Source organism: Telmatherina bonti (genome assembly GCF_933228915.1).
Source record: "Telmatherina bonti genome assembly, chromosome: 1".
Taxonomy (NCBI): domain Eukaryota; kingdom Metazoa; phylum Chordata; class Actinopteri; order Atheriniformes; family Telmatherinidae; genus Telmatherina; species Telmatherina bonti.
The window spans coordinates 17409289-17553467 of record NC_136619.1 but is presented as its reverse complement, the minus strand read 5'-3'; the positions used below and the strand labels follow the sequence as shown (position 1 = coordinate 17553467).

Genomic DNA, 144179 nt, shown 5'->3' with positions numbered 1-144179 from the left:
CATGATCAACATAAATATTGTTTTATAAACAGCCCACAAGAAGAGAGAAAAAGAGGTATGTATATGTATTAGGTATTTTAAGGAACTCGATTTATCCAGTAGTCTCAAACTCTCACCCAAAAGACTTTTCAGTAACTATCCTATCACGTCAAAGTCCCAAGATTTCCTTGTGATTAAATTCTCCATGCACAGTGTCTCAACTCCATTTCATCCTTTTCAATCGTTTTAAAAGCAAAAGCTTTTCGGTATAAGGAAAGACTCAAAGCAAGATGGGTCTGTAGCACTATTCAGAATATACTGAGAGGAACAGATGAAATGAAAAGCTACCAAATCCACTCCCCGTTGCCAAATGAGCAAGCAGTAGCAGTTATCCAAGGCTGGCTGTTGCTAAAGAAGATTGCAAAGTCAAAATCCACCTGGACTGAGTGAGCAAGCAGGCAGCAGCAGTCAGTGGCATTCAAACCAATTACCAGTCCGCATCCTTCGCCCACTCGACCTTGTCCAGGTGGATTAAGGGTAGTACCTGCTCAGTCAACAGGAACGAGTCCTGACTTCCTGCTAGAACATCTGCTCATTCAGCCTCGGAAGTGCCAAAATGAGCAGATTCTCTTCAAGCTTAACCTAAAAACTGGCGGAAACCTATGAAGACTAAAAAAAAATAAAATTAAAAAAAAAAAATCGTAGAAAATTGCCTGCAACTTGTACATCATGTTCAGGCTTTGACAGCTATGAAGTACAAAACATACTGTAGTTAACTATACTTGACAACATTGTATAACTGTACAGTCAGTATTATCTTGTTTTCTATGAGACTAGGTGGCTTAGCGTTATGCATTACTGGCTAACAAATAACCTGCAACCCCCCCCCCCCAACACACCATTTGTTGATGGGCACATCAACAAATCCATCATATTTACATTCTATTAACAAGTATTTTATTAGATAGTTGATTTATACAAAACAGTAAATAGTCTTGAAAACCTACATTTTAAAATTTGTTCCAAAAACTGGAAAAACTACAGTTTTGGCGCTGATTTGTTTTTAGCTGCATGGTGTTGCTATAAGGATTAGTGGTTTTGTGTTATTAAGCATTTTTGCATCAACTTTGAAGTTGCAGATATTGAACTAATGACACACCTCATGACTGGAACATGCCATGCACCTCGCAGCGTTCATGTTTGCAACACATTGTGTGAGAAATTAACTGCTTCCCTGACTAGAAAGTTTTTAAAAAAAGAGATGAGTTTTTCTGTTAATTAATGACATTTTTTAAGGTTCATTTGGTAATGAGAAGCAGCCTTTTCATTGTTGTTCTGTTCACAGTTTAAAATTCTTACTTTATGTATTTTTTTTTCTCAAAATGCGATGTAATGCTGAGGATGTCGGGTCTGTCTGATTCCCATCAGACAGGGTCGGGAGTCTTTCTTGTGTCAGTTCTGCAGATTGGCGATATAGATGAATTGTAAGGGCCTTCTGACCCGTGCCACTGATAATGTCAATTCAATGGAGTTTAAAGGGTCTAAATTGGGAGCCTGTTCCTTCTTAGTTGCTGAGTATCCTACTACACTTCTTGTTATTACCAATATTAGCTGTGAATTATACGAGCTGTGGTTATACGAGAATAAAATAATCTTTTCAATCACATAAATTAAACTACCCCAGAGTCAGTAGTCAGGTTTGTTACAAAAACATCTGATCATGTCAAAAAACAAAATAAACGTACATATATAAAATAATATTATTAAAAAGCAAGACTGTCATAGCACCATATTTAAATCAGTAAAGTTATGATAAAGATATAAAAATATTTTCTTGTGCATTGTCTGGTTTTTTTTTTGTTGTCCTTCTGGAACCAGAAAAGCCCGCCTCCAGTGACATGGACACTGGTTGGCTCAGAATTTTGTTGAAATATAAAGGAATATCTGTGCATTATTTTTCTTCCCAGGGGCAGAATTTTTACAACACTGTATTAAAAGAACTGTGTGGCACCTTTTAAAGTGTGAGCTGAAGAGACAACACACTGAACTGATAGTAAAGCTGATTATTTTTACTCAGCTGAGTTGAAATGAGTCACTCATCAAAGACACCCGGTTTCTAGATTATTTTAGGTCTTGAGTCAACTGTAAGCAGAAATCCATACATCTGCGCACTTGCTCACAGTTCATACTGATCCATAAAATAACTGATGTGAAACAGGAAAAATCATTTTACAGTGAGAAGAGAGTAAAAGATCCACAATTCTTTTACAACAGTAAACCAGAACAGCAACAACCAACAAAAAGTCAAACGAAAACCCACTGATCATGAATGGCTAAAAATGTCCCTTTTAGTTATTAACTAATATGTATATATATATATATATATATATATATATATAAAAACGTGCTCACTGTAAGCAAACAACACTATAAGAATGGGAAGGATACAAAGAATGAAGTGTTTGCATCTTGTTTTTAGCGAAGGTGCGGTTTCAGAGCTAGAAATCCATGTTTCACCCTGCTGAGTTTATACCGAGTTCTTTAGCTCAATCCTTAGAAATTCCCCTTCATCTCTCTTGGAATTTGTGCTTTCCATTGCTGTTAAGGGAAAAGATATAGTTTTTTATTTTTTTGATGAAATGAGAAAAGAGAAAAATTAAAACTGACAGGAAAAACTTAAATTGCATTAAAAACATCTTCAGAATGAACAGATTAATATTTAATGGGAAATAGTTTAGAATAATATTGCATGCCTGAAAAAGATTAAATTTTATTTGAATGCAAAGAAAAACCTTTTTATTTAAAAACAAAAAAAAAACAAAAAAAAAAATACAACCTACAGTGGTATTTATTAAATATCAATGAAGAGTGTCATTTTCTTTTTTATTCCATCTACACTGAAAAGCAAGAATGTTGCCGTAGCAGCACATCTCCCAGTGGTCGTAAATTAATAAACCACAGTTAAAATTAAATATGTCGGCTTTTGTTAACTGTGGTTATAAATTCATAAATGCAGACTGCTTTAGACGTGTGCTTTTGGTGGATTATATAAAGAATTGCTTCAAGTTTAGGCATTATGCGAATGTTAGCTCTAACTGGGATAGTATAACATTTTTAAAACTGCAAAATTTACCAGTGTTGCAAAAAGTTTTCTCATTATAGACATGTACAGTATATAAAGAGAAAGTGTATATCTCTGTGTATGTCTAAGAATACTATAGGAGATGTGTTTTTTCATCTGCCTCTCATCTTCCTGGATGCTTCAGCTTTAACTCGCTGTGGGGAGTCTCACTTATTTAAGGCAACACTCGTGAAGTGTGTGAACCTTGAAAGTATGTGTCTCTGATTTGTTTTGAAGTACACTGACATTTATTATGCACATCCCCAGGCCTGAAAAAACCCTGGAGCATCTGGGGGCTGAGATACCATACTTCTACACCCACATGATGGTGTTTTGCTTTACAGTCCCACATCACACACACCATGACTACAGAACAACATGCTTTGGCTATAATGATAAAGTTTATTTGTTTTTTTTAAAATAATTTTTTCCATAATAAACAAGGTTATAGAAAAACAAGTAAATCAGCACCATGGCATATTAAGTAGAAATACCCAAGACAGTGCTGTTAGAAGCAGGAAGAAAAGTAATAAAGTGTACGATCAAATCAAGGAGCAAAAATAAATCAAACTGGCTTTGACTGGAGAGTGTGTAGAGGAAAGCCAGGATGTAAGACAGATGGAGAGTCATCTTCCTGGTTGTTACTGAACAAAGAAGTGATTAGCTCTGTTGTTCTATGTCGTACTTTGTTTGGCTTGGCGCTAAATGTAAAGTTGCTGGCACATGGGTTTATAATCAATAAAAATATATAATCATGATCATATATCTCCTGCTGCAGTGCATAAGTTGTAAATCACAGGATTAAAGCTGTGGCTTATACTTATAATACAACTACTGTATTTTAATTAAATTCACTTTTGTGCCATGTAACTAGGAAGCTATGCAGTTTTAGTCATTTTATATTTCCGAAATTGTAATGTGAAATATTGTCTTATTGTCGTATGTTTTTAATACTTGCTGAGAAATGTTTGAGAAATGTCACATCCACCTCTTCAGAGATTTTAATAGATACATATAATTCATATCACATAGTACATGTGTCTCACATATGCCATGTTCAAACCCTTCAAAAATGTAAATTAAACAAAAGAATTTATTTTGCAAACAAGCACCCTTTTGTTTTGTTTTTGTTTTTTGTTTTTTTACCCTTTTTATACCCTTTTATTTCAAACAGTGATCGCATGTTGCTTTTTCTCTTGCAGCTTATATGCAACAATGTGAATTTAAGAAAAAAATATTTACTGAATATTTACACAAGTGTGAGTGAATTATTTTCAGTTTTTGCTTGAAACATTCCTTCATTACATTATACAGTAAAAAGACTATAATCTTGCTTCTAGTCTGTTACCAAGGAAAACACACATCATGGTTGGATATTCACAAATTTAAAATGAAGGCACGTTCATACAGCTTTAAGATTCATACTGTTGCAAATACATCCCACCATGTTAAAAAAAAATGATTAAAAAAGAAATTTAATAATCAATTACCTAGAAATTGTTACAAAAGGAGTAGTAGATATTACAGTCATGTTTTGGCTGAATTTAAGTAATGTCTGTGTCTTCTGGGTCATCCACTCCTCCCTTTATTTAACACTGCAGGAATTCCTTGTTCCGTGCACCCTAAAGTGACTAAATCAAAATAAAAAATTTTAATTATTGCCTAGCACTTCCTTTAATTTTTTCCATGAGATATTTTCTCTGTTACATAAAACCCACCCAGTATGTTAATAAGGCACACATTATGCATCACTTTGTTAAAATTCATCATAAGGGATTACATTATTATTCTGATACTGTTACTTGCATGCACACTTTTATGCTTATCACTTCTTCTTCATCTTGAAAATTACAGTCTGGTTTGATAATATACAGCTAAATTACCTCATTAGAAGAATTAGCCTTGCATGATGGCAGGGTGGGAGGAGACAGGGCAGTCAGTGTCATCTGCAGGTGGGCAGAGATGTGGGTGGTGTAACGTGTTCCATCGCTCAGGAAAGGAGCAGATGGGACACATGAAGAACTTTTCTTTCATTTTCTATGAACTTGCATCTCTGATTAATTTCAACCTGCTTTAATATCCACAGGTCACAAAGGTCAACTTTTGCTCAGAAAGAAGCAGGAGTTTAACATTCCTTAAGCTAAGGACAAACCTCCTGCAATTCCACAAACCTTTCATTGGAATAATTAATGATGTGAAACTTCAAACTAACAAATATATTCTTCAAGGTAGCTGCAACATCCAGGACTGGACCTGATCCCAGATTCAAAACATGTCTATCTTTAATTCAAACATCCTTTAAAAAAATTGTTTCATTGCTTTGTTTTTATAACTACTCAAAATTTTAATTATTAATCCAGTCTGAGTGATAAATCCATGTTTTATATATGCATCACTTTTAATGGTTTAACAATGTAAAACTTACAAAGTAAGATCTGAAACTGATTGATTAAAGTAATAAATCATTTATTTATTAACAGATTTTTCCATAAAATGTGAACATAAAATCCATATAAGATCACAATTGTCTCTTTTTTTTTTTTTTTTTTTTTTTTTATAATTTTAGAAGAAAAAAGGCAACAAATGCACCCTCCATCTGAAAGTGTGTGCCGCCCTGTAAGAAAGGTTCCCTGTTTCTGTTGTGTGTTAAAGGCGTCTAGTGGGAGGATTTTTATCTGCAATGCAGCAGTTTGGCAAACTGAAGACAGGACTCTGACTCTGCCAGAAACTTAAACACCTTTGATTGATCCGCAGCAGTCCTCAGTGTGTAAAAACCCGAAGAACACTATCCTGCTACAACCATAGACTAAATTCAAAATAAATGGATGTTTGTGAGCCTCCCATACAAAAAAAAGAGGTGAATCAGAGAACTGTAAGAAAACTAAATTGGTTTTACAAAATAAAATTGATTTAATTTTGATCCGTTTGTATGAAAGGCCCTGAATGATTTTATTGCAGTCGTAACATAGTTTTTCACTCTCTTTTTGAAGTGCTCAGCTTTTAGCCTTTCAGTGAGCTTTGAATACTTTGCAAGAGTTTTTTTTAATATATCATTATACATATTTTCCAGTAAAAAAGCATTCTTTCTTGCAGTATTCTTTTGTCTATTCGAAAATATAAATTATTTGATTAATATGTGCTTTAAATCTCATTACACAATAATCCACTAATTATTACAGACAAAATTAAAGAAATACTATAAAAACAAAGTTTGTTCTAAAGAGATAAAGACAAACTACGTCTCAAGTTAAACCATTTACATGAAGATTAAAAATCAAGCTTGCGCAAGAACCATTTTGTGTTCAGCTAATTGTTTCCTAGGAAATGGATGCTTGTTCAGACACTGAATACAAATTTTATAATAAAGACATTTGATGCTGAGTTCAGCAGATTTGTTAAAATGTTTAGACTTGGTCACTCCTTTGCTTGGGGACTGAACTTGTCGAAGTTCTGTTGGCTCTTTGAGTCATCGGACTTCCTCCATTTATATAAGGCTGCATCCCAAAAGGAAACAACTTACTGTCCCTCCCGATGTCCTGAACTGACGACTTTTTCTCTTTTCCTTCATATGATCTAAACTTTTATACAAAGACAAACCAAAACTGATAATGTTATATGTCAAGCACCACTTATTCATTTCTACAGTTCTTCCCAACACAAACAAAATATCTGGGCTGTTGTCACACAAACTGCCATGTTGCATTAAAGGCTCCCTTATATATTCCCACATTAGCCAGGAGTTAGCTCGATTAGCAATCAGGTGAGAAATCACATAGAAAAAAGATATTCAACAAGTACAGATATTTTTAAATGAAATGGTTTTGATTTGGGTGATACTTCAATGTACATATGATAACATAACTTTCTTTGACAAGACTGACCATTTGTTGGACTGTGGGTGACACTGTGCTTTCCATCAGATATTCAGTCAAACTATTAAGGTGCGTTTTACTGTTTTAGAGGTTTGAAACGGAAACTGCCATCAAATTCTGTATTTTTTAAAGGTATATTTTATCGTTCATGTCATAAATAAATGTATATCTGCATATTTTTGCTTGCAGTCATGTGTTGATTTTATTCATTTATCAATGTGATTGGCTATTTTAGTATATTTCTGTCTTTTGCTTTTGTGACACTAACAATATATTCATTCATTAGAAACAGAAGAACAGGTACTTTTTATTTTATTTTAGGATAATATCAGAACAACACATATTTCACTAACCTCAGTATGATGCTAGATATAAGGTTTAGTCTTTCTTCATCAGGCAATGAGTTTCTTTTAGAAAGTAGCTCCACTTTTATCCATAACATGTTTCGACCGTCATGTCAGTCATCTTCAGAAACGATTCCTGGAGGCATGACCTGTTTGGCAATCTGAGTGATGACCAGTTTGCCTGACTAGCTTCTCCTTCTGCTGCTCTGTGGTCTCGTACAGATTCTTTCTAAAAAACTAATTTACTGATAAAATTAAAAAAAAAAAAAAAAAAAAAAAGAGAAAAAGACATCTTTTATCTAAAGTTTGAGCAGACATAATGGACTTTTCACACTATTCATTAAGATGTAGTGTAGATTAAATTTCTTTATGTAAATACTGTTTTTATTTTTTTAATATACCATAAATCTTTTCATGCTTGTGTGTCTTTGGAATTGTTTGTGCGAATGAAGTGATGCGCACAAAAAAAAAAAAAAAAAAAAAAAAGGTTTTGTCTGGAACTCACTGAGACTTTGCACCTGCAAGATAAGACTGTGTGTGTGAGAGAGAGGACTGTGTTAGAAGGCTCTGTGTGAAAGTGGATGGCTTATCTGTCTGGGTACATTTCCATTCCAGGCTTCAGGTCTTTGGTCATAACAGATTGTTCAAACACTTTCCCTCCCATCAGCTCACCTGACCTCGTCAGAATCTGGTCAATGTAAAAGTTTCATATCGTGTTCAATAAAGCTTTACCAGATTTTCACTCATCTAGACTTTTAACACTTTATCATGCAAGCGACTATTTTTTGATAGCTTTGTTTTCTTTCATTTTCAGCATAAAACAATTTTCTTTTAAAAATTGTAACAACAGAATGGAGGTCTTGGTACATAGATTAAAATAGATTTAGATTAAAATGTCTAATTTCAAGGTATTTCATTGAGTGCCTTTTACAGGGTTAATAATAGTTTTTTTTTTTTTTTTAAAAACATGTGGTTACAGCTGACGGTTTGTAGACCAACATTTTGTAAAATGGCTGCATAAGCATTTAATCATTCAACCAGATCTCACAGAAATTGTCAGGGTTTGGACTCTTTGTGTGCTTTAGTTTCAGGTATCCTGTTTTATTTTGTAGTTTTTCCTGTCTAGTTCTCTTGGTTCTTGTTTAGTTTTATTGTCTTCATGTTTATTTAGTTCACCTGGGTTCATTTAGTAGATTTGTGTCACCTGTGTCTTGTGTTCAGTGTGTTTATGCCCTCTGTTTTTGTTTGGTTTTTGCTGGATCATTTCGTCGTGTTAGTTCCTTGAGTTTGCCTTCCGAGTTCCTGGGTTAAAATAAATTGTCTTGAACCTGCATCCCTGTTCCCTCGTCTCTGCGTTTGGGTCCACTCCTTCACCGCCGTCCTGACAGAAATATGTGAAAAATCCACAAGGTCTCGACACTTATGTTTGTGCAACATGTAATTGTTCAGAATAATTTGGCAAATAAGGCAACGGTACTCTAGTGGTGCAGTTTTGTTGTGATGCCTGCACAACTTCTCTGGTTTCAGAACAAGATAAACGCAGAGCCCAGTCAGCATGTCCATGTGGTGCCTACAAGCGTTAAAGATGGGCTGCATATCAGGGTCTCACATGAATTTGCTTGCAGTTTCCATGGTGGCTTTACCTTGGTTTGTTCACATGAGTTTTGAGTTGGTTCTGACTGGGTTTTAGCAGTGGTGCAACTTGAAGCCCATTTAGCCATCTTACATATCTGGTTTAAATTATCCCTGTTTATACCTATGTCCACCTACATTATTGAGCTCATACAGCCAGACCGCATAAGCTTCGCATATGGGGTCGATGTAATCAAAACCAGCTAAATTTGTCCAGTTCAAGCTCATGCCTATACCACATTGCCCACATTTAACCCTTATAGGCCTCGCATGGACGTTGTGTCTGGGAAGTTACAATCTGCTTATGCAAAAAAACACAAATATAAATATTTAATCTTTTAATTATCTTAAATCTATCTGCTCTCACAAATAGTTTGTACAATTTGTTATGACAAATAATTCACAGATATTGATACATATCCTATGAAAATGTGAATCCATGATGGCAATGACGGATAAATGGAGATGTGGATCACCGTTTGGATCCAGGGATTTTTTAAAGGCTTTGATGGAGGTTTGCGCTCTCCGAGTGCTCTTCTAGTTAATCATTGTGCACTATGGAAATTTTGCTTTCTAATATATTTTTTTTTTGTGTGTGTGTGTTGTTGTTGTTTTTTTTTCTGTCAAGGTGAAGCTCCTGTATTTGACAACATCGGCTTGTTTGTCTGTCAGCAACATAACTCTGATACATTAAACTCAAAAGGGGCTAAAGACATGGGACCAAATACAGAGCTCTTAACACAAGGGGTCATAACTGGTGCTATAACCTTCACCTGGAGGAATAAATAATATTTTCACCCTTTCAACAAGTAGGTTATTAAGATCTGAATCCACATTTATGCTCACCATCCCTTTAACAGGTTTAAGGGATGAGTGGATGAAACAGAAATGTGGTTGGACATTGACAGCGAATTCACACACAGACACTGACATTATTAGAGACCAAAACTTTCATATTTTGCCAAGAATTGTAACTTTTTTCTCATATCCTTGGTCAATGTGAATGCATGCTACCCATACGCACTTTATCACATGTACACAGAGTGAAAGAAGAGTATAATGGAGAGTAGGAGTGTTTCTTACTTGGAAAACAGTCACCGTTCTCCTCGCTCATGATTCAAAACTGTGCAGAATCAGGTAATGCTCCTTTAATAAAGAACTGAACTGAAACACAACCTCCATGTGCTCTTTGTATGGTGCTTTTTTTTTTTTTTTTTAATTTCCTTCTGCTGTTCACTTTTTAGAACAAATTCGCAACAAAGATGGTGAGTGTCAATAGATCATTTTTCATACAACTATTTAATGGAATTATGTTCTTTGAGTTGTTTTTAGATTTGTCAAATATAAAGATCAGTGGAAGGAATTTGGATGTGCAAAATATTCCAGTGTCAATAACCCTTTGAAACTTTGTGTGTGTGTGCATCTGTTTGTTCTTTTAGTCAGTGGACCCCAAACAACAATATTCATGTCTCTCTGGTTCACTAATTGCAAATATGATGACATTGTTAATCCAGTTCTATAGAGCTAAAGGCAGTATGAATTAATGCCAGCTGTGTGTAGACAGCTGTGTCATCTAAATATACAACTTTAATGTGCTTTCCCTCTTCTCAACATAAATGAAAAGATATTTTCCTCCAAGCTGATGGTCATGTGCTAGATTTAATGCTACATCAGCCTATGGCTATCTCTTTATGCTTCAATAGAAGGATTTTAACCACTAACGGGCTACATAAAGGCCATCTGCTTTTCTCATTAGTTTTGACTTTCATGTGATTCTCTCCCTTATGATGAGTCTTACAGAGAACATAGATTATACTTTGGATTTTGTTGGGTAAAAACAAAAGTTTTAACTCTTTTACTATGACTTTTCTGTGGGTATAACCACATTCATATATTTTCTAATTTACAGATAAATAATAAATGATTAAAAATATGATCATTTTGAAATAAGTTTAAAATCTGAATGAACAATACCATTAATGTGGCAAATTATGCCATTTCATATCCAGCGATCATGGACCTGAAGGTGTAAACATAATGTATAGTGAGGGTTTTAGGCGAGAAGAAAGAAGCTTTTTTTTTTTTTACCAGCTTGCTTTTGAAAGAAACAATAAGACATTGAGTCTCAAACAGGCGCAGTGTCAGACAGGATCCAGTCGGAAGGAAAATGCAGGTAAGTGTAGTTTTGTTTCAAAACTGATATCCTCAATGAGGCTTCAAAAAGTCTATCGGTAGCAAAAAAGCGCCGTTAGTGTTACTATGCCCTGCAATCATATGTAAACAAATAAAAAATAGGTAAAAATCATCAGCACAAACTGTATCAAACAGCATTAGAAATGCAGGTCAGTGGAGCTGAAGCGGGCTACCTGTGGGGTTATGCAAACGTTGTCATCAATGTGTTGTTGTGGAAATTCCTCATAAAACCTTCAGTGAGAGAGTGATCCATAAAGCTCCAGTTCTCTTTTATGTCATTTATTATTCTGCAGGCAGGAAAACAGCCAGTAGCAGAGTACTGCAGAGTCTGCAGGTGTTGTTTACAATTCATTCTTCAACCAGGAGTGTTTTTCACTCAACCCAAAGTCTCAATACACACACCTCTCAGTTAAGCCCTGCTAGTGCTGAGCACATGGACAGTGTGTGCATGATAACAGGAGTCAAAACTAACTCCTACCTGAATCTGACTGCAGCCTAAACGAACCTTTATCTGTAGTCAGGCTGCAAAGTCTTAACAAAGCATGTGATGAACTACTGTCTTTCTGTTTGGAACAAAAGTATATCATGCTGCTCACAGATAAACTTTAACCGTTGTGTTAATAAATCATTGTATGAATATAGATGTATATGAAAATGATCAGAATATAGATTTCCTTAAAGTGGAACTATTATGTGCATTTCATGCTAATTTATTTTTATTTCTGAGACCAGAAGGGCTGGGATTGATCTAGTTATTGTCACAAATCGCTTTATTTACTTCAGTCCGACCCTCTCCGTAGGCTGTCAGATCAGCCTGTGGGCAAAACGAGTGGATTGAGACTCTTCCGCATTAAGCCCCGCCTCCCACCACTGCACTACATCAGGAGCGCACCGCAACTGCTTTCGCCGTCATTGTAACATCTCATAAACAGAAGGATTAGGCTCATATAAACACAATAAAAAAAACAAAATACAATGTCAACACATAGCATACAGCCCTACATGTTGGAACCTGAATCAGACCCTGAAAACGAAGTGGAAAACAGCAACCCACAGCAACGAATGCAGCAGGATGTCTCTCTTTGGTAAACTCACCAGCCATCGTTGGAAATAACTTTATCCCACGTTTTCCACCCGCCTGATGTATTTGTACATGCCCTTGTTAACCAGTAGAAGGTAACCAATCACCGAACCTTATCCCTCGAGACGTCACAAGGATTTCCAAGTAGAAAAAACTCTCTAAAACGACGCGTTATTTGTCGCCATGGAAACCGAACGGAGAGAGTGCTGGAACTCAAACTCAAACTCAAACATGCGTTTAGGTGATAAAAAACAGTGTCATTCACATGTCTGATGAGGATTCAACACTGTAACACTGTAGAAAGCTCAGAAAACTCAAAATACCATAATAGCACCCCTTTAAGAGTGTCTATGGTTCCCTGCAGAGAACCATGGACCTTGCACTTTGTTGCCACAGTGCAATCTCATCTCCTTGACCAACAAATCAGTTTAGCGAAATAATCTTTACAGAAATTGCTAATACTGTAAGTAAATCCCAATTGCAGCAACAGAACACAACTAGGTGTGTGTTGGTGACTTTAAATGTTCCTGAGAAATGGAAGCTATAATGGAAAACATACACTCTTTATTTTCAGCCTGAGCCTTAGAGCAGACATTCCCCACCGTGACGATCCCTCTCACCTCCAAACGTGGAGAGGGAACAACAGCTATCTGACCTGGATGGTGTTGTGCATGAATACATAATACAAAATTGACAGAATACTTGCCGAGTGAACAACAAAAACCTGAGAAATACCACAAGTTCAAATTCTTTTCAAGGTTTTCAGTTTAGCAGATCTCCTGTACTTCACGTGGCGATACATGTTATCTAAATAATTTAGCTCTGATGGACTAATTTTTAAGGTCAGAGAAAGCAGAAACAAGTAATTTGAATGAATTATAGTACCTATTTGCAAGAACATTCTCAAGTGTTTTTAAGAAGTGTTACAAGATTAACCATGAGAAAAATCTGCATATTGCCTGCTTTGAGTCTGCCAAAGACCAACCCTAGTAGAAGAATGGAGATGTCAAACAGCCTGTCTGTTCCAGACAGAACACTGAAGGAACAAACCCTGACTGCTCAGAGGTGAGAGCTTCACAGCTGTTTTGCATGTGCTGTGAAGAAGCAATGATGCGAGAAGGTAACACAAGCTGCAAGGAAAAGGCTCTTAGCTTGTGTGATTGCGAGCTCTCGCGAGGAAGCAGTCAGTTGGCAAAGCAAGGAAACGCTAGCAGTTGGCCAAGGCCAGCCATGTGTGCACTAGCAGCTAGTTTCTACCTGCTGGCATTTGGAGATATGGATGTGGGCAGATTAGCATATTTAGTAGCTCCCCATTCACCCCGAAAACAACAAAGTATTTACATGAATGGATATAAATGAAAATGTCTAAATAAAAGCTGAAGGGCCATGTGGCATAAATGAGAATAAATTAAAAGAGCTAAAGTACAAATAGGCCAACTTTACTTACTCAAACATTCAGCCTTTCAGAGGAAGATGTTTTAAACTTGGGCTAAATTCAAAGTGCACATTTAAAGGTTTTATTCTGATTTTGCTGAGATTTTTGTGTGTTGTTAAATGATATGATTTAAATGTGAATGTTGTCAGACTACAGAATGAACCGTCTATGGGGGGTGGGGGTGTGGAGACGAAGAGCCCCTCGAGAGATTTGGCTAGCTTTCACTTGACCGCTGGAGGCGTAAACAGAGGTCTCAGGGAGTGTAAGCCTGAAACGCAAGAGACATAAAGGGAAAGAAAAATATTCAAGAATATGTGTTTATCAACATTTTTTTTTTAAAAACAAAAAACAGCTGTGTGGTAAATGCGACCAGACACAACTAATTTGCTGATTCACTCTGCCTTAGATCGCATAAGATTTGAAGTGAACCATGTCAAACGCTAAAATAAATCAGCATTTGCTCTGCTATCTTTGTCTCAACACAAGTGTGCTGCAGTGATTGGTGGGCATCATTTGGGTCAGATTGGCTCAGACAGCTGAGGCTCTGAGTTGCAGTTGCTGACATCACCAGCAGGAGGCGAAGAGGACCCACGCGCATGCTTTAGGGGAGTCTGCACCCCTCTCCTCCGCACACGCTTGCGCACAGAACCACTCACATCTCCATACAGCCTTCCTCTCTCCCATGTGACGAGAGGAGGCAGGGAGGGAGAGGAATATGATTTCGCTTGAAGGCCAGACAATTAGTGACTGTTGGAGGAAGGCATGACACACATAACAGCTGAGAGGAGAGGAAGACTGACAGACGGAAGGCACGCGCACAGAGGCCAGCAGAGACATGGCTTTTATCTGAATGCTTAATCACAACCAAGACAGTTGTAGCTGGTGAAATGATGAGGTCTATCACGTGACACACTACCTGCTATGTTTTTATTTCACTGTGTCCCTCTGCATCTGGCCAAACCAACAGAAAGCCACAAATAGCAACATGCCATACAAAGACAAATGAAAGCAATTAGATATGTTTGCGTCTTTTCTCTGGCACGAGCTTCATGTGTGCAGCAGTAAAATTCAACCACGTGAATTTCACCGCACTGATCGTGTTTTATTGTAAAATAAATATTCAGTAAGGACTGGCTTGACTCAGATCATGAACGCACGTGACATAAGTGCGCTCTGAGCTGCACTAAATGTCCCTAAACTCGTGCGTCTGCGCACCAAGGCAGGAGCGCGACACAGTTGCGTAGCTTTTGCCAAAAAAACACAAAAAAAACAAAAACAAAACAACAACAAACACAACAAAAACAACTATTGCTCTGTGCTGCTTAGCATCAATACTTTCCGCTTTTTATTAACCCTGTTAATAACCCAGTCTGATGCGTTCTGACTAAGTCGCGCGCGCTTTTTTATTTAAATTCCTTTCCACACCCAAAGGATATCTGCATGTGTCTAAGTGTAGGCTATGTTGTTATTTTGTGCGTTTGTGTTTATTTGTGTTCAATTTGTTCATCTAGGCTCCGTGAGCGCGCGCACACACACGAGAGAGAGAGAGAGAGAGAGAGAGAGAGAGAGAGAGAGAGCTGAGTACATGGGAGGGACGAACGCTCTCCAGCCGCGGAGCAGAGCCTCAGTCTGGGCATCCAGGAGGTGCAGCGGCGCTGTCTCCTTCCACCACCCTCCTGTATCCCTTTTAAGACAAGACACCCCTTGCTGTGACACTGTCTACGAGAGGGCGCGTGTGTGTGTGTGTGTGTGCGTGTGTATGTGTGTGAGAACGAAAAAGAGAGTAAGAGAGACAATCGTAAGGCCAATAAAAACCAAACAGTTTTTGGCATTTAAAAGCAGCATCTGCCCCCCCTCCACCTTTCTGACGCCAAACAGGGACGCACAGCAGAAGACCGAGGGAAGGGGCTTTACTATCGGTGGCATGGAGGAGAGGTGTGCGCGCTTTTGCTCTCGGAGGCAGGGCTTTGGGATGTGATGTCTGACGGACACGGAGGGATGCTGTGAGCTCTGGTATTAGCAGCCAGCTGCGCACCAAGCCGCTCTCTCCCCTCCCTCCCCTCCCCAGAATCGCTACTCTCCGCGTACCGACCAGTCGCTGAAAGCGGGGAATCGGCTCCACACGGCTGGCTTCGCACTCCACTGCTGACATCCTGCACGGGGATTTGACACGACCAGGTATGTGCAGCGGCGCAGCGTTTTTTTTTTTTTTTTTTTTTTTTTTTTTTTTTTTTTTGGGTGGGGGGGCTGCATGCGTGTTTGCACGGTGTGGGGGTCTTGACTGTTCCGACTTCATTCTATCTCTTCTTGTTGCTTCCCTCCCCTCCCCCTGTGGCCCTGTCACTGGATTAATGAAACATTATTTGAAAATTATGCAGATAGATAGCATCAACTGTCGATATAGCTAGATGACGTGAGAAATACAACCATTCAAGGTGTTAATCATATGTAGAGTAATTGATGCCGTATTCTTATTTCCAATTTCATTAAAAACAAACCTGTCAGTTCTACAAATATCCCTTTGCTCTTATTCTTACCTTTCCCCTTTCTTGCTCTGCATAACGCACACCAGAAACGCATGCTGTTATTTCACAAAGCAAATGCGTTTTAACCAGACCTCGACATGACGGCCAAAGAAATGGTAACACATTTTGGTTTATCCAGGGAGACAATCTGTTCTGATGTTGGCTGGTTTCCTACGACTGCAGGAAAATATCTCTCTGTTGGGAAACAGACCACTTAGGCTTCGAAAAAGCAGAATGTAGCTGATGATGGGTGTGAGGGCAATATGATCTGAGGATGCACACACCCTCTCATGCTCTGCTCCCATTGATGTAGGCTACTTCGCTGCAAATGCATGCTTAAAAGCCATCATGCACAGAGACATGATTACACATGTGTGTTCATGCAGGGTTGTGCACATAGAAACGCATGCATGCATGCATACTCCCTCATGTGCACTAATCCACACTGTTATAATCCATAATCATGTGCTCTGGAAACATGACGTAACACATGATCATGCCTCATCTATATGCATCCATTTCTGAGGGTTTGCACAACATATCTTCCAGTCTCACCCAGAGATAAGGGAATAAACAGCAGTCACAGCTTGTAGTAAAACCACTGCCAGCCCGATCATCTTAAATTGGCTTATAGTTGTTTTATTTTTATTTTTATTTTTTTTTACCACTGGCATTGACCATCAGGTGTACTTTAGTGACAGATAGGTCAGCATGCCTCCAACTAGCAGTCATTTTCAATAAAAGAGTCACAGAGATTTTTCCAGGCTGTGAGACATGGATTATGTTACTGTAGATTACTTTGCTAATCAGATGCATTAGAAGTAATGAGGGAAATAGGTCTCTATAATGCAGGGCCTGAGGAAGCTCTGCTTCAGAGCATCAGGAGTGGGTGTGGTGGGGTAGTTCCCCTTTCTCTGTAGGTTTCTCCAGTCTGACTCACAGATGGGAGGGGCTGTATCGGAGGACCAAAGGAATTCCCAGATTTTGTTCTGACATAGTAGCTACTCATATTTGACCTAGCAGTGTGATTAAGGAGAATCACGAGTTGTTTTGCAACGAGGAAGATGCATACTATGCCAGAGCTTGAAAGCTGACACAAGAAGCGGATAGCAGAAAAAAAAAAAAATGGCACAAATATGTTTTCCACACCACTATTCACTCCAACATGTTTTATTCTCGGTCCTGTTTTCATAAAAATAAATTAAATCTAAGCGACATGGAGATTGCAAGAACAGCCATGTAATGTATATTCGAGAGTAGGCATCATTTTAGATGTGTGTGTATATGCAACACCACTGCAACTTGAGTAAAAACCCATTTTCATTGTCCACATTTCTGTACAGAGATGCTTTAAAGCAAGCTCTGTTTTAATGAATCAGTGTATACTAAACAGTGAGGTTGAACAATAGCATAAATGCTAACTGATCTGATGGACATTTATTTCACTTGTGGCCAGTTAAGTGCAGTTTTCTAACAGAAGCAGATCTGCAGATTCTGTGGTCATGCCTGTAAAACACACATATAGAAATGGAGTAATATAGTGATTTGTCATCCTTTTCTTCTAATTCTTGCATCATTAGACTCTAATGGGATGATACAGGCAATACCCTATGGGCATTAGCAAGTCATTTGTGCATCAACTCTAACTGTAGAAGAGGGTGAATGCTTCATTTGTCAAACCTTAACATGCAGATGTCAAGATGTTGGCTGTGCAAAGAGAAAGGCAGCTCCCTAATCTGTGATCAACACTCATTAAAGACTAGTGAGTGTGATTTGTACACAGTGTAGCCAGAGAAAAACAGAGCTTTATGTAAGGGTTGTCCCAGTGTCTGCTACTGTAAATAGCATCAAATTCCAGATACAATGACTGTCCATCATTGTGGATGGTTCAGTTTCAGACATTAAACAGAAATACATGACATGTTTTATTTATTTCTTCTTTTTTCACTCTTTTTTTGGACTCTGTTGTGACATAGCATTTATTTTGTAATTAAAAATATTTATTGTTTAAAAAAGTAAATATTTATTGTTGACCGTCATTCTAATAAATTGTAGTGAAGTTACTGAAAGGGTAGTAAGATAAATGTTTGGAAAAGTTACTTCATTGAGACTAAATGTGTTTATTGGTAACAAAACTGAAACTTCATCAGCCAATCACTTTATCTAACTTTTAGTCTTAACTTTTCCAGTCTGTTGTCTGTTTAAAAAAATGTAGATATAATAAACTATTTTACTTAAAAAAGAACTATTTGAAAACTTTGGATTCACTACTTGCACCACTTGCATGATTACTTCTGCTACTACCACTATGATTACTACTATAACTACTACTACCAATAATAAATATGATGATGATGAAAAGTTAACAGCATGATTCAAAGACTTTAAAGGTTTTCCAAATAATTTATTTACAATGACATTAAAAGTTAATCACGTCTAAGTCAGGACAGGGTCTTTACAAATCTGCCTTCACTTTTAAACGATCCTGGTGTGTCGATTTGTGTATGTAAAGTGCCCTGTGACAACATTGTTGTGATTTGGCGCGATACAAACAAAGCTGAATTGAATTTAATTGAATCCTGTTATTAACCAGAAAAACAAAAGAAACAAATCATATCGCCTCCTGGTGAAAAAAACCTAGAGTCTTCAAATCATTCACTAATTATGTAAAAAGAAAGAATAGATAAAAAGAAACAAAATCTAAACATAAAAACATGTTTGAAATTCTCAGTGTTGTTGGTTGGTGGAAGGTTTGAACTGTAGGCAGATTAGTTCTGTTTCTCTTCATAAATTCACAAGGTGTTGTTTATTAAATTTGATTAATTTCATTTCCAGCACTGGGACTCTTCTGAGCCTGTAGTCTTGTAAAAGATGGAGTTTTAAGTTCAGCATAGTCTCGGTGAAATATGCAAGGCCTACCCTAAAAAAAGAAGTTGCCTGGAAGGGAACATATGTCACTCTAAAATCTGTATCAGAAGTAATGGCACCTACTCAGATGTGCAAGTTGACAGTTTCATAGGAACTTTTGCACCCTCCATTCTATCAGAAATACAGGTTTTTGATCTGAGAGCTGATAACTAGCTGAATGGTTCCTCTCATCGAAAATTAAGTGTCCCTGATTTCCAAAATGAATTTCAAATTTTGATTTATCTGACCACAGATCATCTTTCCACTCTGCCCAAGTTCATTCTAAATGAGATTTGATCCAGGCAAGATTGTGGCATCTCTGGATCAGTTTCAAACATGGTTTCCTCTTTGCCTGATAAAGCTTCACCCTGTGATGGCATGGCGAGGTGTGTTTCCCGAAGTAATCCTTAGTTAAATGTCATCACATTCTGATGATCTTTAGATGGTATAAATACTTTAGATTGAAGGATATCCAATCCTTATATTTCTTTCATATTTCTTCACAGTGGAAGATTATTTGGAAAAATGTTTTATAGTTGTAGATACAGTTTTTTTGCAGACTCCTAAACCGCTTCCCGTTTTTATTTGAGAGAATCTGAATCTTTATGGTCTTCTTTTATACCCAGTCATGCTACAGATTTGTTGCCACGCAAAGAGTTGCACAACATTATTCCAGCTGTTATAACACCCCTTCTTGGTCTGTGTCTGTATATCTATCTATACATGTATAACAATCAATCACATCATTTTGCTAAATGGTTGTAGCCCAGTCAAATATGAAGTACTGTGGCAATACAGTTGTATTCATCATGTTTTTCAAGGAGGGGCTCAAGCTGTCAAAAATTCAAACGATCAAAAACTATTTTATTAATCTAAATGAAGGAATCAGGAACAGGAGCTCGGAGTTTGATGACAGACTGGTAACTGCTTTGGTAGTGTAACCTGGCTTTATCATACAGTGATAAGGGGCAATTGTGCTTATCCTGTCATACGCAGCTGCAGGCGGAGAGGGAGGAGAGGCTGAGCGAGACCAGAAAGTGCAGGAATGCCAGAGAGAAAGGGGAGAACTGTCACATGACAGTAATGGCATCAGAAAAGGAATAGATGCATAGATTTGAAAATGAAAGTCATAACTTCTTATTGGTACTTAAAGTTAAGAAAGCACAACATTTCTGAATTTATTATTTAGAAAATAGAAAAAGTCCTATAAAGAACTCATAGTTTATTAACACAGTGTCAGCATCCAGTTCAACCCACAGTCAACATAACTGACTGAGGCAGTCTAATAAATACATGTGTTTCCACTGAATGTGCTACTTTTCAGATGCATTGCAGAAATAACTCAGCTCAGTGCTTAACTGAAAATACACAACTGGTCTAAGTTTGACACAAGCCACGCTAACTAGTACAGAAGTTCCCCTGTTTGACTGGAAGTCAAACATTGGAACACCATATAGAAGTAGCTTGTGTACAATCTTAATTGTGTGACACATCACTGCACTGATATAAGCAGTGGCATACAGCCAGAAATCAACTAGTTAGTGTGATTGCTTTGAGAAAAGAATTGTATTTAAAAAAGATGGGGAGTTTGGGGGAAAAGTTGAGTGATTAGACACCAGTAAAGGAGATTTGCTGAACCTAATTGACATGTACAGCCAGACAGATGTGGCAGCAAACTTCTTACTAACCCCTGATGCATAGGATGGAATTCATTGCAGCAACATCTGTTGGAAACAAGAGTTCAGTCTTCTGGATGAAAGTCCGGCAACTGACTTATGCAACTACCAGTCGGCCTCAATATGGACTCACTGTATCGTTGTTATAATAACACCCTAATATTGAACCCACTGTGCTCAAATGTGGAAAAAAGGCAGCCTATTAGCCATGTGGGGATAATAAATGATAATAAAAAGGGTTTAATTCATTTGAAGGAAGTAGCTTGCAAACAGAGTAATTCCGAACACTGCACAAGTAGTGTGTTTTTGTTGCTCTGCCTGTGGTCAGTATCCCCTGCAAGGCATGCAGCAGCTGCATATCTGTAGCATCCATGCCTGCTTGCCTCTGGTATCAGTGAAAGAATATTTGGTGGCGGTCAGAGAAGCTTTTTCCGCAAACTGGCAACCACACTTTCACCCTTCTGCCCGGGGCAGCTGTGACAACACAAGTAGTTTATTCATTATTTGTATCTAGTAAAATGAAGAAATAAATAGAAGTGATTCCATGTCTTCATTCTGCTGATGGCTGCTTCATTGCTGATGACTAAGATTTTTGTTACATTTCTATTTTTTTTAAGTTTGCTTTCAGTTCTAATTAATGCTTGTCTACACCTATAATTTCCAGCCTTTCAAGGCAATTTTCATGTTTACATTTATGTGAGCCAATGTGGGGTTTTTAATTGTGTTAATGAAACAAATAAAACATTCTTTATTGCATTTTAGCATGTCTTTGAGCAAGCTGCAAGGACAACATTCACTCTATAAGATAAAATCTCACAAATTTCACATTTAAAGTGGAACTTGGTCATAGCTTGGACAGTTACAGTTGGAGACCCATGATGCAAACTTTAGCTTCAAGGCATTTAATACTCACTTTTAATCAGAACCACTGCAGCTGTAATTTAACAGCAGATAAAATGCTATTACTGTTTATTCACACTGAAAAATCCAGTCTTTAATCTTCACTGTAGTAAACTCATTTGTGGAGAAGGCATGATAGATTTCAGATACTTCTTGAATGCAGCTATACTTCAGAATTGTACAACAGTTACCGACTGCACAAACATGCCTGCAGGGATGGATACATTCACTCCACAATGCGAAGTAATGGACAGAATAACGTATTTAACTGACTTCTCTCCGTATAACACTAACAAAAAACTCTACGACCCCAATCAATTGTTAAGATGTAATATATTATTTGCATACTAACATACTAAAATACTGATCGCGTTATTATTATTATGATGATGATGATGATGATGATGATTACTATTATTATAATGATGATTTTTATTATTATTTTTGTTATTATTATCATTAATAATATTATTGTATTTGTTTGTTTTTTTTTTATCAGTAATAGTAGTAGTGGCGGGAGTGGTCTTAGTGGTAATCCTGGTATAACCTTCATTTAACCATTAATTCTTTTTCAAATCAAAGATATCTTTTGCAAGTGGATGCAGTTCAACACACCAGTTAATAGTTCATCAGCAGTTACATATTCCACATACTGAGATTTGACAAAAGTGTTGGAATTATAAAAACAATTTAGACAAATTACAAGTGAAATGATCACCCTAATAAAGTATTAACATTTTAAAATAAACAAGTGGTGAATTCAGACATAACCATTATACTGCTGTGGTTACTTTTTTTTAATAAACCAGTTTAATGGCATCCAAGTGGAAAATTAGCACCACCAACCCCCAATATACACATAAAAGTAACACATTGTGTGCTTTGTTAATTTGTCTTTCAAGAATTTTTAACATGTTGTTACAGGACAATCAGTATTATTGTTACACACCAGGATTTGCAAACAAATATGCAGTAAGCTTGATATACAGATGGACACTGACAAACAAAGCAGTTATGGCAATCTCAAAACATTTATAAATAATATATACTGTGACTTATTTAAGGGGGCAGTTTTGGGTCATGACCCATCAGATGCATATGTCTCTCTCTTTGCTTAAGCTGGTTTGTGCCATATCTGAATCATGAACATCATCATACTATAATTGATATGATCCATCTTTTAAATCATGTTATTCCATCTCATATAATGACAGATTTAAAAAAAAAGTTTGAATTTGATATTCTCTTTTTTTGTGTGACTATCTATTGCTATGAACTGAATCGGTAGGTTTCTGCTTACTATTTGACATGGTGACAACGAAGTGAAAGTGTTTTAAACTCCTGTTAGTAAATTGTAGCTCAGGGTCTGACTGGTATTATTGCACGAGATAATTCAGTAAATCTCATCAAGCTGCTGGGTTAATTCCACAGTAGTAGCAGAAGCATGCCCTGGCATCCAAAACTATTTGCCAAAGCTTGGTCCTTCTGCTGAGGTCAACAATAAAAGCTAACTGTGGTACTGTGTTTCATAGCTTGTTTACAGTGAGCATGCCTCTGTGTTCATGAGACTGTAGATCCATCAAGCTTTAAATCCCAGAACTAATGTGGAGCAGCTGTCAGATCCTCTGCACAAAATTACTCAGTTGACCAAATTCTCTTTGAAGAACACATACACCTTTCTGAGCCACTACATGCAATTGGAAATTAAAGAAAGCATGCATCATGCAAATTTCTTTTTTTTCCAGTAGTGTAAGGATGTCATTTTGTCTTTTTTCCAACTACATGTTAACCATACTACTTAAACAAACTGGGGGATTAAGTGTTCAACAATATGATTGATTTGCTTGATCATTTTATTTAGTGGAGAAAACCACACAATTTAACCCAAATTTGGTATATTGAAAATCAAAATTCACATTTTTGAATTAAGTTTCACTATTTACAAAAATGGTATGCTGAAAAAGAAAAAGGTTGTAAAATTCTGTCTATTGAGATGAAATATTACCTTTAACATTTTCAGACAAACCAGATATTTCTATAACATTAGTAGTTTTAAATTATGAACTGAGTTTAGTTCAAAACTTCCTTTGTTCCTCACACACTCCGACAAGAATATTGTAGCTCTGAAGCAATTAAAATAATTGGCTTGCTTCAACTGTAGAAGCTGGATACATCAGTGTCTCTACTAGTTCAACTGACCCTGAATAAGACATGGACATATACTTGGCTTTGTACACACTGATGTCTGTCTTGTCCTCTTTCATCCTTGAAAAACCAACATGCAACTAACATGTTGTTTGGGATATCTTTCCTATTTTTTATGTCAAATGTTAGACTGTAAACCAAACACTGAAAATACAAAAAATAAAGAAAAAAAAAAGATAATATTGCATAAAGATAAAAAAAAATTAAATAATACTGCATAAAAACTGCATTTGTTTTAATTTAAACAAAATGTTCTGTGTGAATCTTGGAGACAGCTTAACTGAAGACATTATGACAATATGCCCATTTAGGATTTTACAAATTGGCTCCTTAATTGACGAAAGTAGAATAATAATTTGGAATTTGTTTTGATTGCATGCGAGAACCTTCAGTCATACTACAAAACAAATGTACTTTTCTTTTTGTTTTACAGAGAGATGTTCCTGTTCGGGAAGAAGGCCACTGGATTTAAAAGTTTCTGCAAGTCACTGCATGGACTTTGCTTTTAGCGATTGCAAGCTGGGCTCCTACTTTCAACCACAGGCTGATTGTGCTTGACTAGCCATCACCGCATTCCACGCCAACTTCTTCTTTCACTGGATGATATAAAAAGTCCACCGGATTGCCATCCATGGTTTCTGCCCTAATCCAGACTGTATCATCCTATATTGAAAAGATTTGCAAAGGAATGTTTACAAAGAAATTGGCAAACCCAATAAAGAAGAAAGAAAGAAGTGAAAATAAAGAGCCCAAATTGACCTCTGATTTGCAAGCACACAATCTAACTCTCTCTACCACTCTGAAGACTACAGTAAAAAAGATTTCCAAATGCTCTTCGGCACGTAACATATCGCTTGAAGAAGACGACGGAAAGAACGACTGCTCATCTTTGTCACCCACTTTTAGTTATCGTGTAGCTATAGCAAATGGACTCCCAAAAAACTCTCTGTTTTTGAATAATAATGAAAGTATCTTCCCTGAGGTTCTTTCAATTGATAGCAGCTACTCTGACTCCTTGAGTGAGACAAAACCTGTCCGGAGACTGGATGAGCATAAATCACACACTATGCCAGTAAGACGGAACAGGAAGAGCCTTATCAGTTTGGCTCCCTCTGATGGCAGTTCTGAAGGTGAACGAGTGGAACGATCCAGTTTACATACACTTAGACTGGGTGCTCTACGTAAGTTAAGAAAATGGAAAAAGAGCCAGGAATGTGTTTCCTCAGACTCTGAGGTGAGCAACTGGAGGAAAACCTTGGGTATCCGCAGCAAATCCTTAGATCGTGCTGGACGGCAGCAAAAAAGCTCAGCTCTGGAGCCTGGTTCATCATCAACAGGCTGCATCAGTCAGACCCAGGATGTTATGGAAATGATCTTTAAGGAGCTTCAGGGGATCAGCCAGATAGAGACTGAACTATCTGAGCTTCGTGGCCACGTCAACGCACTAAAGAGCTCCATTGATGAGATCTCCAGTAGTGTGGAAGTAGTTCAGAGTGAGATTGAACAGCTTCGCTCAGGATTCGTCCAGTCTAGAAGGGAAACGCGTGATATTCATGACTACATAAAACAGATTAGCCACCAGGCCAATAATTCAACCTTGCGATTTCTCAATGTTCCTGAAGAAAGGTCAGAGAAAACAGAAAATCTAATATATAAAATACTAAAAGACAAAATGGGTTTCATTGATGCCCATAAAACAATTAAAATTGAGTTAGCTCATAGGTTAGGGCAGCAAAGGGAATGTTCTAATGCAAAACCCCGTCCTATTATTGTCATTTTTGCAACACCCCAAGATAGGGATATAGTCTTGAAAAAGTGCTACAAACTAAAAGGAACAGGTATTACAGTTTCTACTGATAGCTTAACTCATGATGGAAAAGAGAGAAAGGACAAAACAATGTCATCCTCACAAACCTATGAAAGCATGGATATAAAGGTTTCAGGAAAGGATAAAGTGGTGGAAAGTGATGACTGGGACTCAATGGATAGTGATAAAGAACTGGATGAATTGAGCAGAAATAAATATGCAATGGTCATTTCAAAGCCTGTTCACAAGGCCAAATCAGACAAGAGGAGGTCCCATGACCATAGCCGGCCAGGAGATGAAGCAGGCTACTCAGGCACAGTTCACTATGCTGATGACTCTCACTATGACCCAGATAAGCATGCCAAGGCCTACTATTCTGATTTGACTCCTGGCTGGCTTTCCCAAAGTGACTACTCGACCCCAAAACTTAGCCGTTCTGAGTCTGACTGTTCAAAACTCTGTCAGTCATACTCAGAAGACTTCTCTGAGAGTCAGTACTTCACGAGAGCAAATGGCTGCTCCCTGCTGTCCTCCTCTGATCAGGAATTGTGGCAGCGAAAACAAGAGGATATGGCATCATCTTGGTATGCTAGCCCTAGCCATCCTCTCAGTCATGATAATCAAACTTATGAACATAATGAGGTTGAGACAACAGAAACTATTGATAGTGGGGTTAGCAATGGACTTGTCTGTGTGTCTGGGGACAGAAGCCATTATAGCGGCTCCCAACTGTCTTTACAAGGTGATCTATCACCATGGAAAGACTGGCATCATCTAGAGCAGGGTGCAGACTCTGGTTTGGAGGCCTCCATTGAGGTTAGCAGCCCCTTTGACCCATCAACCATCCCTGGTTTTCCAGAGAACATCACTAAATGTCAGGAAGTTGATTTGCAGTTTGAGGGAGATGAGGAATTCATGATGCTAGACAGAGAATCTTCTTTACCACCTATAACCACCCACATTATCCCTCCTATAACAGAACGGGAATCTGTTAAAACCTCTGGCCGACAGTCCAAAGAGAGATGTAAGGTAATCGCAAAAGAAAGCACGAAGGTGTCATCAAGAGATGCACCTAAAGCTGCTGCTAAAGTGACACACAAGCAAAGTAAATTGACTCCTAAAGAAGAAACCACCAAAACAATACCAAAGGACAGTCCCAAGGTATCTGCTAAGGTTTCATCAAAGGTATCCTCTAAAGCAGTCCCTAAAGAATCAGCTAAAGAGTTATCACAGTCAGCCACTAAAGACAGCTCTCTGTCTATCCCCAAAGATAGTCCAAAAATCACACCTAAAGAGACCATAAAGCCAGTGGTTAAGGAAGTCTCCAAAGTAATATCAAAGGTAAGTTCTGCTGAGGCTGTCAAGGTAACTTCTAAACCAACACCAAAAGATAGTCCTATAATGACACCTAGAGAAAGTCCTAAAGACTCACCTAAAGAGAGCCCTAAATTAACACCAATTGACACTCCCGTTTTGACACCTGACTCAACTCCTAAAGAGTCCCCTAAAGAGTCTCCTAAAGTCATTGCTAAGGACCCCCCTCAAGCAGCATCAAAAGAACCCTCACAAGTTGCTTCAAAAGAAAGTGTAAACGTTCCTGCTAAAGAAATTACCAAAGAAGCTTCAAAAATACCCCCAAAAGAGACCCAAAAAGAGATACCTAAGGTAGCTTCTAATGAGACAGGAAAAGTGCACAATAAAGAAATTTCTAAGATTTCACCTAAAGAACCTCCAAAAGTTGCAGCTAAGGAGAGTCCAAAGGTGATGCCCAAAGAGAGTCCTAAAATAACTCCAGCAGAGGCACCTACAGTAGCACCCAAAATGGCCTCAAAAGATGCTGCAAAAGAAACCCCTAAACCTGCAAAAGAAACCCCCAAAACAGGTCCCAAAGAAAAATTCCCTGAAATTGATGTTAATCATAGTTTTCATCAGACCCAAACCAAGTCTTCAAGTATGTATCGCAGCCAGAGTGAGATACGGACAGAGAAAGTTGAGGAAGTTCCTAAGTCTTGGAGCAGCAGACTTAGCATTGATCTTAGTGAAAAGTCGTTCGGCTTTGGCTTCGGATCCACACTTCAAAGAGCTAAATCAGCTCTGGAAGTTGTCTGGAAATCTGGCTCACAGGGTTCTCCTGCTCCTCCAGAGGAAACAACCAACTCCTCTTCCACATTTATGGGGCGTTTCCGCACCCTGTCCACTTCTACTGCAAATAATTCGAATACTACAGTAGACTCAGATCTTCACACAGAACCTGTCAGCTATAAAGCAACAGAAGAGAAAACAGATCCAGAAGTTGTAGAACAACCAGTGGACAGTGAGACACATTATGTTGAAGTGATGGAGCAAGTGCTAGCCAACCTGGAAAACAGGACTAACTCGAATGAGCCTGAGGAGAAAGCTGAAATTGTACAAGAGTTTGAGACTTCTCAGGACTATGATGTGACTGATGATGTCGAGACTTCTCAAGACAATGATGCCTCTCAAAATATTGAGTCTTCTCAAGACTTTGAAGCCCCAGATGATTCTGAGGCGACTAAAGAGGCTTGTGTTCTGGAGTATGACTGCAGCTTGGATGAGCAGTATGATGAAGAGTACGGTGAGGATTATGAAACCCAACTCACTGAGGACACTGCTGAATATGATGCAATGGTAGAGTATGTTGATGTCGAAGAACCGGAGACGGAAGACAATGATGTCACAGAGGAGATGGAAGAGGGTGATGAAGAGTTAGAAGAGGTAGAGGAGATAGCGGAAGAGGCTGCTGAGGTGTCTGAAAAAATGGAAGAACAGCAGGAGGATGAAAACTATAATGTTCCAGAGGAGAAGCCTGTGGAAGCACCACCTAAGAAACGTGTTCGACCCACATTCAAGGAGGCAGCACTGAGGGCCTACAGGAAACAGATGGCTGAATTGGAACAGCAGATCCTTGCAGGGGGTATGGATTTTCCGTTTTTATTGTATCACACAATCCCATTTTAATTTCCTATAGTGCTACAAGGGTCTTTATTGAGAATGAAATGTTATGAAATGATGATATTAGAAAAACAACTACTGGCATAAACAAAACATCTGGAACTTTATTAATAATGTAGCCAATTTTGGCAGATCATTGGCTTTAATTACGAATGCCTAACATGACTTCACTAAAAATTTTTAAGCTTTGCTAGAACAAAAACAGACAAAATGCAAACACTGATGTCAGGGAAAGAGCATCATATATTTACAGTGTCATAAATTGCATTTGATGGTCAACAGTCAAGTATTCAGTGTCAGATAATGGCACGTTCTTAAATAAAGTAGCAATGTTGAGTGTGACCAATGTTTTTCTGACATCGTCATTGCTTAGTGGGGTTCTCTATAGGTGTATTGGACCTGTTGGCAATAAGAATGTTGTGGATTATTTAGCAGTAGATAGTGTTTCTAGGGATAGGACTATCAAAAATGCTTTACTAGTCTTCATCAGCAAATTGCAATGACTAGAAATAAATAATCTCAGATTGTTGTGGTACACTTGAAGTAAAAGTTTAAGTTAAATCCGCATATATTGGTTTAATTACTAACTATTGAGAATACATGTTTGTACTGAAGTCCAAGAAATTTATAGAAATGTGTAGAGCTAGTTCTGCTCTTTGTCCTTTGTCCTATCATTCTTTTGTTTCACTAAAGCAGCTAGTTTAAAGCAAAGTACTGCATCGCTGATTGGTCAGAGCTTGCTAACAAAAGAAAAAAAAAGAAAAGAAAAGAAATTGCTGGGAAAAGTCTTCCACCTGGTATAAAAAAAAAACAAAACAAAAAAACAGGAGGGAATTTCCACTCCTACTTAAACCCAAAAGCTCTTGACCTACATATTTTGCTGCAACTGTGGTACTTACAGTAAGGTTGTCTAGTTCAAGAAATGCAGGCTGTGAATCAACACTGGCTGTGTGTGAAATGTTTTTTCTGTTGAAATTATACGAATATATTTTATTTGAGATATAGTATTGCACAATGTGGTTTGTCTAAATATAGAGCTTGTTTGTTAGAGTTATACTAAGAGGGCATTAAGTTGTCCTTTTATTGTGACATATGTTGACTGTCACACAACTTTCATTCTTTCTTCCTGAGTCGGTATCAACCAATCCCACAACATTGCAAAAGATCCAAGAATGTGGTAATGATGAAATTGGGGATAGAATATTTCAATTTTACTATAGAAATGTAATCATTTGTGAAGCATGGAATATCAAAGAATTTACCATGAAAGCTGCCTACAGTTTCTGTGAAGCTTTTGGTAAGGTTTTAGTGTTGCGTTGTTAAAAACATAAGAGCACCTTCTATTGAACTAATTTTCTCTGAATGTTTGAGCAGCAGCTGCAGGCAGTTCCAAAGTAGACCTGTGCAAAAATATTGGTTGTTGTTTACAAAACTATTTATAGAAAAGATTGGTGCACATTGAAAATACAAATAACAGGAGAGATGAAAAGTAGGTTGAACACATGTCTATGACGCTAATCTCAGCTGTTTTAGCTGAAGGCCAATATAGAGAAAGTACGGCTCCTTGATGCAGCTGTTGCAGGTTCGAATACCAGTTTTTAGTTTTCTTACATCTTGCCCCTCTGTCTGTACATTTACCATTTTTGTATCATATATTTTCATTAAGCCAAAGTTATTGAGATTTGTGATCAGTATCACCTAGTCCATAACCTATTGTCCTCCATTACTGCTTGATAGTGACCATTGTTAGATAGTAGTGATATAGTTGTGTTGGCAAAAAACTTTTTCTCTCCCAAGGCATAGAAGACCAGTCTATGTTGTCTTCATCATAAAAATTGTTGGAGCATCCCGATGAATGAAGCAAACAACCTTAGCTTAAGTTAAAATAAGCTTAAAATAAGCTTCTCAAGTGTTATTGATGGCTTCTTGCTTAGCAGCCACAATCTTGACAGGAGAAAGTACAGCTACAGCTCTTATCATATCATGAAATTTAATAAACCATTGAGATGGCAGATGCTTACAGAGAACGACCCTAACTAACAGAAACAAAGTGATTTACTAACCTTTAATGAAGCAATCATTACAATCTTTGGCATGCTTATCTCCTTTTGATTCCTGCAAAAGGTTTACAAGCAGCTTCATCTTTTAGTAAATCCCTTGGCTTGATCTCCCTTTTCTGTGGTCTGACAAAAAATATAGTTGCAGTTTATCAATTTGACTGAAACAGCCTGTCCAACTGGACTTTTGGGCTTTTTTTTGTCCTTTGTTAATTTTGTCATCTGCATTCCACTAAATATCCATATTTGCCAGAAAATTTTAGATCAGTGCTATTCTCGCAATGGCTACAGTAAATATCATTGCTCCTCAGGAGTCCCATAAACGTATTTGAATATAAATGCTTGCTTTTTGTGTCATTATGATTAGATGTAAATTAATTATCATGTTATGATTATACATATTAAATCTGGCTATTACATGTAATTTTTTTGCAGTAAAAAAGGTTTTAAATGATTTTAGGTCAACCTTTTAATGTTGTACATACAACTTTACACTTTCTTTTCTACTTCCACATAACTTTATACATGCACAACCAGCATAATTTTTATCCTGAAAGTTCATATCCAGCATAAAAATATAAGTATATTAAGTAATATACTTAATTAGTTTAATGTTAATTTTGTGTCGATTAAAAAGGCATTTGCTACAAATTCCTCATTAAATCCATTCCTTGATCTCTCGTAGCTGATGTTTGCTTCTCATACTTGAAGTCTGAAGTGTGCTGGTTGAGTCATGTGGGAGCTGTGAAGGGAGTTTTAGCAATGCTGCTACTTCTGCTAGGCCTGTCTTCAACTGGCTACAGCAGTGTCTGTATTCAGATGCTAATTCACACTCCCAAGGGCATTCTGTAACCAGGTCAGCCTTGCTTGGAATATTTATAGAGGTCTGCTGCTAGTGAAGTTTGCTGTTTCCTCCTGGGGGAGCAGAAGAGGTAGACCCTCTTTATGCTTAGTGCATCAATTCTCAAAAAAATGTTGATATGAAGAATGCAGAAATGGAAAAAAAAAGGAGTATCTGTTATTTTCATAGGTGAATCCATCCAATTCAAAGCAGTGGCTGATTCAGTATGAGGGGGAACACCGGTAGGAATTCTCTGCCAAAGTTTATGATAGCTCTATAACTTTGTAGAGCTTTAATATTCATATTAAACACTTAAAAAGTTATAATATTTTAGTGATCTGCTGAGTCATGGCCAGTACCATCATGTTGGGACTTTTCATCCTGTTTTGCATCAGTATAACTCAACCAACTTTGGTTCTTTATCTAAATATACAATTAAAACCTGAAAGTAAACATTAAAACAAATTTGATGAACAACAATAAACCCTCTGACATTATATAGCCATTACTGTAGTTGTGTAATCTTCGGGAGAGGGAAATAATGTTGTCATGTGTCATAGTTTGAGTAATCAGAGGGACAAGCAGTGATCAAATTGGTTACACGGGCCTCCAGGAGAATTAGCTCTCATGTCTCACTCTGAATTCTAATATTTCACCAAATCCTGGAGGCTACAACCTGCACTAAAAACATTTCTTGTTTCTCTCATGTTTAAGCACAGATATGTCTTCTCTTAAACAGCTTATATTTATTAAAGTTTCAGCTTTATTAGGGTGTTGATTACATGAGATGTGTTCGTGTTACTGCCATCTGTTTTCTACACGCCAACTTGGGTGTGTTTTTAAAACTGAAATAACAAGATTCATCAGCCACGGCACAAGTTGTGTCAAGTTACATAATCACTAAAAACAGTTTATTTGAAGATTTTAGTTTAGAATATTCTTCATTACATTAATACACATTTACATAATACACAAATATAAATATTAGATGACATTAGAGTAGGCAGGAATTTTGTAAGAACTAAAAAAAATCTGATAAATAAATATATTAAATATATGTTAAATAAAAAAAAATCAGCTTTATGATCAATCCTACTGACATAGTTGAATGGTTAAGGCTGGTACCTATCAGCACTTTGGATGATTTATATGATCAAGATACTTGGTTTATTTTCAATGCACAATATTAGTTATGAATTCAGAAGTCTAAATATGCTGCTTTATCTTTTTTTTTTTTTCTTTTTATTGCTTTTTGGTTAAAATCACATTTTAGAACTTTGTCATGATTTTAGAATATTTAAGTTAATGCATTTTTATTTTTAAAAAGAATATTGGATGTTGTCAATTCATATCTTTAATACAGCCATGCCAGTAATGCACAGCTGTATGTAATTATATTAATGATGCTCAGTTCAGCTGTGTTACTGAAGCCAGAGGTGTCCATCCCCGGACGTTGAGGGCCACTATCCTGCAGGTTTTCGATGTATCCCTGCTTCAACACACCTGACTCAAAAAATGAGTCATTGTGCAGGACTTCATAAGGTGTTAAAGCTGGGAAAACATGCAGGGCAGATGCCTCAGAGGAACAGCGTTGGACACCCCTGACTTAAACTATGGCAGTGAGCCAGTGGAAACAATACCTGTACCTGATGAAACATCTAAATTAACTTCAGAAATTAAAAATGCAATTAGTAACACCTGTAGTTTTTGCAAGCACCACTGCGAAATTGAAACAATAGTGGTTATAAGCAGTATCCAGAAACAAGGCAAGGCTGGTTCCCTGCTGTGAATTTTGTAAAACCATTGTCACCGTACTGCAAGTAGGACAATGCTAAGTAGATTTGGAGCTACATTATAAAAGTTGACTTTAACGAATATTCACTGAAATTGTTTTCCTCTGTTGTTTCTTTTTCATGTAGAAATTTAAGCTAGTTCATAGTAGGAGTATATTAGAACTATTACTAGCATGACTAATATGTCAAAACAATATATCAATATGTTAAAAAACTAATTCACTGTAGTTTTATTAACATGTAATCTTAATGCATAGTATTAATTTCCTCTGGTCCTAACCATTTGAGACAGACACTAAAGCATAACGGTGAACATTTGTTGGAAAATACTAGACTTGCTTGACATTTTGTGGTCAGCCTTGTCATTGCTGCTTTTGAACGTGTAATAATCGTGCATTACAGTTTTAATGACAGAGGAAACACAAGCATATCTTATTTATCAAAGGAAAGGATAATTGATAATACAGTGATTTTACAGTTTTTAGCACAAATGAGAATTTAAAACAAAACACAATATTTACTAGAAATGACTTTGATAGACTCTGATTTTGTGAAACTGATAAGTTTTGAACTGTCGACAGTATTTAATTACCAATGAAAGTACTTCTTCATCTTCAGTTTTGACACTTAGTCTAACAGTTTTTTTAAAGCCTCGACCCCCATCTCTTTGGCTAGTTCAAGGCAGTGATCCTACTTCTCTGCAGTCTTTGACCCTCTCCTGCACTGCAATCTTTGTGCAAGGTGTGTAAAATCTTTTTGTGCACTGGTGCAGATAAAAAACAAAACAAAGAAAAATAACCTTGAAAATGTTATCACAATCGCCCTGTACCCTGGGCTTTAGATACTATTACTATAGCAGTAGAAAATCCTTCCAGTATGAGTGTGATAAAATATTGAAAAGGATATTACCGTGTAAGAGGTATGCATATATATTATTTTACTACTATTTTTATTGTGTCAAATTTATATAGCTGCTACTGCCACAAAACTGCTCCCAGTTTTTAGGCTTTGCCTTTTTGCAACACATAAAACATTTAGGATTTGTTCGTTCACATTTGTCGTCAATCTAACCTTTGTTCAGGTACCTTGAGCTTCAAAGTAAGAAAAGAGCTTTTCAGAGATTGTCACAGTCCTTTTGTCAGGATATCCTGTGTTTTATAGGAGCTGCATGGAAATACCCTCATGCCCTGGAGTACTGACTGACTTGGCCTGTGATCGTGACACACTGTGTCACAGTGCTCAAAGCTAAAAGAATTTGTAAAAACATGAGCTTTTGGGAGTCATTTATATTTTATTTATTTATTATTTTTTTCTGCTGGTATAGAGGATTTCTTCTCTCATTGCATGTGTTTAAGTGGAGACGCTGTAGTGCCTCTGTGCAAACTTGTGCTTGAAGCGCTCTTCCAGAGAACACACTTTTCTTTCCCCCCTGGATGTGTTGGGGCATTTGTCAGTCTTGGGAGCATTATCAACCAGGTGCAAGCTCTTTCTGCTCTGGAGTGCCTTGATCTATGTTCTGTGTGTTTGCGTGTGTCGACACGAAAACTGAAAGGATTTACAGCTACTGTTGCCGCCTCAGCAGTGCTTTGCTTCACACACACACACACACATATAGAGCTTTTCTACCAATCAATTACATTTTTGTTCCACAGATTTAAGGCACCTGTGAAATGAGGTTTATATCAGCAGCCTGTGGCCTATCTTTGTGGTCTGGCTTTATCTGGTGCTGCTGCAGACCTGCTGGTAGAGTAGATGACTCTGTCTTGTATAGCTGTGCTGAAAGTAGCTTCGCTGATTGCTGTCCAAGGTACCACAGTTTGACTCTCTTTCAGTGCAGTTTTGAAGCTTGAGTTCAGCTTTTGGTTTAAATAATGATTCACTGACATATCTTTGCACAGTATATAAAAACATCTAATTTATATGAGCAATGTAATTTATGCAATAAAAATGGCACTATTGTCTTGGTATCAATGCTTCTAGTAATTATTAAGCACACTTGTGGGGAACACTAATAGTACTTAGAAAAAACAACTTCTGGATAAAGCCATACATCCAGAAACACACCCACATATTGTGCTATCCATCTTTGTTCAGGTTCAATTTTTTTTTTTTTTTTTTTTTTCAAATAGTTGTTCATTGATAGTGTTTCAAATAAACAGATAAAAACAAGACAAATCACAGTAAGACTGCAAGTATAAAGTTGTTTTCCTCTAATAGATGCTGTTATATACACAGCTGCTTGTCAACAAAAACCAGTTTGGTGTGTCCTTTTAATCGGAGTAGCAATTTGATCTTTCTCTTGTAGACAGCTGCCTTCTGAATGTAACACATTATATTGTGATTATGGTGCCATATATCACCCATGGATCAATAGCACAGTAATTACACTTCTGCAGTCTTGGCCTCATGTTGTTGTCCTGAAAATGGCAACATGATACCATGTGCATATGCTTGCTTAATGTTCCATGTCTCCACAGTTGTGTCTTAGTGCCAGTAATGGTATCAGTCAAAGGCAGACAGTATGCTTTTTAAAATATGTGCATTTTTTTCCCAAATGAAACACGTGTGGAAGGAATAATCTCCATTTTTTGAACATTTATCCATTTTTCCTTTGTTCAAAGCCATTCTCCCTGAAGTGCATGTTAACACTGTGGCTCCAATTCTGCATAACTCCTTTTGGCAAAACAGATGTGTGTCATCAGGCGGTAAACGTAGATCAGTGTGTTATAAGCCTCTGTATTGTCTAATGAACTAATCTCTCACTCTTCACCCTTTTCTCATTTTCTCCTTTCAGACATCAGTGCTTTGGATACTCAGGTTTAAAGTCACTGTTCATATTTAGTTGGACACTTGTGATTTTCTTGCATGTGCATGAGTGGTTTTTGTGGTTTGTAGGGTGACAACATTTGTGTCCTATCAAATTGTAGGTGCCTTTATCTGTAAGTGTGCTTGTGTTTTTGGTGTTTGTGGATGAGTAAAATTGAGAAGGCAGCATGTGCCTTTAAATCATTTTACTGTCACTCAGTGCTGGTAATCCCTTCCTTTGTTTTACTTTCATGAAATGATGTGTTTCAAAATGGGCTTTTGGTCAGTAAGAAGGTAGTGTTACACAACAGGCAGATCTGGCCTGAAGCACCAAAAGCGGCAAAACTCTCAGTCTTGAGCCCAGAAATTACACTGCTGTAGAATAATTTGGTCTTTTGCCTGTCTTTCTCTCCCTCCTTCCTGTCCTCCTTCTCCTCAGCCACTTATCTCATCCTGAACTGACCTGTATTTTCTCCAGTACATTTTCATACTGTCGACTTTTTAAAAAAGTTTCATTTAGCTGCTAGTTGTTTTACGTTTTGTTTAATGCTCTGTATTGTTATTGTTATTCTTATTTTTAGACAATGGTTTGTTTTTTTTTTGCTTTTTATTCGCAGCCTCGCAGTATTTTGGATCCCAAATTGCTCGGCCTGCAGTCTGGAGGGTGAGTGACTGACCAATTTCTAACCTTATTGCATCACAGTTATCAAAATCAGAGTTCTGTCCTGTTTGTTTTAACCCTTATTCTGTGTCACAAGTTGCGGAAATGTCAAAGGTATGCTGTTTCCCCTGAAGGGAGCCCTATAATGCTCACTATTTTGACATACAACAGAGAGAAGATTTACATTGTGTCTTCACAATATTTTAAGATCTTTAACTTTTGTCTTTGGGCTTTAAACATGTGCCAGACTTTTTAAATGATTATTTATTGCAGCTTATTAGCGAAGTCATAATGGAAGATACATGCAATCAGCTGTTTGTTGATGTGGTATATAGCAGCTAACAATCATACTAAGTGACCATTACCTCACTCCATGTTATGACTATCCACTCATTTGCAACAGTGTGTAAGGGCTGCTCGAGCCAGGGTCTTAGGAAAAAAACAGTGGACAGTTCAGCTTGTCACATTATGTATCTGTAGGGTCAGAGCACTGATGTTGGTGAGAGGGCTGACAGAAAAGCTTGGGGAGCTTTATCTGTGTGGAGGCATTGGGGGCTTGGCATCTTGTTGAGGTCATTAAAGAGGCTTTGAGTGACAGCTGAGGTGATGCCAGGGAAAGGAAAGTAGTATTCAGAGTGGAACCTGCACATGGGGATTAGAAAATGGATATGAAGATGGTAAAAAAATTACCTTGGACTGTTCATTTTGGAGGCTACAGTGGGCCCTCACCATTCACGTTGATTGTAGTGTACTGTAGGTGGTCCGCGCCATGTGAAGGGAAGAGGAAGGGGGTAAGACAGCTTCAGAAAGAGGCATGATCCATGGTGTCTGCCAGCTGTGTAAATCAAAGCCCCCTTTCAACGTAGTAATGTCTCCCCCAGCATGGCATTATTATGATATTAATACACCTTAAATCTGTCTGCCTCTCCAGGGCTGGCAGCATACTTTATGGTATTGACAGCATGCCAGATTTACGCCGCAAGAGGACAGTGCCTCTTGTCCGAGACCTGGTGAGTCATCTGCCTCAACAAGGTTATGTGTGATTTATGTTGAATCTATCTAAGTGACCCCATGTTTTACCATAGTAGTGGAATCCTGCACTGTGTAAGTATGGACCCCCACTGAGCACAATATTATCCTTACTGGCAGCTTGATAGGATGTTGTGTATTTTTGTTTAGCGATGGAGTAAGTTTATTATCATGATATATGCCCAATGCTGCAGTAATAACCTGCATCAAAATGATTATTAAATGGTAATTAAAAGAGTTGTGAGGATTCTAAATATGTCCACATTTAGACATGACATGCAAATTAAAGCCATTAAATGATAAAATTAAGTTTGTATAAAGTCAATTGGTGATAAAAGCCGCCACTTAAAATTTGGGCTATTCTCTTTAATGCTAGGAGTGTTAAATGTAAGCATGGCCATATAACTCCGCTGCTTGATTAATTGGTCCAGGAAGTGTATTTAAGACATTACATTACAGCAATTTGTTTTTATTGCAACAAAATGTGTTATGAAATATCCTGCAGAGAAGTCTGTTGAGGCGAGCTCCACTTTTAGCACTGGGCCACATGGTTAGTCCTTCTGACAGACAACAGACTGTCCTGATGCCAGTAACATCCATATGTGTGCATACTCTAACTGTTTGTCTGTTATGTCCTATACAGTACATCTGTCTTGTGTATTGTTTGTTTTTCATCTTCATGTCTTTAAACCGAAACAGTAAGGACAGTTTTTAGTCTATTTTAAAACTGATGATAATGCAGTTTGATGTCATAGACGAGGATGCTGATGAATGTTTATATCACGGTGAACAACATGAGTTGATGCTGTATTTGTCCATATCTCCCATTAAATTAATAACCAACAATGTTTTGGTAAGTATGGGTTGTCGTTTTTTAATTTTTATTTTTAATTTTAATTTTTTTTTTCTTTTTTAATTCTGCGTGTATATTTGCCATTCCTACATGGACCCATAAAAGCTATGGGTAATATTTTTCAGTGAGTTGTCAGATTTCAGCCTCGCCGATGCTTGCCGTTGTTCTCCTTTTTTCTGTTGCTCGGCAGGTGTTGAAAACAAATGTATCTACCTTGAAATGTTGACAACTCAACCCAAAAATATATCTGAGAAGACTTCATTGACTTCTGATTTAACTGTGTGAGGCTTTTAAATCATGTAAAAGTGACACTGAGCAAGCCTTTTACACGTGGGATGAAGTCAGTAGTCAGCAAACAAATTGGTCCCCCTTTCATGCCTCTCCTTTGTCAATGTCCCCCATTTGCTGTGTGATTGCTTCAGGGCAGCAACAGCGTTTGATTGGATAGGACAGCAGGGTTCCCCCAACTTTACAGAGGGGTGCAAAACTAAAAACAACAACAACAAAAAAAAAAAGAAGTTGATCTATTCACAAAGCACTGATAGATAACCTCCAGATGCAGGGTCTCACTCCATTGCCCGCAGCAACCTCAGCAGTGCTGGTGCATGTTGATAAACTTACATCAACACTCACAGTTCATGTAGAGGTCACGTTTTCTCCTACATTCTCCATGGCTTCCATGGATCTTTACCATAGCTGGGCTGTGTAGACAAGAGGGTCGTGGTAAAGACTGATCCAATATTGTCAGCTGTCCGTGTCTGCATTCCTCTGTTACGTAACTTCCCTCAGTATGGGATATATCAATCTGCTCACCCAAACTCAGTGAATATCAGTATAAAACTAATTTACATATACGTGTGTTTCAGTGTGTGTCTGTTTCACATTGATGTTTGTGAGAGTGCCTTGGCTGGGTGTGTACAGGTCTATGTTTGAGTAAGTTGTTGATCGTCGGATATGTATGTGTGTGTGTTCCAAGTGGGCTAGTGTGCGAGTCGGTGTTGTGCAGTTCAGCTGGCTTCACTCATACATGAATGTGTGCGTCTTGTGTTTCTCTGCTTGTGTCAAACTATGTGCAGAGCAGACAGCAGAAAATATGATCAAAGCTTCACCCAACAGATAAATGAATATAAATGCCAAGCATGACTGCAGTTCACTAGCTGCCAGTGCATGAGTTGATAAAGAATCATGCAACAGCTGTATAATCTCTCTTGATGCATAAATGAATCTTTCTCAAGCTCTATGCCCCAAACCAGCAGTCCTGCATGGCAGCTGAGACACCTTTTCGCTCAGTGTGGACAATAAATTCATTTCCTCTGCTGTTTGTACTTTCAGACTTTGCACTTCCTTGTCTGATTCATTTTCTCTTTGTGTTATAATCTCTCTTCATGAATACTTGGAAATTGCAGGCTTTGGTAAGCTAACTTTTTGTTATTTGTCATATTTTATGTGTCTGAATACTATGCCTTCGCCCATAGACAGTTGGGATAGGCTCCAGCTTCCCCGCGACCCTGAATGGATTAAGCGGTTTAGAAAATGAATGAATGAATGAATGAATACTATGTGTATGTTGTTTAATTTTAAGTATATACTTGCATGTAAATGCTTGTTTACATTTAACCAGATATTAATAACCATTTATAAGCTGTTTAACTTTTTGTGTGTTCTCTGTGACACTGTGCATCAGTCCATTTAGAGTCTAAATAATGATGCTGGTTGGTAATTAATTGTTGGTTTTTTTGACATTGCAACTTCTCATCTTCTTGACTCAGACCCTCACTGCTCGAAAGGCAGGCATCTCATTTGCTCTGGTGAACCGTTCCACGCTGAATAACGAGGAACTGGTAAGTACATCAAAATTATTTCTATTATCTGTGATGGGAGTCGAATAAATTACTTGATCTGAGAACTTTGCTTTCCTTCATTTGGATAATTATACATGTTCCCTTTTTTCTCATCTTTCCAATGGAAACTATTGGTGTGGTTTCATCTTTCTTGCTGACAGTGGAATGAAATTGAAGTGCACCCGCACAGGTCATCAGTCCATCACAGGGCTTATCCAAAGCTAATTAACTTCAGCATTGAGCAAACATTATCATTTATTTGGTTTAAGGGAGGAAGTCAAAGCGCCCGCAGGCACACCAACACGCCAGAGTATACCTGAAACAGTTTGTTACTATATGACCTGCTGTTACTGTTTTCCAGAGGTGGTTTTGAAAAGCCAGTTTGTTGTCAAACCTTTACTGCTGTGCTGGCATCTGAAATTGCTATTCCTCAGGATTTGGGATCATGTTGCCAGGAATGCAGACTTCCAAAATGAAAATTAGAGATATTACATTAGTTGTCTGTAGTAGCAGTTTGTCTTTAAATGTACATATGTCCTACCATTATCTGTCTGTCTTTCTTCTCACCATATTTGATTCTGCAGTTTATTACGATCATCTTCATGGACCACGACCGATTCAGCAGCTTTTTGTGCTCATTCTGTTTTAATACTGGGGTTTGATGCATAAATTAATTGGTGGCCTGTTTGTTTTATTTAGACAGTGCTCTGATTAGTCACAGTAACTGTACATTTAGGGTGACTGAGCTATGGAAAAAGTACAGAATGTCTCAATTGATGATGTGAGACACTTTTGTGTTGACCTCCAAAGCTCTCTTTGCATTAATTGATTGCAATTCTTGCCTCCCTGAGGGAAGATGACATAACAGGAGGCTAACAGCAGGAGAGAGAGCAGTTCTCAGCATAAAGAAGAAAGAAGCATACAATTTCATATCCGCTGATGTGCAACAAGCATCTGCCTAAGCCTAAGAGATTACTGGATTTAAACGTGTTCTTTCTGTACTGCACGCACATTTCATTTTTCCAAGAGACCATGAATATGGCCTTGATTTTTTTGTGCTGTGACTTGTGTACATGTTCAAGTCACACACTTGACTTGTTTCTCATGGTCCACGTAGATGGTTACATTTTAACACAGGTAAATGTGTGTGTGGTCTTGATTGCTTTGCAATAGGAATGTTTGTGATTAAAAGTGCTTTAGGATTGAACTATAATGTTGAAGATTAGGGGGGGAATTTTGTGAATGATACAGCATGCTATCTGGTGTTAAAAGGAAGCAGATTTTTTGGCATCTTTATTGATTGTACCTTAGTGGTGAGAACTTGATCTGTGGGGAATACTGTCAAATATTCTGACACAGCGTAAATATGGAAGAGTTTAAATTTTGTTAGGTAGGAACTGATCTGAAAAAAAAAGCTGTATATTGTGTGCTCTTAGAAAGTAGGACAAGCAGATGTCAGAGTTTTATCTGCTGCATTAAGTCCAGCAGAGTGTTTCCTGCGAGAGCTGTGAGAACACTCCGTAAACAACCATATGCTGTGTAATTGTAGAGAAGCTAGAGAAAGACGGGTGAAGGGACGGATGGAAATTAGGCGAGAATGGGGGAAGATCAGAGTAGAAAACCATTTGTCATCAGGACCCCCCCCCCCCCCTGGCCCTGGAGCCACTGCTCAGACAGCCATATTGAACAATATACAATCCCTAGAGAAATAGTTTGAATCTATTTAGAGCGATTTCTTCTTTTAATCTTTTTGTTTTTGTTGTTGCATCGATGATCTCTTCCCTTTTTTTTTTTTCACTTTGCTTTTTACATGCGTCTTTTAGTGGTTTCCAATTTGAAAGTAAATTCACATGTTTGTCATCACGGATGTGTAGGCCACTCTCTCAATGCTATTCTTCTTCTGTGTCATGTTTCCCCTGTATCAGCTTTTTAGAGCAGAAAGGAACATTATGTGTGGGCTGGATAACTGCCTGTGTGTCCACTCAATGTTCTGAGCTCCACGTGATGTGAGCACCACTGCCTTTTTTAACACTGACTGGTCAATGTAAAGAGAGGCCATGTTTACCTGCAGAGACAAGGCATTGACTTTTCCAAAGAATGAAGAATGTTTCGATCTGACAGGAGTCTACAAGTATCTGGAAATAAGATGTGATGTGCCGCTTTAAGTCTCTTCAGATATCATCAGGCGTCGCGTTAGCAGCAAAGTCTACTGTTGATTCTAAAATGCCTACATGAGATATCCCCTAAAGTAGTCTTGGATGGTTTTGGGAATTATTTTCAACAGACACAAATATTAGATTGAGAGTATGCAACTTCAAGATGTCTAAACTGTGTGCATTTTGGCTCTAAATAAAAACACACGTACTCCTAGCTCAGGCTGAAACTGTAAAATTCTTCATGCCAGAGACTGAAGGCTGGAACTGGATGAGGAGGACAGTGCTGTCAATGAAGTGGTTGACAAGGACAATAGGTGGTGAAATTGGAATGGAGGAGTGATAGGAGGAGGAGGAGAGATTAGATTCTTCTCTGTCATGTTGCTCTCAGGCACAGGCTGCAGCTGTCAGTCAGTCCTAGCAGTGTCTTGCACAAAATCACCAGGGTTACCTCACAGTGTTACACATGAGGCTGACACATGCAGCACTCTTCTCACAGCTGCTGCAAAGTGAGGAGACGGAAAGGCAGTGAAAAAAAAAACAGTCCAGAACAGATTGTGGTGTTGAAAGTAATTGTAAAATACCACTCATGCAAAGATGAAAATTCATTATTGCTTCAAAAATGTGGTTTTCCAGATGCACAATGAAACTCTTAACGGGCGATTTGTTGGTAAAATAGAGGCTATGAAAACAGATATTCACCATCTCAGTCAACTCACCGAGGCAAGCTGAGAGTGAGATGGCTCTGGGATTTCCAAAGCTCATAGAAAATTTGATTCATTTACCTCCTACAGGCTGTGTGAGTATTACAGTGGTCAGTATTAAATTGGCGAGTATCTGACTTGTGGGTGCGGCCCATTCTAGTTTGTGTAGATTTCGGATAAGTCTCTGACATTTGCTTCATCTCATCACCCTCAGATTAAAGGGAGATTCCCTCCATCATCCTCTGTGTTTCGTTGGAGTTTCTATATTGTTCAGTAGTCTGTTTGTTGTATCAGCAGCATTACACCTTGTTGTCCTGTCATCTCTGTAAATGTGCATATTTTCAAGTGCGTGTGTTGTACTCGCTAGTGTAATAGTTTTGCTACAGTGCAGAGTTACCATTCTGGTGTTAAAGCATGAAGTCAACACACAGGGGGCCAACAAAGGGGAGGGTCAAGGTGCTCAGAAGTAGAGAAAAGTACTTATTAAAGATTTATTTAACTGCCATAGATCTCCCTGTCTTTCTGTGTCATTCTTGCTCTTTCTAAATCTGGATAAAGCCCACTTTTAAAAACCTTATTTACAACATCCATTGATTCTGCTTTCAAGAATTGGCTAGTCTTTGCCTGTTTGTAAGCCCTGCGAGACGGCAGGACTGCTGCAGTGAAGGGCTCAATTTGAAGAGGCTTCTTTTACACAGCGATCAGTATAGACAGGCCTACTGTAGACTTTATTATTTGGTTTAAGGAGCTTTAGTCTATAAAACACTCAATGTAGACAAAACCTGTGGACATAAGAGGTGCTAAATCCAAGGCTGACTTCTCTAGTAATGATAATGAAACGAGAAAGTTATTTTTTGGAAAATGTAAACTCTTAGATCTCTTGCTCGAAAATAAAAAGAAATTTAAAAACACTGCAGACATAATTAGCAGATTTGTTTTGATCAGTTTGCAATTAGTTAGTACATAAGTGTGCTGACAGTGTCATTTTATTTGGAATGCACCTTTTATAATATTTCAGATTTTTTTGATAAAATCTTACTTAAACAGAGTTAAACAAGTTTCGTATCTTTTCACATATTTTCATATAATTTTTTTCCCGTCTTTCTTTTAGAAACTGCATGTCTTCAAGAAGACTCTCCAGGCTCTGATCTACCCAATCTCATCCACAACACCTCATAATTTTGAGGTGTGGACAGCAACCGCTCCCACCTACTGCCATGAGTGCGAGGGTCTCCTGTGGGGTATTGCCCGTCAGGGGATGCGGTGCTCTGAGTGTGGCGTGAAATGCCATGAGAAGTGCCAGGACCTGCTCAATGCAGATTGTTTACAAAGTAAGAAAGCAAATTAATTTCTGTCTCAACACACTGACAGCCTCAGGCAAAGCATCATTTTCTCACATCTAGTTACACTTTGATGTTAAGATTAACTCATCGGCACTCTCACAAACATGCGACTTAGAGTAAACTTAAAGCAGTTTCATGCATATATGTATGCATCTGTGAGTGAGCTTTTAAACTCGATGAATTTTGCGTAATTAAACAACTTACATACACTCACACACACACACATATATATATATATATATATATATATATATATATATATGTGTGTGTGTGTGTGTGTGTGTATATATATATATATATATACAGTGTGTAAAAATGATGTTAATACTTTTAATGTTACTTTGGCGGCCGTGTTGTACATTTAATTTATGCTCAATCTCTCTTTGCTTAGGGGGGATTTTATGCTGCATTACGAGTCACTCACATTTATTACAATTTCCAATCGTTCGATCAGGCCCTCTCATTGTTACAGGACAGTAGAGGGAAAACAATGTGATGTTTTAATATCATCGTCCTGGCAATGCTCTGATATTGTTAAGGTGATTAACCAAAGTCTGAAGTTGTAAAATTCTGTTTTATAATATTCATAGTATCATAACAATGTGCTGTAACTCAAAATGCGATGCACCCTTTTCACATGTCAATCTTTACTCATTAACACATTGCAGATACATGATGTATTGATCAGATACTGATGGGTAACCAACTCATCTGTGTCTTTTGCTGTATAGACTCACATTTATACAAAATATTATAATCCTATTAGCAGACATTGGATTTAATGAGTTGGTGGGTGATGAAACACGTTTTGTGTTCATCAGACACAATTTAAACATATTTGTTTCAGGAGACAATTGTAGCAACGTGACACAGTGAAGACTTGATCAGTGGACACTGGATTTGAAGTTTGCTAAACTCCTGGTCCTTTTCAGGGGCTGTGGAAAAAAGCTCTAAGCATGGAGCAGAAGATAAGACCCAAACTATCATCATGGCGATGAAAGAACGCATGAAGATAAGGGAGAAGAACCGCCCTGAAGTGTTTGAGGTGATCCAAGAGATGTTTCACATTTCCAAAGAAGACTTTGCCACCCACCTGAAGACAGCTAAGCAGGCTGTGCTGGATGGGACCTCCAAGTGGTCTGCCAAAATCAGCATCACAGGTTATCCTGCTTTCTGATGATATCTGAAAATGCATTATTCATACCGCCCCTCAAACTTAAATTATAAATCAAATCATAATAGGAGATAGATTATAGTTGACAGATTCTATCTGACATTAATAATCAGTTAACACGTAAGTCATGCTCTGATTTTACTGCATGTGGATGTTGACCTGTGAAACACAAGCTTTAACCCTTTACTCCCAATATAAGAAAACTGCAAGCGGTGATGGCAGATCACAAATACTGTTATTCTAATTAGTTTTTACTTGTAATTAATCTGAGTCATCCTGGTCATTGACCTCCTAACACTAAACCACCCGCTGCAATGCATATTTAATCAGGGACAGGCACTGAAATTGATTCTTTGGATCATAACTAAAAACTTTACATTATCTACCTGATCTATTTACTTAGACTTTTGCGTATTTTAGATAACACTTTTAATTTTTACAAGTAGCTGTGGGTTTGGTTGCATATGCAACTCAAGAGCATCTGAGCTGCAAAAGAAAGGTTACGATTCCTTACACCTCATCATGAACAGTTCCTCCTGTTACTGACAGAGATCTTTATGTATTTAGTTTTCTAGCTCACTGGCAGACTAACTGCTTATATAACGAGAACCAGACAAGTTTGTGAAATTTCCTTTCATGTATTTCTTTACTTTTTATGCAGCACGGTAAGTTCCTTGAGTTTGATAATTACTCTTGGTTCATTTCTACATTATTTTCATGTCCAGCATTGCCTCCTTTGTCTTCTTTTCATCAGCCTTCCTAATGAGAGGGAAGCAGACAAAAACTTAATTTGCACAAATTTGGTGTGGTTTTTTTTCATTTCTGCTTACATAACAGAAGAAATGTAGCCTGGTTACTGGTTTAGTTTTCTTTGCTGCAACACAACCTTTTTTCCCCCAGTGTTCATATGCTCTTAATGAAGACATTTTAGAAACGGCCAACATGAAAATCATTATCGAGTAATATAAAAGTATTAATTTGAAATATACAGAATTGCACAATTCTGTATACTTATTTATATGTGGAAATAAAGGAATGGCAGAGATGGGAAAGCAAACAGTAGAACAGTGTGTGAATTGATGAAAAGAAGTAAAATCCATGTGGAAAAAGATAAGGACAAATAAAATCATACAGTATAAAAAGATCCCGTAATTGGATTACTGTCATAAACTTTTGTATTTGCTACTTAAAATATTACTATTATATAAGTTTAGCATTTATTCTTCTTTAATTTCTTCTTTTCTTTTCATAATGTTTTATAAATGTGTCTCTTTCTTTGGCAGTAGTCACCTTATACTCATCTGCTGAAGGATCGTCTCCTCTGTCAGACACAGCTCTCCATGACTTGTGCTGTATGACATGGGGCACAATAAATAGGGAATAGATGCTATCACAGAATTAATGATCTTATAGATCAGTCCCCTGGTATTACTGCTAAACACGACTCAGAAAGAAGCTGAAGAACTTAGAACTGTAACTTTACGCAGGACTCCAGTCCTTTTTTTTCGCAGCAGCTGTGGCCAGCTTGTTTACTGCCCAACTTGCACGTCTTCCAATGTCAATACAAAAGAGAGAAAAAGCAGTGGTAAGTGACGGAGAAGACAGACAGAGAAAGTGGGAAAATGATGGGAAGGAGAGGAAAAAAGGTGGGAAGTGCAGGTGAAGAAAATAAAACAATAAAATAGAGGAAGTTTGACCCTGTGCTCACTCTGCCAATTCCCCAGAGGCTTATTGACTGCCCTATTTTGGAAGGTGACTATTGACATGTTATTTCTTTACTTTATTATTTATTGTGTAAGAAAAGACTGGTGTTGGCACAACAGCACTCCTAGACTAAGAATATGCTTGCTTTTTAGTCTTGCTTTCAGGACAGGCCTCCCACTTCTTCAGCATGCTGTAAACAATCAAAGGGATTTTGCTTGTGTGTTGTGACTGTTACCAGTTGATTTTACCATAGGGCTACACCAGTGAACCATAAACAACGATTTGGAGTGTGCAAACAATGAGTTGAGAATAAAAAGTGAGTGAGGTTGGCATTTAGTTGAAGTTGAAATTACAGCAGAAAAAGCAAAACAAACAAAAGCAATAATTTTTTGAATGGTATTTTGACCTGACAGCCTCTACTAGTCACTCTGATATTCTTTTCTTGATTATTTGGAGCCACAGACGTCCTATGCCCAGACAAATACAGAACTTTATTGAAATGGGAAGTTTAATTTTCTCTCCTTAAATTATCCTTTCCATTTTAACACTATTTAAAACGGATAGATCAGTGGTGTTCTCACTAAAGGATTAAGTGTGGTTTGAGTTTTATAAACAATGAAAAAGAAAAGATTTCAGTTTACTTAATATAACACAGTAAAACCCATAATTTTGAAACCACACTTAAACCTGCGATCGAAAATAGACCATAATGCACAAAGATAAAGTGTGATCATTGTTACATAATTGCCTATTTGTTGTGACGGAATGAATTACCACATAAAATTATGTGATGGAGGGATTTTAAATGTCATTTTAGTATTCCAATAAGCATTTTGTCGGAACCATAACACCGGTGTCTTGGACTCCCCCACACACGTGGCATTTAGTTTTGAATACTTTTGGATCATGCAAGTCATAGACCCCAAAACCTCTATAGCCTGCCCACTAACTTGTCAGCATTGAGCTGAAAGATATATATGTACTCTGAATTATTTAGACTGCCACTTATGCATATTTAATGCTGCAGTGTCCTTTTTCCCTTTTATGGTGCTGTGAAATACTACTGTGTCTCCGCCCTGTACCTACCATCCTGAATCTCTGCTTTCTGTTTGGAGCCAACTACCAGCTCAGCATGAACACACTGTTATAGTGGGCATGCACACAGGGATGGAATCTACCTATAGCCAGGATTTAGGAGATAAATAATGAATACACTGCACATATACAATAAAAAAGTGATTTATTGGCTGCATTGCTCTCAGTTTCTGCAAGCCAAGTGGACTCGGCCAGTACTTTCTGAAGACTCTTTTTCTTTAAGATTCATCACAATCCATTGAAAGCTTCCCTTCAAAGAGACAAGAGGCTGTTTTTTCTTCCTTCAGTTCTTTCTTTAAAATAGCTTTTGATTTAATTTTTTTTTTATTTTGCACCATTGCCATGTAAAAAAAAAAAAAAAAAAATCTGTTTTTTTAAAAATACTTTCATGATTTAAAAGTCTGAGAGTCTCACCAACTCTAACACCAACTTATCATTTCTAAGTTCTGTAGGTGATCTTAACGGTGTGTTCAGACCAATAGCATTTTGAGCATCAAGTCGTGTTTGGGGCGTTGGCGTTTCGCGCGGAATGTGCCAAAGATCTAAGAAATTTTTTTATGCCAGAGATGGGCAAAGTTGAACTTTGGCCGCTCGACGCGGGGCGTCAACCAATCAGAGCGATCAGCTCGCAGCTCCTGGAGGATTTCTGTGGTGAACCCAGACACGGGGCTGAGATGCGATTACACCGTGCAATATTTAGGATAACCATTCCTTGCTAAAAAGCTAAATGTTACTTATTTGGCAACGTAGCAGGATACGTTGCCTAGCAATGCTTTGTTTGGGAGGGGTGGCGGCTCTCTGCTGAGTGCGGCTCTTGTTGCATTAACAGTGACTATCACTGCCCTACGACAACGTTCTCTAGCTTTATTTATTAAATAAAACCATGCCATCGCTCTACTGAATCCACCATCATTCAAACTGACCAGAAGAAAAGCTCCGCCTTTCCCCCTCTCTATTCCGCCACGTTTGCTGCTCGCTCCAGACAAGCGGCAGACGCGTCAGGAACGTTGGGAGCGTTTTGGGCGTCTGACACAAAAGTGGCAGTTTAGTGACCAGCGTCGAAAACGCTCAAAACGTGTTTGGTCTGAACAACCGTAAGAATTATATGCATACGTGACAACATGTCACTCTGTGGTTTTTGTCATGATCTGGGGGTTTTATGTTCTGTTATAGTCTCGTGTTATTGTCTTTTGAAATTTATTCGAGTGTTCTCTATTTAATTAAATGATTTTAAATCATTCCTTTATCTGTTTCTCAGTGAGTCTGTTTGAGTCTATCCACCCTTTCCTGCTTCTACGTTCTTTGCATGCACCGGATGTTCATTTTACTACTTATTTTTACATAGCAACAACTATTCAGGTCATTATATATAAGGACCAAAGTGTACTTTATTGAAGGGGTGAATGAGAATTTTCTGTTAGCATTCCAAATATTATATTTCCCCTTTTCCATCAAGACTGGAATCATTGCTTATAAGTTATAAAGGCAAGACTAATAGATCAGTAAACCTTGCTCTGCTTTGTGTGTTCATTTTCAATCCATTATGCATCCTTTGTCTGGCAATATTTTATAAGTGAATTTCACTCAAAGCCTGAGTTGCACAGAAATATCTACAGGCCTCTGAAATTGTGATGAAACTTTACATCTGGTAACTAAGTCTAAAAATAAAGCATGAACAAGAGTAAACCATGTCGACATGGTTACAAAACACTGGCTCTGTCATACAGCTTTGATTTGCATAGTTGCCTATATCAACGACAGCAAAAATAGCTCACTTGAGCCTGTGTAGGTTGCTGTAAAGTTTATGTGTTTTAAAAAGAGCAGAAAAATCTATGTCCAGGAGGAAAAAATATGCCCAAAATACAAAAAAAAAAAAAAAATATGCACAGGAAAAAAATCATCTAAGCAGCTTATTTGTGTAGGTTAGAAATCTGAACATGAGGCGCACAATCTATTCAATCTTCACTGGAATCTTTTTATGAAACTGAAATCCCCAGTAACATGGTGGGCAGTGTTACTTTCCTTGATAAGAATTCCCATAATAAAGTAAATCAGTAAATTTGATCTTTAACAAACCATATTTTAATTTTTCCTGTTTTGTTTTAATTAAACAGTGTCAAAATATTGACTGCTTCATGACTTTTAAAATGATCAGCTCATAAAAATATTAATATCTACATCTGCAATGGTATTTTCTGCATAAGTCTGATTTTATGGTTAAAAACAGAACCTAAAATCTTTAACATTTTCAGATATGCATTGCTTACATGACTTATCCTGTTCTCCAACTCTGTCCTGTGTTCAGTCATGAGTGCACAGGGTTTGCAGGCGAAGGATAAAACCGGCTCCAGCGACCCTTACGTCACAGTGCAGGTTGGCAAGACCAAGCGTAGGACAAAGACCATCTTTGGCAACCTTAATCCAGTTTGGGATGAGAAGTTCTACTTGTAAGTTCTTTGTAATTATTTGACCTCATAATCTGCGGTGAGATTAAAAATGATGTGTTTCAGAGAAACAGGAGTCCTCAGTAAACTGGCAAACAGGCAAACTACACTGTAAACATTTTGGGAATGGAAGCTTTGCACCACCATTATGATGCTTTGCTTTTATAATAGTTTATTTTTCTGTGCTCCACTAAACAGTGTAGTTTTTAATGCAGGTTACTGTCTTTGGTCAGTAAGCAGCATTAACTTTCATGGTCACCTCTCCGCCTCTGTATATCTTTTGTTTAGATTCCAGTTTTTTTATTATGCAGCTGCAATTGAAACAATGCAGCCATTTGAATGGGTTGCTAGGTTATCCTGCTAATGTAAGATTGTAAGCAAGTTTCCAGGAGACTGCTTTGAGCATTTGATTCACTTTTAAATGTGTGTCTCTTTGAATCTCCTGGGAGCTTTGCTATGTTTACCCTAATAGATGATGTTGTTGAGTGGAAAGTGTGAGCTGAAACCGGAACCAGACAGAAAAGAAAGTGCAGCACAGCGCTGTCCAGACCTGGATATAAAATGTGTTTACACACAGTGGTAACCAGTTATTCATCTCAAGCACAACATAGATCATTTCTTACTCTCAGGCCAGTCCCACGTGGTAAAATCAAAGGTATATTAAACTGTCTTCTTTGCTTATACTGTTCACATGTTAGAATCAAAGAAAATGATGTAAAAATATAATTTGCCTCAAGTCTGGCTTTAACTCACAGGGCATCAGCAAATCTTTTCCATCCAATGTCTTTTTTTTCTGTTTAACTGTAATCCTTCATTCTTTTTATGCACTGGAGAGAAACTGTAAAGGATCAGGGAGGTTTTATCATTTTGAGCTAAATCATAGTCAGAGCAGTTAATATCATTTTTCTTCTTTTCTGTATTTAATTTAGGTTAGTGGGGAGTTTCTTGCCATCTATCCTTTTTTGGCACTTGTCTTTTTGGTCAGTCATCTCAAGCAAAAGTCAAAGTATTTTCCTAATTGTCATTATAGTATGATTTAATGTACACATGTTGTTCTGTCCCTTCCCAAAGAGCAGGTCAGTTATCAGTAATATCTTATGCTACTGAGATTTTCTGCATGTTTCTATGTGCAGACCACAGCTCCACACCTGCAAAGAGACTCCTGTGGTGGCTATGATAAAACTCTTTCCCATTACTACAGGGATGTAGATTAATAGAGCGATACATTACTGTGTGCTTGGCAAAGAGTCCCGGGCTAGTGCAGCAGCAGTTAGCGCCTTCCCCTGAAAGGGATTAGTTAAAATAAATACAGCAGATACTGTTTCACTGGTTGTCACACTCCAAGATGTCATTCGAACTAAATGTAATCTGTCGGCTTTAATTCTAGAGCCGAACAGTCCGACCCCATCAGAAGTGCTTAGGCCACCTTTGCTCTGCTTAGCAGTGTCATTACTGTGGAACATTGCTCTGCTGCATGTAAGCAACAGCGATGGACATTTTGAAGTAGATGTTACTGATAAATGCTTGATGTGAATGCTGCATAGTTATTGTTGTGAATCATTCATCTCCTCATAGAAATACTGAGACTGTGAATGAAGACCAGCTGTTCTTCTGAGGCTCTTTCATATTAATGCAAGACACTCACAACTCATACACAATCATCTGGATCTTGACAAGAATTATTTTACATATGTTACCAGGAGAAAGGTCAGACTGTACATGAGTCTGATTTTGGTTGGAAATCTGACTGCCTTTCTGCTCTGCTGAGTATCCCAACCTGACGGGCTTTCCCTGAAAATGCGGCTGCATCTGTAAGTGTTGATGTTGTTGTGACCATTTTTGAACAAGCGCAATCATCTTCTATCTCCCAGCGAATGTCACAATGCTACTGACCGCATAAAGGTGCGTGTGTGGGATGAAGACGATGACATCAAGTCTCGGGTGAAGCAACATTTCAAGCGGGAGTCAGATGATTTCCTGGGCCAGACCATCATCGAGGTTCGCACACTCAGCGGAGAGATGGATGTTTGGTACAATCTGGGTATGTTTCCTTTTAATGTCAGACTATACCAGGATGTATATTGTCAGGATGATACATACGTCTTCCTGCGTCCCAGTGTGGCAGCCATCTTACAAAGACTAAGCAGCCATGTAGCAACGGTCCTAAGAATTGTAACAGTGGTTCTGTAAACAGACTATCTGACATGTGACACCTACAGTGTGATGTATGGTATGTGCATGCGTGTAAGGGCACATTCACATCAGTCTTTTTGCTTTAAATCTGAGTCTGTTTACTCAGAAAGTCTGCTTTGTTTGGGGAGTTGTGAATGCGTCAAATCTGATTCGGACCAAAGAAGCGAACTCAGTCTGCCTACAAACGCAGGTCTCGGCAGATTAAATACAGGAAGCAAACTACAAAAAAAGTCACTTCCTGCATTTAGCGTAGCTTTGCATTGTGGGTAAAAACATAGTGCTTGCGATAAGAATCCTCTGCATGTTTATTGTTCATACTGCGCTCATTGTTGCCGTGTAGTTCTGCAGTATACTTGCATGAGAAAAAATTTTAAAAAACAACACAGCTATTGTTTCCTGCTCCAAGTTTAGATTGCAAAAGAAGGAAATGGGGTTTTCTTCTTAATGCAGGTTTTGTCCTCTCTTTTGTTAGATATTAGTACAGCACCACCTTTGTTGGGAATAGGGATGCATTATTGAAAAGATTTGACTCGTTTGACCAGAGTGCAACGTGAACACGATCTCAGTCCGCATGGATACACCCCTCTACAACTGAGCCAAGTCCCCAATCATTCCAAGTCTGGTGGACTATCCTGACGTGTAAGAATGAGAGAAAAGGCGTTGTGACGCACATATTTGGACAAAAACATTGCAAAAACTGCTGACTTCAATTATAAACCAATTACAAATGTGGATTGTTCATCCGGCTCCCATGAATCAGTATATAACTGTATCAGAGAAAGTATGTCCATGATTCCAATCTTATAAACACAACTGCTCTGGTTTGTTCGTTGGTATTGCTACAACGACAGAGACATTCTGTATCTGCTGAATATCAGCAGAGTACCACTCATAAACAAGCACAAATCACATTTCCATTGCTGTGTTTTGCAAAATAAAAGTGATGTTTAAAAAAAAATTAACAAACTAAATCTGCAATTTGCAGGTGTTTCCAGTGAATGGTTGTAGTGAATAAGCTGAGGTTAGCCATGTAGCCATGTAGGATTTGCCATGCCTTATCGAAGCTCTTTTCTATTGTGTAACTTTCTAGCTCACTGCAAAACTCTGAATTTTGCTGTTGTTTGCAATCAAGGACAGGGATTATGTTTTTCTCTTCAATCACTTGTAAAAAATGTTCCATCACTTCCTTTGGTCATCCATACTGCACCATCTTTATCTGAAATGAACTGGTCACATGACCACACTGTGTCATGTCGGGGACTTGTAAATGCAGTCCAGCATTTCCGCTACACTTTGGTGACACATCAAAACATCTAAAAAACCACCTAATGAGAGCGTAAAACTTTAGCAACATTTGAGCGGCCTTTTCTAAATGTAGGCATTTTCCATTACCAGTTTCTTACTGTGCTATTTAGGTTTTCTGCAATTCTAGGGATAATGAAAATGCAGCAACTGAGTCAGAGCTCACAGCTGGGTTAGGACTCAAAAAAAAAAAATCCCATAAACAACTAGCTGCTGTTCGCAAGCAAAAAGTCCTATCAAAAAAGATTCTGACTGCCAGGGTGGTTGGAAAAAGACATGGACATGATTTATTTTAGCTTAATGTGAACAAAATATAAATGGTGGTAAGTTAAACAACACAAGATAATTGTATTTAATTCTGAGAATCCAAGTTTCTGTTGAATAGGAGGAATAAGTAAACTTTCTGACACTACACCGTAACTCAAACTCTATAAGTCCCATCTGTTTCTAACTGAGGTTTATTCAAAGCCAAGTTAAAATCCTCCATTTTGATATATAATTTGTGTATGTACAAGGAAAACTCTTGTTTGAAAAGCATTTTAGGGCCAGACTTTTAACAAATGCTAGAGTGGAGATGTTTTCAATGGAGATGATCTTAAAACATAACCAATGACTAAAATCAATATCAAAATCTCTTTTTTGACAATTTTTAAAAATTTGAATGATATTTCTTGGGGAAAGTGGGAGCGATTGATAATTTTTCAAGGTAGGCGTGGTTTTTGTCTCATGTGCTCCCATTCCCATAGCAAAAAACTTTAGCATTTTGTGAAATATTTAAACACCAAAACTCTTTTGTACAGAAAAAAGCCATAATCAGTGTTTAGGCATCAATAAAAAATCATCACATTATTAGTGTGTGCATTTATGTTATTTTTTTTTTTTGATTATTAAAATCTGTTAAAAAAATTAATTTGCTATATGATGAAAAAGTCAGGGGAAAAAATGACCAAATATGAGGGACTAAAGCAGCAGAACACTGAGATGTAAAACTGCAGAAACATTAAGTTTTTATCTATTTTTCCCCAACATAAATATCTTCCCTTCTAACAATTATCTCAGTAATTTCATGTTTGACGATGTTTACATATGAATAAGCTCATTATATAGGCCCATTTCTCTATCCTTACATACACTTTCTTGATTCATTTTACAGCTTTAAGAGTGCCGCTATGGTCATTGTTATCATCCCATCCATGTACAGAGTGTCTTCTGCTGTTTCTGTTCTAATGGATGACTGACTTCACCATGAGATGAAGTCACAATGCGGCCTGAGGCTGAAAGGCATCATAATGAGAGCTCCCACTTCTGTTCAGCTATTATGACTGGCGGGTGTTGCCTTTGTTTGCCTCTTTAGCTAAAAGGAAGCAATCTGTGGTAATAGTAACCCCTGCCCACTGTTGCTGTTCTGTGCCTTTTTGAATTTCCACAATGAATGTTTAAACAGGCCTTTGCTTGTGGGTGTCCACCCCTCCAGCTGCTCTCCTCTCCAAGCCTCTTCAGATACTCTTCAGATGGGGCTTTTGCATGTGTAGTCCTACGGTCTATTGCTTTGTTATGTTATTATTATTTCACTTTCCTGTCACTTGACCAATTGACTGTTCAGTAATATTTCATTCATTTGACAGAGAAGAGAGGAACTGAATAAGAGTGCATAGAGATGGTTCATTTCAAATCTCCACGGTTTGGCTGTAATTTTAGCGGCTCTCAAAGGTGTTTGTGTGAAAATCTTCATTTGAATATGCATAGCTGTAAGCTATGCACTTTTAATTTCTTAGTGCTGCATATGTCTTATTTTTATGAAGATTTCAAGGACAGATTTCTACGAACCGAACATTACTGAATATTATAAAACTCACAGACTCTCATCTTTATTCCAGACTTTTACTAATTTAATCATCCCCTGTCCACTACATCTTAAAACGCAGAGGAAGACGAGCAAATCTATGGTCCATCTCAGGACCCAGCATCTGCAGCAACATCAAATACAGAGAAAACAGTCATTTCACTGGTGGCATGGGAATAAAAATTGTAATTTGTAGATGTTGCTTGTAAGTTGACATTTATTTTCATATAACCTCATTTTATCCCAAGTGACTTTTTCATCTTGGATGTGTGTTACAGATAAAAGAACGGATAAGTCTGCAGTATCTGGTGCCATCAGATTGAAGATCAGCGTTGAGATGAAAGGGGAGGAAAACGTGGCTCCTCCTCATGGCCAGTACACCTGTTTACATGAGGTAAGGAACAATGTGATTCAGCATTGAGCACATTTTTTTCCTCACTTCAGTTCAGTCTTTACCTTTGAATAGCTAAGCATTATCTTTGTAGACAGCTACAGCTGCGATAAGGGTCATCTTCAGCGAACGTACACCATCTCATAAAATTACCATCTTATCTGATGTACTACTCAACAGAACCTGTTCCACTACCTGACCGAGGTGAAGAGCAGCGGAGTAGTGAAGATCCCTCAGGTGAAAGGGGACGATGCATGGAAGGTCTACTTTGACGACGTGTCTCAGGAGATAGTGGATGAATTTGCCATGAGATACGGAGTGGAGTCCATCTATCAGGCTATGACGTTAGTACCACCCTGATCTATGGCCTTTTACCTCACCAATCTGTCATTGTCTCATTGGGCAGAGTGGAGGAGAGAAGGAAATCAGAGAAGGAGAGTAGAAGGAGAAAAGGAGTTGTAAAGATGTCTCCTCAGCAGAATCAGAGCTTGGAAGACGATTGAGTTCCTCCGTCTGATTGATTAGTTGTTGGTCTGCTGGAGAAAACTCTTTACCAGCCTTGGTCACATTGATCATGGACACACATAAACAGGCACTTGTTTTCTTCTTTGGCTGTCTCTCTGATCCACTGTGACCCTTTCCATCTGTAAATGTCTATTTCTTTGTTCCCCTCCACATGCGCACACCGAGTCATACACATCCATGCACACACTCAATTACATACAAAAACCCTACTTGAAAAGTTTGAATCAAAGTTTGAATTAAATATTGATCATAGGCATGCAATGCTAGTAAGCATTACAGTGTATAAAAATGGTTAACACTGCAGGAGTTGGGATCATGTATGCATTTATTTGTCTTATAGTTCACCAGTAACTGCTGCAGTTTCAGGTTTAGGACTTGAATCATCCTGCAGATGCAGTCAAAAGACACATCTGTCATATCTTATGTTTGATGCTGAATAAACTGTGTTACATTTACAAAATATGACCCATCTTTTATAAGCCATTTTGTCTGTTGTCATTGTTACATCACTGATGTTTAACCACAAGTCAGAAGGGACAATCCAACAAAATGTGAAGAATATAAACGAGAAACACTGAAACAAAAAAGGAGGCTAGTACTTGAATCATTACAGAACAAGTGAGACTGACAGCACTATAGATAGGGTTTAAGGCCGCTAAATCAAGTATGCAATGTTATTTTCTGAGGGCAAACATAACCAACAATCCAATAAACCTAGGATAGGCAAGGTGGTCACAACAATCTTGCACAGGCATAACTCATATTATTGGTTCTAGCATGGTTTTATGTTGGCACTTGTAGAGAGTTTTAACTGTAAAGGCAGTTTTTCTTTAACTTTTTTTTTATTTTTTATTTTATCATACTTAAAAACAAGGGGTCATTTGTGTTCACTGCCCTCCTTTGTAATTTCCCACCAATAATTTCTTACAATCACAATACAATTTGGCAACTTATCTGAAAGAATTCAAATATAGATGTCTCCGTAAAATATGAAACAAACAGGAACTTTTCTTTGCACCTATTAACTCTTGTTGCTCATTTATTGGCTTTTGTTGAATTTTATGATCTATGATAATGTACTGAAGATCTTTGCATTGTCATTTTGAGCTCAGGTTGAGCTGTTGTTTAAAAACCTCATCACCAAAATGCACCTTTTGAGTTCTCTACCACCTGAGAATGTTGTACTTGTTTGGCTGTCCCAGAAGCAGGCTAAGACTATAATCACACACAGATTGTGTTGGCAAGTTGAATGGAGGGCTCAACTCAAAATTGAAAATCACACTTTCATTAAATCTGCTTATTATATGAATTGAAAACTTGTGAATTTGCATGGTAAGATTAAGCAAAACTTTAAAAAAAAGTTGAACATTTATTTGCCTTTAAACCATAAATTTGAGACAAAAGAAATAATCATTTTGCAACAAAAAGAGATTAAAGATGTTGTTTTTTCTTTACTACTTTTGCTTGTTTCTGCTTTTTAGATGAATCTGTTTTCCATTAGAGTCCAAGCTATTTGATTTTCCCCACAGCAGCTCATCTATCAATTCCTGTTTTCCCTGTAGTGCCATCATGTCATTGGCTTTCCAGTTAGCCCCACAAAGTTGCATTTAACAGTTTCTAATTCATCAACATCCCAGACATGTTGCATCAACGACCATTTAACATGGTCCACACAAGAAATAAGTGCAATCATTGAAACAATAACTTGACTATATCATGATTATTATTGACACATTTGAGGGTTTCAGTTCTGCAAATTGTTTCGAGTTGCTGGATGTTGGTTTGTTGTTTTAGTATGCCAGTGCAGTGCATATGAGAGATTCGGGGGGTGGATATTGGAGTGCAGACAAGCGAAGCAGTAAGTGGCCTTATTACCAGCTTTATCAGCTGGAGTTAATGCTTTAGGCTTGGACCTTGTTTGAGCTTGGCATTTCTCATATCAGCGCTTATTATGCTTCATCAGGAATTTATGAAAGGCCTTACCTTTCCACATTTTTTTCATCATAGAGCCTTGACTCCCAGTCACTCCTGACATGATGGCTGCATAAATCAAAGCAGTTGTGAGGACACACTTTCCCTCCTGTACCTTCCCAAACAATAGCCAACATACACTCCCTCTTGCTGTGTCCATCTAAGTCCATCATACCATACACCTCCTACCCCTGACTCTCTGGCCTCGTTTCTCATCCTTCTTTTCTCATTTCTCCCAGCTGTCTGAGGCTGTAATATGATATGTGAATACATGCGTAGTACATCTCACCTGCTGGTAAAAACCAGAGCAGGGCATCATTAGGTTACACAATTCCTTCCCTCTTGAAAATTGGCACAAGAGATCCAGCTCTAAAATCACCATGGGAATTCAACGGATGCCGTCATCCCTTTCTTTGCTCGCCCAACCCCAAGTGCTCCTGGGTAATTTAGAGGCTGAAAGCAGAGTAATTAAATAGGCCTCCCAATGAGAACATATTTGTGTTTGTGTGAGTGTGGTTGTGTGTCTGTTTATGTGTGTCTACATAGGCTCCATTTAGGAGGGGGAGTAAATCTGAAATCATTATTCCACATAACTCTGTGGCTTTATGAAGCAATGACTCACTGAGCAAGATGTTCATTTCCAAATGGCTGTTTCCAAGCGCAGTACCCACATTTTCAGGACCAATGGTCAATGCAGCTCATCAAATATTTAAGAATATTTATGGAGTTACTCAGATTACATATTGTTCAAATATGAAGGATTGTATGGAAATAAAATGTGTGCAAATTTATGTTGCCCACGCATTCATTTTTATGTATACAAAGAGAAATGGGCGAATATTTTATTTTATTTTATTCTATTCTACAGTCAATTAGCAGACTCTTACATCCAAAGGAAATTTCATATGACAGTGAGAACAACACAAGCATGAAATCAAACAGTAGAGGACATCATAGGAAGGTACTAGTGGACTGCTGCATGTCCAGTGGGACGCAGGTGGTGATGTGGTGCTACGGGATGTTTTTTTTTTTTCTTTCTTTTTATTCCCCACCACACAATATTCCCTATGTTGAATGTAAAGAATACATACCACAATATTTGTTGCAAAGAACTGGGCTTAGTTCTCCAACTCCTCTGACAAATGTATTTAAACTAAGTGTAGAAGTGCTCTTTGGAAAGCTGCGTCTACAGCTTGCTCCTAAAAGCAGATAAGGACTTTAATTCCTTTTTGTTTTTTGATGGTGTCTCTGCTTAGAATTTGAGGTGTGATCAGACCGTTAGGAAAACCTTGTAGCAGCTCTTGTATTCTGTGGTTCATGCAACTGCAGAGTGCAGAGAACTCTGTTTTTCCTCAGATAAGAGGAATGAGCAAAAGGCAATTGTTATATGTATAGAGCTCAGGTTACTTTTGCTGCCTTTGAGGTCTTCGGTATTTTTTTATTTACGCTTTCAATATGTCCAGATGTTTGTTTTCTGTCGCTTACTCCAGCGGCTGATAAGAAACTCCAGGTGGATGCTGTTTTCTCAATGAATAAAGTAAACACAGAATAGCTTACCTATTAATTTTCCATGTCGCACAGTTTGGAATAATGCAGTCATTTTTGTGTTGTATGAATGACAAGGCAGAGACTTTATGTTGACCTGAAGTAATGCTGAGTTATTAGGTTGGAGGTAGTCCACATAACTTGCGAACCGGCCAGATCAAGTGTTTAAAAAGCATCCGCTCTTCACTCATGCTGGGATTCCTGCTCAAACCAAGCTGTTTCGTCTTCAGGGCTTAATTATTTCTGAACAGCACTGTTGCCAATGCATGTTGAAAGTAGGAAAGCTCATAATAAAACCAGCGCAGGTAACACACATGGCAATAAGACAGTCTGTTTTCTTTGGGCACATTCACATCGGTCTTTTTGATTTGAATTCTAGTCTGTTTGCTAGGAAAATCTTCGTTTCGGGAAATGTGAATGCACCAAACGAATTCTGATTCAGATCAAAGAAGTCGATTCGGTCCGCCTACAAACACAGGTCTTGGTCCATTTCAAGCAGTCCAAATACAAAAAGCAGGCTACAAAGAAAAAAAAAAAAATTACTTCCTGCATTTGACATAGTATTGCATTGTGGGTAGCATTTTTGTCAATGGTCCTCTGCCTCGTCTGTTGTTCATACTGCGCCCATTGTTGCAGTGTATTTCTGCGATATACTTTTTTTTTTATTCTGCAGTATACTTGCATTAGACAAAGCTATAAAAAAAAAAAAAACAGTGATAGTTTTGTGCTCCATATTTAGCTCACAAGTGGAGAAACAGAGTTCTCTTCTATATGCGGGTCTTGTATTCTTTTTTGTTAAATACTTGTGCAGTGCCCCCTTTGGTGAGAATGGGGATATAATATTCTAATGGTTTGGCTTATTTTTACTAAAGTGCAGCGAGAACGCGATCTCAGTCTGCATGAATACCCAACTGCATGAAACCCCACTACAACTGAGCTGAGTCCCCAATTGGTCCGAGTCTAGCAGATGTGAATTTTCATCTTAAGTTCTAACTGGTCAACAGCAAATGGAAAAGGAAGGTGTGATACTGAGATCTCTTCCCAAGCAGCCAAACTCCCTTTACACCTTGACATGCCTCCTAACAAGTCACACGTGACCTTAAGGTGCTAATGAGCCAACAAGAAGTTTAAATGCTTGGGACTCCCCAAGCCATCAGTCAGAACTGAATGAGCCTGTCGCCAGGGAAAATCTAGTCCAGCTGTGTTTGTTAAGTGCTTCAGACCCAGCATGTCCTGGTTGACTGACATCCTTCACAGATACGGTGTGAGGTCTAAAGTCACAGTGAAAAGGCAGCGGAGATAAAAAAAAAAAACAACAAAAGAAAGCAAATGAAAGGAAACTAGATTAATTTAAACAGAATACATCACGTTAGTTGTGCCTGTCTCCTGTTGAAATCCTTCCCCTGCATTAATAACGAGTGCGGTCATTTTTGGGCATCATGTAAAGCTGAGATTTAGTGTTTGCAGAGCAAATATATTTTAAATGCACGTCACAGAAAAACATTTGAAATTGCACTTAAAAATGCTGTGTTGGGTTTTGTATTCCAAAAATGTTTTAACGGTATTCTTTGAAATTTGTCTTTCTTAGCTAACAAAGGATTCTTCTTTCCTGCTTTGTACTCCTTCAATTACACTGGAGCTTCATAAAATTGTAGTTCTGGTTATACAACTTTGATTTATAACATAATTTGTTATGGTCATCGAATGCACCCCTCCCCCCTCACCCACCCACCCACCCACACACACACGCGCACACACACAGACACACGTTTCTTATTTCTTGAATGAGGCTGTGGGACTGCTTATGTTCTTACCCTTGTAAGAGAGGTAATTGTCTGGAACAGTCATGTAAGTCTTTTCACAAGGACCAGTCTAAAGGTGAGAAAAAATAAAGAAATACACAAATGATGTAATAAAAACAAGTGAACACATTTGTTCAAAGAAAGATGGGGGATATTTCTGAGAAGATGTTAAAATATTACTAAGTTTTATGTCTATGTATTCGAGACTTGAATTATTCATTTATTTTTTTCTAATCAAGTTGTCTTCAGTTCTCTTGCCTTCTCTCCTCTGCTGCAGTAGTAACACTCTTCTGTGTGTTTTTCTTCAGAAAGACATAATGTGTTACTGTCTTGCTCGGTGAGCAGCCTTCTGTAGAGTGATTACTATTTATTCTCCTCTGCAGGCATTTCTCTTGTCTGTCTGCCAAATACATGTGTCCTGGTGTGCCAGCGGTGATGAGCAACCTGCTTGCTAATATAAATGCCTACTTTGCCCACACGACTACCACCACCACAACCACTGCCTCTGCTTCTGACCGCTTTGCTGCCTCTAACTTTGGAGTAAGTGCATCTTTTATTGTCTTGCTGTCTGACGAGAAGTTATTGAATAAATGTGTACATTACATTATTGACATAACTATTTTAGATACTTTTCAGCAGTTTTTCTGAAGAACGTTATGCAGTTTAAATCTCAGACGTCTGTCACTGCTTTCCATTTAAACTTTTAATAAGTTCATGTTGAAAGACCTGAAATAATATATTTTTGTCAGCAATCCAAGTTTTTGGTGTAGCTAAACAACTAAATTTGGTTCCAAGATGTATAAATGAATCACTGCAGACAAAGGAAAGACACAGACCATGCAGTGCTATAAATTTTTATACACAGTGCTTTGACTGTGACTTGAATAATTCATTTTCCAACAGAGGGAGAAATTTGTCAAATTGCTGGACCAGCTGCATAACTCATTGAGGATCGACCTATCTAAATATCGGGTAAGACATTTTATAAATGTGATGGTACTTGTGTGGTGTGTGTGTGTGAGAGAGAGCAGGGAGATAAATTGTTTTTATAACCATTGAATAAGCTAATGTTTGTGTTGAACTATCCATATTTCAGGGGACAGTTGTGCATTTTATTCATTACAAGTTGTTTCCTGTTTGGCCAGCTGTTTGTCATTATTGTCTCATTGACAACTGATTATTTTGCCTCAAGCTGCCTACTAACTGCATTTAGTGTAAAGCAGGAGGGCTGGATTTTGTTGCATGTACCACCTGTTCTTCAAAGATTGTTGTTGACCGGGTATGTTCAGTCTACACGTCTGACATTGAGAGAATGTGCTAAATGCCAAGTATGGAGGTTTTTAACAGATTTGTAGCATCAAAATTAGATACACTGAATGCCATTATAGATTTAGTGATGTCACTAAAAAGACTGACGTCTGATAATATCACATGTGCAACATTTATGCTCTCATATTATAACCAAAATTACAAGTATGTTACTGTAGTAACTTTGAAGAAGTTATTGTTGATGTGGAAAGCATTTTTGTCCTACTTGTTTTATAAATAAAATGTTTCTTACATAAAATCAAAAGAATTATATATATATATATATATATATATATATATATATATATATATGTATATATATATATATATATATATATATATATATATATATATATATATATACATATATAATATATATATATAGTTTTATTACATTTACTAATAAATAAATGCAACTTTTGCATTAGATTTAGAGAGTTTTCTTGTGACAGTTCAGCTGCACACACTGCAGCCGTGTGTTATTACCAGTTCAGTATTTAGGCATACACACTGTTGGAGAAGTGAGATGGTGCATACACTTGAGACAAACAGCAACATCTGAACAACATGGTCCCGCTTGACTGAAACAATATCTCCAGTAGAAATAGCCAGGAACTGTTCCCTGGTTATCAAGGTCAAGATTATTTATTAGAACATCATACCATAAGGCAATGTACCGCCGTTTACAGCTACCTGAAGAAGTTAATCCAGTGCAACAGCAGTCTTAGTTAATATTAATGGCTTTTATTGATTCTGTGGTTCGGTGTCAGAGAGTTATTGACCCAGATCTATGACATAATGATTTGAGACTGTAGTTGTGACAACGTTGAGTTGGTTTGTAATTTCATGAAATATGGTTTCAACATTTATGTCTTCTTACTCTTGCACCCATGTGTGGAACTACTGGATTTTTTTATAAGAATAGCAACAGTAAAATGCCATCGCCCAGTGGGGTTGCTCTCACTGTTTGTCCGGTTCTTTATGTAGTATAAAACCGGTTCATTTGTCCTGGTTACTTGTCCAGTGATTGCTGAATGATGAGCCTCAGGCAGCAACTCTGTGAGCCTAATTGCAGTGCTTTTTGCAGAGTTTTCTGGTTGACTTGTCACAGAATTACCCTGGAAGGTGTTCGATGTAAGCTGCCGTCACCTTTCTGTAATGTTATGATACATTGCTGTGTGTCCACACCCCTACCATGACACAATGTCTTTGTTGTCATGTTTGTCTCATTGACAGATGCAATGTACATCCTGAGGTTAAATCATGTCAGTGACATGATTAGGTATGAAAAGAGCATCCTGGAAAGGCTGAGCCAGTATTGCATTGTTGTAATATCCAGGCACTATGATGGCAATAAAAACAGAAGAAGAAGAAGAAGAATTTGGATGGGAAAAAGCATAAAAGCCACTTTGAATGACCACATGTTCTCATTACCCTGATCTTAACCACAATGTAAATTCTTCTAAATCACTGATAATGGATCCTCCAGGCTAAAGAGGAAATGTGCCATTGATACCTAGCGTATGAGATACCGTTAACTTAGTAATATGCTGTAACTCAGGTTTGTTATGTTCACACACAGATGAATCTAACTCGCTAAGGAATTGCTTATTTCAACAAGATGATGCCTAAACATATTTTTATGTATTACAGTATAACATATAACTTGTTAAACACAAGTACTTTTAATTGGCTGAATGGTAAAAAAAAGATCTGACTCCTGTCCAGACCTTTTTTTAATCAAAGAAAACATCTGTCATGTTGAAATAAAATATAACAGAAGAGCCACAGAACTACTGAAATTTGCTAAAATTAAATTTCACATACAAAAAACTCTTAAATGTATAACTATTACCTCTTTAGCATTGTTCAAACACAAAATTACTACCTGCAACTTTTTAATGATGCTAATCATAAATTAAGCTTAATTTAACATCACAATAATTATCAAAGCATGTAAACTACAAACTGATAATTAAATGCTGGGCTTAGATTATTTGCAAACTATCCTATTCTGTTTCTATATACATTTAGGATAGTATCCAATGTTTTTTTGTCAACAGGACTGTACAGTAAAAATGAATCTGTTATTGGAATTACTAAAGAGTTGCATGACATGCTTCTGCTTTATCATTGTTAAAGAATTGTTGAGATATATATTAATGAATAAATTGCTACTATGGCTAAACTAAAAATATAGAAAGGATATAGTTAAATCTTCCAGCTGAAAATCACTGCAGAGAAATTAACCTATTTAGGAATTTAGTTACAAAAAAACTTGATTTGTTTGATGCCAATTTCATTCCTCTAATTGATAAGCTCAAAAAATGTTTAGAGCTTTGGAAAATGCCTCCACTCTCTCTGCTGGGTAGAGTTAATGCAATTAAGATGATTTTTCTTCCTCAATTTCTGTATCTGCTGCAAAATATACCAATATTCATAAATAAAACTTAAAAAAAAAAATTTGACTCAATTACTCGACCATTTATCTGGAATTATAAAGCACGTAGAATAAAAAAAAGAGCAAATGTGCAAATCTAAGGCAGATGGTGGCCTCGCCCTCCCTAACTTTATGGCATATTACTGGGCGGTATGCCTTCGTTCTCCTTCTGGTTAGATGATGCATTTTTGTCGCCTGATTGGTTGGAGATGGAAAGGGAGGACTGCCTACCCTACTCAATAGGCGCAATTATACTCTCACCAGTTGCAGTTGACAAAAAATGGTACAGATACAATCCTATAATACACAATATAATTAAAACATGGAAACAAGTATTGAAGTACTTTAATCTCAGAAAAATCTCCTTTCTATTACCCATAGCGTCGAATCCATCATTTGCGCCTTCGAATATGGATGGATTTTTTAATGCCTGGAAAGAGTTAAGGATTGTTAACATTGGGGATCTCTATATTAATGGGACCTTCGCATCTTTTGAAAAACTTAGGGGAAAATACGACCTACCTTGGACTCACCGTTTTAGATACTTTCAAATCAGGGAATATGTAAGGGAACATCTGCCTGGATTCCAAAATGCGTCTTCTGATAAGCTAGATGATTGCGTGAAGCGTTGCATTGGTTCAGAGCACACAATATCTATCCTGTATGATTGCTTGCAAGACCTCTGTATACCTAGTATGGTTAAAATAAAATCTGAGTGGGAGCGGGAATTTGGAATACAATTTACGGATAATATTTGGAAGTCTATCTTAGAATACGTTCATACCTGCTCTCTAAATGCTAGACACCGCCTAATTCAGTTTAAAGTGCTTCATAGAATTCACTATTCAAAAATGAAGTTACATAACATTTTCCCTGAAATTTAACCCCTATGTGATAAATGCCTGTTTGCAAAAGCTGATTTATTGCACAGCTTTGTTTTGTGTCCTAAACTGCGAGATTATTGGGTTGACATTTTTAATGTGTTATCTAAAATACTTGAAGTACAGATACAACCTGAGCCTGTTCTAATTATTCTGAGCAGTTTAGACAGAATGAGACCCCTAAGAGTAACTCAGCAACTTTTTTTGTCTTACGGTTTGATTACAGCTAAGAAGCTAATTTTAATGTGTTGGAAGGGGACAAAGGTTCCCACACTGAAAAGATGGTTTACGGAATTGACAGATACACTTCATTTAGAAAAGATCAGGCACTCCACTAAGGATAGAATAGAACAATATGAAAAGATTTGGCGACCACTACTCTACCTCCTGGAAAGGGGGGTTGTTTTTATTTTTAGGGGGTTTTTTTTGTTTGTTTTTTGTTTTTTTGTTTTTTTTTAGTTTCCTCAAGGGCTTTTTTCTTTCCTTTTATTTTATTTTTTAAAGTTATTTTTGAGTACTTTGAATTTTGTATCCTTTTGCACCCTGCCTATTTCCCCTTTTTTTCTTTTTGCACCCATTCTTTAAATTAATAAAATAGCTATGGGAATGGAGAACAGGAGGGAAACTTTATTTATTTACTTTTTCCATTTTCACATTTAGGGGTGAAGGAGAAGGGGGAAGAAAGAAGGGGGGGGGGGGAGGGAAAAGGAACGGGGGAAAAAAAAAAGGGGGAAAAGGAATATGTCAACTATATATGAAATTCATGTAAGAGGCTTGCTCGTGATTTACCTTTTCCAAATAAAAAGATTTGAAACATTGAAAAAAAAAGAAAAAAGAAAAAAGAAATCTTCCAGCTGAAGATGTATATACTCAAAAAAAATTTAAAACAAAAAAAAAAAAAACTGGAAACACTTAACTTGCTGCTATTTTTACTCAGAAAAATTTAAATCCTGACATAAAGCACAGTCTTCCTGATCAATAAAGAGCTAATCCTGTTAAACCCACACACATTCACCCACACAGTGTCTGATCCACCTGCCGGACCCCGCAGCATACTGGCATACTAGCATACAGATACTGATCTAAACATTTAGCTGTTTTTTCCTCCAACCCTCTGATGCTCACAATCCCTCATTCCAAATTGTGCAGACATCCACACTGCAGTTCACACACTGATTCACACACATCTCCACCCTTTTTCCCCTGTTGACAGCATGACACAGTGAAGTGAAGCTGAAAGATGACCCACGCACCTTTAACGCAGCGCAGAAGTAACATGTTGCTGAGTAGGTGATTGCTTTTGTTCCTCTGCTCTCTGCCCACAGCTCTCAGTGTGAAGCCACAAGTGATTACAAAGACACACATTAGAAGCAGCGAACACAACTGTGGCCCTACAAATGGATAAACAAAAGGGGGGAGCTAGTATGCAGCATGATTGATAGATAAATACAATTTTGAGACAGAATGAAGCTGCAAATAGTGAGGAAGTATTAAAGAGGATTTAGGAAAAGAAGTTGATGCAACAGGCACGGAGACGGAGTTCAGTTAGTTAGAAAAATATTTAGAAAGAGTGAAAGTGGGAAACAGATGAAGAATGAAAGGTGCGGGTGGGTGACGAAAAAAGAGAAGGGGTTAAGTGAAAGAGAGATGGCCTGGCTGTCTGCCTGCGACACGTTCACCGAGAGAACTCGCAGAATCTCACGTTGCCTTCACCTGCCAGTGCTGCCCTGCTGCTCGCTTGTCAAAGCTGCCACAGACCAATAGTGTACGCACACTCATGCACATCCACACACAGTTCATACTCTCTCACTTCTGCAGCCATCCCACAGAGCAGACCTGCCACTATTTCACCGTAATAAGATTCAGATCTGGCTGCTCCGCCCGCTCGCCGTATGGATTTCCCTATAATGACATTCTGAGGGAGATTGAGTTTGCTTTTGTAAAACAGAGGGCTTGAATCAGCAGAGAGGGAGCCAGAGTGCGGCTGCCATCCCACATTTTGCAATATGTGCGTTTCGTCTCTTTCAACTTTACTCTTAACAGTGCTGATACACGGTGACACCTTGTAGAGCCAGCCTGTCCCAGCTGGGATTTGCGAATGTCGCTGGGTTGAACATAAAATCTCAGTATCCCGGGAACACTGCAAGAGATTTGGACTGTTGGCTTAGTTTGGGCAGTGTTATATTAAGTGATGTTAGTGCATTAAGCCCCCGTGGGAGATGTGTGCTGTTCTCTTCAAATGGAACTCAGTATGATTACAGCGAGTCATTGAAAAACAACGTGCTTACTGGTTTGTTGCTCTTTCTGCTGCCTCAACAAGTGAAGAAGAGAGAATAATCACTGTCCCATACTTTACCTGTAGCAGCACCTTGTCATATTTAGTGACACCGGCCTGCTAATAGAGTTGATAAAATATCACATGAGCAAAATTACACCTCTGGGATTATATAACAAGGTTTCAGAGAGGCACTGGGCAAAATATAGTCACAAGTCTTCCCCTATGGCTTGCCACAGAAGCATTCATCCAGCTCCTGTCATCCTCACAAGGTAGACAAATCTAATTTTATAGCTGTTGGAGGAAGAAAATGCCTTGAGAACAAAGCCTCATTTGCATAGTTGCAAGTATTTGCGAATATCTTTTTCTTTACAGAACAATACTTACATAATCCAGGCTTGTCTTTTGAAATGAATGACAGACTGTGAAAATACAGACAGAGGAAACAAACTGGTTTGAAATCACAGTAGTGAGACTGTCAAAGACTTAAACAATTATATGTTATTATCACAGTCACTGATGTGGAGATCGTTTTGCTCGGTAGAGTTCTCTGTTCATGCATTTTCAGTCACTCATGCAGAAGTGGGTCACAGTGATTCAAGCATAGCAGTCCACATGGCTCTCCAGCAAATTTCCAGCTTCTACTGGGAATCCCTCTACATTCTCCGACCAGATGAGATACAGTCGCATAAGTGTTTTGGTTCTGCTTTGGGGTCTCCTATCAGTCAGACGTACTAAAGTACAGCTGCATCAGAAGATGTAAGTACATGTTTGGTATGAAATACATCATAGTATTTTTTATAGTTACCACACACAGCATGTAGTTGTTTTTACTGCGTTCACAATAGTATAGAAAACAACAGAAATACAAACTCATAGATATACGAAACATAAATGCAATGTGACCAGGGCAATATTCGCGTTGGATTATGTGGTTCAGCGGCTGTTTGTGGATGATTTTTCCACACGATTACTTGCACTCGCTCCACTTGTTACCTGCTGCTCGACCTGCAACTTTTTAGGCCATTGTGCAGCCTCTCCCAACCGGCACAGATCAAAATAAACTGTTAAACAGTCCCGGACAATGGTTGTTACTGTTACTCTTTGTTGGGAATTTCAGTTGTTATAATATTTTCAGTTCATATTATGATAATCTTTATTAACCTTTCATTGATGGTCTTCATTAATCCTCATGTACAAGTTAAAAGTTTTCCTCTGTGTGCTGTTTGGATAAGCAGGACATTCCAGTGACGTGCAAGGTCAGAGTGGTCTGACCAAATTTGATAAACATTCGGTTCCTATCTGAATGGTATCTTTAAGAAGAGTACACATATACATTGTCCTATCAGGACATACGCATTGGGCTTTTGAACCAAGCAAACACCCACCCACCCACCCACACACACACACACACACACACACTGAATTGTATCAACTTGTATGAATGTCATGTGGTATCTTTCAATAAATGGCTTGGAGGTTTTTTGAAGCTCAGGCTTCTGAGATGAGCCTCCTTGCAAGTTGGACAAGATCGTCTAGTCTGGCTTCCTCCTTATTTAATGATAATTATGTTAAGATGTTAAGGGTTTAAACTTAACACTCTTAATGGCACATCTTTCAAAATGAGTGCAGTTCTAAAGGTAATAATGTACAAGCATTGAACTTTCAGTTTTAGGAGTTTTGATGTTGTGTTTGCTCGCTGGTTTTAACGCGTGGTGAGCCTTTTTTTATTGTAATGATGAACTCTCTGTACTTGAGAGGTTAGCACTCAGGATTGGTGCTGACCCAACATAATATTCAGTGTGTGACCACAACAAAGACAAAGACCTCAAAGCTCATCAGCATCACTCACTCTTCATCTCATCTAATAATGGACTTTCTGTCATCTTTCTGAGGCAGTGCTGATGTTGTCTCTACTTTTAGCACAGAGATGGATGCCTTACTCTTTCAGTTTGCCTGTCTGCTTGTGGACAATAAATCTTTTTACTCTTCTCTGTTTTTCTACTGATGAAAACGGAGTCTTCATTTTTAACTATGTTTCAGGCATGGAATAAAATTTCATTTCACCATGATTGCTGCTTCTAGAAACACCTAACAATAAGCAGAATGTTTGTTCAGAGAAACCGCGATGGTGTGAATAAACACAAATTAATCAGCAATTTTTAAGATAGGCATCAGATGAATCATCATTAAAAGCCTGCCAGCAACAGAAGCCGAGTGAATTACTCTTAACTGCTTGTCTTGTTTTGTTGCTAACACTTTGAGAAGACAACTTTTTACAAGTTTAACAGTTTGGTTTATTACTGCTATGCATTCTCAATGCAGGTCTTACAGTGAAACAGGGATTACAGATTGTCCATTGCTTTGTCAATCAATGAAGAATGCGTCTTGTGAGCACATGCCATGTAAAACCAGAATAGGATTTTTCAAATGGATTTCCAGGTGTTTGCAGCAGCCATAATCAGTAATTGTCAGTAAGGACTTTCTTTGTTTCAGCCACTGGTATGAACCACATTCGTTTTTTGATGTTCAGGAATCCATTATAAGAGCAGATGCACATAAAATGCTAAACGGTGAAGCATTTTACATTTAACTGTTAGGAATAAAATGTCATACTGTGCTGTCTTTCATTTCTAAATAAACCCAGGGGTCAGAGCCTTTTTTTTTATCAGAGAGGAGGGAGGCCATTGTGAGAACTTCACATTTTCAAGTGCAGTTTCAGCTCTTTCTTGGGTAATTTTCTTTTTTTTAGATAAATGTTAATGCCTCTCCTGTAAATGCAAGAAAGCACAGATTAGTTTGAAATTACTGCAGGACTACAGGAGGTTCAAGTGTCTACTTTATTTTTTTCAAATTTAGCTTTCTGTGCAAATTTTTATTTTAAGAGCAGTTTGTTCAGTAGAATAAAACGACTCATGTTTTATTTCCATTGTTTTGCTGGCAAGACTGTAATTTAGTTCTTTGTGTCTACACCTGAAAAGCCTTTCTGTTGACTACCCTCGGTTGTTAATTGTATCCAGCAGTTCTGTCTTTTATTGGATTGATGAAAAACTTAAACTCACCATGTTTTTAATAGAAAGTAAAAGCCTCTAAATCTTCCACCTTTCGCCACTTCATAGGGCTTTAATTTTGAGTCAATATATCAACACATATAAGACATTTAGAAATCATAATGGACTATCTTTTTATGCCTTGAAATTATCTTTAACACTCTGGGGACGCCGGCATTGTCGGCGATGCCAGGGACTATGTTGTGTTTAATTGAGCATAGCTTTCAAGCCATAAAAGATAGAAACTTACTTAGTTTCCCCTCTTAATCGGGAGACTCTGGGCTTTCAGACGGTAGTTCCGGCATCACTGCAGCCCATTCATAGGTGATACAGTGTTGTGTCAAAATAGGTGTTCCAATCAGAGCCTTTGTCTTTGGCGCATGACACGTGTTTGTCCAATCAGAGCCGATGATGCCTCAGGAAACGCCTCCAAACAGTGTCAATCACTATGCATCGGCGTCATTAGCAGTCGGATAGCTGCCTTCTGTATTTACAAGGCCGATAAATTATGAAAACAACAGCTTTTACGCACACATACCATGCGTAATTGCTCAAACAAACATTTGCATTAATCAAGTAGTTTATTTCAACATAAACAACACGACGGCGTCGTAACAGATGTATAATTTGGTAACAGATACAGTGTGTGCAGCTGACAGTGATTTCAGAAAGCTGTGGTGCTTCAGTCCCCTTCAGTACCTTTAGTCATGCTTCGAAATTATAATACTTCAGCTTCATTTACATCGCAGTTTATGATATTTCAATTCAAAATAGAACATTTTTAAAAAAAAAAAAAACAAGGTATAGGACATTATGGGACATTGAAAGGTGGTGTTTATTAGCATTTAAACTAAAAAAAAAAAGTCAGGCAAGGTTTATTTCTCTAAAATACCCTTAGTACCCAGACGGTTAAAGACTTCTTACTTCTACTTTTACAACCATTTATATTTTCTGTATGGAGGCATCTTGTCGGTTCAGAAATATAAAGCTGCCAAAAAAAACCTTCATATTATAGAATGATTTTATTGTGCATTAAAGAAAATTGTCCTACTCTGAATTACTGTGGAATTAAGTTGCAGACATGAAGATGTAGTCCCATCTGGTTTGTCACTGTGTCCTCCAAGCTTCACCATTATAGTCTCTCATTTGAAGTAAAACTTAAATCCATTTTGGTAAATTAGACATTTTCCTGATCTACTGCACGCAGTTTCCTCATTCAAAGTCGAATAAGGTTAATTCCACATTTTCATTTTTACAATAAAACTATGGCGTTATAAGGTGATACATCCCATTCTTTTTGTAATTATGAGGGAGTCAGTTGTATGCGTCTGTATGTCAGTGTCATCATGCTTTAATTTCCATCTATTGCAGCTCATTCATGTTAATCCGGTCATAAAGCATCAATGGCATGGTTCTCATATGTTTCCTGTTTTCACTGCAGTGCCAATGTAATGTAAGAGGTACACACAGGCTTAATTATTTCATGCAGATATATTTATGAACTCTTGTATTTTGTTTTCTGCTAACTGATTATCATCATATCCCAGCTCTTGGATTTTCCTTGTTTGGTAAAATTCTTTAAGGATCAGCTGAGTGTTCATGTTGTTGAAAAACAGATGATTTTTCACAGCAAGACATAATCAGAAGTATCTATTTGTTGCTTCTACTGTGCCTACAATAAAATGACTCACACAAGCTACGTATGGGTTGTATTGACCAATCTCCTCGCACACTTTATCCATTTTGTACAATTTAAAGCCTTTAGCTACTTAGCCTCGAGCAACAAATAAACAAGCATGGCTATCTTTTTATAGATCTTGAAAGCAGACAGTTTTTTTGCTTCATTTAGCATTTTACCACACTTTTCAAATCTGCACCTATTCACACTGGAGTATTTAGAGCCATTTATGTATGATTTGGAAACCGACTTAGGAATTAAATCCTTGATATAATCTTTAATTCATTATGCTGCTTACCTTACATGTTGTGGATCTGATAATCTCTGCTTCTTCAGTGATGTTACCTTTAAAATCAATATGCTTGTGAAAATATTCCATTTGCTGAAAAGCTGCAGCAATTTTCCACTGGTAGGGCTTATTTACAAGTCATTTGAGTATTTAGAAGTTATTTTCATGACGGTACCACAGGGAAAATGTTGTCCCTCTTTCTGAAATCATTAAGATCTCCTTGGCATTCAGATGTCTGCAAAGCATGCATTGAGGCAAAATTAAGAATAGATTTAATGATATCTCAATATCCAGTGTGAAATTATCTATATTTTACAGTATATGTTCTACCTATTGTTTTTTGTTTGTTTGTTTCTATCATTAAAAATGTGTACATTGTTAAATCTGTATGGAAGATTCTTGCAATTCATGCCAAACATCCAGTATGGAAATTGTAGAAAAGGACACTAAATGTGCTTGACATATGCAGAACGCCCTGCGTCTGTGCGAGCTGTTCTTGTTAAATGAATTCAAGGAAATTATGAATGACTTGGAGGCAGGCACAGCTGCTTGCAGATGCTGTGATAGACTATTATTGTCCATGCTTTGGCTTGCTATGGCTGTGAGGATGAATTATTCTATTTATATTATACCTCTTTTGTTTTCAGTGTTTGGGATTCCAGTGTTTCTTTTGTTAATACTTGTCTGTGCATATCATTTGTTAATGATATGCACACACTAATACTTGTGTTTATAGTCCTGCAATTATGTTGTGTGTGTACTGTTGTGTAACTATCATGAAAGCTTGTCATCTTGGCCGCTTTTCTTGTAAAAGCTATTATAAATATTAGGAGTACTATTCTAGATAGATACACATTAAATTCAAATAACTAAACCTTAATTGAGATCTACTGGTAATTAAAACTAATCTAAATGCTTATGAATAGTTGTTTTGATTATAGTTCATACACATAGAGCATGTAGTGTAGCTATAGTGCAGAATACACACTTCAGAGCTGCGACTGCTTTTACTTGTATGATGGCAACATTCACAGGAGGGTATTATAAGAGAAATGTCACTGTCAGCAGCAAGAGAAAAAGAGTTGTGATTGATGTCACGTCTGGGCTTTGTGACAGAGGGAATGGAGGCAGTGGAGTAGCTTTGCAAAAAATATTCTTTTCTTTTTTTTCTATTGTTAAAAAAAAAAAAATCAGTAAGTGACTGGATGAGAGATGATGCTCAAGCTCCTAACATTGCATTTAAAGCAATTAAATGAAATGCAATCCCTCAACTACAAACACACGATGAAACACTTGAACAGCATAGTTCGTATAAAAAGCAGTGATGCAAACAGCCATTTATCCAAAGCAAAAAAAGAAAAAAAACAAACAAAAAAAAAAAAACAACAGAGCAACAAGCTCCTATTGATTTTCTTTTCTCCTATTCACAGCAGCCAAATATAGTACCTTTGCTTATAGAGGATGTGTGTGAAGTTTGTTGCCTAGAGGCTGTTTACTCCACTTTCACCTCTAAGCTTGACTTTTCCTATTAATCATGGGCATAAAGGAAATAAACTGTAATCTCTCAGAAGACTGCTGACTCTCTGTGAGAGATTTACAAGCAATTAACATTGTTTCCCTTCAGTTTTTAGACCAGCGTTCAAGTTGTGCTCATTTATTGTTCCTCATTGTATGTTTTGTGGTATTTTGCTTCCAACATCATTCATGAGCCCAGTAAAACTCTACGCTGCTCACGTTCTAAAGATGTCAGATGAGTTTCCCTTCAGCTGATCGGTGCTCATCTCAGATCTTGCTTGTGTTTGTGTTGTCAAGCCTGCAGGCGGCTGTTAAGATTTGGCTCTTGTTTTCACAATCCCCGATGTGCATTTATTGACGGAATTGAGGCGGGATGGAAAACAAGCTCAATTTTATTAAAGCTGCAGAAGAGTAGGAGAAGTAGGATAATGTATCCTATTCCTCACAGCTGTCAATGCTTTATACGCTCCTCGACACGGTGCCCTGCTCTGGCTGATGACTTCATGGCCCTGAAATAGTTGTTTTCATCAGAGGGGACCTCCCTTTCCTACTAAACGATTAGACTGCCATGATGACAGACTGTCATTTCAGTTTTTATTGCTGTGCATTGCTCAGAAATCATTTTCCATGTTGTGGCCTAAGCGGTGTGACGTTAGACCTCTTCAAATTTGACCTTTTTCATCAAACATATACAAACTTATATTATTCCCATTCTCCAAGGTCTAAATAAACTAAATATATAATTTACTTTGATCTCGGATCTTGGCTATGCCTGCCTCATGAGCCATGTTTTATTTTTGACTTTTTTCAACAATGCAAAATTTGGGACATTATGTCCTTGTTTTCATTGTAGCTTCCCAGAGGTTGATACTGTAGCACTGAAAGTTGTACCAAATGAAAGCTAATAAAATGTTCTTGCATATGGTTGTAAACACATTAACAACAGTGTAAATTTGAACTAATTTTAATTTGGTGTCAGCAAGAGTAGTGAGCCAGTCACATTTCACTCCAAGAGCATCTAACAGAAAGTGAGACTCTGGGTCTACCAGGTCTGTAGCTGTGTTGAGGACCTCCTGTCCTCAACATGAGGTTCATATGCTGGAGGTCATGGACAGCTGTGTCAGCAGATAGCTGCATCAGATGTGATGGTTACACAGTGGCTGTGTAATTTCATGAAAAGCCTCTGGAAAGCTGTAACTCTAAGGTGTTTATCCTTTGCAGATTTGGTCATGCTGTCATGTGAACTGAACAAGGTGAACTGCTGGCACCAGTTACCATTTTCTGGAGAACAGAGGTCACCAGTTCATCAATCTGCTTGTCTTGTATTGCAGCATTCATTCATTTTCTGAATCCAAGTAAGGGTCCCAGTCTCATGTCACCAGTCTATCACAGATCCAACACCGACAAACAACCATTCACCTTGAGAGAAGCATACATGAGAGAACAGCTGAGTATTGAACCGGTGATCTTCTTGCTGTGAGGCCACAGTGCTAACCACTACGCCACCGTGCAGCCCTTGTATGGCATGTTCTCCATAGGCTGGAGGTCATGGATAGCTGTGTCAGCAGATAGCTGCGTCAGATGTGATGGTTACACAGTGGCTGGTGTAGAATAGCTTTCATTTGATACAACTTTCAATGCAATAGCATCAGCCTCTGGGAAGCTACAATGAAAACAAGGACATAATGTCCCAAATCTTGCATTGTTTTTGAAAAACATCTACAATAAAAGTACATGGCTCATGAAGCAGGCATAGCCAAGGTCCAGGACCAAATTAACTGATATATTTAGTTTGTTTAGACCTTGTAGAATGGGAATAATATCAGTTTGCATATGTTTGATGAAAAAGGTCAAATTTGAAGAGGTCTAGTGTGACGTGGTAGGTCGAGTTGGGTGAAAATTCAGTCCAAACAAATTCTGCTTCCTGACTTTGTTTCCTTCTCTCATCTCTGTTCCAGGATAATTTCCCTGCGGGAAACCCAGAGCGTCTCCAAGATCTGAAGTCCACTGTTGATCTGCTGACTAGCATCACCTTCTTCAGGATGAAGGTATTGTGTTTGTTTGTTAGAGTGCTGGTTAGATTAGCAATTATCTGTATGAAAGGCAAAGAGACAGCATTGAACACCATTTAAGAGATTTCTAAAGGAACATGATTAAAGTTTATGTATTGGAGCTTATGCATCTTTGCTCCAGAGGTCCTCTGCCCTTGTTTTATTGACTCACACGCCTGCGCGCCATCAGGTCATTGTCATTAAATCTCCCTTCATTCAGTTCGAAAATATAAACCCACATTGATTCCAGGCACATTTGATTTGGGTGAAATCAATTCAATCCCATCAATTCTGACTCCCTGACCCTTGCAACACTACTGACCAGTCAAACTAATTTATTGTTACATAATTCCATGTACCCAGCAGCTAATGTGGTGCTGCTGTCTTTGTGTGATGTCATGACCTGCATTCACAAGAAAGCCTTTATATTCAAAAGGCTTCCATTGCTGCCCTGTTTCCTCCCCCCACCCCCTCGCTCCCCCTGCATGTACAGTACACTGAGTTGTTTCCAGCTCTGAGGAAAGCTTAGCTTCATCCCTCTTTCTTTTGGTGGGTGTGTGCACTGGAGCACTGAGGCATAGCTAAGATGGCAGCTGTGAGCAAAGGAATGAAAACTGTCACATTAGGTCACTAAAGCTTTCACTCTGTGCCATACCCATGCTTAGTCCTACTGTGTGTACAATATACACCACAGCTTACACACTGAATGTTTACCGTTACTGCGTGATAACCTACACATAAACCTAAATGCCAGTTCGGCTGCATTTCAGTAATGATATGTATAATACATGCAAGTGGGTTGTCCCTTTTTTCTCAAGGACGTGATATCTTGATTTAAATGTTTTAAACATGAAATATGACATCATTACACAACCATTGGTGGATTTTGCATAAATTTGAATACTGTCAAGATGGTTTAGCTCCATTTACAGACTTGTGGGAGGCAGGGCTGAAACACTCTGAAGGATATTTAAAATAGTGACAAAGTGACAGACCTATGTGCTATGATCCTTCAGTTTTTTTTTCCATTTTGCATTCAAACATTGATTTTTTTCTCCTTAAAGTTTTTTTTAGCTGTGTTGCCTTCTGCTTTATTAACTGAATGGTATTTCTTTGCTAGTGGACAACATTTACTGGGTGGTAACTTAACACAATATGAAGTCTATAGCCAGTAAATTGCCCTCCTTTGTAGGTGGGACTTGTTGGCATTCTGATACTATGTGGAGAATTTTTATGATCCGACACTGAAAACATACCGGGTGGATTTTAACTGCATGCATTCCTCTTTGTGTAGGTGCAAGAGCTCCAGAGTCCACCAAGAGCCAGTATGGTAGTGAAGGATTGTGTCAAGGCGTGTCTAGACTCTACATACAAGTATATTTTTGACAACTGTCATGAACTGTACAACCAGCTTCTTGACCAGGTAATGTATTTTGTTGGCTCTTCCCACCTGTCAGCACATGACATTCAGCTCCCTACAAACAGAACATCTTGACAACAATGAGTTCATAGTGATGCATAATGTAAAGATTGGCCAAAATCTTAGAATGGCTGTACTTCTCTGTAGTTATGATAAGAACCAAACAAGGCATCACTTACTTTTTTTTTTTTTTTTTTTTTTAAACTCATCTGGGCTTATCTGCATGAATGTTTAAATACTTGAGTAAAATTGTAAACACAAACAAACAGAAATGCATTTTTGTAAAAGAGAGTCTATGCATTGTAGTTTTGTGTCTGCTCATAAGGGTGTAAAATACGAAGATAGGAGGTTTCAGTCTGTTTAATCAAATTTAGGTCCTGCTGTGCCAGGTATCTGCAGATTTGTGTAATCATGGCATTGCAGGAAGCAGCGTTGGGACCTGGCATTTATGGTGCAGTTTAAGTGGTTATTGTTATTTGTAAACCTATCATTACTCATGCAATGTGCAATTTTGCACCCTACAGAATGATGCATAAAGTTGAGGTTTTTCATGTAAAGAGTCATTATAAAAAGCTTGTGGTTACTGTTACTATTATTTTTCTGCCTTCTGTTCAAGCATTCTTCTGTTGCTTTAATCATTGCAGGGTTTATTCTGGTTTCAGGGCTAACTAAAAAAATTACTTCTTCACAAAGAAAAACATCCCCATTCCAAAAACCAATTACATCATACAAATGGCACAATGAAGCAGGATAATAAAACTAAGTTTTTGTTATTGTTATTATGATACAAATAAGAGAAATTTTACAAGATGCGAGCTGGTAAATTTAAAATAAAAATACTGCAACCAGGTGAACTAGGAGTTGAAAAAGAAGTCTTTATTTATTTATTTATTTAATCTGTTATCGATTGAGTCTTCTCTCAAAATTTGCATTGTCAACAGTCAAATGTTTCAGTTCTAAATAAATAAAATAATCTTAAAAAAATTTATTTTTTTTAAGATTAAAAAAATGACAGCAATAAAATTTCCCTCTGGGATGTATAATTATTTAAAATTATTAAAATTTTTGTTTTAATTTTGTTTAATTTATTTTGAAAGGTTGCTGCTTAGTTTCTGTGAGGTAATACCCTTAAATAGATGCACTAATATTTGGAAGCATTAATATTAAATGTTGACTATGCCAAAAAAAAAGAAAAAAGAAAAAGAAATCAATTTATTTTGCATAAGTCACCAAGACTAGAATATTGTTGTGTAGATCTAGGTCATTTACCGCCCATATTCTTGTGTTCTTTATGTTCTAAACCACAGGTGCCAAACTCCAGTCCTCGAGGGCCGGTATCCTGCAGGTTTGTGTTGTCTCCATGTTCCAACACACCTGACCGAATATCATAAATAGGTTGATATGATCTGGATCTATTTGATTTGAATCAGTTGTGTTGGTCGAGGGAAACAACAAAAACCCGCCAGATACTGACCCTCGAGGACTGGAGTCTGACAACCCTGTGGAAGTATGGAGACATTTCTGTGTTAAAGTTTTCAGTTATTTTTTTATATTCTTTGACTGGCTGCCACGCCTGTTGTTTTGAGCACAACCACTACTTTGCTTGTGACACAGAGGAACACAAGCTGAGCGTAATGTGGTTTTAAGTACAGTCAGTAACAGAGAAATGAAGGTAGTCTACTTTTAGAATAGTTAGTTTAATTTTTTTTTTTTTTTTTTTTTTTTATCAAGTTTTGGAATTGGTTTCACATTTTTTTTATTTTTATCATGTGACGTCTTCAGTCTGTCATATAAATGGACAGAACATCTCCGTTTTTGCTTTTGTGAGCAATGAATGTATAGGCATAAGAAAAGTATAAATTCATTCCAGCATAGCTGAAAATCCATGGTTTATATATCAACACTGACATTTACCAGACAATAAAATCTACACAGTGTCTATTGTAGTCTTTGCATGAAAGACTTCAGCTTTGTAAGGTACCTCAGCAGCAGATATGAATGCAGCCAAGGGTCAGGCAGTGTTTTCCTGATGCAAATCATCAGTATGTTTTGGGCTTTTCTGCGATATCAAATGTGCACATAGATAATGCATGAGCGCAAAAACATTTCCGTATGAATGATATGTTGTCCTTGTAATAAGCATTAAAACGCCCTGCCTATTCCTAAAAAGCTACAGTTTGCAAAATAGTACATAATGTTTAAACATTTAAGATCTTGACTTTCATCAAACACACAGTTTTTGTTTGTCAAAACACCAAGTTTTTCATGTGGTAGTTCTTTGGCCTGCATAAATAATCAATAGGGAGCGCATGATTATTTTACGGTTTACTTCCCAAGGAGAACGGCCTCCACACTGAAGGAGATAATGTTTTCTTAGGTCGGATAGGGTGCAATCTCTTCAAAAGTTGAATAATAAGCTTCTTTTGTTTGAAAAGCCTGAAGGGTTGTAAGCAATTACCAAACCTTGGAGATAGACGTTTGCACTAATTACATCCTCATCCACCATTTTCACAGAAAACAGCCTCTCCATCAATGTTTTCTGTGTGAATGAGAAAAAAGAAAACACAAGCTCCACCCAAAAGTAAACCTCACTGTGACTATAAATTATTACGTTCTCATTCACTAAGTAGCCTTTGGCACAGCAGAGAGAACACATCTCAGGCCTCAGTTCTCCAGTCACTAACTGTGACTGAGTGTGGTGACACAAGAGCTGACACAGTGGCCATGCAAGCAGTGAAACAGCCCAGCCACACAGAAGCACCCTGTACAGCAGAGCAACAAAGCTCTCTGCCTGGTTGTATGATGGCGGAGCAGAGACAAGGGAATCTACCGTAAGTTTTGCTTAAATCCTGCCAGTGAAGGAGGGCTTTGAAAAGCAAAAGAAAACAAGATAATGACAGCTAAATGATAGAAAAATTAAATTAAAATAAGAGAAATACTACAAACTATACTATAAACCACCTTCATTTCCTTCTGCTTCATCCACTTGGAAAGACTGCTAAGCAGCTGTGAAGGTTCAGCCAGTAGAAGTGTCAGCAGATCATCTATAAAACATACAAGAAGTTGGTTAAATGTTTGCAAAAATGCTCAAATATTTGCTGCGCTTCTGTTTTGCAGGGTAATAGTAGCTTGACCAGTACTCCTCAAGCAGCAATGCAAAGGCGCCTTTTGTATTTCTTTGAAACTTCTGAAAGACTTATGTATTCAAATTTTTGTGAAACCTTTAAAACAGTTCCATAGTTTTGCAAAAACATACAAAAAGTGTAGATTTGGATAATTAAAGATTATCCAATAAAGCATGAAAGATATTGACAAACATTTAATGTATGAACTAGATCATATCTGAAATTTTTGGTTTAAAAGCGGATTCTTCTGTTTAGTGTCTTCTTTTTTTTTTTATACAAATGCTGGTTTTTACCAATATCAACCGTATCCAATCTGAAAACTATATCAGTGTTTCTGTCAAGTTCCAGGTCAACTTGCTTTGATTTTTTCTCCAAAGTTTCAGTGATGTGAAAGGAAAATGTCAACTCTGTCCACGGACAGGAGGTTAAGAGAAAGTGGGTCGTGCAGCAAGATAATAACCAAGTCGTTGAGCAGTTCATGTGATGAAGCCAAAATCCCAGTTTAAAATGGTTTTGTTCCCAGTCAGATGAATGGACTTTATTCAAGCTGACTGATCAACAGTTGCAAAAAATGTTCAGCTGAAAAGATCAGACAGGTTTAAGGTCTTATTTTTGTTGACATTTGAAGAATTCCAAAGGGTTCACCAGCGTTCAATCACAGCTCTATTACAGTATAAGCACATATACAGCATACATTCAATGTTACTTAAAATGCATTGCACCTGTTTCAGTTCAACCCACAGCTCACATCTCATGCTCATGGGAATTTGATTATATTCTCTGAGAGCATCCTTCAATCAGAGTTTCTGTAATCTGTGTCATATTTTGAGAATTGATGAGGAGCCCATTGTGTGCTAATGCTGATTCCTGCCGCGCAGGGACTCAGCATGCTAAACAATAACCATAAACCACAAGCTATCCTCTTGAGGTGGAGTTATATGCCGCTATGAATATTTCTGCCAGTGCCTCCAACACTCCATGCACCCAAAGCAGTGAAACTTAGCTGAACTCTGATTATTGTTACATTCGCTTCTAACTACAACTTTGAGTGAAGCCCATGGGTGTGTTGTTGACTGTGCAAAGACAGCAGGCTACTTAATCACCTTTGACAATGTATGCGGTTCTACCTGAAGTGAATACAGATGAGTAAAAAAGATTGTATGCCACATTTTAGTTAGATGCAGATTGCATTCAAATTTACAAGGTATGACACAACCTTCTGTGTCCTTCATGTATGGATGTTATTATGCACACACACCCCCCCCCCCCCCCCCCCCCCCCCCCACCCCCACACACACACACACACAAATGTACAGACAAGCTTTGCAAAGTTGACTTACCTCCTGCAGAGACATGTCTTTTTTTATCCACATCTCCAGCGTAACAGAAATGAACTTTCCAGCGTGTAAATGATAAAGAGTATCACCCTGGTGATGGTCCAGGCCTCTTATGTCACAGTGCGCTGTTGTCATTGAAGGAGGAGTCATTTTCATAGTTCAATAAACTATGAATTGGTCGCAATAATTGATTACAGGCCTCTACATAGATAATTAATTATGTTATTGATGGTCACTTTACTTTTAACTGTTATTAGTTTAGCTTTGATTAAGTAAATCAAACACCAAATGTCTGTCAATCTATGACCATATTGATCTCTGTAGTTTCACCACTTTGCCCTTTTTCAAGACCTTTTGCAAAACATGCTGCAGATTTTTTTGGGAGGGCAGACTTCAACATCTCCACAGAAAAGATACATAATCAGACTGGGTTTAATATGACATGTATGATTCATGTGATCGAACCTTGTAAGAAACGTATATATTCTTTTTAGGTTTGTGAACAGGTTGATAGACAACCTTAGCAAAATTCCCAATACAACGTTAGCAGAACACACAGCAGCGTAACGTGGCCTTTATCTCCATTTACTTTATTTAAATCAAGACTCTATCCCTTTCAGACTCTTGATTATTGTAGGAATTAGATGCAGTGAAGATTGTATTTGCAATAAATTGACTCATTTTACCAGCTCTACAAAATGTCCTTTATAATCTGTACCCAAGTCAACCTGCTTACAGTTGTTTAATAATTCACCTTAAAATATTCAGTATCTGAATGTATTTATTTATTTATTTTATAAATAGAATTGCTTTTCCATATGAAAAGATTTAGCGCCATGACCTGTATTTATAGATATTTTTTGGTAAAGGCACTCTTTGTGGTGTTTTTTTTTTTTTTTTTTTGTACCCTGCTCATAGCAGACTGAACTGCTGGAACGGTTACTTGCTAACTGTGCAGCAGTGCAATTGCACTCAGTGTGGGGTGAACAGATGGCAGAGTCTGTGAGAGGTTTTAAATTCAACACCTTCATTCAAGCATTGAGACATAGATTTCCACAACACAACCCAACAGGCACAAGTGTTTACAAATGCACTTGTCAGTGAAGATGCTTCTAAAATGAATGAAAAAGCTGTAAACCGTTTGATAGCAGATATTTTGAGCTGCTTGATTTGACTGCAGACTATTTCACTGATGACAAGTGCACTATTATGTTCTTAATTGATTAAGCTTTAGCGATTTTCTAACCCAGCCAAACAAAGTCTGCTGTGATAATAAGGAGTTCATCTGATGATGTGAATCTTCCCATCGCTGCGTTAATGCCAGTTATTTGTGCTTCATAGACTGTATTTTGTTGCATTATATCAGTCCAATGTGAAAGGAGTTGGTGACCTAAATGAGGAATTTATGGGATACAACTTGCTGCTTATCATCTAACAGCTTTTACGACATAAATGACTAATATTTAAAACTAAGTACTTCTGTTTTTTTGTCTTATTTTGAGCACAAGACAATTACACTGCATATCCTTTGCATTAAAGTCATTTAGTGGTCTTTGTTAATTTACCAATAAATCAGCAGAAAACTAAAACAGTGAGGCTCATTTTAGTGAAATGAAATGTCAAACCAGTACATCTGGGTTACATCTTGCTTCTTGGTCACAGGACCTGCATACCTGACCAATAAGCAAGATAAATACATGCTCAGTAATCATAGAATACACATACAAAGCACAACTTTCTGATAATTATTTTTTGGGATTAACATAAGTCTGATAGTTATACCTTATTTAACTCTTTACAATGTCACACTTAGGACATCTGCCATAAAACTAATTTCCTGTGCTCGGCTTCTTGTTCTGTCCAGTTTAGTTGCTTTCAGTATATCAGTTTAATTTAGCCTTTTTCCAATTTCAAACAGCCATATATCCTGCTCCCCTCTCAACCTTGCCATGTGAATTTCCTTCTCTACAGAGCCGGAAGTTGGACCTTCCCAGAGAGGAGCAGGGTCCATCCATAAAGAACCTGGACTTCTGGCCAAAACTCATCACTCTCATGGTATCTGTAATCGATGAGGACCGAACGGCCTACACCCCGGTCATCAACCAGTATGTGCTTCTTCATTTAACTATGTTTCGTTTTGGATGGAGGATGGGGGTGGTGCATGCCATGAAATCTGATCAATACCTGTCTAAAGAGCAACATGTTTGAAGATCATTTAACAGCAGGGGTGTGCGAACTGTTGTGAAAAGCTTTGTTTAGGTGTCATTCATTTATGTTGTCTCTTTTTTTAGTATCTTATTATGAGTTATAAAAAAAAATAGCTAAAATATAACTTCTGGTCCAATCAGCTCCCGCAAATTGAATAAATATATATATATATATATATATATATATATATACACACACACCATATATTTACCTCCGCCAAGGAGGTTATGTTTTTGTCAGAGTTTGTGTGTCTGTTAACATTAGTAATGGATGGATTTTGATTAAATTTTCGGTATATGTTGGGGGTGTCACGAGGAACAAATAGTGAAATTTTAGTGGAGATCCGGAAGAGATCCGGGATTCTATTTTTTAAATAAAACGTACAAAGCAGACGCCACGCTACTGACTACAAGGTAATCGTATGCAGTGGGCGTGTGCGCAGTGCATATAACCTTAGCTACGACCCCGCTTTCTAATTGTTTGATAAGGTAGAATCATGCTGATATCATCATGTTTACATAAATGTGACCAACCGGCACCGACAAAGCAGGAAATAATTGTGATGCTGAATGACTGACACCTGTTGTCGTCCAATCTAACTGATGTTACCGGGTACAAAATTGGGATTTTGTCTGCCTAGCTACTCCCGAAGCACAGTGGGAATCGTAGTTGCTTTACTGAATGCAGTTTTGTCGGTGAGTTAAAGTTTTGGAGGCAAAACAGCAAAGGTAAGACAGAATATGTAATATATGCATATATACAGCCTACTTTTGACTCTGGTGAAGTAAATCTTGATCATAGCAACATTAAACTGGTATGTTGGGAATCTGTGGGATGTGTGCTTTCAGTAGAGGCGCTGTTTGTCCGTTTCCATGCCGCTGGGTGGACATGAGGGTCCAATATCTTTACGTATTTCTCTGAACTTTGTTTACTTGGTCTTTTAATTACCACCACAAAGGAGGTTATGTTTTCGACGGAGTTTGTTTGTTTGTTTGGTTGTCTGTTAGCAACATTACTCAAAAAGTTACGGATGGATTTTGATGAAATTTTAAGGATATGTTGGGGGCCTCACAAGGAACAAATGATTATATTTTGGTGTAGATCCAGAAGAGATCCTGGATCACTTTGAAGTTATGTTGGGTGTTAATCACAATATGCCTGGTGGAGGTCTGGGCTCTCCGAGTGCTTTTCTAGTTTTATATTTTTTGATTTTGATTGATTTGATCAACTACTTCTTGACTATACAAGTCTATGAAATAACTAAAGAATTCAGCAATGACAAATGCTGTGTGGAACAACCATAGATAATGACTCATTTAAGAGAAAAGCTGTTTGATTATAGAATGACAGTGTACTTGTGCTAAGGTCTTTTGCAAGAAAAAAAAGAGTACAAATATTCAACTTTGTAATAATTAGTATAACAAAATAAACACATTTTATGACCTGAAAACAGGCAGTTGTTGCATGCCTGGGAAGAAATAAGATGAAGTACGTTCTCTGTCTGTGTGCCTCATACCCCCTCTCAGTATTTCTTTTCCTCCTTCTTCCTGCTGATTTATGATGCTTATTAAGGCTCTGTTTATGCCTTGAGCTTTTTCTTCCAAACTAATGATAGATTTGCAATATTCCTACTTAATGTCTCCACCTCCTCTTGGTCAAACTTCAGAGTGACAGAGTCTCTGATGGTTTTTCTCAATACACTCATGAGTGAGACTGTTGCCTTTAAATGGGGGAAAGAAAAGAAACAGTAGGCCAGAGGGTCAGAACTGTCAGTCTATAGCTCTCTGCTGAGAATATTTACGTGGGAATCAGGCCTTGGGAACTCTGAGTCAGTAAACTGATGTACAGAATTGATTTTATGATTGGAAATATTAAACTACATGCTTTAGTTGTTTTTAAAAGTTCAAAGCTTGAGAATTGTTCTAGATTATTTCTCGAATACTATGCTTGGAGATAACACTTGTTTCCCAATCTGTAAATTATCCACAGCTATACACATTGGCTTTTGATTTATATTCACTCTAATCATGAAGGATTTCAGTGTCTGCCTCAGCTACAATACTCCCAGGAATAACTAAAGTGGGGGTAAAGATTCTGAAAATGATAAAAGATAAAAGGAGAAGCAACTAGTTCTGCTTTTATTTTTTCAGCAAATGCCACAGATGATGCACAAACCAGGCACCCCGTTGCTGTTGCATTGTCTTTTGCTGTTGATAACTTTAAATTTGTCTTACATATGTGTTTGCTTTTAAATCAAAACCATTATGGACTCACTATAAAGTCATAAAGATTTTGCAGCTGCAAATGAACGTATGCAAATAATTTCAGAAATAATCTGCCTGAATTTTCCAGTTTGTGAATGTGCAGAAAAGGATTTGCATGGTTGTAAAAAAGATTTGCATTTGTGGAAATAAATAGAAATTTCTTTGCAAAGATCCTGTCAACACATGCAAAGCAAGAACGTGCAAGACTGGGAGGTTTTGGTGGCAAATATTGTCCCTGTCTTCACACTTAAAGAAGATGATGCAACCACAGTGGTTTATTTAAAAGACACTGGGTGCAGCAACGTCTGTGACAAGATGAATATGATGAAGTTTGTGAAATTATTACACAAAACGATTTGATTCAGTTCAAGTCTGGAACTAAAAGTAAATGAAATAGACCGATGTTACTCAGTCTGAGGCTCCAGAAGCAGGTGCTTCAGAGTTCTTCTCTTCAAACCACCACTTTCTGGTCCACCTGGGCACTCTCCTCCAGATGGCCTCTCTATGTTTCAACAGTGCTTGGATTCCAGGGGAAGTCTGCTGCATTACGAGTCTCCCCATAGTTCTCCAAAAAACAAGCACTGCTTGCACGTGGCTGTCGCCCCCCTGGGTAGACAGGTGGTGGGGATATCAGGGCCCAGCAGCAATTCCGTTTTTTAACAGCAACCTCTCTTCCACCTACTCTTCAGCCTACAGCCCCAAAGAGCTGCAGTCAGTGGACAGAGCTGGACACGGCCGGCTGAAGCAGCGGCTACCTCGGAAGTAAAATGCCATTGAAATAGTAGCTGCAGTGCATGGAGGCCAGCTGGAGGAAAACAAGCCGAGCCACTGCCAAAAACAGCCGGGTGGAGCCAAAAGTGGTGGTTTGCAGAGACAGCCAGCTGCTTACACCTCAGACTGAGACATATCAGTTTATCAAATTTACTTTGAGACAAGCTTACATTTTTTGGGCAACCTGCAGTTTTTTGCAGGTTGACATAACTTAATTTACAAAAATAAACTCTGAAACTAAACCTTTATGACTTCATCTTGAGCCCATTAACAGTCCCCTGCAAAGTAAAACATTTACATCTATAAATGTCCTCCCATCTCAGAAACAGGTAATTAAACCACTGACATCTCACATTCAGATTTTGATTGAAAATCTATAGGCATTCAAAAAAGCAGATTGCCTGCCAAATAGGTTGCCACCCTCTGCGCCTCTCCTTAGCTGTGTCATTTCCTCTTACACATTTCTCATCTTCAACCATGCATCCAAATTCCACTGCAATTCAAGCAGGAATGACGGGGATTGGGTGGGGGGTTGATTATAAAATTCACCAACCATATCCTCTTCCACATCTGTTAAGTCATTTTCTAGAGATTCAGGTTGACTGATCCATCAGGCCATCCACTCGTGCATGTCATTATCCGGAAATGTGTCTGATTGGGATGCGTTTCAATTCCACCAGGTTTCCACAGGAGCTGAGTGTGGGCAAGATCAGCGCTGAGATCATGTGGAATCTCTTTGCCCAGGATATGAAGTATGCAATGGAAGGTGAGTAAAGCCACTCATTCCACGATTATCACTTTCAGAGAGCATTTCCGTGTGAATGATGGACAATTAACTTGATAAATGACCTGAACTGGTCAAGTGGTGAGGAATAGTACATATGGGCTACCTGGGAGTTTGTTAATTCTGCTTTGCTGCTTTCTTTTTGCTTCTGTTAAAGATTCTGTTACTGTGTTACAATGTTGAATACGTCTTGTTGGCTGGTCCTACACAGTTGGTTCTCGACCTCATTATGTAGTCCAATCTGCTGCCTGTCTAAATGACTCTTTCTTTCCTTCACCTTATCGATCCCTTTAGAGAAAAGGAAACTTCTTTTAATCAAGAAAAATGGATGATTAAAGGCACAGTCAAAAACAGATTAGATTCTCAGTATTTTTTTTTTATTTTTTTTTTTAATGTATTTTGATGTCAAAAGCTCTGGCAGGCAGTTGTGCTCTGGGTCCCAGGTGGCCCGATGGTCTGCCCCTGATCTTTCCAGGGACCTGCTCACATTTGTATGATAACAAATCATGATTCGTGTCTAACATTTTACCCCCACATTTCCTAACCTACATGCTGTTCCGGTCACTAATGAAATTATGCTTTTCTTGTGATTTATGAGGGGTTTTTTTTGTCGAGCTTGTCTGTTTTGTTATGCTCTAAGTCCTCCTGATGATTGTCACCTCTGCTTTTTTTGAAAAGGGCACAGGTAGTTTTCTGTTCCCTTACAGATGTAGCGCCTGTTTTGTTTTTTATTCATTTATCCCATTTAGATTAAACAGCTGATGCTGTTACTTTCTATCTTAACTTCTTTCTAGCTATCTTAACTCATCTTTCTTTTGCCCCCGCCAACCTGGCTGGTCAAGCATTAATATGTGATTTAGTAAGACTAATTTAAAAATGAAAAATAATACTTAAATATCAAGAGGGGACTTATATCCATAAAGCTGTCCTTGGCAAAGCAAACATTTTGGCACAACACAGCAACAAACCCACCATTCTGCTTGCTTGGATGCAGGACAAGTTACAAAACAGAGAGAGAGAAAAAGAAAAGGATATACTAAGATGGTTTAGCAATTGAGCATGATAAAAAGGTGTAAAAGAGGCACAGTGAAGACGAGGCAGATATTTGTTTGACTAATGACCAATGGCAGGTGGGGTGCTCCTTTGAAGCACTTCCATCAGTCAGCAGTCATAGATTGGGAGTGGCGATATCTATGTAATAACGGTTTCTCTAATAGTGACATTTTGTTGCTCTCATACAAAACTAGTTTTGAAAATAAATGCTTCAAAATGAAATATATTGTATATATGCTGACTTTGTCAACATAATTCTTCTTCTATTTTTTAAAACTTAAAGCAGAGACCTGAACAGAAAAAGTCAGATCTGCTTTTCTGGCATCCAGATGACTGCTCCCTGCTTTGTCATGGGTTTAACTTCAACCTCTCACTCCAGTTCCTCTCTCAGATGCCAGTAAATGCCTCCCGGAGGCTGTTTTTGATGTTTGTAGCTTCTGGAACAAACTGCAGGGTATAAGATATAAACTGGAGCGCAGAGCAGACTTAATGGAACTCGGTTTGTGAATAATTGTTAAAAGTGCTTTCAGATGAATGTGTTGACTTGTTGCAGGTAAGGACTCAGCAGGGTGTCACATCGGATTGTGAGCTTTTTCACAGATCATGTCTGAAGGCAAAATTTCTTCTTTGGGAGCTTTGTTTGACTAAATATTATGCTCTCTGACAATCATACACTGCAAATGGACTTAGTTCATTCCTTTATAGCATTCGAGTTGTTATTTTGCTCTGAAATGGAGACAACGACCTGAAAGAAGCTCACGTTATAATTTGTACCTCATGGAGAGATGAAGAGATGCAGCTGCGGCACCACCCTGCTCTGTATGTTGATGTTGCAGCTTTTTTTTTTTGCTTCCATACTTACCCTATCGGGTTATTTTGTCTCATTCTGCTGAACTTGTCTGTGGAATCTTTTGAGGTTTTTTTTTCCCTTTTTTTTTAAATAATTTTTTGCCAAAATATTCACATGGACTAAAGGAAAAGTCTTTGCTAGCCACTGATCAAAGTTCTTCTGAACTCTCCTTAAAAAGCCTTATAATGCTTTTTTTTTTTTTTTTTTTTTTTTTTTTGTCAAAGTTGGCACAATTAATCAATGTCCTAATAAAACCTCTGTGCAATGGTGACAGGTCAAAGTATCACAGGATTAAAGTGACACTATACCATTGCAGTACATCATTGCATTATAACATGCTTATTTATAACATAATGAGCAGCAGCCAGCAGATCTGTTCGATAATAAATTTGATAACGGAAATAAAAAAATTTAAAAAAGCCACCAGAAGTACAAGGTTTCCAGATGGGAAATTGTGTAAGGGTAAGAACTGTCCAAGTTAAAGAGCCTCGTCAGCCACAAGTCATTATTTTCAAACGTTATTTACAGGAACTTTACCTCCTAACCCAGGGATGGACTACTTCTGTCCTTAATGGCAACTGTCCAGCAGGTTTTAGATGTTTTTCTGCTCAGACACACCTGATTCATATTTTTTAAAAAAAAGACCACACACTGACCCAATTTTATTTCATTGACACTTCCATAGGACAAATCGAAGTGGTAACATGAAACATAGGTTAGGTGTGGCACACGGCTGGTGGCAGGTGCTGTTTTGAAGCTGAGATGCAGGGTTGGTTTTGGGTTGCAGTTTTATTGTCCTTCTCTTTTTAATATATTTAATTACAATTTATTTCTCTTTTTACATTAGATATTTCTCCTCCTCTTCATAAATAATATGCTTAAAGGGGTCCTATTATGGTATTTCGAGTTTTCTGAGCTTCCTACAGTGTTACAGTGTTGAATCCTCATCAGACATGTGAACGGCACTGCGTTTTATCACCTAAACACATGTTTGAGAGTTCCAGCACTCTCTCCATTTGGTTTCCATGGCGACGAAAAATGCGTCAGGCGGGTGGAAAACGTCGGATAAAGTTATTTTGAACGATGGCTGGTGTGTTTACCAAAGAGAGACATCCTGCTGCATTCGTTGCTGTGGGTTGCTGTTTTCCACTTCGTTTTCAGGGTCTGATTCAGGTTCCAACATGTAGGACTGTATGTTATGTGTTGACATTGTATTTTTTTTTTTTTTTTTATTGAGTTCATATTAGCCTAATCCTTCTGTTTATGAGATGTTACAATGACGGTGAAAGCAGTTGCGGTGCGCGCTCCCGATGTAGTGCAGTGGCAGGAGGTGGGGCTTAATGCGGAAGAGTCTCAATCCACTCGTTTTGCCCACAGGCTGATCTGACAGCCTACGGAGAGGGTCGGTCTGAAGTAAACCCGATCAATCCCAGCCCTTCTGGTCTCAGAAATAAAAATAAATTAGCCTGAAATGCACATAATAGTTCCACTTTAATAATGTACCTTCCTCTTGTTTCTCTCACAGCTGAGTCTAATAATCTTTCTGTGTAATTTTTATGTATTGTGTAAGTTGTTTGCATTACTACAATATAAAAAAGAAGGGGGGAAATCCAACAGCGTGTTGATCATGTGAAGATGAAGCAGGCATGTCAAAATTGGGAAACATTACAAATCTGAAAGACAGTGGCCTTGGAGGACCAGAATTGTCACTCTGTCCTTACAGTAGCGTTTCAGGGTTTGCTTTTAGAAAATAACTTGCCATGAAAACTGCAGTGATGAGCAAGGAGGACAGTTTTGTACATCAATTAGGTTTTTATTTTCACCTCTAAGTCGCAGAACACAGTAATCCACATTTAGTTAACAGTTAATCTGAAACATGGGCCTATTGGGACATTTAATAGCTAATTATGAGTAATTTAACCAACTCTGTCTGGAAAGATTTTTCAGTTGCCCTCTGTTTCGTAAGGCTTATTTAACCCTCTACTGCACAATGTTGCCCCCAGACAACACACTAATTTGTGGCCTGGCACATTTCCCAATGCGTCCCTTTAAATAATGCAATGCTTTAAGAAGGAGGGTAGAGCACAGGGAACTAATAACATTGCATTTATTTGTCATATGACTGTCTGAAACCCATAGGAAATCCATTTTTGATAGACTTTTTCAAAGAAAACAGCTTTGCTTTTTGGCCACACAAAATGGCACTAAAAATATATTTATTGGGGCTATATTCACACCAGAAGGTGAGCAAACCTTTATTTTAGATAATTTAATGCAAGTTATTTGTTCAATAAATACTGAAACATCTTAAAACACAACTTTTGCCCTTAGGCACTGACATATACAGGAAAAATACATACAAAGCAAAACTGAACAATGAACTGCATGAAATTTTAGTATTGTGTTTTTAGGTATATTTTGTGTTTTTATATATACATTCACGATTTTATATATACATATATATATATATATTTATTCTATGGTCTGAAATTTGGTGTTTCTGCATGTTGTATAGGAGGAGTCCTCCATTACTGTTATTCTGTCCTAATTGCACATAATTTCCACACATTTTTATACATTTACTAAAATAATTGAACCACCTTTCACACCTCTATGTAAAGACATTTTACCAACAAGCATCTTAATGAAAATACTAAAAGAAAAATAAGGAAAAAAATAATACACGTATGATTAAATTATGAATATTTCTGTACAACATTTTATTTTGGTTTAGTGTCTGTAAAAAAAAAAAAGGACTTTTGGCAGCACACATATCACTGACACACTTCTGCATAGCACAGTTTCATAGTACAATATGATATCTGTTCACATCACTTATCCTTGCTTTAATAGCATAACACAGATGCTAAAGTAAATCTGTAATGAAAAAGGACACAAAGCAGTTGTGGCCGTGTGTTTTATGTGTGCATATCTGAGTCAGGGCAGCTGGGCATGTGACCACCTAGGGTGCTCCTGACTGCTGTCACAGCAGGTTTAAGTAGTGTGTATGTCTGTGTATTTGTGTATGCATGCATGTGTGTGAATTGCCTGAGGGTGTTCGTGTTAGAAAAAGAGATAAGAATCATGGATGCACTTAGTCACATATACCCTCGCTCTCACTCCTTGACCTGAATCCTTTTTCTCATGCTTTTCCTGCTCTTGCCTCCTCTTGTTAGTACATCACAACACACCTACAACACGTGCCAGGAGGAAGACATGACTGTCATTCCCCAAAGGAGCACTTTGTGTGAATTATTGCCCTTTTTTTGTTGGTTTTATTGCGTCCTGGACTTCTTGGTTCGGCTTGATGAGGAAGGTTTTTCCTTGTTTATTGGCACCTCGTCGACCACATTAGATGATGGTGAATGCATGGTGAATGTGAAATGTGTAATATATTTCACTTTGCAGATTTTTAAAATGCTTTTCTTTGCTTTAGTCTGAACTATTATTTTATGGAGCTGCACTTCCATAAATGCTTGGCTATAAGATGAATTGATATTAATGACTGACAAATTTGTCCTAAAAGTTATTAAATTCCTGATGCTTTGCTGCTCCATAAAGTTAGGCTATTAATGACGTCACCCTTGTTCATAACGGCATAAGGATCAAAGTGTGCACTGATGTATGTTTTAGCTGATTGCACACCTTCCACCTATTGTAACCAGGTAGCAAGGCTGTTACATTTGCCAAATGGACAAGCTGAAGGCAGCAGTGTGAGAGTGGGTTCACTCACATCTCTTTGATCAGTCAGTGCAGCCGCTCAGAGATTCCCACATGGTTGAAAACCTGGTGGAGGAGTGTGTGTGTGTGAGTGTGTGTGGAAGGAAGGGTTTATTGTGTACAGTACTTCCTGTGCAATACCTTTTCCACTGATGTTTACCAAGTGTAGCGGTGTACTTTGTATTTTTCAGCAGTAACACCTATTGTTTAGAGGAAAACTGCAGTGAATTGAAGCATGCCTAAAGCATCAAGAAGAAAAGGTTATGTCACTTTGTTAATGTCACAGTTTGCACAAGCAATAATACACAAATATGCATGTGTTAGAATGAGAACTCTTGAAAAAGCAAACACAATTATTAATATAATGTGGTTACAGAAGAGACATTAGGTGCTAATATGTAAATTAAAGCAGCAAAAAAACCAGAAGAGTTAATTACTCTATTAACGACTGACTGCTTTCTACAGAGATCCATCACAAATAATCATTCAGTTGCACATTAGTGGCTAGTAATTGTAATGGAACACCAGCAGTTCATTTGACCTGACTGCGCTCCAAAGAATAAGAAACTTTGCTGAGTCGCATTTGGTCAAATGTTATATATAGATTATGTAAGAGCACTCTTACATAAGAGCAGTTTAATTTCTGTGAATTTTATACGTGCCACTCTTGAAGGCTTAACAATCATAATGGCAATATGTGTGATAAAATTAAAAAGGAGTTCCAGAAAAATGCAAAAACACAACTGTGCATGAACGCAAGACTGTATCTGTGCTATATAAAATGCTGCACATGCAAACACAAGCAATGGCTTTAGTCGTGCACGCATTCCATGTCGTGATGAGGGAGTTGAGGATATACTGCGCCAGTTTAGGTTGCCGCTTGTCTTTCTCATTCAGACAAATGGAAGTAACTCGGTGTGACCTGTTTACATAAGAGGGCACATAAAACTGGCAGAGCGGCTGACAGAGACACCCTGAAGGAGGCGGGCCAGAATGTCCTCCTTTGTTGGTCTGTGTTCCTCTCTGAATGTGCGTGCAGGCATGTTTTTCTGCACATTTGTCCTATTGTTGAGTTGTACCAGCCAGTATGAAGGAATGAATGAGACTATAGGATAGATGTGTGTGTGTATTTGAGTGCGCACATGAGCTTGCACATTACTTAATGAAGTCTTTGATGCATCCTCTTCTTCTTGCTCCGAGGCTCTTAGTGCCAGTGCTGGTGCAGAATGGATGCAGCTAATTTTAGTACCTCTGTTAGAATATCTGAATGTGTTAGAGTGGGAATGCACGAGTAAGAGATGTTAAAACCAAAAAGTGGGAGGATGAAATAAGGGGCAGCAAACACATAGGGAAGATGTGCGAGCAAATGGCTGCAGCTGTGTTCCCTCCTCCACTCACTGATTCACCCATACCTACACAGTAAATTCTCCAAAGTCTATCATGTCAGTTGCAATGCACTTTTCAGAACATTCATCAATCATCATCAAAGTTATTTCACCGAATGATTTCTCAAAAATAAATTTGAAGTTCTCACATTTATAGTTCAGCTTAAATGATATCTGCCTTCAGGTGAAATAGCCACTTTAACCTCAACAGAAGATAAAAGAAAGGTATGACTGATAAAAAGAGAGATCTCCATTGAATGTTAAAAACAAAAGAGTGTATCAACAAGAGGACAATTAGTAACGCTAGCATTTTACAGCACATGCTGTATATTCAGTAGCAGGCTCTGGAGCATGTCATTAGAGAGCCGGTGCTGCAGCAGCCCATTAACGCATGTTCAGACTGTTAGAACGGCTTCACTCCGTAGAATAGTTTGATTGAATTTCAATAATGTAACTCGACAGTGAGAGATTTGTTTCCACAGAATGACAGTGTTTACAGAGATGGGGCGTGGCCAGATGATACGTGTTGCCTTTGATCGCTCTGTACCATAGCAAACCCTGCTTTTATATCGATAGAGTTCATGAATCACTCAGGTCTGACTGCAGGCAGTGCAGCTATTTCATACACGGAGATCTCATAAATGCTTTATAAACTTCCTCCAGTAAATGTTATACAGTCTGTCAGTCCTCTGAAAAAATAATAATGTTCTTTAAGTCTTCTCTGAAGGAATTCCATGGTTTTTTGTTTTTTTTTGTTTTTTTTTTTGTTAGTGTCTTTGAATACCTGAATTGAAGAAACTTCACTGAAAATAAATTACAAAAGGCTCCTGTACATTTTCACACTTTGCACTGAATGTGGATTTTCAACATCAGAAGGCACAGATTTGCTTGTGTCCCAATTCATTATATATCTCTTTGTGAATATCAACAAGAATGAGTGTATCTGCAGGCTGGCTCTTTAGCAGAGCTGTGTTAGTAGGGCCCTGTGATACTGCTTTGGATGACCCCTCTGACAGAACTGGGTCACAAGCCAAGATGAATGAAGTATGTCACAGAGGAACTTTGACTGCCACTCGGGTCCTGTAATCCTTTGTCTATAAGCAAAGCTGTTAACCTTACGTTCTTATTAATACATTTGCTTAAATGTCACTATACAGCTCTAAATATTAACTAATTGTCAAAGCTATGATAAAAAGCTGTGATCTCTTCAGTTGATACCACAGATAGTATCAACCTTTCTGTCCAATGAGTGCTGGGATAGGCTCCAGCTTCCCAGCAACCCTTTATTGGACTAAGCAGTTAGGAAAATGATTGACTGGCTGACTGACAGTATCAACCCAAGATATTTGACATGAAGTGTTTCCTTTTTGCATTTCAGGTTTGCAACACATTTCCAAATGTTTGAGACAAGGTCAATGTGGGGTTATCGATGTAGTCCAAAAACATTTAAAAGATTTTCCCTTTGAAAGGGTTACAGTGCTTTGCAGGAAAAATGGCAAAAAACAACAACTTAATGCTTCATCTTTTGGTTTCCTCAATGTCAGACTCACCTTTAAGGATTTTGAGGAAAAAATGGCAACATTACTGACTTGTTAATTCTTAATTGTGCCAAAACAGAGGTTTTGCAAAATGTAAATGAGGCTTTTTTTGTTCTGACTTTTCTGAATTCAAGTTGTAAGATGGAAAAAAAAAAAAAAAAAGCTGTGATGAACAACCATGGTTCATCTTATTATCCACGGCATTTAAATAAATGAGGCAGAGTGACTGACTGAGTCTCCTGTGAGTGTGTCTGTCCCTGTGGGGTCTGTCACACAAGATGACATCCTCACCAGGGACCTTGAGCCTACTCCTCCCTCAGGACTGCCCACAGAGTTTACCATCTGCAACACACAAAGACGAAGCGCTCACAAAATGAACAGATGTGCACACATAATACGTATAATACACACACTGACGTGCAAAAATAGACAGGAGGGTCCTATCTGAATGTTTGATGAAGTATTTTCCCTCATGCACAGTTGAAGTTGAAAGCTGACATAAACTCATCTTGAACATTAATGGCATTGCTATATATGGCTTGGATTAAGCTTTCAGTGAAGTCTGAACTGTTTATTTGCTGGGGTAGAATGACAACATGTCATCAGTAAATAAGACAGTCACATCATAGGTTTGAATTAATAAACTTGTTTAGATTTTCAGTGTATTTAATATGTCCCTTACTTTTCCAAAGAGTCAATTTCATTTTAATTTCATGTTTGAGATCTGTATTGAATAAAGGTATTTAAAGTAAAACTAAGTAAACAAACAGATAAACAACAACACTGACATGTTTTTATTCAGTTCTGTTTATTTATAAGGTTATAACGGTCAGAACATTACTTAAAGCCATTTATTTTTTTTTGCAGATGGGACAATATCTTTGTCAAACATAACATCGGTATAAGGTATACTGAAATGTCTCATTAGTTGGAGATGTAAAAAATACTTTAATTGTTCATGAGATGTAACACTGCAGTGCAGGTTTACATGTAAAGATGATACTACATCATGGAAATACAACATACTACCATAAAGGAAAGTTGGCTACCACCCAGACGTCTACTTTCTGTATGAGAATTTGGAAAGAGGGAAAATTTTTACCTTTGGTCAGGGAATTCATTGATGCAAGTATAGAAGTGATTTCACATGGAAATGTGCCAACTGCATGTGTTCAATGCACCTGGGATGGTTTTGTCACCTGCGCCAGTTGTAAACCTGGAGAGCTTGATTTGATCACACATGCGGTTACTCTTTAAAAACCTGGTGATGGTTTCACATATACTTTATTGAACTAGACAGTGCATGTAGCAAAATCTATCAGACACATTAATCTGCAGGATTGATAGAAAGACACTTTGCTGTGTAAAGGGGAGGACATGATGTAGCTAATGATAGATAATAAACTCTAGAGTTTTTGCTAAAATTCACTCTGTAAAATAAAAATAAGCTTTTAGTAAATGTGCCAGCAAAACCAGATGGTCTTTAGACAAAGATTTTACACTTTTACAAAACTTCAAACACTCTTTGTGCTTCCTCATTTGCATGCACATACTGTACTGCTTAGTCCTTCTGCAAACTTTTGCATCATTCATAATGTGCAGGGCACAAAAAATGCAATTCTAATACATAAAGCGTATCTCAAGGTCATAGTGATGGTGCTTGCTTCAGTCTTAAATGTTTCTAGGATTGTACACATTAAAACATTAAACATTGAACATGCACATGCATGGTACATGTGACACCACCAGAAGGCCTCTGGAGGCAGGATTTGCATAAATCAACACAGCACACATAAATATGAATTGATTTACTCTCCAAAATGACAGATTGTCAATTAAATAAAAATGCACACCTTTTATTACAAAATAATTACACTTGGTGAGTTGAAATGAATAATTTTATGTGGAATTAATTCACATTTGTTCAGACCTTGATGGTATTTTAAAAGAAGTATGTTGCCTCCAACATTGCTGGTTGGAATTCTGAACATAAAAAATTCAAAACCAATTTCAGCTTCACTGCGAAGTCAGGCAGCTTCTGTATGTTTTATTGCAATGTTTTAAAAAATACTCCTCCCTGGGGTCTCATTTCCCTTAGATTCCCTCCCCTATTCAACAAACACATTCAGTTCAGTGAACGGAAAATAATATATATGTATATAGACTTTTTTTTTTTCCTTTAGCTTTCATTCAGAATGTGCAAAGAAGTGCATTTTATCTTTCTAAATGTCTGTTTTCCAGCAAAATTAAATAATTTTAGTAAAGTAAAGTAATTTCAGTGACGCTAAAAGGTTTAAAATATTAATATTGAAGCTTTTAAGAGCTTTGTGTTCATTTAACCGCATGAAGATAGCATTGCCTTCTTAACACACACCTTGACAGAGGGAGAAAGAGCGAGAGAGAAAAAAAGAACTGTTTTCCAAAAATAGCTGGACATCAGCATCAACACTCCCATTTAATGATTGAACTGCAGTTTATTTATTAATTTACATATTCATTAATTGGTTTAAAATACATTTGTATTTAAAAGCTCTTACATTACTGATGTTGCATAAAGGTCTTGCATTACTCCCTTCATGTGGTATTGATGGATGTGACCCCGACCTTTTACTTCAGTGCCACCATCTGCCTGAAATTTCTACTCGCATGCAAGAAATATGAATCCGTATTTATTATTTCAGGAAATGCAAATTTAAATGCCTCATGAACATCCAACGGACATCCATGCAGGACAACGGTGTCCATTCCTGTTATTGTTTATTTGAAAAATAACAACCACAAAGGAAAGATAAGCACACAGCACAGAGCATTTCAGATTATCATGTCTCATCATTGTAAAGAAAAAAAAAAGACTTCTTTTCCAAATTACATTCCAGACATTCCCGTTTGCATATGGCATTGACACCTATAGAATGGACAAAAATAGATAAATTAATAAATAAATAGCCACCTGCTGACCTCTACCTTTCTGTCTCTCATCTGACCTCCATCTGCTTCCTTTACTTGGGGACTGCAGGTGACTGCCCCTGCATGACAGTATGGGGCTGGTGCAGTCAGAGCTTAGTGCAGAAAGGTTGACAAAGTGTGACGACGTGTGTATGTGTATTCACTCTTATTAAAAAGGCACTGCCACAGTGGATCTCTGTGCAGATATAAAATATCCTCCGCAGCAAAATAACTGCACGTCGTCTCCAGTCAAACTATCTGGACTTAGTATTTGCACCGTGTGAATCACCTGCTCTAGCAGATAAAAACCAAAGGACAACTTGGCAATTTCAGCTATCAAAACTGCTTCAGCCATGACTGTTAGGTCGTACTGAAAGTGGTGACATTTGCTCGGTTGGGCTTTTAAGAAAAATAACAACACAGCGTCAAAGATCATTGCAGCTTTTCAAGTATATATTCTGCAGATGACTGCTTTAAATCGTCCTCAAGTGTAACTCCTTGGATATGTTATAAGACATTTAAGTATATACGGTATGTGCAAGTTCAACACATTGTTCCTTTGGCACAAATGGAGAGAATGATCTCAACAGAAATTCTGCTGCACAAAAATAATAATGATAAAAAAAAAAAATCTAATATCACGGAAGAATTAAAGAAGATATTTTAATTGTATTTATGCTTTATGCTTATGCCAAAAAAAATGAGACATGAAACCTTTAGTGAATGTGCTAACATATCATGCCTGAGGTCTACATATAGCTGCTTTAACACCGTTCATACACATAAAAGCTCTGTATAACAACCTGCCAATGTTATTTATGGGGCATTTTTATTCAATCCCAACAGTCACTGAAGGGAAATGCTGCAGGGACAGCTGACAAAAGCCTGACTTGACTGGAATATTCATAGTATTTGAGTAAAATCTTGTGCTGTGCATTTGAAAGCATTATCAAACAGGTACATTGTTAATTGCACATATGTAAATATTTTCCTCAGAGCTTAGAGCAGAGTGTAGTGTGGCAGCCGTTGTGCTATTCATCAGAGTAAGCACCAAGGCTCTTATCAGGATTAAGGTACGACAGCCACGGTGCAAGGCTTTGGATTCAAATGTCTTTGATGTGTGGATGTGTGCATCTTGTAGTTTGTGTTTCAGTATATGTGTATGTGCACAAACATCGAGGCTTTTTTTCTGCTGCAGCAGTTTAAGAAATCTGCTGTTACATAAAAACAAATCTGTCACACTCGTGGAAATTCCTCTCTGTCTCAACTTTATTTCAACCTTTTACATTGTGCTTGGATGTTGACAAATTTTGTCTTCACTCGAGTCAGTCACAGTTTATAACTGGGATTCTGGTATGTTTTCACATGTACACTACCAGTCAAAGGTTTGGACACACATTCCCATTAAATCCAATTGGAAAGTGTGTCTAAACTTTTGACTGGTAGCGTATGATTGACCTTTTGTAATTAAACATACCTTCCCCCCACTCTCATTTAATTTCTGCAAAATGTCAACATTTGCTAAAACCAAAAGAAAAGAAAAAAAAAAAGAGGACAAAATGTAAAGAAACATTTGTCTGCATTTTGCAACGTTAGTTAACTTCATGACTTATTTTATACTGAATGTAACATGGGCTACACAAGCAAAAGAAATAAAATTTTAGTTGATGGGAAAGGTTTAAAGAAAATTTAAAAAAAGACCAACACATTCACATATAGAGGGACAAAGTGATCAAGGGAGATCTTGATTTCGCTCATGTAAACATTAACTTCAGATTTAGGAAAGCAAATGCTGTCAATTAAACTGAAGGTATCATCTGTTATGACTATGCATAGAAAGGGTTAGGGGAAGCCCTTCACAGGTAGAGTGCTTTAGTCTGGTAAAATCTTCCATTCTGCCACTTGATAAACAGAAAGCAACCAGAATCCCACCATCCAATTATGTCATCATCAAATCAATCAGAGACTACATACCAAACAAGGCTGCCCTGCTGTACATGCATGCATTGATATGTTCCTCATGTATCATACTGCATGACAGCACGGGCTCAGGCCACTCCAACTGAAACCAATCCGTCATCATCACTGCAACATCTTGAAAAATTACAATCTGATGAGCTTTGACAGCTTCATTAATTTCAGCTTTATTAAATTAATTTCCAAATGTATTTATTATTTAGTACCTGAGCCACAAAGCACATTGGTTGAGAGACAAACCAGCAGCAGAGTAAGCAGAAGAGGGACAAACCATGACTGTAAAATCCCTTAATGCTGGACTAGTTATGGGCAGACGGTCTCGTCTGTGAGGAGTTTATTAAACTCATTCGCAACAGACCTTTTCAAAGGTTCACGTCCAGGTGAACTGGCTAAAGACAAATAAGGACTTAACTGACTTTTAGTATTGTAATTTTTCAGTGGGTGTTAAAAGGGTGGGTTTGTTTGTGTGTGCTGACAATGGTTTTATTTTTGACTTATTTTTAATGACAGTTTTGGTAGTGTTTTATTCAATTTTACATTTGGGTGTATGCATATGTGTGTGTGTTTTGTATGTATGCATATATGCACATATGTATATATACTTTTTATTTTTTTGCATTGAAATGTACTGTGAATACTTTTTCGACTAGTGTAAAAACCCAACTGGGAACCGGCATTGAAAATTAGCCTTGGCTAAAGTGCTCTAGTATGTGACATCATCCATGAATTCATGCTTGTCCCTATCAAATAAATAAAAGAAAAAAAAGATTCCACTTGTTTTTATAAGGTTTTAACAAGCTAAATTGAAGACCTGGTAAAGTTTTAGTAGTTTTAGCCCGCTTACCTCCGTTAGCTGGTTAGCTCCTGTTATCTCCAGGTTAGCTCAGTTAGCTTGTAGCTACAGAAAGCTCAGAGTTCGCTCGATGTCAGTTCATCTCCCATGACGCTCACGGTTCCCCTCTTAGCTCCGCCTCTCTGCCCATATTTGTATTTTCCAGGCGAGACGATGCGTATGACGCTGCCAACATGGCGACGGTAGGAGCCGCCCACCGAGCTTCAATTCAGCTCTTCAGAAACCTATGAGTGACGTCACAGAGGCTCCGTCCATCTCTTTATATACAGTCTATGGTCCTAATGCACAGCTGTAGTCAAAATATAATTTATGTATTTTTCGCTGAGATGTAGGGCAGTTTCTACACGACTGTTTTATTATTATCATTATACCATTAATATTACAGTTGAACAAAAGTTTGGCCATTTATGCTGTTTCAGTGATGCCCTGAGTTACTGGAAGAAATGTGTAATTTATTTCACAAAATATTACTGACTCACAGTTCTTTGTACAATTCCAGAAGATTACATGATTGGATAGATCCATGTTCCCACACATCTCTAACCGTGTTGCTGGAAAAGCAAGTTAAATTCTTCCAACTGAGTAACTGCCATCATAATGAGTTTATGGATGTTTATTGTGTCTGACACACTGGACGCATCGCCATTGTGTTATTTGGATCTTTAGCTCTGCTATGCAGCGTTTATTTTCTCCTGCTTTCTCTCAGTTTGGTAGAACCAGAAATGACTGGAAACTCCATGCACAGCTTTCTGTTCAGCATCTGCTATCATTTCTTCCTAAAGTCTGCACTAGATATATGTCTCTCACTGAGCCGAGTTTGGCAGATGTATCTCTTTTTTTTGTTGTTTCTTTCCACGTTGATTTGTGATGTCTGCACCAACTGGCCGGGGGTCTGCTTTCTGACCCTAACCTCCTGCCACTCTGTGATACAACCCATGCCGCATAAAATTAGACTCTGTTGAAGTGACACGCGCCAACATAGCAGCTATCGATTATGTAATTTGTGAACTGCATAGTAGGCAGTGTGACTGTTTATGCTAATTGATTAATACAGTTAAAATACCAATAACAGTTAAGAAGCAGCAGCCTGAGAAGATTAGCAGCTGCCATCTATATTGTCACACCCACAGGAATCTTTCCGAATCATTAGTTTTCCTCCCACTCAATGCAGATGCACAGTGTACATCTTTACTGGGCTGCTCTCCATGGCTGCAGACCCTTAGTGTCTTTACTGCGCTCCTCTGTGACGACTTGGTCTCTTTTGTATGCAATGCCAACATGCTGAGTGGTCTTTGATCTATATCCTGTCTCATCTGTGCTGCTATGATGGATTCCTGTGTTTGATTTCTATGATACAACAAAGTCTCCAAAGATCCTTTCTGATGCCGTGGTACTATGTTCTTTTTTTTATTTATTAGCTGTTTCCCCGAAGCCTTTTTTTTTTCCTAAGTGCCATCGTTTAATCTTCAACCAAGCAATGTATTCTTCTATGTTCTTTTATTTCTTGTCTGTGGCACTCTCTGGTGTTTTTTGTCCTTCCATGCACACTCGCCCTGCATCTCCTCTCCAGGGGAACCCTTAGAAATATTTATTGGCTCTGAAATGTCTGCAGCAAACTGGACTAAATGACTCAGCAGACGTATCAGCTGAAGCAAAATTGTGATCCATTTTAGCTTTGGCTTGTTTGCAGTCATTAAAAGAGCTTTCTTTCTCCAGTGAAAGCTTGGTGTATTCACTGGCTTATTTCCCTCCCTTCTTTAACAGCTCAAAGCTGTGCACAATTGAGCCTGTTAAGATTTCAGACTCAAAGCAACCACTGCTGCTTTGTGCTTCATATTTCTTTGAATATGATTGTTTACTTGTTTGTGTGTATTACAGCCTGATCTAGTTCATGTGTATTTTAAAAAGCTATAAAATGCTAAAAAAAAAAGAGAACATGTATACTGATCAGGCATAACATTAAAACCATTGGTAGGTAAGGAGGGGGACACTGGTCAGCTTTCTACAAAGCAACATTCTCTGCACCCTGTGATGGACTGGCGAGCTGTCCAGGGTGTACCCTGCAAAGACTGCTGGGATAGGCTCCAGCTTCCCCGCAACCCTTCATCGGACTAAGCAGTTAGGGTAATGAATGAATGAACATTCTCTGCCAATTGGTTGAACACTTTTGCTGACCAGTCACCCCATCGCCACATTTATGGTAGCAGAGATCTCCTACAGTAGTATTATTACCCAGCAGGACAAAGGTGATGCATACAAAAACTGCTTTTGAATGAATCTGATTGCATCTGTGAGAAGCAAGTCAAATCCACAGAGCTCCCACCCCAGAGCCCAGAGAACCCAAACGATCTACAGAGAACCTTTAGGCACTCCAGGACAACCTCAGGTGTTCTCACTACCCTGACTGCTCAGACAGCAACAGGAAAACCTTCTCTACCTTAGGCTGATGGTCTTGTTCTTAAGTCTTCGTGTTTTTTACAACTTTTTTTGTTTTTTTGTTTAAGCTTTGTGCCTTCAGTTAATATTTACTTGCTTAAATCTGCTGTTTGCATGTTTTAATCTGTATTACAGAGCATGAGAAGCACCGCCTATGCAAAAGCACTGAATACATGAATCTTCACTTCAAAGTCAAATGGTTCCATAATGAGTACGTCCGTGACCTGCCGGCCTTCAAGGGTGTACCTCCCGAATACTCTCTGTAAGTATCCTCTCATTTTCACACACATGGACATGCAGACTCACACAAACACACACGCACACACACACACACAATAAATGCAGATATAATTTGTACTTTATAGTCAAACTTTTGCAGATACACTGTGATGGAAAAACTATAAAGAGTGTAAAGTAAAGAGAAAAAAAAGGTTTGCTTTGTCACTAGTTTATTTTGTAGATTCCCAAAATTTATATTAGTGCTCTATATTAAATAAAACAGGGTCACTTAAGGCTGAGCTTGAAGTTATAATGTTTGGTTGTTATTAACAGTTTGAACTGCATGGTCTTTATGGGGGCTGACATTAACAGAAGTGTTATCCTTCATATTTTAATCAGTGTGCATTTGCAAAACAAAATCCATCACCTTTTATTTCATCTGATGAAATGGTAATTGGATATACATTAGTGTGAAAATTACTTTGGCAGTATTAAAACTGGAGAGTGTTGGAAGTGAATCTAACACATGGTTTAATAAGAACAGACTGCCTGCAGGAACAATCCAGTGAAAATCAAGCCAATTATAGTGAGTAAAAGGATTAACCAAAAAAAAAAAAAAAAAAAGACCAATACAAAGACCAATAATGCTTCAAAGAGTTTCATATTGTTCAGTTGTGTTTTAGAAGAATATTTGTTGTATTTGGAACAAATACTTCCAGTTCTCAGCTTTTTTTTAAACAAATCAGGGGAAATGTCCACCTTTGTGTTCCATCTGTTCTTGTTTTAGAAAAGTCTCCAAGTGTTAGGGTACTGACGATACCAGCTGCTCTTTCCAAAGAAAAATGTTTTTCTGATGGTATTTCATACAATAATTTGGGTTTTCAGTTTATGTTCCTTCTTTTAATGCGTAACATGATTTTCAACGAGTCACAAGTCCGGACTGCTGACAGATCAGTTTAGTGTCCGTTTTTTTGCTGTGCTGTGGTAATACTTGCAGCATGTGGTCTGACATGGTCTTGCTGTCTTGTTTTGACAGCAGCATATGTTGCTCCAAAACCTGTATATAAAGCATTAATGATGCCTTCACAGATGTGCAAGTTATTAAGCCCACAAGCACAAATACATCACTGGACAACAGAGTCGATACTGCCGTTTAAATTAGGGTCTGATAAGAAACTAACAAAGCCCCTCCCCCATTATCTGATCCCTCACTTACCATGGGGTTGACAGATGAGCCCATGAAGTGATTTCCAGTGATGGACTGTTTTAAATGCTGTGCTGATAGAGGGTCCCAAATGTGTATGCTCATTTGTATTATTTTTTTATTTTTTTATTTTTTCAGTTTTTTTGGGTGTTTTGTTTATTTTTTGTCATTTACACTACATGCAAAAAGCTTGGACATACTTACCCGTTTTATTTTATTGTGAAAGTGTGTCCAAACTTTTCACTGGTCTGTATATGCAGCACAACATATGAAATGTTACAAACTCAACTCAATCCACTCTGTAGCTTGAGAAAAAATTGACTAAAATGTTTTTCGTCTATATTTAATCATTCGAAGAGCTCCTGAAATCCATTTCCAACTTTACTCAGTAGCATTTTATCTGTATGACAAAATCTAAAGTAATGATTAACAGTTTAAAAGTTATGGCCAATTCTACACGAAGAGTGAATCTATAAAACTGTCATGTTTCTATGAGCTGTTCTGGCATTTCATTTCACGATTGCTTTGAAGGAGACACATGTATACCTTTAAAGGGTTTTTTCCACTGTGCATAATAATGGGCAGTTGTGACATAAACACGTGTAATGCAAGAGGGGAACACGGTGCCCTCTCCCATTCAGCCACTCTATCAGACAAATGACTCACCCGCCCCGCCTTCAACATTGTCACTCAAACACCATGTCACGCAGGATTGATTCTTCCATAGGCTAAATCTACACACCGCACAAGCACACACACTCACACGCTTGTCTTCCGTCTGCTTTCCTGTTTTTTTTTTTTTCTTCTCACCACACCCACCTAATTTATTACCTTTTCCTCGGCTGGAAGATGGCTTCAGCCAGAGTACAGAGTGGTATGTAGGGGACATCCGAGGCTCTAAGGATAAAGTCGAGCACTACATTAAGCAAGGAAATGGCAAAGTGAAAGACAGAGCAGCATTATTATTCCACCAACAAATGTACTTTTGTACCCAACTCATCTGTCCCAGTCACTTCTGTCCTCTTCTGTCCTCTGTCTGAGCTTCATTGTCTAATCTGTCCACAAACTAAACCGTCATATCAGTGCCTCCATGATCTGTAGCTCTGATCAAAGCCACACTAAAATCTGCTTAGTTTTGGGAATAATCTAATGAGTTTTAGTTTATAGCTCCATTATTTTTTTTTAGTTTTTAATTAAAGCTTTAACCTTTGAATTGTGCATTTGGTTAACTTCCACAGATCTCATGCACCCTCTGCAGACAAATCAGAGGTCCATTTAACTGTAATTTGGCCTGTCAATGATAGAATTGTACTTTTTTTTTTCAGGTGGTTTGACCCATTTGTCATTCAGTGGCTCGATGAGAATGAGGATGTTGCCATGGATTTCCTCAATGGAGCGCTTGAAAGGGACAAGAAAGATGGAGTGAGTATAGTATTAAATTATTGCTCGAGACTTAACTTCTATATTTATCCATAAAGCCACCTAATACTGCTTTCTTATTCACAAGGACAGCCTGCTAAGACTAAGTTTATATCTGGGGGGAGGATACAGGAAGATGAAGGAAATTCTGCAATCAAAAATGTCTTACCTTGAGACACGACAAGATAGGAATATAAATAACACAAATACTGTAAACAATAGACCTGAAATAGGAACTAAAGTAGGATTTTTTTCAGGGCAAAGAAAAAAGGTAATGGATGCGTATTAAAAAAGCTGGAAGAGTGCAAAATCTGCACAAAACAAGTGCAACATATGACTAAGACCTTCCATATTTTTTTTACAAGTGTTAAAAGTGTGTGTTCATGTGCGTTCATGTATATGAGTATGTCATGGCATTAATCATACAAAGAAGGTTCAACTATTTCTGTGGAGATGTTTTATGCATAGCTTTATATTATTTGCTAAAGATAAAATGCACAATGTTTAAGCTTTAACTGTATGTGCCCTCTACGGTGTCCTACATACTCTGCTGAGGAACAAGCTCAAATAGCAGTATGTAACACAGTTCACACACAGTGCTTGAAAACAGAAGCTGATGAACCCTGTTGATGATCAGCAGGATGCAGGTTTTGCTGAGAAGGCCCCATACAAACTCCCAGCTTAATGAAAGTGCAGTGCTGTAAATCACTCCAATACTCACTAAAATGTGGAACACTGACTATGCTGCCCGTGCATTTTAATTTTGCTTTCAGTGAAACAAAACTTTATTGACTTACTGCTCAGCTACAGTACTCAAACTTCAAGAGCTGGGACTTCATCAAGTTGTAAGTGTAATGTTTAGTCAGTAGTCTTTTACTATTTCCTTCAGTCTGAGGGCTCACTGGAAACAGAGATCATCAATAATTTGACTGACATGACTGAAAATGACATTTAGGAAATCACGTATGTTTAACAGATAATGCCACATTTGTGTTTACCTCAGCAGTTTTGAGGATTCTCATAAACCCATGATTCCCCGACATGTCGCCCTCCTAATTCTTTCTGCTTGAACTAATGTCTATCTCTTCCCCATCTCTTTCAGTTCCAGCAGACCTCGGAGCATGCCCTTTTTTCGTGCTCAGTGGTGGATGTGTTCACTCAACTAAACCAGAGTTTTGAGATCATCAAGAAGCTTGAATGCCCAAACCCACAGGCTCTGGCTCACTTTATGTGCCGCTTTGCGAAGGTCAGACTCTTTGGAATTGGCTTACATAAAACCCTAAATACTCCAGATACAAGTAATAACTCAAAGAAAGAGTTCGGCATTGATCGAAATGGACTGTTTGGTATATTTGCTCTTTTCAATATGATCTTGTTATTAGGTTGTGAATGTTTTACAGAAAGGTTCAATAACAGAAGAGCAAACAAACTAATTATAAATTAAATACTGTCTTTTTCATTCCACACAGACTATCAACAAAGTTCTTCTGCAATATGCTGCAATCATTTCCAAGGACTTTCCATTGTATTTGAACAAGGAGAATGTGGTAAGTTCCCAAACAAACTTTAGAAATGTGTTCAGCAAAGGTTACATTGATTTTTATGGTAAATATATATTTAAAAAAAAAAGATAAATAAAAGCCAGAGTTGTCATGGAGACAGTGTATGAGCTTGAAAAAAATGTTTGTCTGTTCAATACTGAGTCCAACCCCCTCTTCTAACGTGATGCCCTTAACCGTGTCTTTATTAAAGGATATACAGTAATTTATCTCACTGTCCACATTTGATCGGGACAAGTCATTGGTATTTTCTGTCTACTGTTTAATGTGATGGATGACTAAACACGGAGCTTAGTGAGTGGCCTAATTAGCCACACTGGTTTTTGAAGCTGAAGTGAGAGATAACAGAGAGTGTTGGAGCAGAAGAGGCAGATGTTTCTTTACAGTGGTGACAGGCTCATTACAAATGTTTAGAGAAAAGATGAAATGTCCTTCCCTTGACAGGACAAAACAGATAGATGATCCAAACAACAACAATAACAAACAGGCAAACAAATGTATATACTGGAAAGACAACATCAAATCAGCCCTTGTTTGACATTTCTTGTTTTTAGTGTTGGTATAATGCGTAACAAAGTAATGTGTTACAAAAATGTAAAACTTAATATTGTTAAAGTAACGTTGTGCTGTCCTCACAACACGTGCCTATGTGATGTTAGACAGCCAGTGAACAAAGCAGCAAATATAAAAAATAAAAATAAAAAAAAAATAAAAAAAAACACAAGGCTTGCTTTTCTTGTTTCTTACTGAAGATCGTTATGAATTATATTCGCATTTCCATTTTTTGTAACTGAAACATACACAAAAGAAAAACAAATTACTGGCTAACACACACATCTTCATGCTACGGTGGAATTTGGTTGGCCTAGCTTAAATATCATGTGCATATCAGATTACCAATAGATTTCTAGCAACAAAAATAATACCAACACATATACCATTGTTTTCTTAACATATTAATACTTACAAAGACAAAAGTTTCCCAAGGCACAGACGTGTAAGGATACATTTAGTGTGTTTATGAGCTGCTGCTTTACTTTCGCCGCTCGAGGCAAAATACGTCAAAGAGCGTTTCTATGTTAAGAGTGCTTACTCGCTCAGGTAACTGCATGATCGATATAACAAAGATTATTGTAATACAGATATCTCACGCTGATTAATTTTAGATTTTAACATATTTAATCCTTTTCAGCATGAACTTATTCTTCATATTTATTAACTATGAACTCTTGTTTTTGATCTTATTTATGTGCATCATTAACAAGAATTAGTATTGTCCTTGACCAAAAGGCATGACAAACGTGTTACCCAATATTACTTTTGTGGGCAACAACATAAAGTAACTGCTTTTGTGTGTCTGCTTGCCTGGACACGTTGCCATAGAGATGGATTTGAGTGAGGAAACTGCTTGTGTGTCTACTTCTGGACATCAAAGAATAAAAAAAGATGGTTCATGTTATTATTTATAATTCACTGGAGTTTTATTTCACTGAGATTCTTTTATTTGACTTTACAAATCAGTGTGAAGTAACTCCTCTGTCTGTTATATCCACTGATCAATCTGATCGATCAAAAACCATTCAGCTATCAGAGATCTGAAAATGCTGATGGTGTACAAGATCTAAATTATACTAAATTGCTTTAGTGCAAAAATGTGCATTTAAATATATGGAAAATACCTTCATACATGTACACGTCACAAAAGTTACACACATTTTCAATGTTTTCTGTGCATAGTTCTTCCTGCACACAGAACACATCTAGTGTATGCCGCATGTATCTACACAGTAATTTAAGAAATGGGACACTAAAGTAATAAGTAGTTATGTTACTTTGTCTGTGATTGACTGGTGACCTGTCCAGGGCGTACCCTGCCTCTCGCCCAATGACTGCTGGGATAGGCTGCAACTTTCCCACAATTCTTAATCGGACTCATTTGGATAAACTAGTAAAGTAATATTATCTTAATTTACAGAAGTAACAAGTAACTAATCACTTCTTTTAGTTAATGACGCCAACGCTGGTTATTTTTATACTTTATAAAAGAGAAACAAGTTAACTCCACAGCCAAGACTCTGGTTTACTGGTTTACTGCTCCAAATGTCAGACATTCAAGCCGCAGAAGTAGAAGGCTGCCACTTTTAGACTCCCAAATAAAACCCTTAAGGCCTGAATGAGAACCAGTTTCCGTTTTGTCTTCATGGATGAACTCGAGCTTATTGTCAGTATCACTGAGAAGATATCATTGCTCCTCTGGACACAAGTCTGCTCTTTCAGCTGTTTGCCAAATATATTCTTTCTTGTGAAGACGTGATGCTTTTTGCATCTGAAAACATAAATTTGACCAAGCATTAGTTCTGGACTTTTCCCCTGAAGGCTGTCAAAACAGGGTTAAGAGAAGCTACATAAATTCAGATTCTTCTCATAAAAGTTGAATAATAGACATTAGATGGCTATAAATATTTTGTCCAGGAATAATGATAATAAATATATTTTCCTACCTTCCTGGAGTCAGGAAATGTATAGAAAACTCTTTATATCAAACAAATCTGCCCATCTTCAGGCATCAATAAAAGCCCTTGATATTAACAAGGTCACTGTGAACCCGGTATATGAGTCATTGAAGGAGGTTAATGTCATTTAAACTCCTTTAATCCAGTTATAAGAAGTGGAAACTACCAACTATTTTTCAAACTTAGAATATCTAATCCCTACAGAACAAATATGCTTGTGAATGTAAGCATGAAAAATAAATTATCTGCGGCTGCAGATCTCTGTTGGCTGTTTTGGAGTTTGAAAGACACCAATCATCCGTCTCCTGTGGGGCACAGGATTATTATTTTAGTTCTATCCATCACCGTAATAATTGAGATATGTTGCATCATCGTCTGTTGTTTGAGCAGATAACATACATAATCTGTGTCTGAGAATCGTGTTGAATAATTCTCCATAAAAAACAGCGATTAATGTCTTCATCTATAAAACTTGTGGAGCTGAGAATCGATAACGCCTGACACATTCAGTGCACACATTTCTCTCCTTGTGTTATGTATTTCCCCGCTGACAGTTGTGCAGAGACGTTGCCTCTTTGTATAAATGGCGTGCCACAAAATCAAAACTGATGGATCTTACAGTTGATACCCTTGTGAAAGGTTTTTTTGTATAGCGCTCTCAATGACATGGACTAGTCATAAGCTCACAAACTGTAACAATACAGCGACAAAAGCTGTAAGATGGAAAATTTCACATTTTAGGTTTTTGAAGGTTGTCATCAAACTGAAAATATTTCCAACTTGTTGAATGATACGCTGCTATACAGAGCAATGACTTGAGTTTCATTTTTGATCCTTTGCAGCCCTGCATCATTCTAAACAACATCCAGCAGCTTCGTGTCCAACTGGAGAAGATGTTTGAGTCTATGGGTGGCAAACAGGTCTGTGCACACACACATGCACATTGATAATGTCTTCTTTCTAGTTTAAGGTAATACACCTGCAATTTAGCCAAGATTTTTAACTCAATTTAAGAAGGGTAACATGAATTAATTTTCAAAATAAAAAATGTACTGATCTTTTAACTGTAAAGATAATCGTTCATCACTTCAGAGCTACATTCCCACAGTTTATTAGATCTGACATTTTGATGGTGATGTTGGTTAATTTGGAAACTTAAACTCTCCCCTCTGAGATAAGCACTCTGCTGAAATTAATTCTTATTCAGATTACATTTATTTGAAGTGCACGTGGACTGAGCCAACACTCATCCTGTCAGGTCAATACTTAACCAGTTATTCTGATATGCAGCTGGGTCCTCTGATAACTGCAGCTATGACTTCCTTTATGACCCCTTTCCTCCCTTTACCAACATGTGTTGACTGACTTTTTGTCTGCGTGTGTGTGTGTGTGTGTGTGTAAAAGTTGGGTCAATCCCAAAATTTTGTGTTGCATTTTTCAAATCGGGGTGATTTGTTTCCCTGTCAGTCTGTCAGTCTAACCTGAGAAGCAGCCCTTACAGCCTCCTATAACTTACATGCATGTTTCTCTGTAGTTTCTAACGCCTGTCTTGCCTTGCGTTTTGTCTCCTGTGGTTGTATTCTCTCTTCCCCCCCATTTTCTTTTTGTGCTCTCTCTGTCTTCAGGAAGAGGGGGTTGTGTCCTTCTGTAAGGTGTGTGCAACAGGACTCCTCAACACCCCTTCTTACCATTTGCTAAATGATAAAACTAAGCACGCCCCCTTCCTCCCCTCTGTGCCACCCCACCTTCCCTCATGTTCCTCTGCTTCTCACACACCCCCACCCCTTTCAGCCGCATGTGCCATAGAGCATACGGAATCTGAATTACCCATCACCCCTCCGGACAAGCTGCCCAGCTCACCGTCCACTGAGCTCTGGAGATACTGTTCAAATCCTTGGATCCCATCTTTTGTTTGTTTTCTTTTTCTTTTACTCATTTTTTTTTTCTTTCTGCCACCTTTCTATCCACGTGTAATTTAGAAGTGTGATATGCAGCTTAAGTTGTTGGTGTCTGTTTTAGCCCAGTACAACGTAGAGTCAGAGAGTCACCAAGTTGCTGGCTGTGGCTTCAGACCTCTCTCTCCCTTCAAGCTCCAGGCACAAAGGCTTCAGACAGGATTTTTCAGACCGTGTTTAATGAGCTTCTCAAACACTTACAAATCTCTCCAGCTGTGCCCTCAGCTGACGTGCCGCCATCGCCAAACTGTTTGCAGGTCCAAACCGTGATCATTTGTAGATCATCCTCAGTAGCATAATCATATTGCTAGTCGAAACCTTCCCTTCTAAATATGCGATTTTTCATTCCACTGTTCACGAACAGTCAGGTATATCTCAAAAATTCCTCTTTAAGGAGGCTTATGAAGTGTTTGTCAGATGGAAGTTTCCTGTTAGTTTTCTCCCTGCACAACGAGCCATTCATTGCATAATTGTTCCCTATCAGTAATCAACTCCCAGAGAGCCAATGTAATTACCAAGAGCCATTATCATTGTGCTACCAATAACAGAGATTACCAGTAATCTCGAACAGTGCCCATTTATGGACTCATCATGGACTGATCTCCCTAGATCAGAATCAAGACTTTGTTTTGGCTGTGACTCTGTTTGCTAATGTGCTTCTCTCACTTTGAAGAAGGCTGTTTATTAAACCTTTCTTTATTTGGCGCTGTAAGTCATTTTGGACCAACTGTGCTGTGGAATAACAGCCTGGCAGCGAGGAGATATTGCATTGTTGAAACAGGCAAAGTGAAGCAAAGCTGGGCTGCAGCTGATAGGCTGTCAGCCAGGGGAGAGTTTGTACACTCTGGAGGACTCCGGATGCCAGTCAGTGTCGAGTGAAACCAGCTACCATGAAAGAGCCAGGTGCTCCACGAAATCCCAAACATAATGTTTTTCTTTTATAAAGTTTAATTAACAGAGTATGAATTGTCGTCAAATTAGCCTCAGCATCAGAAAATAAGCAAGATTATGCATAAGAATCCTAGGAATTTCAAAACATTACTTTTAAATTAACACTAAAGAAAGAACTCTTACATTGTGTCATGTAAATTATTGTAATTATCTTTTTAATTAAGACAATTAGATTTATATTTAGGTTTTCAGTATAAAAGCACAAATTTCAGAGCTGAAATTTCTCCTTCCAATAGGTTTCAAGTGAGTAGGTTGATCTCACAGTAGAGTAGCTTTTCTTTGCTGGTGTTCAAAAACTGTTAATACAGAGGACAAAAAAAAAAAGAAAATAGAATCTTAACTTCTGTGACCGTCAAGCAGAAGATTAGAGCCCTATCTAAAACCTTAGCCAGACTAAGGGAGGATTATATAAGACCAGGGTTTACCATTTCTGTTTGTTTTCTTTTGTTTTTTTTGTTTTTTTTTTGTTTCTTTTAATCACTTGAAAGGACGTAATCTCCCTCTCAGTTGGTAAGATAACAGCTCAAACGCGTAATGGCCAGTTTTCCGTTTGACAGCAAAGTCTTTCATTCTGTGATCACTTCCAATGAGGTGACAGAAATATGAGATGGTGCATGTGAACACACAGAGGTGTAAATCTGTCACTTTCACGGTCAGGTTGAGACATGTGCGCAGAATAACAATGTCTATAAAAAGTTTGGTTTACACATCCGCTTCCCAGCTGAGCCATCCACCATTAGAGTGTGTGAGATGAATGGCTTCATGGCTGAGCTTATGAGGTCTAATGTGGTGATCTGTCATGCATGCAGTGCAGTGTCTCACCTCACAAAGCCATCTCAGCACACATATATGCAGTTCCCAAAATGGGATACATTTACATGCAGCACAGCACAAATATCCAATATCCATCCATGCTTTTTCATAGATTATATCCAAAATGCTTATTGAACACAAACATAAACACTTCTGCACATCCATCATGTGTGCTTAGGTATCGCTCTTCAGAAACCCAAGACCCGTCATGCATGGTTACATGAATTTTACAACATTTTGTAAGTGTCTCTAAAGTTTTGAACAGAATGTCTCGTTTTAGTGTAATTTCTCACAAGTTAATGATCGTTTTTCATTTGCATACAAGCATAAAATCAACGAAGGTTGAACAATTAAATACATTTAGTTGAAAAAAACACTTTTTTATCAGTGTACTGCAGGGTTTTTAGTAAGCTTTATTTCCTGAGATGCAGCTGAATGTTAGCACCACTACCCTACTGTAACTTGTGTAATAGTGCAGAAAAATGTCATCACGTGTCTTGACTCAGCAAGCAGTCATCATCGCAGCGCTCTGAGGTGAGCAGTCCATTGGTATTCAGAACATTGTTCAGCACAGGTGGCAGGTAGAATGAGTGGGAGGCCACTGGCAGGTTATTCCTCCTTTGTGGCTGCTGCCACCCTCCAGCACCCCCACCATAGTTGAGGAAGCCTCCAGAGATATGCAGCTGTAAGTGATGCTTTGGGTACGGAGTGCAAAGATGCAGTACAGCAACTGTCTGTCTTCGTCTGCCCTGACAGCTGGATGCAGAGGCCAGCGATCTGCTAAAGGAGCTGCAGAATAAACTCAACACCGTACTGGATGAACTCAGTGGAGTGTTTGGCTCCAGGTAAGTGCTGTGTCTCCAAATGTGTCTTTTCTGTCAGGGAAATTCGACCACAAGGCTGGTTACTTAATAACAGATATGAACTCAAATTTAATTAGCTCAACTCACGCTGTGCATCATCCGTAGTGAGAACAGGAAGTTGCTAAACATTGTAGCCTGAACAGAAGACACACACACTGCTAACTTTTTAATGATATAACATGAAAAGCAAGAGCGAGTTTGCACTGACTTGAAGTGGCTAACTTTGACTGCTGCAGCTTAAAATATAAAGACAAAAAAAAAAAAAAAAAAAAAAAAAATAAAATATATATATATATATATATATATATATATATATATATATATATATATATATATATCTGTTTTCTGCTATCACTCAGTTTCAAACCTGTGATCGAGGACTGTGTGAAGCAGATGAACCAAGAGCTGGTGCAAATGAAAGGTTCAGCCAAAGGGAGCAATGCTGCCATGGATGCAGAAACCGTCCTCCGGCCTCTGATGGATCTTCTTGATAAAAAGTGGGTATTTGATGAATGTAAGGTGTTAACATGATCTCATAACCTTTTGACTTTTTAGTGGCTGTCACTTCTTCTTGCAAATCAGAATAAGTAAATATCGTCTACAGAACTGAACATGAATGAAATTATGAGTAGATATAATCATAGCAACTGCAATGCAAATGGTGGAAACCAGCTTTCACACTCAAATATTTCCTGAGAGGTACACTGTTCCAAAGAAAGCAAAGAATCCTGTTCCTCTGTTAATTGCTACATTGGCACTTTCATTAAAGTGTAGCTCATTTAAGGCCCTTTAAATGTACAAGTAGAAAAGTCAGTGCCAAAGACAGAAGGCACATTTCTGGGGAATGTTCAGTAATTCAACTTTATTTGCTTGTGTGTGTATTTTTTTTTTTTTTTTTTTTTTTATTGAGCAGTGTTCTTGAAAGAAGTGATATGCTCCAGTTAAGCACTGAAAATCATTCTCAACCATTTGTCAAGGCAACATTGAGGCCAATGGGGTATTACAGGGAATCCTCTTAATGATATGGAAATATCAAATCCTTCCTCCTGTTTCTGCAACCCGACTTGCAGAATGGGGCAAGATTAAAGCATAAAGCAACTGCATTTATTCTGAGTCACAGGTTCTTTTTTTTTTTTTTTTTTTAATTTCATTATGAAGACGTCATCACTTAAAGCATTCCGCCATGTTATCTCAGTCTGAGACACGTGTTGAATGTCTTGACCCGAATTATACCTTCTCTGCTTCAGTTTGATGCTATTCGCCAAGATTTGTGAGAAGACAGTCCTGAAACGAGTCCTCAAAGAGCTGTGGAAAATTGTTCTGAACACCATTGAGAGAACAATTGTTCTGCCTCCGCTGAGTGACCAGAGCGTGAGTTATCTACATATTTCCCTTTTCCAGTTCTCTTCTCATTTTACCGCCACCTCCTTCCTCTTATCTGCATCTCTCTCTTTTATCCTTTTCAGCCCTCTTCTCCCTCTTAACAGACAAATGAGTGTACAGGAAATAGAAACTGTGCCATCTCTAAATCTTCAGAGCTCATAATTATCACATTTACTGAGGTCTGCTGTTGACCAAGCAGGTTTTGAGTCACCAATAATTGTTTAAGAATTAACTATCATATGTACCAAAATAGGGCTGCACGGTGGCGCAGTGGTTAGCACTGTGGCCTCACAGCAAGAAGGTCGCTGGTTCGATCCTTGGCTGGTTTGGTCAGTGGCCTTTCTGTGTGGAGTTTGCATGTTCTCCCCGTGTATGCGTGGGTTCTCTCTGGGTACTCCGGCTTCCTCCCACCATCCAAAGACATGCATGATAGGTTAATTGGTCACTCTAAATTGCCCCTAGGAGTGAGTGTGAGCGTGAGTGTGGTTGTTCGTCTCTCTCTGTGTGGCCCTGCGATGGACTGGCGAGCTGTCCAGGGTGTACCCTGCCTGTCGCCCAAAGCCGGCTGGGATAGGCTCCAGCTTCCCCGCGACCCTGAATTGGAATAAGCGGTTTGGAAAATGAATGAATGAATGAATGTACCAAAATACAAAAGGGTACAAAAAAAATTGTCCTGATGAAATCATCATGTATCCTACTTGACCAATTATTATTTATTTTGAATGCACAAGGAGTTTGAGGATTTAAATGAGGGTTTCTAACATTTTACTTGTTCTGTTGAGTGACGTTTCTAAAAATACTCAGATCTGCTTTAAAACTCTCTGGCTTTACAGTATGTCTAAGATCACCCCCCTCTTCTTCTCTTTTGTTTAGCCGATTTGTTTGTATGTGGTTGAGTGTCAGTGTCTTCCTTATTTATTTGTCCTCATGGAAATGAATTTGTTTGTTCAGCAGCAAGGAGCTCAGATGATCTTCAATGCTGCCAAGGACTTGGGACAGCTGTCCAAACTGAAGGTAATGTGATCTTTCTGAGACAGAGTTTACATATTAACCTCATAATATATAACTATGTCTTACACTGATCCACATGGAGTAGTGCATGGTATCATCAGAACCAGACATATTGTCTTTATCATCAGCAAAGCCTTCAATAAAATTATTTTAACTGAAAAAATATTGTAAAAGAATTGGAATCGAGACACGCTACCCTTTTAATTCTGAAAATTGCAGAAAAAACAAAAGATGTGATATGTAGATGAGTCTCCCTACAATGAATGGAGTCCACCCAAATCTTACTGAGTACAAACCCCCAAGAGCATCCATTGTTACCAATTTAGCAACTTAGGAAAATGTCAGGAAATACTCATTGTCTTGAAAACACAGTTTAATGGTTAAAAATGACACAAATGAAATATTCCATTAATCTAATGCCAAATAATAATTTACTGCTGGAGCTCTGCTGTGAATGAGTCACACACCTCGACACTATTCACTGGTTCACTATCACGACTAAAAGTAGAATAACGTGATTTTATCAGACATTTTTAAAAGAATGAAAAGACACATTGTAAATCATTTAGAAATAAGTCATATGCGTTAATGCAGACTTTGGTATCGTAGAGCACAGATCTTTGAGACACAACTAAGCAGGTCTTTAACTGCTGACGAGTCTGGAGAAGTTTAATGCTCTGAGCTTTGTGTAGTGAAGCACTGGGCTGGAACATTTGTTACACTCTGGTTTCACTAACAGCTACGTTACCTCAGAGAGGTGTTTCAGCTCTTAGTCATGCAGACGGTGGAATTGTAATGTGTGCCTTGTATACACACAGGTGTGTTACGTCTCTTTTTTGCTGCGTGTGGCTCTATCACATGTCCTTTGAGGCAACATCTTTGTTACTGATGATCAGTATCCAGATGTGTGTATTTCTTCCTACAAAGGGGATACAGAATTTTCATTCTCTTGTTGTTCATCATTATGGATGACAATCCTCAGCTGATTGAGTTTTCTCACTTGTTGTATTCTGGTATGTGTAGACTTTCTGTGATGTTTAAAATCATTTTCATTATTTGCTGTGTGACTCTAATCATCCATAAAATGTTTAATTTAATGTGATAATTTTCTTGGGGTTTTGTTGGATTTTATTAATGCATTCTGGGATATAAAATAAACACTTCTGACCCACCTATGTGGTATAAATTCACTGGACAAACATTAATTATACTTTAGTTTGATCTTCATTAAGTCCATCACCATGCATGTGCTCTTAAATTTCTCTAAAAGGTTTGGCATGAAGAGAAGTAGTCTTCAAAGGCATACACAGATGTGGATTTCTGAGGATGTTAATATTTAGGAAAGATGGGTTCTACATGAGTCAGAGTGAGATACTTATTCACAAAGGGCCATCACATTTATACCAAACCTTAGCACCTTTAACTCTTTGAAATGCATTCAAAAACACTTTTGATTAAATCTATATCCTGGTTTGTTGATAAATTTTAAACAGCTGGTTTTAGATTTACATTTCTCAGTGCTGCACACTAAACATGCACTTTGCAGTGTGGTTATATTGCCACAATCCTACCATCCAAAGCCAAACTCAAGCAAATGTTTACAGCCCGGTCAGAAACATGAACGTGTGCAGATTAGGAGCAGAAGTTTCTCAGTAATGTTTCTCCGCATAAAACACTCATCGTATGTTGGCTACATGATGTGAGGCAAGCACCTGGGAAATAAAGCAGTGCCAGAAGTTATTTACTGCAATCAATTCACAGATCAGGAAAGCTCCAATTAGAATTGGCAAAAACATTTTTCATTTTATGTAACATCATGGCGGAAGTTTGTCCATCAGTGGTTCAAGTCTGCACCTAATTCTGTTTTTCTTAACAGTAATTGGTTCAAGAAACCGAGGGTCACTGAGGGTCATTTCCATCTTAAAACTGACTGTATCAGAATGTGAAACGCGATATCTTTTTGCCCATTGCAATAATTTATTCTCTGTGATCTTCCTTCAGGAGCATGTAATTCGAGAAGAAGCCAGGAGTCTGACACCACGCCAGTGCGCCGCCATGGACCTTGTGCTTCCCACTATCAAGGTAAAATTGTTATAGATTTTAATGCTGACGATAAGAATATCTAAACTTGACCTTGCAAAAGCAGAGGTGTACAAAGCAGAGAAAAGATATATATATGGCTTGATGAACTAAGTAAAGGACACATTTAAAGTTTGTGTAGCTTTTTAAATTCAGTGTTACTCTACATCCATGTGAGGGATGGAACTAAACTATTTCCCTATTAGAAATTAGGAAGGGTAAATTTCACACATGTTATAATGAGTGGATATAAGAAACTTAGAAAACAGTCTCAGCTCTACAAAGATAAAAGCAAAGTTATGGCGAGGTTGCGGGGACTGAGAAAACTAATTGATTTTACTGTCGCCATGGAAACTACCTCCAGGTTTAGATCAATCATGCCCCTGCTGGCCTTCTTTAATCAGCATTTAAATTAGAACAGCCACTTAAAACAGTTCAGTTAAGGAGAATCAGTCTTTAAATAAAGAAGACAGTTATGTCATTTATGTCAATTTACAATTCTTTATTATTATTTGTTTAAGTTACACCAAACATGTTGTTAATACTGAGTATGCCAAACAGAAGTAGTTTAACAACTATGCTTTGGAATCTAAACACATTTTTACTCATACATTCATAGATTACACAAGAAATTTATCTAGGCTGAACTTTGAACCCAAACAAACTAATGGGTCGGGTAATTCGTAAATGCATCAACTCATAGAGGTGTCCATATAAGGGAGAGTGACCCATTTAAAAGATTCCCAGTAATGCTTCATTCATCCCTTCCGTTGAATATAGCTGCTTCCGATTTTCTCACCAGTTTCAGCTGTGATAGATGAAATGAAATTGTTTGTGCATTTATTTCACAATAGATGTTGTGATTTTATTTCTGTTTAAAAGATCCTTATTATCTCTTTTACCATTGTGAAATCTGCTCAAGTGTGTCAAACAATGCAAGTTCAAATAGTTTATCTAATGGTGTAATGGAAATCAAAGTCGAAATGTCCAAAAAATAAAAGGACAAAAGGATAAAAACATAATAGAAAGACACACCTTATGGATGGACACGTGAGACAGTAGGAATTCAGGAAGGGTAAGACTGTAGAAGACAAGGACATATGTCAGAGTTGGGACTGTTTGGCCAAGGATTCTGCCAGAGGCAGGGTGATATTTTAAGCATGCAGGTTGACTTGTCTTCTTTTTGCCGGAGGGGATGCCGCTTTTCTCTGACCCAACTATTACAATGTAAACATGTTCAAATATGACGCAACACTTACCTTGAAAGTGCACGCCGATGGTATGATGTCACTGTTTTGCCGATTTTTTTTCCTTTAACTAAAATCAGTCCACACACATGTATATATATATATATATATATATATATATATATATATATATATATATATATATATATATAGAGAGAGAGAGAGAGAGAGAGAGAGAGAGAGAGAGAGAGAGAGCGATAGATAGATAGATAGATAGATATGGATATGGATATGGCTATGGATATATGTGTGTGTAGAGTTTACGTCTGAGACAATGCTGTATTAACATAGTGTTTCATTGCTGATCTGGATGCAGAGCAATAAAAACGTGACTTTAAGTCGGGGCATGCCCCGTACATGTGCTGTAGTTTTAATGCAAATCCCTCCAGAACCTTTGTGTAATCCTACTAACAAACAGAAAAACAATCCATAAAACCCATATAATCTACCTATAGAAATAAAAAGGAAATGTAAATAAATAAATGCAGCTTCATCATCATCATCATCTCTACTGGGCTTGATCTTATTGTTATAGAAATCATAAACAGGTTTTTAGGGAATGAATTAAATGTTTGCTGATGGATATTTTATCACACACATTACATGTTTTTTTGTATTATTTTATTTTCTTTCGCCTCCTGATTCATTGCAGATGATATTGAGTTTATGTTTGAGACTTATGACTCATCGATTGAGCAGTGTCATATTGTGTTGAGTCACCTGACACCAGTCAAAAAATATTTGCAAACACTCTTCTGTGTAAGGTGGCACTCTGTCTTATAAAGACGGTCTATCTTTATCAGTAGCTCAGATGCTACCTGCTGCCTGCAGACCATGGCTGGTTCCTGTTTTGTTTTTTGTTTTTCTCCATTCTTGGTTAAATTAAGAGTGATTGTTATAAACCTCCTTTTTTAAACTGGAAAACAACAACTGTTTCTTTAGGTGCAGTGGACAGTACATTTGTTTCCCTGTAATGATTGTGTATTTTATAACTTTTATTGTACGACAGTTGACAGTTTCTAACATAAAGAATGAAGAGAGTTCTGAATTTGTCTGCAAGTTCTTACATTCATACTGCCTTCATTTCAATGCGTAATAAGCTCTATCCATGGCCTTCTGCCCACCTTCCTCATGTAGGAGTGGTGACAGCATTTACAAAGCAGGAAAAACCTCGTCTGTCCTCGGCTATCAGGCTTATCAGCACAGATACACATTAACCATCCAGGCAAGATGCTTGGATTCAAATGCCTGGTAATTATGTGGAGAAGTAGCAGTTACTGCTGTCTCTTGCCAGGTCTGATGCTTTTACAGACACATACTGCCATGCAGTCCTAGAATTCTAGGTTATTTATCAGCTGTCTGGAACTTGCTGTTGTGCGTGAACTTGCAGGAGATATTTGAACATCTCAAGTTTTCTAACATAACAAACTGGTCTGGTCCTGTTTTTTTTTTTTTTTTTTTTTTTTGCAGCAATACTTCCATGCTGGAGGAAACGGGCTGAAGAAAACCTTCCTTGAAAAGAGCCCTGATATGAAGTCTCTCAAGTATGCTCTCAGCCTTTACACTCAACCTACAGATGCCTTGATCAAGAAATATATATGCACCCAAACCTCTCAAGGTAAGGACTCAACCAGTTTATTGGGTTTCAGATACAGACATACTTTTGTTGAAAAAAAAAAAAAGCCTCACTGTGACAATAAAGTCTTTCAAACGACAAGTTCAGACTCTTCTCTAAATGTAAAAAGTGGTGTTTTCTCTTTTCACTTCACTGTTCAGGTTGGTTGAAAATAATGCTAATGCTAAAGCTTTTATTAGATCTCGTCTGAAGAGCAGCTCCTGTGGATATTTTCATGCATCCATCCCCCTCACTGCTCAAGTCAGTTTGTTTCTTTCACAGTGAATAAATAAATAAAAAACAAACACATAAACAAAGTTACATGTGACCTCTTCACCCCATATGCTGGAGGGCTCGATTGCTCTCATGCTATTTCCCTTCCTTCCTCTCATTAGAAACAAACAAACCAAAAAAAAAAAAAGACGCTGTCATGATAGATGTGTTAATGTAACTGTATAAAATTTCCCTTCGTACCTCTTCTTGCTCTTTATCCTCCGTCATCACTGACCCACTTTCATGCCTTGTTGTCTCATTCATCTGTCTCTATATGGAGCTGTTTTTTTTCCTCATCTCGCCGTAACAAGACAGAAATACCCTCAGGTGTCTGAAGAGACCCAAGAGGGAATTCAGCCCAGCGGGGCATTGAAGCTCTAAGCTCCATGCTGCCTCAGTGTGCTCAGCCTTGCAGAACGCTGCAGAGGCAGGCAGCAGGACAGCAGAAAGGCTGTAGGAGAAGGCTCGTCAGCCAGGAGACCAACCAGCCATGCTGCGTGCACTGACTGGCAGATGGGTATATACATACAGTATCTCACCGTGTGCTATTTTCAGATTATTCTGGGTTATTCTTTCTGTTCCGGATCTCCCATTCAACCCCCATCCCCGAATTTACACCATGTTGTCACCCTTTGTCTGAGGTGGTCTAATGTGGTGTCTGTAAGAGGTTCTTGATGCGCTGTAGGTCAGTAAACACGATTAAGATGTGCTGATGGCTCGTGCAGCTCAGTAGAACCTTGATTCATTAATTACAGACCCTTACGCTCTGACACCGACATATTTAGAGCACACATTGTCTTGGCTTAATCCAACTATGTGTGCACTCAAAAGGATATATGTGTTCCTCTGTTTGCATGGGTGGGCTGAGGGTGTATAGCTGCCTTGTGCACATAATCCTTTATGTAATCATTTAAACACAAATATTCTGTTGCTTCTTGCCAATAAAGTAATCTGTTGTCTTTGGTGCAAACTAAGGATAAATGTTGTTTGACAGTGGGGGAAAAAAAAAGTTGCTGAAAAGCAGGTCAACAACAAGAAACGCCAACAGCTTGTCAATCTGATGTTTGTTTGTTTTTTCCACTCGGTCACGTGACCCAGCTCACAACAGTCTATGTAGTATCTACCTCTGCTCTCCTTTATCTTCAATGCACACTATTATCTTGTTCCAACTCTGCTCCTCCATGTATTTCAAGTTGCCATTTTTGCTGTGCAACACTCTGAACATCTGTTTATGTATTTATGTATCTGAGAGCTTTCGGAAAACAGGGAATCTATTAACCTATGCCATCATATCAGCTGATAGCTGAGGCAAACATGCGGTGACATTGCTCGGTGAAATTTCCCACACGTGCAGACTGTGCAGCCGCAGTGGGTTTCTGTGCTCTTCAAGCCTCTCTCAGGGCATCATTACAATAAATCTTGAGGCTTGTTTCTTCATTACCAGCTCTAAAGGCACTGCATGTTTGGCAGATATTGATTTGCTATTGGATCAACGGAGCCCTTCATCAACCACACAGGCTTTTTCCTTCCACTGCGCTGAACATCTGTTTGTAATGGACTGGGTGAAACATGAGACAGCTGAAATGGGCAGGACTCCCTGCATCAGGCAAAGTGAGACACATGGTCAGCAATCCTTTTCAGTTGTTTGTCCCATCGTGATTGACTGTAATGACAATGCAACTGTGCGAGGCGCTGCCTAAAAGAGTATATTCTCTCCTTTGTGCTCATGTTTTCATTCAGCCTCTGCTGAGGTTTTTTTTTTCAACTTCACCTGAGTCCCATGTGTACAGTCAAATCCAGTGATTTTAATTCCAGTTGAGCTGAACAGCTTGATGATGTCATCATGTAGAACATTATTTATTTAGTGCATCATTTTACACCATCTGCCTCCTCTATGGCCTTCAAACCAGACTGATTATGTCTTTGTTTGTTCCTTGCTGTTCTTGTTTTGCCTGAAGTTACAGGAAAACCTGACAGAGTTTACTACTCTGCTCCATGGGCGTGAAATCAAGTCTACCCCCCCCCCCCCCCCCCCCCTACTGTTCTTCTTGGATTTAGTCTTTTGCTTTGGCACACAGAGGTGTTTATACACAGCTTTCTGGATGTATTTGTGGTACCTCATGTACTAAAAAAGCTACTCCTACAGTTTTGGATTGTTTCCCTGAGTGATTTTCTTTTTTTTTATTTTCTATGTTCTGTCCTTGGCTACCTCACAGTCTCCTCTGTATTCTTCCTTGATCTTCATTATACCTCTTTCCAATTCTCCTGTTGCTGTGTTGGTGTGTGTCCAGGTCAGTCAGCCAGTGGATCAGTGGGAGAGGTGTCAATGCAAGTGAATCTCATCTCTCACCCTGGTACAGGAGAGCACAAAGTCAGCGTGAAGGGTGAGCCTTTTTTTTTTTTTTTTTCCCCTATATTCAGGTGTGCTTTTATTCATTTATGTTTAAATTTATTCTCTCCTGCTCAAGGACATAATCTGTTCAGTGGTAATTAAATTCTTGGGACCACAGTCAGCAATTTTTATATATTCTTTCTTCAGACAAATGGTCATAAAAATAAGAAAGGAAACAAATGTGAAAGAAAAAACCGTAGCCAAAGTGTTTTTGGAGGATAAATCCAGATTACTTTGATGGTCACACAACTTTCATTGCCATCAGCTGACTTGAAAATGATGCTATAAAAAGGTATCAAGATGCACTTTAGTGGAAGAAAGGTAACGCAGCTAATGTAGCAAACCATCAGCAGTCCCCTCACCGTCAGCTGTACTTTGTTTTAAGTGCTAATTAGCAAATCTTTGAACAAAAACATTAAACCAAAGACGAACAGGGCAAACGTTTTATCAAACGTTAGCACACTGACATTAGCATTTAGCTCACACACCACCATTCCTCCCTCTAGACTTGCTGAAACTTGAGGTAAAAGTCATCCCCAAAATATTTTTTGAAAACAAGTTAATTCTCTTTAATCTGGTTTTAGTTTATCTGTGCTCATTGTTCTTTTGAAAAATATTTACTATTTAATATATGCACAACTTGAGATTTACAGTAACATATTCAACTTAACACCCACACGGTGGCTCCAATGATGTCTTTTACGCTTCCCTCCCGGCAGCACTGTATGCATTACAGCTGGCAAACAGCTATAATCAGCAGCCGCACTAACAATACAGTGTGACTGGCAATTAAGTTACTATGGCAATAATTTCTCAATCTTTGCTATCAAATGAAAATGTGTTATTACAGGATGAAGAGCTGCAATTTAGCTTTAATTTCTATATTTCCAGAATTAGAAATTTAGATCTATGGCTGCACATTTTAAATGGTCTTTGTATTGACAGATTAACCCAAACACTTTTTTATGTCAGTGCCACAGTTGTCAATAAATGAATAAATAAATACACTTTATGCATCTGCGTACAAAACAAACAAACAAACAAACAAAATTAAACAAACAAAAAATAGCACAACTAAAACAAAACCCATAATATTTAGCTTTTACAAGGATTATCCTTTACTAATGTCTGTCTACACTATACAGAACGACATGATCTCTGATATCTTTATTTCTTCTGCGTTTGTCAGTGGTTGGAGTCAATAATCTCATCTGGCAGACCAACGCCATGTTCCGACCATTTGTTGAAGTCAATGCCATTGGTCCACACTTGGCTGACAAGAAGCGCAAATTCAGCACCAAGACCAAGAATAACAATTGGTCACCAAAGTACAATGAAACATTCCAGTAGTAAGTATCCTGTCCTTTGTGGGAAGGGGAAAAGAGAGAGCACAGAATTGTTGGCCACGTCTTGCCTTCCTTCATGGAAGCAAAACAAAAACTGCCTTTAATCCAGAATTCTGTATGCCGTCTGCATTTTGCAGAACTCTGAGCCAGTCTCATCCCTCTCAAGTATCTGTAATGCTTTACTGAGGAGATCTGTCCGCCTCCTCGAAGCTTTAAGGAAATGCAAATTTATTAGAAGCACTTAATGATTTTTGCTCTGAAGTTGTGAAAGAAAATGAATTAACTGCTTTAGCAATCTAATCCCCTCCTCAACGCAGAACCAAGCCAGCTCAGCCATCCACATAGCAACCAGCACCAGTGAGTGCAAGCACAGTGCTGTCTGCAGGTATACTCACCCTTGGCAGTTTCATTTTAATTTCAAGACCTTGTTAAGTTCCCGGGGATAATGAGAAATGAATCTAAAAAAAAAATGCCTGGCTAACAATAATGGCTCGTTTGAATGGAGACATCCATTCCATCAGAGAAACACGACTGGATTGTCTCATCGTAGTCAGGCATGCAGCGAGGGGGCTTTTCACCAGGGAGATGTCATCATGTCAGACTCATTTACTGGCAGGTTATATTCAGCTGCAAAGAAAGCCAAATGCCTGGGTCCACAGAGCAACTAGCGTGCTTTCATATAGAAATCCTCACACAGTCTGAGATTTCTATTTAGTTTTCACAACAAAAAATGTGTTTCAAAGTCAAAGTGACTTGACAGCATCTGTGCTGTTATTATTGTGTTAACCCTGCTGTGATCCTTCTACCTGTTATCACCCATGCTGGTTAATGTGTGAACTTATTAATAATTCATTTCTAGCTCTGTATGTCGTAAGTTTCACCTTCCTGATCACTCTGTACCCTTTTCCTAGCGTTTTAAGTAACGAACATGGTCCAGAGGCCTACGAACTACACGTCTCTGTAAAGGATTACTGCTTTGCCCGTGAGGACCGCATCATCGGCATGACAGTCATTCAGCTCCGAGAGCTGGCGGATAAGGGCAGCTGCTCGGCCTGCTACCCGCTGGCGAAGAGCATCGCCATGGACGAAACGGGCCTGACCATCATGAGGATACTCTCTCAAAGGACCAACGATGAGGTGGCCAAAGAGTTTGTGCGTCTGAAGACAGATACGCGCTCGGCGGAGGAAGTATCATAATGTGCAGCAAAAATGCAGTATTTAAAGTTGTGTTGTCTTCACTGAGAGATAGAAAGGAAATGCTTGAGGAAGAGAGAGTGCAGTAGCAACGGCATGTTTTGGGGTAGATGCTGTAAACGGCATCAGAATGAGAATGTCCAAAGAGGAGCGAAGGAGGTCCAAATGCGGCGAGGCAGCAAGAGTGAGAGTTGTGTTTGTTTGTTTTTGTGCATGTGTGTAAAACATCTGTTGGAATGTTCATTTTAAAACTACAGTATGTACAAGTGTTTACTTACCGTATGCTTACTATTAAGTATTATATTCTACGAGTTATGTTAATGAGACATGATACCTTTTGTACAACATTTAGTCTTTTTGAACAGAGATTTGTTCCAATAAAGTGCCAAACCAGTGGAAAAAAAAAGAACAAAATCAACGTATATGAATTATGGTGAAGTTAGTATGTTTGAAATTTGCTCGATTATTTTGTCTGGTGTAAGTCACTTTCTGACCGTGTGGCGTTTTGATTGTCGCAAAGTTGTTCATTTTGCACCCTTGTTTCTTGGCTTCACGTTCTTCCACACTGCACTGTTGTGCATGTCCTCTTCTCGGTCATGTCTCTCCCATGATTCCACAGTGACCACCGAGCAGGGTCCTGTCCCCTTGCCTTCAAACTGTTTGTATTTTAAGTCAACCTGAAAATAGACCATGTTTTTTTAAATGGCGATGACTGCTATGTAAACCTTCATAGGTGTTTGTAATTTTATAACCATGACAACAATGACGACAGCCTCCAGTGCTAACGGTCTAAGCAGAAAGGGTGGAAATGTTTACGTTTTCTTTGACTTTTCGTTGTTTCCTTTTGGCTATCAGCTTCCAGCCTTTCTGAACGACCACTGTGAACATGAGCTTTGGAAGACAAGCTTACACGACATTGCAGACAGTTTGATATTATTGTTTCCTATTTTTCCGATAACTTTGTTCCTGATAAACTGCCAAAGTTATATAAAATATTTGTACAAAAGCAATCCATTACATGTATGAAGATATATATGTACATGTGATCTATTACTTTTTCAATGCTTAATATTTGATTGTTGATAGGGTGGTACTAAGATTTTATTTTTTTTATTTCCTGTGAAGCTGTTAATATAAAAGTTGCACATGTTACTTTACACATAAGTTATATCAGCTTCTGTCATCAGATTTATTTTTCTTCATAAAGGAAAGAGTCTAACATTTGGTAAATATGCAACATTCCTATGTATTGCACTGATGGCGAATTGTATGTCATGTAAATATATTTAGTGAGATATTGTACAAAAGTCTACTTTTCTTCTATGTGCATAAAGTATGTGCAAAATGTGGTAAAACATTTGGCTCATTTTGAGAAATTCTCATTATTTATTTATATATTTTCATTTAAGTTTAAAAAAAAGCTTCTAAATTCAGTGGGCTAATGGGCTAAGAACTAAGTTATAAACTAGTCCCGTAGTGGTAATGCCTAGCACAGTTGAACACAGTGCCTAAATCATTCTGCAATACAGAGACTATATTTATCTGTGGATCTTTCAATGCACGCATAGTTTTACAGCTATCAAGAAAGGATTAGTATCTTTAAAAATATGTTCTTTTAAAAGGGTAATATTAATGTCACACGTTAGATTGGACACTTGGATATTCTTTTTGAAAAACAGCATCATAAAACCATGATTTATTTTAGAGATTTTTTGTCAGAAACATCAATGCTTTACAAAAAGAGAAAAAAATCTCATTATTGACAAAGTCAAGATCAGATTCCTTTCAAGGTTATATCAAAGTGATCCCACCAAACGCATACTGCTTTGTTGTGTTTTCTGTCGGTGGATGTGCTGAAGGAAATTTAACTCAAATTCAGTGTTATGGGTTCCTGTTTTATCCTAAATGAAACACAGTTTCTTGATTTGTTCCTGAAAATCCCCACATTGAACTTCAAAGAACGTTCATGTTCCATCCTGCTGCACTACATACGTAAATATGTGACGGTCGCTGTGATCTGTGCTGTGATGAGGTTTGCTTGACCTTAGTGAGTGAATCCATTTTTGATTTTCTTATTTCAAATAACATCCCCACACATTCTCAATATTTTCCTTTCTTTTTTTTTTTTTCTTTTTTTTTTTTTTTAATCAACCTATTTACCTACAGGGGTCTATAATGCGCAGTACAGTTTGCTACAAGCTTTTGCAAAGGTTCTTCTCTGTACTAGACACTAATAGCTTCTCCATGTTAGGTGTCTGCACACAAATATCAAGACATAACTGCCAACATAAAGTAGTTCCTATCTCAGGCACTGAGTGAAGTAATACTGTCAAAGTGGGCTACAAATTCAGAACCTAACTGTAGTGGTTCACCTAACAATTATCCATGTTACAGTGACATGGAAAACGTTTTTCTTTTGCTTGTTTTTGCCAGACCGGCTCAAATTATCATGTCCGACAACATGATGGACATATGTCCAATATGTAAAAGAAATCTAAATGAAGGACTGCCCTTGTTCTGAAACTATGTGGGTAAGTTTTTGCAGGGAAACCACAGTGTGTGTGCGCAAACTGAATTAGGTTTACAGAAGCTTTCCAGGGAAAAAGTTTGGTGATGAAGTACAGAAAACCTAGAAGTACAAGAAGTAGAAGAGGATGATTTTTTTTTTCCCTCAAAATTATGGCATCACTGAGCTTTCCCAACTACTTTTGGACACTCACATATGTGCTGAAAATGTGAATAGTTATGGTGCAGATGAATGGAAATGCACTGTGCCCTGCAGATCATCCTGCCTGCAGTGACCATTCAGTCAAAAAGGAGAGGAAATCCAATACCAAAGTACGTTTTTCTTGAGGTAATTGCTTTTCCAAGAGTGCAGAGACCAGCTGCAGACATAAAGGAAGTAATTTTGCGAGCTGTCCTTACTTTGGTGTTAAGGCATCTGAACAGAAAAAAGCAAAGCAGGGTAACAGCAAAAACTATTTTATTTTGGTCCAGACACCTTACCTTGAACTTTGCTGCAGACATCCACCGTTATGGTTTCCAGTTTAAGAAGCATGGAATGCCACCCTCAGCTATGATTGACAAAATAAAAATAGAGTGAATAATTCATGTTTGGTCCTTGGGTGAAAGACACAGGTGCTTGTTACGAACCTTGGACAGTTTCCTCCCTACCAGCTGGACTGAATTTTGTAAGCGGAGACTGTGCAATTAGAAATCTGACATCTTTCGAGGAGATCTTTTTGAGAAAACTGAAAACGCCTCCACATCCGCCTGTGTAAATCTCTCACAAAAGACTGCAATCCTTGCTACAAAGCTTGAAGGCTTAATTTCTTTTTCATTTTTTTCTAATTCATGGTGCATGAGATGAGTGTTTTCAGATCAGTTATGCTCTACTTACAGTCAGCATTTACACAGCAACATCAAGAAACGTCTGCAGAAGAAAATAACATCACACTGATTTTTTATCTGAGCCATCTGTTGGACTGAGCCACTGTGTTTGATAGGAAATACAAAAAAAATCAATGTGTCCTTTCAAAATTCATGTTTTATTATTCATTTTTCCATTAATGAAACCAACAAGGTAGTAATACATAATTTTTCCTCTAAGGGAAATAATAAACAATAGTGCCCGTCAGGAGCTTTGGCTGTGAATCCGAGCGTCGGCTCAGATGTTGGCAGATGGTTGGCAGGACAGAATAACTAAGTCAATGTCTTACTGTCTGCTCTTAAGGTCTAAGGAAGAAGGTAAACTGTCCAAATATACAGTCATAAATACGTCCCAGGTCCTTGTCCATTGAGGGGAATAGGAATGGTTTCCAAATAATATGCATGCCTTAAGATTTTGTCCTACTTAAAGCCTCCAAGATGGCTAACAGAGAAAGAACCACATGAAAGTAAATCCAGTCATGCGAAACTGGTAACATATATTCCTACATGAGGAACCCACACAAAATACATTTTTATTTTATACCACTGACGTAGATCAGTGTACCACCCTGTTTGGTTGCCAATCCAAACAGGGTGGTAGTTGGTTTGGTCAGGTTAGTTGGTTCTTTTTTAACACCACAAAATAAATGCTCTTTGTACACATCTGAATGTTTACTGATTTTTAGAATGGGTATATTGATTGATTGATTGATTGACTGATCACTGTCCAAAGTCACAAGGTGGATTTCAGCTCCACTAACAATGATGATGCAACATGGGTGAGAAGACAGAGGGGGGTTGTAGCAATGCCACAAACCTCCTAAAACATCTGAGATTCATTTGTAACACAATGATGAACTTGCTAGGAAATCTGAAGAGGCATAGAGGAGAGGGACAGCTGTCATTCTCTGAGTCATGTTGGCGCTGCAGGCGGGTATTATTCAGGTACCATCCAGATAATATCCAGGTACAATACCAGTTAACAGTTTGGACATATTTACCCCATGGATTTAATGGTAAAGTGTGTCCAGCCTTTTGACTGGTTTTGTACACAGGGAGACATAGTGGAGCTACTGGTGATGTGTTGCACTCTCACTTGGGTTGTAGCCTTAAAGGTACTGATGTTCTTCCATGAACAGTGCAGACTTGGTCCTATTGGGGGTCTCTATGTATTGGGGTCTCGGATCAGTTGTGTGTGTGTGTGTGTGTGTGTGTGTGTGTGTCGGGGGGGGGGTATCTGTGCAAGCTGAGATTGTGCTTATTTGCATTCAAATAAGCCAAACCATTAGAATAGCATATCCCCATTTCCACCAAAGATGGCGCTGCATTACTATTCAGCAAGGGGAGGGTAAGACCTCCGTGAAGAAGAAATCTGTTTTCCCCCACTTGCGAGGTAAACATGGAGCACAAAACTAGCGCTGTTTTTTTTTTTTTTTGTTTTTTTTGCCTTATGCAAGTATCCTGCAGAAATACACTGCAACTATGGGGTCAGTATGAACAACAGACGAGGCAATCACCATGCATTTACCCACAATGCAATACTACGCCAAATGCAGAAAGTGACTTTTGTAGTCATCGTTCTTTATTTGGTTAGCTTGAAATGGACTGAGACCTGTGTTTGTAGGTAGACCAAGTCCACTTCTTTGATCTGAATCCAAATTCTTTGGCTCATTCACGTTTTCCCAAATGAAGTGGACTTTCCAAACAAACCGACTAGGATTCGAATCAAAAAGGCTGATGTGAATGTGCTCTTATATAAACCTGACAACCCCTACAGGTACATTACCGGTCTTTATAAGGTGCAAACAACACCAGGACCTGCATGTCCTCTGCCTCACCTGAAAATATAAATACATGTATTTTCCTTAGAAATTTGTTTTGGTTGTGTTTTTTTCTTCATTGAACCCAAGAAAGGGGACATATAAAAGGGAAAAACATACACTGAAGAGCTAAATCCATTGGGGTAGAAAACCACTGTCACGCTTAACTTTTTCCTCCCAGAAGGCAGGGAAAACAGAGGAAAATACAAACCTGACTCATCTTCCAGTAGAGCTGCCAAGATGCAAAATTACATTGACTTACACAACCTTGACCTCTCATTTGCATACTGTCAACTCCTTCAGGAATTTTTTGGTTGTCATTTGCAGCACGCTGGAAAGACAGACTGATGGCGATGAACTGTGATCTCTGAGGATGAGTTGTTAGATACAATTTATGATAAGATGACAACTTTGTCGTTGGATTAAATCAATAACAACAAGGCCTTATTGAACTCCCAGGAGCAACTAATTGAGCACATGACGGCAGAACAAAACAGCACTGCAACTCAACAAGAGGAGGATGCATTATCCAGAAGTTATGGACCACGGGAACATGTCCATCTGTGTGATAATGAAATGCAGCCAGCTGTTATGTATGAGTAACAGCCTGACAGCCATGAAACCTTCAACCTGGACTTGTCTGTCCTTCAAAGCAGAGGGCTGTTTATTCGTCAGGGAAAGATTGATGGAGCTCTCCTTGGGGGAAGGATTACTCTCGAACAGCAAAGATTTTGTTTCAACCCTGGTAGTAGATCCAGCTGGTTAGTCTTTAACCTTCTGGACGTATTGTGTACTAATACGGTGGATAAAAGTATTAATGATTGAAATAACTAGATAGCAATATTTATTTTAATAAAAGTAATAATATGATTACCTGGCACACATATAAATAATGAATGTGACAGAACTACAATAAAGCTTACTACAATGACTATTAATGTGGTACACTTAATATAAAATTAAATGAGAGACATGATTACAGCATAAACTCAGTTGCAATTAAATTGAAATTAAAAGCAAATGCGTTGGGAAACATTAAAATATTTAGTAACCTAGTTGGCATGAATTCTAACTCATTTGAATATTTTACCACTCAGGGCATGTGTTATTTGAATTTCTATATTAAATGAATTATTTTTACCCAACTGCAAATGTTTTAGCTCCAGGCCAAGAAACAATGTATTTTACCATTAGCTCTTGGAGACATGCAGAGATATCTGAGATAATTACCCAGCTGTCGGGGGAAAAAAAACTTCACTTTTACATCCATCATGTCTGATAGAATGTTGAGGGTTAAAATTTTTCATTTTTTGAGGCACTGAATAACACGATTAGAGCAATATAGTACAAGTCAAAATGTCTCCTGTAAAAATATTCTTGAAAGTCACATAAACTTGATCATTTGGAACATTTATTTTAGAGCTAATCAGCTGACGATAATGTCATTTTGACATAACTGTTCATATTTGCAATGAAATGACTTAACAGTCATTACAATGTTTAAACAAACAAATCCCAAGCCATCCTTTGACTTGTTCACTAATGAGTCCTACCTTATTATTCAGTCACTTTTTGGGCTGAAGGAAAAGGCAATCAACACCCTATTTTTTTGCCAGACTCAGACAATTTGAGTTGAAATGAAATGCAGCTTTGCAGACTTAGATGGTGTGCAACTGCAATTGATTTTAACAAGATTTCTTTCTAGCAGATTGCCTGAGAAATAAAACCTTGATGCACCTCAGCTGTATCTTTCAAATATTTTGCGAGGTAACCACATTTGTCAATTTGTTCTCACAACTTTTAATGCTTTCCCAGTGAGCTAAAATCATTTTCCAGTCACTGAACTCAGTCCCGCGGAAAACATTTGATTTCTATATAGTCTGTAGCAAAAGCCAATGAATTCACTTATCACTTATGAATGAATGGATGAACCTGGGTTTGTTCATTCTCTCACTATTTTTATTGACTTATGATAGTTATTGACTACCACTTTACATTTTTTAACTCCTCTTTAGATTATTGAACAGTGCTCTTCAGAGTCATAAACATTCGGACAAGGTGGTGTCACAATATGTCATTTTAGTTTGAATGCTTATGAGGAATGAATAGTTAACTACTGTAAAATAAAGATAAAATCCCTTAAGTGAGTTGAGAGCTGAACATTTTATTGGGGCAGACCAGAGGCAACTGAATCCATCTCTGAGTTTAAGTGAAAGACAGATGTGAGCTACAGCTCTGAGATGTAATGAAAAAGCAGAAAAAAAAGCAGAAAAAGCTTTAAAAAGCAGAAACAATCAACCAATGGCTCAAAAACATGTCTGCTTCCAGCAGATTCAACTAATCAGACAAAGCAGGCTTTTTCTTTTATGATTGGGCCATTATTCTTTCGATACCTTACAATAAATCCATTCCACTTGTTAAAATGTGTTATTTACATCAGCTTTCAAGTGATACTTAAAAAACTCACATTGTCCAAACATAGTTGCTTCTGGCTCCAGAGGAATGATGGGCACAGCCAAGTATCAAACTGGAGGTTTCATAAAGTTCACAAACTAATATGTAGCATCAGGGCTTCCTCCTCTCTTAATATACAACCTATTTTCTACCTTTCTTTTTTGCTTTCTGTGTTATTCATCTTAGTCATGATATTTAATTAGTATCTTTTTTTTTATATTCTTTTGTTATATTCTGTTGGCAGCTGTTTGATCACATTGCCCTAGGTCAAAATTCACGCAAAATATTCATAACCACACAGAAAATATGAAAATAGTTCAGGACTTTCATACACTGCTAAAGTGTTTATACCTATATCTTTTCATTAATTAGGTTTGCTCAAAGTTTTTAATTGTATTTCATGAATAAAGAAGTAATTGTGTGACTTTATATCTGTCAATGAGGATGAATTGGTGTTTGCAATTACAAGAGGCATCCCAGTAAACAAAGTGAACAAGGCAGACCACCAAAAACAGAAAAGGAAACAGAAAAATCTGGAGACCCTGGAACTACTTCACATTAAGGGACTGTTGTGATTCAAGTGTTATGAATCAAACTGCTGCCACTCAGGTGGATTAAATGGAGAGCACTGAATGAGCAAATGGCACAGCCTTTCTCTTCCATTTAGGAGGCAAGGCACCATTGAAGTGTAATGACACGGCAACACCTAAAAATGCAGCTTTTGTAAACTTTAAAGGTTTGGCTGAATTCGACAAGCTGTACAGAGAAGCACATGCAGATTAATAATTACACAAGTGAAGTTTCCAAGTGCTACAACTCTGCATTGAAATATGCGGTATATGTGTTTGTACAGCTTGTATGTACAGCTAGTATGAATGTCTATGTATGTATGTATGTATGTGTGTATGTACGTGCGTATGTGTGTATGTATGTATGTATGTATGTGTGTACTCATGTATGTATAGAGGGATGAATGAATGGATGGATGGATGAATGGATGTTTCCACACTGGGCCCAGTCCCACACCATCTAGTTTTAGTGTAAAAAGTAGTTCAGGTCTCAGTCCAGTTTGTAACCCTGCAGCTTTCCCCTCTTCTCTTCTTCCCTAGTATCTTGCCTCTCCTCTGCTCCTTTCACTGCCCTAATAAATCATAAAGAGCACATATCTGGAAAGGTTGCGTGTGTGACTGTGTCTATGCATATACACCCTATACAACATATGCTGTTAAAAAACAAAAAAAAGTGACCTGGAAAAACTTGTGGTTTGTGTGCTCATGAACTATATACATTATGTACTTAATTATGTGCTTTTGTGTGTCCTTTGGGTGTACATGTTCTGCCCTTTATTTCTAACCTATCTGAGTGTAATTACAGCTGTACGTGTCTCAGTGGACACAGGGCTCCAGATCCTCCATCCCCCATTAGTCCCACTGACGAGAGGAAATACAGGTCTACAGCATGACAGGGAAGTAAAAGTCACCCCACAGTGCACAAAAGTGGTCCCTGTACTTGAACACTAAGTAACATGCCACCACAGTGGCAGAAATTGAGATCTTAAGTCATTAGGCACCGCCAGGGATTGTTGCTGTGACTTCTTTAAGAGCGTGCAGGACAATAGCTCTGTCGATTGGACCCTGATGGATGGGAAGTTGTAGTGAACCATGACACGGAGCAACCAACCGTTAGCGTGTAGTTGGCTCAAACCAAACTGTAATTGCTTCTGCTTGCTGACAGTTTTATAGGAAACACACATGATGGCAAGGAAAGTGGAAATAGAATTTATTTTCTTCTACAACACCGTCATCGGGGTTCAGTTGACCGGGCACAAATTAATTTCTTTGCTGTTTTTGATTAAAATGTTATGTTTGGATGTAAAATCTTTTCACCATTTAGTGCCGACATAACTCTAACATGACAGATCATTATGTTCTAAAAGTTGGAAAGTAGCTAGATCTTATCTCTTTCTGAAATTCCCTGGTCGTTGAAAACATCTCAACGTGAGCCATGGACTGCAAAGATCTATTTCCCACAATACACCTGTTTTAACAGTCATTTACGAGGCGTTTGTAAATACTTTGCTGTGGCTTATTTAAAAGTTTAATAAATTACCTGATGGTTTTTGCCCCTTTTTGTCTTGATGTAGTCCGTGTCTGACAAATCATCGCACTGATCTATGTCTCACCCTCCGTCTGCACTGGCCCTCTGAAACAACAAAATACAGCAGAGGCATTATTTGTATTCCTGGCTCGTAAATCACCGACATTATTTCAAAGAGAGAACAAAGGACAAGGCTTGCACAGCAAGCATTTATCCCACTCATGTTTATCTCCAGGGATTCCACAGAAAGACTATGAAAAGCCAGTAAAACATTGAATATTTTTTTCCGCTCTCTCTTTCTCTCTCTCTCTCCTGCAACTGGAGAATGCAAAATTCAATTAAAAATAAAAACAAACAAAACAAAAAAAAAAAAAATCCACATTTTATGCCAAGGTGTCTGTCCACATAACTGCATACAGTATGAAATGAACCAATAACACACTCCCTGTTGAGGCTCAAGTCTCCTACTGTGAAGTATTCCCCCCACCTCTGCTCTTACTGTGGACAACAATCTATTGTGTAACAATGCTTTGAGAAGGCAAGTGCTCAATGTGCTGCAGGTAGTAGCTCTGAAAGGAGGAGGAACTGAGGGAAGAGAGTCCTCCAGCAAGGCCATCTGTTCGTGTAATTACAGCACTGGGCCTCAGTTGAATCGCTCTGCTCAGTCTGAGAGCAGAGCCCTCTGACCAACCTATAGCCAGGCTGAGAGTTAAATGAGCATCATGCACCACAGCTTATGGTTTTTAGTCAGGAGTGAGCTGTTAAATACCTCTTGAGTCAGCTTTACTTTTGCAACAGCCATGTGTTAGAATTTAATACAAGCAATAGTCTGTTCAGGTTTATTTATGGACAATGTTTTCTGGCAGTTTATATGGTATTTGGATTATTTACAATTGTCTCAACCCACCACTTTGTCCATGATCTGTATAATGTCAACTAAAATTTTGTGTTGCATGACAGTTCTCCAACATGTTAAATCAATATGACAAGTGGCTTGCACCATTATGCGTAGGGTGCCTCACAAATCCACCAAATATGACATAGCTTCATAAAGTGGAGCATAATCTTATATACGGGCACTCAGCCGTAGAATTTGCACAGTGACAGTTTTCCTATTAATCATAATCACTATAAGCGCCCTTCACCGTTACCTCATATGGTGTTTGCTAGTAGCTCATTTGCCATAGAAGCACATGGTGTGATGAGTGTGAATGCATATTTGTGTGCAGGGTTAAGTGTATATTTATATATGCATGAGTGTGTCTGAATGTGTATGTGGGTAAATGTGTTTGTGCAGCCTGACATTTAGGATTCAGGCAATCCCTGAGACTTGCAAATATCAGCAGTGACAGTTTAAGAATTTAAGACAAACAGCTTCCTTGTGGCTGCAAGTCCCAATCACACCATCAATAAGTGGAAAGGGACAAACTTCCCACTTGGAAGCCACGTCTGCCCGTGCTTCTGTCCAGACTTCAGAGGATTGAGGAAAGCCCCATGGCAGATGGTCAGAGAGAGTTCGCACAAAACTGCTTAAGTGTCTGTGCTTATCTAAATGGAGATCTGGCATCACTGCTTCCCAGGCCATTCATTATATAGTTGCAGCATGTATTTCCACCCTTTATTGTCAGAATGTTAAACAAAAAAAAAAAATAAATAAATAAATAAAAATAGCATTGTGATACAATGTTAAGTGGATTTATAGTATAATATTTTCTGGTAGTAATTTAAGAGGAAGTTTCCAGATCGTGTCCCAGAACTTTTAACATTGCAAATGAACTTTTCACCGACATTCATTACTAATGGATGTAAATGTCAACAACTTTACCTCACTTGCTGCTTCAAGAGCGTCATTATATCGATTACTAATCAAATATTTTGCGTATGCTACAAAAAATCCTGTTAAGATTGTAACATTTCCATGAACTTCAGTTGTGCTGAGTAGTCAGGAAGGACAGGCAGATGCTTCAGTGCTGATAAAATAGATGTTCTACAGCTTTCTTTGAATAGCTTTATGACTTGTGGTACTGTGAAGTTTGAACCTTCATGGCGGTCCAGATAATTTATCTCCATAGGGAGGGCAAAAAAAGCAGTAATACACAGGCCATGTTTACAAGTGCTACTATTCAGATGATCCATTCCCACCAGCAGCCTAACCCTATACACTCATCTTTGTTTCCTCATATGACAGGATCCCACAGGCACCCGTAGAACTCTGATGGTAACACAAAAAAGTAACTTCATGGCCTAATAATCAGTTCTTGTCAGCACATATGGTAGTCAGCACATGGGTTTAATATGTATCTAATTACAGAAACTAGCAAGGTATTGCATGGAAATTTTAATGTAGTGTCCTTTCTCTTGTACAAAATCAAATCACTGTGATTAATTCAATTCAATTCAATTCAATTCAATTCAATTCAATCCAATTCAATTCAGCTTTATTTATATAGCATCAAATCACATCAATGCCATCTCAAGACGCTTTACAGACAGAAAAAAAGACAGAATGAAAGCCAGTTCATAATAGTCTATATAAGGAAATCAACAGATTAAGACTAGCAAATACAGAGGATGTTGGAAAAATATTCCTCACAAGCATAGCCATGAGTAGCCAAAAGTAAGTTTATATTTAGCATAAACAAACTGCTTAAATCAACCAATTTACTCTCACCATAAGAAGACATAAAAGTTTCCAAAATGTTAAAGGAAATGTTGTCTAGATTAAAAGATACCAAAAATACGACCTCTTTAACAAACCTAAACAAGACTACATGTGCAAGCTAAAGTCAGAATGACATGATACACTATTTAATTTTTTCATCTTGAGTGGTTGTAGATTAGATCTGCATCCATCATAACCCCATAAAGGTTAAGATTCTTCCCAGTCAAGGAAAAATGTCTTCACTCCTCCCCATCTCCTGAAAAAAAGGAAGTTTCCTCCAATTAACTTACTGTGCTTGCTACATTAGTGTATAAGAAGTACAACATAGCAGTAACTGGCTCTGCGGCTGTGTGAGGTTTCTGCCAGCATGGTCAAAATGAGACAGTCCATTAAAGTTAAACATAGCAAATAAAAGCTAACCTTTTTTCATTTTTTTTAATCCATCTTCAGAACAACGTACATGTGATTAATGCAGTCAAAGAAATTTTCATTAGTCTAATAAGTTATGAGAAGAAGAAGAAAAAATAATGTAAATTTTCAGATCTTTTCCTTATTTCTTTGGTTGGTGTACATTAAAAAAAAAAAAAAAAACATTATAAAGTGTAACAGTCTGAAAGGGCTTTTTTTTTTTTTTTTTTTTTTTTTAAATATTTTATTGTATTTTATGATTTAATTGACCCTTCCATCCACTGTCCATCTTCTATCGCTTAGTCCGATTAAGGGGAAGCTGGAGCCTATCCCAGCGGTTTTTGGGCTAGAGGCAGGGTACAGACATATCGCCAGTCCATCGCACCTGATCCTTCCAACT

General features: G+C 38.0%; 1 protein-coding gene across 1 annotated transcript; it reads left to right on the top strand.

Annotated features, from left to right (window-relative positions):
- Positions 1 to 24501: 24501 nt before the first annotated feature.
- unc13c (unc-13 homolog C (C. elegans)) lies at positions 24502 to 130912 on the top strand (the record flags this gene model as incomplete). Its single annotated transcript, XM_079242494.1, has 32 exons — positions 24502 to 28612; positions 36136 to 36158; positions 36764 to 36810; positions 37739 to 37817; positions 40459 to 40530; positions 44499 to 44718; positions 45663 to 45890; positions 51009 to 51150; positions 53019 to 53188; positions 56764 to 56879; positions 57057 to 57220; positions 63103 to 63259; positions 63623 to 63691; positions 78114 to 78203; positions 79501 to 79629; positions 86060 to 86193; positions 90012 to 90097; positions 107009 to 107135; positions 109622 to 109718; positions 110818 to 110961; positions 111185 to 111262; positions 114630 to 114707; positions 115413 to 115439; positions 118263 to 118351; positions 118729 to 118866; positions 119617 to 119740; positions 120707 to 120766; positions 122765 to 122845; positions 125560 to 125707; positions 128269 to 128361; positions 129559 to 129718; positions 130627 to 130912. The coding sequence occupies 32 exons, from the start codon at positions 24502 to 24504 to the stop codon at positions 130910 to 130912; spliced, it is 7767 nt and encodes a 2588-aa protein (XP_079098620.1).
- Between the last annotated feature and the right edge of the window lie 13267 nt (positions 130913 to 144179).